Source organism: Mercenaria mercenaria, chromosome 3 (assembly GCF_021730395.1).
Source record: "Mercenaria mercenaria strain notata chromosome 3, MADL_Memer_1, whole genome shotgun sequence".
In the NCBI taxonomy this organism is placed as follows: domain Eukaryota; kingdom Metazoa; phylum Mollusca; class Bivalvia; order Venerida; family Veneridae; genus Mercenaria; species Mercenaria mercenaria.
The window spans coordinates 94444434-94567697 of record NC_069363.1 but is presented as its reverse complement, the minus strand read 5'-3'; the positions used below and the strand labels follow the sequence as shown (position 1 = coordinate 94567697).

Sequence of the window (123264 nt, the reverse complement as noted above, 5' to 3'; positions counted from 1 at the left end):
TATTTTAACGTAAACAAGTGGTCTACCGGCAAATTATGACAAATGAAAAAACAACTGCACCGATTATACATAGCTATGGCAATTACAACGTTCTACGCGCATCACCTATTAGGAAAAAAATATGACCAACTTGCAAGAAGATAGCAAATTACAACCATATATTTCACATTGCACTATACACAATAGGCGGCTTTTGACAGCAAAAAACTACGTTATGTTTGAACAGCCCTCGTACATGATGTTGTAAATTGTATTACGCGTCTTAACTGTTTGGATAGTTTTTGTGTTTGAGCAGAAAAGCGATACTTTTAATAATGCACATGAACTTCTAGAGTTAGATCCAAAAAGGGAGGTAATAAAAACAATAAATTCAATAAAACTTTCTACTTTGGCAAGTAGTTTAGAAAACAATTATGGGAAGTATGAATTAACAAGAAATTAATATATTTTATGTTCCTAACGGACAATCTGGCAGCAACATTTTAAATAATGGCATTATGAGCCTTTAAAGGATTTTTAATTGAATTTTTACAAATGTGTTTTCCCGTAATGAGACTGTGTGAATAATGCAACTCAAATCAACCTTCTATTGAAATGGTGCCTTATTGTTCGACATTCACTTTCTAATTTATAGTATCATTTTTAAAACATAAATGAATGCCCTTAATTGTAAAACAATGTTCTTAAAAGATATTATTACCAAATAAACACGAGCATTTTTGTGTTTTACATGCCATGCCTTTTTGTTTCCATTACGTGTGTTAGAGATTCACCTGGAGGGGATTACTTTTATTGACACTGTCCCATGTCTTTGGAACATGGTGGGGGTAAGAGTGAGGTTGGGTGCGCACCATAAACCGGTTTAAGCTCCCCAGTGGTGTTTTTGCCACTGACCGTTCCAAGGCGGTGCCCCACTGTGTTCCTTTGTTTGTTCGTTTTGTCCTTGTATGTTGACTTTGTGTGCGCGCGTGTGTGTATGCTTATTGTTCGTCTTGTCCTTATGTGTTGGCTTTGAGTGTGTGTGTGTTGTTCGTTTTGTCCTGATGTGTAAGCTTTTGTGTGTGTGTGTGTGTGTGTGTGTGTGTGTGTGTGTGTGTGTAGTGCACGCGTTTGCGTGCTGGGGGTTCGTTTTGAGGAGGCTGCGCTTTTGGTGCGTGGCATTCCCTGTTTGATATTTTTCTTTGTTTTTATGATAAACTGCTATCATCTTTTTTTATCACCATATATGTGTAACAAAATTCTTTGCAGGGTTAATCAAAATCAGATTCATTCACAAAATTTAGAAGACATGCTTAGAATAGAAAAAGTGGAAACTCCACAGGTCGTTCAACATGACAAAAACGAAAATGTTGCAGGCTCGGTTTGATTGAGCCTGTTCATGGACGGTAGTGGAATTGCATGCTACCGTCCACGCCTTCTAGCCCAGGTTGAGCAGAACTCAACATTTATGCATGCTAAAAGTACAAAAAAAGCAATTTAGAGACATCCGTGGATGTATTCATACGGCGGTGCACATGGAACCTTCAATGATACACGTGTTGTGGCGTGTAATTCTATGAAAAACGGCGTATGGTCCCCAAATAAAAAATATAATGGGTACTTTTTTCTGAGTAATATCGAAATATATCAGTCTTTTATATTCCAAAAAGTATGTTAAACTCTTATCATTGTTTAAAGAAAACGCCATTTATCCATTTACAAACTTGAAAAGAAAATGGCATTCTTTTGCAAGCTCATTCATTTTTGTTAATTTCTTGAGGTATAATAGTATTTCATATAAAATAATAATCTCTCCTGTCATATACTCTTGAAAAGAGGTCATAACCATTTAAAGTCCATATACTAAACATATCAATGGTCAGCTATGTATCTCTTGGTTACTGGCATGATGTACCAAATTATCTAGGAGTAATTTAATAGCCATAGTTGCCAATCAAGTCTTCCAGAGCATTTCGGATGATATAGACTGATAATATTACAATCACTTCTCTGAGCAAATATGTAACTTAGACTGGCATTTGTCACTGTAACATATATTTTTTTTTAAAAAAATCACACTTTTCTTTAAATTTGTGACAAATTCTTTATTATCAGTCTTGTGGCTAGTCTAGCATTCACCTGGCGCAAGGGGATTACATAAGGTGATATGCTGTAAGGATAAAGTGAGCGAAATGTTTCACTGTAACAAAAATGGCGGTATTTTAAAACCGAAAGCAAATGTTTCAAAGGAATGTTTGACCGGAAATGCGGTTTTGTTTTACATTTCACAAAATAAATGTTCTAATGCTGTGGCGCAATGCCTATTCTTTAGCAACATTATCTTTATAGCCGGATAACTATAAAGACAAAAAAGTTTTATGGAAGATTTTGGACTAGGATGCAATGTTTACCAGTAAATCTCTTGATTTTATTGCATAATTTTGCCCCTTTCCCTCTATAAATGTGACACTTCTCTGCTCATTATAAAAGCTCCTTCATGTAGCTATGCCCTGTTTTCAAAACTACACAGTTACCCTGCACCTCCGCTAGATGTCCACACTGGGATTTTGTGGAGTATCATCATTGAAGTTAAAGTTGAAGTAATGGCTCTACTTCTACTGCGCACAATTTCTGGCCATTTTCTATTAGAGTAGGCTCATTTTTGGTAGAGTGAAAACATATTAGGTATATTTAATCTATTTAATTTAACTGTAAACATGTGTTTGTCAAAGCATTTATGTTTATTTGAGGTGTCATAAATATAATGGCTAGATCTTCAATTTCATTTAGGTGGATCTTTAGCATTTAGTTTAACATACTTAAATGGCATTTTAGTTAAAAGTGCATCCATTTTTATTTATCCAGGTAATGGACTCACACAGTGCTCGTAGTGAACTATTCTACGAACTCTCAACACCAGTCATCTGTCAGTTGGTCCATTTCTTCATATATACTTAAAACGGAATTTCCTACATCACAAATAAACCTATGTAAATCAGAAATAATAAACTATAAAACAATTATTTCTTTCCAACCTATTTAATACAGATGGAGTCATTTATGAAAAGTCAACACACTTTGATAATGCAATTTATTAAAACCACCCTAAGAGCTTGAACCAGAGGCTGACATTATTGGCAATAAATTCATAAGCACGCATCACAATTAACTTAAACGTACCACAAAGGAACTCTTAATTCTGACGCTAGGTTATGCCAATATTTTATTATCTGTTTCACCGAAGATTTCCTTTAAAGTTTAGAGTCAAATATGCTTAGAGGACGAACAAGTTATATTGAATAGCAGGTGTTTAGTAAATGCGCTCGATCCATTTCGTGTGTGTTTGCTTTGTATGTGAATGTGTGTGTTGGAAGTGCACAAGTCTGTGTGCTGTGGGATTCGTTTTGGGGAGGCTGCCTTTTTGGAACGTGGCATTTCCTGTTTGATATTTATCTTTGTATTTAGGCACTATATGACGTAATGTGTTCCTAATAAATGTTTACACTCACTTATGTTTTTGACCTTTACCTAAAAGGTCGGTATATATTTGATCGCACTAGAGGGGAGTTAGAAAATGTTTTGACTGGATGTTTATAAAAAAAAAGTTAACCCGGTAAACATTGTGGCATTAATAAAGTCCAACAGTTTTTCACTACTTACTCTTTTCTGAGAATGAATAGAAGTTTTGGAACGGTTTACAAGTAAATCTTTTACTGTTTGTTATGCTCTAACTTTGACATTGTTCTTGATAAGCTTACTAATATATTTTAATATCATCAAATTTCTTGAATACTCAGTGAAAAATGCAGCCCCTATTGCACGCTCAATGTGTATTTTTTTTCGATTTGACCGGGTGACCTAGTTTTTGACTTCAGATGACCAATATTCGAACTAGATTTTATCAAGAAGATCATTCTGATCAAATTTCACGTATATCCAATGAAAAATGCAGCCCCTATTGCACACATACAGTTTTTCTTTGATTGGACTGGATGAACTAGTTTTTGACTACAGATGATCCATATTCGAACTTGACCTATATTTCATCAAAACAAACATTCTGATCAAATATTATGTAGATCCAGTGAAATATGCAGCCCCTATAACATACACAAGGTTTCTCTTTGATTAGACCGGGTGACCTAGTGTTTGACCCCAGATGGCCCATATTCACACTTGACCTAGATTTCCTCCAGACAAACATTCTGATTTAATTTCATGAATATCCAGTAAAAAATGCAGCGCCTATTGCATACATAAGGTTTTCCTTTGATTTGACTAGGTGACCTAGTTTTTGAACCCATATGGCCAAATTTCGAACTCATCTAAGAAATCATGGAAAGGGTCCTTTAAAACGAAACCCTTGAGATCAAGATGAATTTAACCGACTTACAAGAGTAACAGCATATATAACTTTGACAGACGTAATATTTCATGCAGATCCTTTTATTGTTCATTGGTTTTTAACATCTATTGACATACCTCATTTACACATTTTATTAGCATCTTGTAAACACATCTTAACTTCTTTTAAAATCCTAAACTTTATTTCGTCTTTCCATCGACCTAAGACTCTTGGATATTTTTCATTTATAAGTAATTATCAACCAGTTAGCTTACTCTACAGATATCTAAATATCACGTTCGGGTTTTCGTTGATGACACTGCGGCTTTCCTAACTATAAATTAACTTTTAGATTCTCAATCCTTGAGAAAGACCTTTAGAGGACGTGGACGGTATCGTGTATTTCCAGTATCGTCCATGAACAGGCTCAATCAAACCGAGCCTGCAACATTTTCGTTTTTGTCGTGTTGGGCGACCTGTGAAGTTTCTACTTTTCTCTATTTTATAAAAGAAAGTTTTAAAGAAGTAGTGCGGAATGGAATTTACTCCTTCAGCATGTCAAGTTCTACACATACGTCATAAACATAGATACTATATTCATGTCCAAACTTTATAATCCGTCCCTAATGTTAAGTATCTTGGACTAGATCTATGATCAGAAATATGCTATAACACTTTCATCTAAATAATAGCAACATATACTTATAAAAACTTTAGTTTTCATTGACAGAAACATAACAATCAACAATGAATAATAAAAGAACTTGGAAACTAGTCAGCATTTTTGTCGTGTTGAGCGACCTGTGAAGTTTCCACTTTTTCTATTTTATTGGACAATAGCAATGACTATTGACTGGCAAGTCATTCAATATGTGTATACTATAATAAAAGCACCAATACTACGTTTTTTCTTTCTTTTTTATCAATGGTGAAATGAAATATGAAGAAATGGTTCAATGATTTCCAATGCATATGACAGGAGCTTTCTAATCAAGTTAGGCTCTTTCCGCGGAAAGAGTCCTTTCAGGTATCCTAGTCATTCCGGAAATAGCTACTTTCGCTTTCATTTTACGAATGCGCCGAGCAAATGTTTGGTTTTTTGATTCAACAGTTTCGAAATAAACTTTAAAGCTTAGTACGTAGTTAAAATCATCCACAGGCATTCCTCTTTTCTAAAAGAACTACTATGTAGATATGATCTGTTGCACGTTAGAAATTTGATAATAAACAATTTTTTGACAAAATTTTTCCCGCGGATAATTTCTAGAACTTCAAGGAAGCCATGTTTAGACTCCAGTAGCCAGTTTCTATCAGATGATCATTTTCATTATGCCCTTTCTATTGAATTTTCCGAAAGTCGAGTAAAAAGTACCTGTTAGTGGTGGCAATTATGTTCAGATGGTATGGTTTACATGTGCTAATTTAGGGTGTACAGGATAGCTTTGTCTTTGTTTTTTTAAGACAGTTCATTTTTTCTATCTATCTTCCGTAGACGTCAAACCCCTTCCGGGAACGTAGACGTTTTGCGCGTCATAATCATAAAGAGAAAAAATATAGTGATAAAAATTTAGAGTGGAAGAAACTAAAAAAAAATAACTTTGGTGATATGAAAAGGTTAAAACCACAGGCACGGGTCCAGTGTATATTTTTTGTTATATACCTTATATATGTTAGTCAAATGAAAAAAAATCAATGACAAAAAATCCGGTCACAGTATCACATACATTGAAAAGGTGAACTATGCGAGCGTAACGTTATGGGAAGCTACTCGGCAAACTTGTAGAACATTTCAAAACGGAGTTCATACACTTGCAGCCGCTACCTGCATGATTGCACCTTCCAGACATTTAAAGCCTTCTATAAATACTAAACTGACCCCATAAATTGCTTTGAAATACACAGTACAAGTCTCTAGGAGCGAAATATTTCAAATATCCCCGGCAATTTCAGCTGCCAAACGAAGTGATAAAATCCAGGAACACGTCCGCTATCCAGAATAAAATCACCGGGGATAACTCCATATCCCTCTCCAACTCCCACTTTTCTAGAAGTTTTAGGTCATTTTGGAGAGTGACAGATTGGTCTGCAGATGACAATGTTAGATATATTGCCGTGTCATCTGCAAACAGACGGACTTTGGAACTGACGTTTTGTGGGAGGTCATTTATGTAAGCTAGGAAGAGCAGGGGACCAAGTACAGACCCCAGCGGGACACCTGATAATACTGGGATGGCATCAGAGGTAGTGCCATTTAGCACTACTGATTGGATCCTATCATCTAAGAAGCCTTTGACCCATCTTAGTGTGTTACCTCTGACTCCATATTCATGCATTTTTAGTAGGACTTTCTCATGGCTGACCTTGTCGAAAGCCTTACTAAAATCTAGAAGTATAAGATCTACTTGTTTCTTATTGTAGACTGAAGTGACCAGATCATTTAATAACATAACTAACTGAGTAAAGCATGACCTTTTTTCCCTAAATCCATGCTGTAGGTCATACAGAATACCATGGTGAAGTGCTTAACAATTGATGAGGAAACAATGTGTTCAAGAACTTTGCGTAGGACACAGTCATGTTAATGAAATTGGCCTATAATTTACTGGATTTGACCTATCACCTTTTTTAAAAATGGGGGCAACATATGCGTATTTCCACCGGGATGGAAGTGATCCTGGAATATGACCTCAAGGATGGGGTATAGTTGTACAGAGAGTTTTTTAAGTATTATAGGCTTGATTTTGTCAGGACCACTGGCCTAGTTTTCTTAACCTTTTTTAAAAGCTCTGTTCCTCCTTCTGATTAGTTTCTTAATGTCCTGATTGACCCATGGAAGGTGATCTCTTATAGTTGACTGTTTGGAAGGGATCCATTTTTCTGTAAGGTTGTTTAGGGTATTTGAGAAATTTTCCCATAACTCTTCTATGTTTAGTGCTTTTTAACTTAAGTATTTTTGGTTAAAGATTTCGATAAAGTCAAATATCTCTGTTACTATCAAAGCTATTGACTTTAAACTTAAAATACTTATTTACCATCAAAGTCTACACCAGGAGAAACAATCCCCATAATTCTGGTTTGAATTTTGACAGAATTATGCCCCTTTTTAACTTAGAATTTTTAAAAATGGTTTATTGGCATTAAAACACATTAAACCTTTGTATAACATTATGGTTGCAAAAAAAAATTACTGGAAGTATTTCCACAGTTTTCATCAGAATTTTGTACCTATCTCTCGGGTTTTTAGCTCACCTGAGCACGAAGTGCTCAAAGGTGAGCTTTTGTGATCACCCTGTGTCCGTCGTTCGTCGTCGTCCGTCCGTCAGTCGTCCGTCGTCAACAATTTGACTGTTAACACTCTAGAGGTCAAAATTTGGGCCCAATCTTAATGAAACTTGGTCAGAATGTTACTCTCAATAAAGTCTTGGATGAGTTTGATAGTGGGTCATCCGGGGTCAAAAACTAGGTCACTAGGTCAAATCAAAGGAAAAGCTTGTTAACACTCTAGAGGCCACATTTATGACTGTATCTTTATGAAACTTAGAATGTTAATCTTGATGATATTTAAGTCAAGTTCGAATCTGGGTCATGTCAGGTCAAAAACTAGGTTACCGGGTTAAATCAAAGGAAAAGCTAATTAACACTTTAGAGGCCACACTTATGACCATATCTTAATGAAACTTGGTCAGAATGTTAATCTTGATGATCTTTAGGTTATTAGGTCAGGTGAGCGATACAGGGCCTTCATGGCCCTCTTGTTTTTCCAAATACTTCACAGTCCAAACTTCAATGACAGTTACTTTTTTAATCACCCCAGGTGTGATCACATCTTAGGAAGTGAGGAAGTAATATTCCATGACTTTTGCTAATTGATAAACTTTCATGTAATACTTTTCAGGAATAAGTGAATAACAGAAAAATGGAGGCTTCATCCCAAAGAGTTGAAAGTGACAGCGAAAATGATGATGACATATCTGTTACATTTGATTTCACAAGAAGGTCATGGCGAGATGATGTTACATTCCTCATTGAAGATAATCAGCTTTATGCAACCAAGGCAATATTAGGAATTGCCTCCCCAGTGTTTGAAGCAATGTTTGGCTCAAGCTTTAAAGAACGAGATCAGGAAGAAATTCCTCTGCCAGGTAAATTGTTATTTGTCACCATTCATGAATTTAAGATGATGCATTTTTATACCCCCACAAAACGAAGTTTGGGGTTGGGGTGAGCTTGGCGGTCGGTTGGTTGGTCGGTCGGTCTGTTGGTTTTCATGGTTTCTGGATGATATCTCAAGAAAGGCTTGACCGATTTAAATAATTTTTGGTACACAGCTGTAACATCAGAAAATACAGGCCAAGTTCGAATTTGGGGTCAGTAGGTCAAAGGTCAAGGACACAGTGACTCTGAACAGTTAAAACGGTTTCCGGATGGTAACTTGAGAACGTTTGGGCCTAGGATCATAAATTTCGGAACACAGTAGTAACATCTTAAAATACAGGTCAAGTTCGACTTTGAGGTCTAGGTCAAAGGTCAAGGTCACAGTGACTCGGAACAGTTAAATGGTTTCCAGATGGTAACTTGAGAACGCTTGGGCCTAGGATTATAATTTTTGGTACACAGGTGTAACATTATAAAATACAGATTAAGTTCGACTTTGAGGTCTGTAGGTCAGAGGTCAAGGTCACAGTGACTTGGAACAGTTGAACGGTTTCCTGATGATTATTTGAGAACGCTTGGGTCTAGGATCATAAATTTTTGACAAGGCCATTTTGTGGGGGTATAATTTGTCACTCCTGTGACAACTCTAGTTTCATATGAATGTATGTTTGTGCCCCCCATGAGTGGTGGGGGCATATAGCTTTGGTCTTGTTCGTGCGTCTGTCCGTCTGTCTAGCTCAAAAAGTATTTGATATAAATTGATGAAACCTTGCATGAGTCTTTATCATGATATGAACTTGCGCACCTCCTATTTTTAGCTCAACTATACGAAGTATAAGGAGAGCTATCCTACTCGACCCGGCGTCGGCGTCTTTCCGCGTCCCCACCTTGGTTAAAGTTTTTTTACACTTTCGTTTTTATAACTTATCTCTGTAATTACTTGATGGATTTGATTCAAACTTGAAATAGTTATTCCTCATCATCACCCACATCATCTGGCCTAAAGGCTATAACTCTGGCACCAATATTTCATGATTTATCTCCCCTTTCCACTTAGTTTTTAAGGTTAAAATTTTGATGCACTTTCACTCTATCTCTGTTATTACTGAATGGATTTGATTCAAACTTAAAATAATTGTTTAACATCATCACCCACATCATATGACACAAGGTGCATAACTCTGGCACAAGTCTTTCATGAATTATTCCCGCTTTTTACTTAGAATTTCAGGTTAAAGTTTTGATGCACTTTCACTTTATCTCTGTTTTTACTGAATGGATTTGATTCAAACTAAAATAGTTGTTCAGCATCATCACCGATGCCATATGACACAAGATGCATAACTCTGGCACCAATTTTTCATGAATTATTCCCCCTTTTTACTTAGAATTTCAGGTTAAAGTTTTGATGCACTTTCGCTTTATCACTGTTCTTACTGAATGGATTTGATGCAGACTTAAAATAGTTGTTCAGCATCATCACCCACATCATTTGACACAAGGTGCATAACTCTGGCACCAATTTTTCATGAATTATTCCCCCTTTTTACTTAGAATTTCAGGTTAAAGTTTTGATGCACTTTCACTCTATCATTGTTATTACAGAATGGATTTGATTCAAACTTAAAATAGTTGTTCAACATCATCACCCACACGATTTAACACAAGGTGCATAACTCTGGCACCAATATGTCATGATTTATCTCCCCTTTCCACTTAGTTTTTAAGGTTAAAGTTTTGATGCACTTTCACTCTTATCTCTGTTATTACTGAATGGATTTGATTCAGACTTAAAATAGTTGTTCAACATCATCACCCACATCATTTGACACAAGGTGCATAACTCTGGCACCAATTTTTCATGAATTATTCCCCCTTTTTACTTAGAATTTCAGGTTAAAGTTTTGATGCACTTTCACTCTATCACTGTTATTACAGAATGGATTTGATTCAAACTTAAAATAGTTGTTCAGCATTATCACCCACACCATTTAACACAAGATGCATAACTCTGGCACCAATTTTTCATGAATTATGCCCCCTTTTACTTAGAATTAAAGGTTAATTTTGATGCATTTTCACTATCTCTCAGTTATTATGAAATGCATTTGATTCAAACTTGAAGCAGTTGTTCCACATTATCACCCACATCATATGACACAAGATGCATAACTCTTGCACCAATATTTTATTAATTATACCCCCTTTTTGCTTAGGCTATACTTATATAGTGTTTTGATACACTTTATCTGTACCTCTCTTATTACTTAATATTTTTGACACAGACTCAGGCAATTGTGCAATATCTTCATTCACCATTGGAGTTAATAAACACTCCAGTGACAGCTCCAGTTTCCTCAGAAGTGCCCAGTTTCACTATCCAGCATCGAAATAGTCGAGCACGCTGTCTCCTGTGACAGCTCTTGTTCGTTTGGCTCCACCCCCTTTTTTCAGAGTTATGGCCCCTGAACTAGTAAAAAATGCACATATTCACCTTGTGACATGCCTAGCTCAAACAGGATTTGAAATAGATTCATGAAACCTTGCATGAGTCTTAATCATGATATGAACTTGCGCACATCCTATTTTTCATTTAGGTCCGTCCCCTACTGTCAGAGTTATGGCCCCTGAAATAGTAAGAAATGCTCATTTTCACCTTGTGACTCGCCTACCTCAAAAGGTATTTCATATAAATTGATTAAACCTTGCATAAGTCTTTATCATGATATGAACTTGCGCACCTCCTATTTTTTGTCTGGCTCCATCGCCTATTTTAAAAGTTATGGCCCCTTAAATAGTAAAAAAATGCACATTTTCACCTAATTATGTGCCTAGCTGAAAAAGTGTTTCATGTAAATTCATGAAACCTTGCTTGAGTCTTTATCATGATGTGAGCCTGCACACTTGGCATTCTTCTTGAGAATCTTGGGGTTTATTACAGAGTTATAACCCTTGAAATAGCCAAAATAGTGGATTTTTTGTTTGTGATGCTCATAGCTCAAAAAGTATATGGCCTAGAATAATGAATCCTTTTCATAAAATGTTTGTTGAGGCTATACCCCATTAAGACTGCAAATTTGAATTATTGCCCTTTATTTGTGACAAATGTATCGGTTGGGGCACACCCTGTGTCCTACAAACACATTCTAGTTTACAGTAGTGTTGGTGATCTTAATTAACAATGTATTCTCATTTTTAACAGGGTCTAAATTTAGATAACATTATCATAATGTCTTAAACTGATATGCCTCCTGAATTTGGTTTCTGAGCTGTAACTAGAGAACGCTGGTCTCACAATGTTTCAGCTTCTTGGGATGCTTGCCTGTGGTAGATGAGCCCTATTGTTTAAGAAATATCTCATCGGTGATTTATCGCTGAATAAATCACTGCTTGGAGTTCAGATGCGAAGAAATTATATCACGAGGGCGTAGCCTGAGTGATATAATGCTACGCATGTGAACGACAAACAGTGATTTATTCAAGAGCAAATCACTAAATGAGATATATTATTTCGATTCTAACACGTTATCAAGGACTTTAAAGTACACCTTGTCGGCATGCATTAAATATTTGCCCGTTTTCAATCGGGTTCTTTTCCAGCGTGCCGTTACGCCGCTTGAAGCTATGACGTAATAGTTGTGACGTCAGAACAGTGAATTGTTGTTTAATAAATCACTGTCTCCAGCCTTCTTTGTTTAATAAGAAAATGAATCGGATCGTGTTAGAATTTGGGGTTTAGTAGGTAAAATGTCAAGATCAAATTGATCTTGATACAACGGCTTGATGGATCTTCATTAAACTTCTCTGTAAATATTTTCAAATAGGGGCACTAGAGCTGTAAATAAAAATATCTTTATCTATAAATGACTTTTTGCATTGACCTAACTGGAGATGCTTTGTTAAATTTTGTGAAGTCCTCCCCCAAATTTATTCTAATGGGAGCACTTGAAGTGATTTATTTAAATTGTTACTAAACACACTGAGTTGTTACCATTTATGATTCAGTGTGTTGTACATATATTCATGGCCAATTTGTATCAAGGTAAGTTGAACAATGGAGGGCTACCATGGTTTTCTTGTCCTTTATAAGGTTTCAGCTGAAAATCAAGATTAAGTGAAATATTTCAGGTCTTAACTCTAATACAAAAATGTAATTTTACCATGTATATGTAATTTACTGTCTACTATTACAAAAAACAAAATGCTCAAAACCTATTACTAGGTCAAATATAAGAGAAACTTGTCAGCTGTCTAGAGGCCACATTTTCTCCCTGATCTTCATGAGTCTTGGTCCGAGTGTATGCCATTGTGACATCTAAGTTGTGTTTGGAACTGGGTTGTTTATAACTTTATATCAAACACTATGTCACTGGAGTAACTCGTAGAAAAATGTTAGCTTCAAGTGGCCTCAGTTTAGACCATTTGTAACCTTTGACCTACCATGTTTTGATTTCATAATTTTTTTTTAGGAAAATTGCCTGTGTTTTTTTTTTGAGAGTCAGATGGTCAACAGACACAAGACAGGGTGGCCACCGACTCTGGAAAACAGGGAAAACAGGGAAAAAGGCTAAAAAAATTCCCTGCATGGAAAATTCAGGGAATTTGAAAATTTTGAAAAAATCAGGGAATTATCAGGGAATTTTTCAAAAATTGAAAGAAAAAATTTAAAAGACTGTATAATTATGTCTTGGCTACTGGTGGTTTCTCTTCTTCATAATAGTTACATTTATAATTATATAATACAGAATACTATACTTAGCAAATGCACTCGCTGTTTGATGATTCTAAAACTGTTATTCATCAACTATAAGAGATATGTTTTTGTTCCTAAAATGGAGAGAAGCTAAAATGGAATTGAGCAACCATTGCCCCAGAACTCAGATACTAATATATTGTACTTTGAAAGCAAGCGGAAGTTGTTACACAATAAAAACTAAAATGAATTGTCAGTACATTACTGACATTAACAAAATGTATACCAACATTTGAATCATGCATTAGAAGCACCTATGTGTCGGTAGTAGTTGCTTGTTAGACTTTTGCTAGTTATTAACAAACATTAACATTAGTCTTGAATAGCATAATTATGAAATGTATTTTTAAAACCATAAAATTAGCAACTTCATGAGAAAACTCTTTGGCTTTGAAACCAGTAATGGAATCAAGACTAGCCTGTACATTCTGTGTAGTCTGATCAGGATCCATGTTGTTTGTTTGTGCACATTAACTGTAACAGCCATAGGTCTAGAAAGTTAAAATGAACAGGATGGTTCCTGATCAGAGTACTGGCTTTTTTAATCCATACTGGCCACAAAGTCATTATGCTGGTGTCCCATGTCATGACTTGAGTTTTAAACTCAGTTTACCAGAAAGATGAAATTGTTGTTATGAATGCAAGGAGGTGTTGACAGTTGTATGCTAATTTAGTGGACTAATTCATTTTCGAAGAAACTTTTATGTCAAATCTTGAAGATCCATTTGTCTAGATTTAATATTTTTCTTTTTAAGTTAAAAGTTAAAACTGCAGGAAAAGTTATTTCCCACTGCCTCATATTAGAAACTAAAGTGCTGGATTGTTTATGTAATACGTAACATCCTGTTTTGATTAACATAGTTGTGCTTGCATTGAAATAGTGTTTTAAATTCAAAGTGAAAACTGCAGTTACTGGTAGTTTTGTGAGTATAGCTTGTTAGAAACCTGAATGGATGTAGAACATTGATAATGTTTAGAAAGTTATATATTTGTAATGCTTAAAGGCTTATTTTTAACCTTCTGCTTTAATATGCAGTATGATTATGAAGATTATGAAGATTGTAGTGTCTTAAAATGTGGCATTGCAAAGGAGAATGTTAAAAATCAGGCTCAGTTCATTTACATTAAAACATGATAACTGATTAAAGCTGTAATCACATTGTTAATTTGAATACCGGTAATCAATGTTATAGGCAGTAAAAGACACTGGAATTAGTATCACATTAGGTTACAAAGTAAATAATGTTATGTACATGTATGTGTGTACATGTATGTGAAATGTAAGTCATTGCTGCTGAAGTATTGAAGTTTTCTTTTTTGAGCTGTTTTGAGTTGTTACTTACCATGCTTACTACTTTTACTGAAGTTGCTCAGTGAGATCTTAAATTACCTATATAATTGATTATTCAAACAGGATTCTGAAAATAAAATAAATAATTAATATATTTTCAAAATATAACAAATAAATATAATTTCATATCTATGAAATAGATGTAAAATTATTGGTGGAGAAGGTATGGCTAGAAGGGGAGGATGGAGGCCATAATATTACTACATTTATATTCACAATTGTTGCTACGCCAAACAAAGTATCAGGGAAACTGACTATTCTGTCAGGGAAAATTCAGGGAATTATCAGGGAAATTTACTTCAGATTTTTGGTGGCCACCCTGCAAGAGGCATTGAGACTGAAAGCAGCTGAAATCAGTAACTGGAGAATGCTTGGCCATACACCAGTTTAACTTCATAGGATGATATAGTTTGAGGTCACTAGATGACCTCAGTTGTTTTAAGGGTCAGTGAGTCAAAGTCTGGACGGTCAGACTTTTGAGAAATTAGATAGGTCAGTAGATGAACTTACAAGTCTTTGGGTCAATAGGTCAAAGTACAAGGTGAAAATAAAAGTAGGAATATTTAAAAAAATTTCATTAGTTCTAACTGGAAAATGTTTAGACCTATGAATATCGAAATTCGTAGAGTGATTGTCATATTCTGACCATATTGTTTAATCCCTCGCCGTGGCGGAGGGATTATAGGAATGGTCTGCGTCCGTCCTTCCATCTGTCTGTCCGTCCGTCCTTCCGTCCTGAACAAAATCGTGTCCGGTCCATATCTCCTAAACCCCTTAAAGGATTTTCATGAAACTTTGGTCAAATGATCACCTCATCAAGACGATGTGCAGAACCCATGAGTCAGCCTTGTTGGTTCAAGGTCAAGGTCACAACTCGAAGTCAAAAGGTTTGAGCCTGTAATTTTGTGTCCGCTCTATATCTCCTAAACCCCTTAATGGGATTTTATAAAACTTGGGTCAAATGATCACCTCATCAAGACGATATGCAGAACCCATGAGTCAGCCATGCCGGCTCAAGGTCAAGGTCACAACTCAAGGTCAAAGGTTTGAGCCTTTCATTTTGTGTCCGCTCTATATCTCTTAAACCCCTTGAAGGAATTTTTTAAAACTTGGGTCAAATGATCACCTCATCAAGACGATGTGCAGAACCCATGAGTCAGTCATGCCGGCTAAAGGTCAAGGTCACAACTTAGGGTCAAAGGTTTGAGACTTCCATTTTGTGTCCACTCTATATCTCCTAAACCCCTTGAAGGATTTTCATCAAACTTGGGTCAAACGATCACCTCATCAAGGCGATGTGCAGAACTTATGAGTCAGCCATGTCGCCTCAAGGTCAAGGTCACAACTGAAGGTCAAAGGTTTGAGCCTTCCATTTCGTGTCCGCTCTATATCTCCTAAACCCCTTGAAGGAATTTTATGAAACTTGGGTCAAATGATTACCTCATCAGAACGATGTGCAGAAATTATGAGTCAACCATGCCAGCTCAAGGTCAAGGTCACAACTAAGGGTCGAAGGTTTGAGCCTTCCATTTGGTGTCCACTCTGTATCTCCTAAACCCCTTGAAGGATTTTCATCAAACTTGGGTCAAATGATCACCTCATCAAGAAGTCATGAGTCAGCCATGTCAACTCAAGGTCAAGGTCACAACTGAAGGTCAGAGGTTTCAGCTCTGTATCTCCTAAACCCCTTGAAGGATTTTCATGAAACTTGGGTCAAATGATCACCTAATCAAGACGTTGTGCAGAATTCATGAGTCAGCCATGTCAGTTCAAGGTCAAGGTCACAGCTAAAATCAAAGGTTTACCCTTTCACTATCCATAGCAGTGGCTGGGGATTTAGCTGTCTTTCAGACTGCCTTGTTTTGAAGGTCAGGAGATTAAAGGTCAAGGTAACAAATGTCAAAGCTAAAAAGATCTATTGCTGGAGCTTATGGTAAACGTACTTCATAGCATGATTGTCTATGTTCATTTGATGGCCCCTTTTGTGTTTTTGGTCATCAGATCACAGGTGAAGGCCACAGAATACTTCAAACTTAAAATTATACACTCTGTTTCTTTCAACAGGCCGTCATGAGGGCCCGGGCATATGTGTTTTTAGCTCACCTGTCACATAGTGACAAGGTGAGCTTTTGTGATCACCCTTCGTCCGTCGTATGTGCGTCCGTCAACAATTTCTTGTCTGCACGACAGTGGTTTCATTTATGATTTTATTTTAACCAAACTTGCACACAACTTGTATCACCATAAGATCTCGGTTCCATTCTTGAACTGGCCAGATCCCATTATGGGTTCCAGAGTTATGGCCCCTGAAATGGCCAGAATTAGCTATTTTGACCTTGTCTGCACAATAGCAGCTTCATTTATGATTTGATTTTTACCAAACTTGCACACAACTTGTATCACCATAAGATCTTGGTTCTTTTCTTGAACTGGCCAGATTCCATCATGGGTTCCGGAGTTATGGCCCCTGAAATGGCCAGAGTTAGCTATTTTGACCTTGTCTGCACAATAGCAGCTTCATTTATGATTTTATTTTAACCAAACTTGCACACAACTTGTATCACCATAAGATCTTGGTTCCTTTCTTGAACTGGCCAGATTCCGTTATGGGTTCCAGAGTTGTGGCCCCTGAAAGGGCCAGAATTAGCTATTTTGACCTTGTCTGCACAATAGCAGCTTCATTTATGATTTGAATTTAATCCAACTTGCACAAAACTTGTGTCACGATAAGATCTTGGTTCTTTTCTTGAACAGGCCAGATTCCATTATGGGTTCCAGAGTTATGGCCCCTGAAAGGGCCAAAATTAGCTATTTTGACCTTGTCTGCACAATAGTAGCTTTATTTATGACTTGATTTTAACCAAACTTGCACACAACTTGTATCACCACAAGATCTTTGTTCCTTGCCTGAACTGGCCAGATTCTGTCATGGGTTCCAGAGTTATAGCCCCTTAAAGGTCCAAAATTGGCTATTTTGGCTTTTGCAGCCATATAGAGACTTCAGTTACGGTTTGATTTGATACAAACTTCCAAAATATCTTCAACAACAATAAATCTTGGATTCCATATCAGTAAGTACTTATAGGACTTATTTGAAATTTCATTATTGTCATTAGTTTGACTGAGACAATCAGGGTAGATAATGGACTGATTTTATGTCAAATTATCTCCCTTTATTTCAAATTAAAATGGGTATATCTCCGTAACTAATGAAGATACTGATCTGAAATTTCATTTATGTCAACAGATGGACTTGGACAATCAGTGAAGATACATATTGACTGAATTTATGACAAATTACCTCCTTTATTATTTATCTAAATGAATACACCTTAGCAGCTTCTAATGAGATTGGTTTGAAACAATCATATCATTTTGAGCAATGGTACTCAGGTGAGCGACACAGGGCCATCATGGCCCCTCTTGTAACAAACAGTTTTTTTCCATTGAGTAGTGTTTTTATGCTCCCCACCCCTTTTTGAGAAGGAGGGATATTGTTTTGCAGTTGTCGGTCTGTCCGTTGGTCCATAGACCAATCAGTTTTTCTGAATGATAACTCTAGAACACTTTGGCCTAGGATCATGAAAGTTAATAGGGAGATTGGTCATGACCAGCAGATGACCCCTATTTATTTTCAGGTTAGAAGGTCAAACATTAAGGTTACAGTGACCCGGAACAGTTGAACCATTTCCGGACTATAACTTGAGAAAGTTTAATAGGGAGGTTGATCATCAGCATGAGATGATCCTATTGATTTTGAGGTCAATATGTCAAAAGGCATGGTCACATTGACCTAGAACAGTAGAACTTTTTGCCAAATAATTAGAGAATGCTTTGGTCTAAGATCACATTTGATACGGAGGTCACTTATGACTGGTAAATTACCCTTAATTATGTTTCCCACCACACAGTGGTGTGGGAGACATATTGATTTACTCCAGTCTGTCTCTCTGTCTGTCTTGTCACAAAGCTTATCCGTACTCTATGACCTTGACCTTTAACAGAATTATCGAACATTTCTCATTGTATCATCCAATCTTCACCAAACTTGAACAAAATGTGTTTGACCATAAGACCTCAGCCAAGTTCGATAACTAGCCAAATCCGCCCAGGCACTTTTGAATTATGGCCCTTGAATTACTGATTGAGTCCACTCGTCCAAACCATCCCATTGGGTCCACTCATCTAATCCATCTGGAGAAACTAGACATTTTTCATAGGGGCAGTTGTGGGAGACATGAGCTTTGCTCAAAAGCATCTCTAGTTATTAATTTGATGTCAGTATGTCAAATGTTCAGTGCACAGTGACCAAAAAAGCTAATTTCTGTTCTTTGTTTAGACATTGCTTTTTCTCCAGCTATGATACTTATGTGTGTTACAAATTTTCCATACATTGGATAAGAGAATGTTTCCATTATTTATTTTTCATTGCAGATAAAAAGTTTGAAGACTTCAATGAGTTTCTTCATTGCATTTATCCAAAATCGCAAAGGAAAGTAGACAAAGAGAATGTTTATAAAGTTCTTCCTCTTGCTGATGAATACAATGTGAAATCTTTGATCAAGGAGTGTAAAAAATTCTTAAGTTCACATATAATGAGTGCGAGAGCATCAACTGATGAGGTAATACATTGTCATGGTATCGCAACTAAACTTAAATTAAAAAATATTAGGGAAGTTTGTGCAAGACGACTGTCAAAAATTGGACTTAAAGAAATAGAATGTATGGAACACATCAGTGATGCAGAAACACTTCTACAAATTCATAAAGATATTCTAAGAAAACAAGGTGAAGCTTTTGAGGAAACCCGGACGGAACTGGTTAACTTGTACTTACATAAAGACCTAACTGTGAAAGATGATGTTGCACCAATAACCCCGGCAGAAGCCAGGGGTTCTATCATTAAATTTGAACCAGTGATAAATGCACGTATACTAACAGAACATGTTCGAGCACTAAGTCAATCAGTGACGCTATGGAATTTAACCTTCCAAAGCTCTTTGAAAATAAACTCTGTGAACGATGAAAAATTCATTTTTTTGTACCTTACTATTACATATCCAGAGGATGAGGAGAGAAATTTAGTATGCAAAGTTAAGGCAAAATTTCTGATTGAACATGTCGGTACAGATGAAGATGCACGGCATATTTGTAAATCATTGCATGAAAAGGAATTCTCAAATGGTCGCAATTCATGGGGATTTCAGAGAATGGCAAGATTAAAAGACCTTTATGAACTTGGATATGTTGCAAATGACACACTAAATATAACAGTCTACATATTGGCAAATAAGCCATTTTGTAAGAATTGATATCAAATTTCATTCGTTGTTGAGTTCATTTTGTAAATTTTCAAAGACTTCAGATTTATTAGAGAATACCACTGAGATATATAGGAGGCTAAGAAGCTTAAGTGTATTCAAGTTCTGTAAGAATTTGTGGGAGTGAATCGGGTATTTTATGAAAATAAAACACTATCCTTGCTTGAATTGAGGATCGTTTATAGTATTTTCTTGAATTTATACTAAATGTAAATGCTTGTTTTTAAGATGGAGAATGTTTTCTGGTATATCCGTTCAGAATTTAAAAGTAAGGAAGGCAAAGAGATATAGCTTTTGACGTTGTCCATCCGTCCAGGCACACAAGTTATATCATTGAGAATATGGCTTATGTTATAATCAAGTTATATACTGATGAAATTGCTTTATTTCACATTGTTACTTTTTATTTTTGGCTAAGTAGAATTTAAGTTATTGCCACTATATCAGAGTGCTGTTTATATCTGAAAAAGTGGTTTTCATGGTTTAGGTTATTTTTAGTATCGTGAAGTAAATGCTCTTATTATGTGTTTTGGCGACTGTGTGTCAATTGTTGTAGGTTGTGGTTCAACAGCTGGGCCATTATCTAATATTACCATAACCTTTGGCATGGTGGTAAAATCAAGTTGATATACAAGTTTGCCCAGTAACCCTCTTCATTCATGATTAGTCAGGATTGGTTTAAATAACTTTAACAGGCGATCACACATTGTGTGTAGACAGACCACTAATTATAAATAAGGGATATCCGTCCCCAGCTAAAACATAAACAATGACTTATATTCAAATAAATTTTCATGTTTCACTTACATCTTGATTTGATTCTTACTATTAGATTGTTTACCTCTCGCAGTGGAGAGGGGAACAGATTCTGAATTTTGTAGATTGTGACCCGTTGCCTGTGTTTATCTCCGCCTCTATTGTTTGGACTGCTGAGAAGTACATTGATGACAGTCAATGTGGGAAGATGCACATAAAGGAATATAAGATTTTTTACTGGCTTTAGGTGTGGATGGAAATGTCTGGCCCGAGGGAAACTGTTTAGGCGGTAATACTGTTACTTGAGAGACAGATATTTCCATCCACACCTTTAACTGGTGATAGATTCTTTTCTTTCACACCGTATTCTTAAATCAATAGAAGAAATAAAGGAAAATGAATGCCATTCTTTTGAGCACTATTTAGTATTTAACAATAGTAGCATATGAATTAACTGTTCATTTATGAATTGCAGCACGAGTCCTCTTAACCTCTGGATGTAAGACAAGTTTTTCTAGCATTGGCAAAAACACGGGCTAATCCTGTCTTGCATGCAAGAAATGAATTTTGAATTAGAAGAAGTCCTTAATTCTACCCCTTTAAAACTTGATTCTAGCTGCATGCTACTTCAACTCTATCTATTCGCTATAGGTATATTGGAATGTAACAGTAATGTAGCACATGGAGAAGACTAGGTGATTTGTGTTACTTTTTGCCGATATGCGATTGGCTTATCGCATTTATAAAATGCCGTTTTTGCAATATAACTGGCACTATGTATGTTATATAGAAAAATGTTTGTGACCGGAATTCCTCATTTATTATTTCATATAATTTTTTCAAACTTTCAGCAATGATCAATATGGATACCTAGTTGTACATAAGGGATATTTTTGCATTGCCCTTTAATTTCTAGGAGCGAATTCGATCCCCAGGCTGGGCATATGTGCTCCCTGACTATTTGATAAAAGACATTGTGTTTGAAATCATTCGTCCTCTACATCTGATTATTCATGAGGGGAAGTTGGCAGTTATTTGTGGAGAACAGGTTTGTACTGGTACAGAATCCAGGAACTTTGGTGAGGCTAACTGCCCGCCGTTACATGACTGAAATACTGTTGAAAAACGGCGTCAAACCCAGAACAAACAAATAATTTCCTGGATTATGGTTCGGTGTTGTCTTGCTCTATATGTTAACGAAGTCCAGGTGAAAGCCTGAATCACATTTATGATAGCTGTAGTAAAGTGTTTCAGTAGTTAAGGAATGTGACTAGGTGAGCTAAAAATACATGTTCTATATTTGCCTTACATATACATGTAAGGGAAATATAGTTATTTTGCTCAAAACAAAAGCTTTCAAAATTAAGAAATACAGATTTCATAGATCTACTTGCTACATTAAAGTGTGATGGAATAACAAAAAAAATAAGGACGTTATTTACCCATATTAAAGTTACTTTTTAGGCCGAGTGGCCACACGTACATCCAGTTTCTGGTCTGTAGAACAACCGGCCGCAGGACATCTTTCGACTTTTATATTACTTAAGAAATAATAAGTTCCCAAACGTGGTTTATCATAGATTAACCCGAGTTTTGAGTTCTCTAGTTGTGAAAATATATCACGGCCTTCGTGATATATTGTTTCGCCTAAGAATGAAAAACTCTGGTTATTCTACGATAAATCACACTTGGGAGCTTATTATTTCCATTCTAACACGACATGCTAGCATCAACAGTGTAAGAAAAAATGGTAACTACTTTTTACGACCGTGCTACGCACCTGCATTGGATGACTTCATTGCACGCGAGTGGTTCATTGCAGAATAACCAGAGATAGATTTTACTCAACGTGTATGTAGGTTATTTGCTGGTCGTGTTAGAATGATGTATGCACCAGGTGAATGTAATGCATAAAAGTATTTGACCAGTAAGTGCTATCGATAATTTCCGCTTACGTTTTGATAATGCAACTCGTACGACCATTTGGCTTTTCGTTCAGATGATCATGCCGACCTCATATAGAGAAAGAGTTGCTGATCAGCCATTTACAATCACTTCCTGATGCCGGAGTGATGACTTTCTTACGGATCTTGATCTCAGTGGCAATGAGGCAGTATCAAAGTATGTTTTAAGCCTAGGGAATAAACATAATTGAGCCGTGCCATGAGAAAACCAACATAGTGGCTTTGTGACCAGCATGGATCCAGACCAGCCTGCGCATCCACGCAGTCTGGTCAGGATCCATGCTGTTCGCTAATAGTTTCTCTAATTGCAGTAGGCTTTAAAAGCGAACAGCATGGATCCTGACCAGACTGCGCGGATGCGCAGGCTGGTCTGGATCCATGCTGGTCGCAAACACACTGTTGGTTTTCTCATGGCGTGGCTCATATAAATTTTAGTGAAAATGACATTGCCTGAAATTTTATGTCCTACCTTAATCAGTTCACTTGTACTAAGGTGAACTACTGTCACTGTGGTTACGTTTTGTAACACCCAACTGATGGGCATAGTATTTTTGATAGCGATTGCCATCCTTATCAAGTTCAAGGATTTTTCAACTATAACTGTTATGATTTGGGAGATGACAACGCAAAAAAGCTTTGGTTGATATGTGGCACGTAATACTTGTGCTATATAGTTATGACCCTTATCTAACACTTTACTGAAATCATACTATAAATGTGTTTTCGTTTATTTATCTGATGTCTTAAAAGTATATTATATTCCTTGCTTTCCGAAATATAATTTTATCTTTTATACTCGGAACAAAGTTAATTTGTTTGGCGGAGTAAGCATATCTGTTTACGTACATACGTGGAAAGAGCATTATAACAAATATTCTAAATGTTTCTGTTAAAACATTACTTCACATTATTAAAGTGCGATAAAGTCAATATTTTGTTGCGACCAGGAATGAGCGCTACTATAGTTTATCTACTATTAAAGATTATTTCTACCGAAGTATCTTTTTAAAGATTTTATCAAAATCATGTTATACCTAAATTAATACACTCTAAATCGGTTATACATGGCCAGGATATAATTCACTAAGCCCTTCGAAATTATTTCACGGACGTATAACTTTTTCTGTGAATTAATAATGGTTTTTAACTCAACTATTTGGAGAAAAGGGGGGCTATTCAACACACCCCGGCGTGGGCCCGTGACCCTTTTTTGGTTTTTAAATTTTTTGGGAAACCCTTTGGGTTTTTTTGTAAACTTTGTTACTATTGTATATCTTACTGTAACTTCTTTAAAAACCTTGTCCACCCTCAAAGCTATGCGGGGGCGGGGCCCATTATCCCCAAAGGTCAAGGTCACAAAGTTGTTATACTTGGAATTATTTTAAATGTTCAATGTTTTTGAAGCTTCTTTATAGAATATTTTTTTTATCTTTAAAAGTAATAAATTAAAATTTAAAATTTATTTTTTTATAATGTGTGTTAAAAACCCATAACTCAAATTTGTTTTTTTTGGACAGAATTATGCCCCTTTTATATTTAAAAATGTTTTGGCAATCTTCGTTTTTCTTGTTGTTACTTTAGTGAAATAAGATGGGACGGGGAACTTAAAATGTATTTTTAAATCACATCATCTGCATGAGTGATAAAAAATCCCAAAAAAATTGATTTGTATTTTGCCCAAAAATTTTGCCCCTTTTCATACTTAATGTTTTGAAAATTTTTCAAATTTGGACATAACTTTTATACTTTATAAGGTTATGATTGAAAATTTCAAAAATATATTTTACCATCTTTCATTTTTGCATGTGTGAAAAACAACCCCAATAATTTAGTTTGTGTTCTTGACGGTTTAAAGGCCTTTTGGGTTTTTGGTAATTTTCCCTTTTTTTAAAAAGTAGAGGTCTCTTTTAAAGACAAATTTTTCATTTTTCGGGTAAAATCCCCGAATAGGGGAGGGGCCCTGATTACGGACAGCTTTTTTCCCTAAACTTATTTCTTAAATACGGGGCAAAAAAAAAAAGCATTTGCGGAGAGGGGGCCTTTTTTGGGGGGGCCCCTTGTGGTTACGAAGTTAGATTTCCAATTTATTTCGTCAATAAGGCCGATTTGCCCCTTTGGGGTTTTCTGGGACGATTGTGTTGCCTTCCCCTTTACATGGGATGTTTTAAAGAGGGGGAATTTTTTGGGTCTTTTGCATTTTCTCGTGTTTCCCGCAGGTCCGGCAAATTTTGTTTCTTTTCCCCCTGTTTTTATTTCGATTTTAAATGAGTGGGGAAACCCAAAATCTGTAGCCTGTTTGGCCCCATAAAACCCTATACTTGTTGGTGCGCCGTAAAACCCCAAAAAAATTTAAATTTTCGTCTGCTTTTAGCTATGTATTCTGCAATAAAATTATTTTAAAGGGGATAGAAAGTAGTTAAAAAATTTTCCACCTTATTAGTCGTTTAAAAGTTTCCATAATTTTTTTTCATGTTTTTTAAATGAGCAAAAGTGTTTTTTATTTTTTTCGGGGAAATCCTTTGGGGGGGGCAAAGTTTTGCGGGAACCAATGTTTATTTACAAAAGTGGTTTAAACATCCCCAAAAATGTCTTTGGATTGATAGCCCCAACCCGACCCCGTTCCTCAAAAGGTTTATGGGTTTTTTCCTTGCTGTGATTTTGCGGTTTTTACGGAAATCCCGAAGTTTCACCTTTTTTTTAATTTGTGAAATAATTAATTCTTTGAAAACACTTTAAATTTTTGTAGCATAACAAAATTTTTTCTTAGTAGGGTTGCTATTTTTTTTGGAAAAAACCTTTAAACGTAAAAAAAAGACGCTGTGTTAATCAGCATAGTACTTTTGTGATGGAAAGGAAAATTAGTTTTGTGTAAAAAGGCACTGCATTTAGTTTATTTTTTAAGTTAAAAAACCGTGTGGAAAGCCCCCAACGAAGTAATAAACTGTTGCTTTTTGGGTTTAGTAAAACTTTTTTTAATTTAAAATTGTTGGTTGTCAGGGTTGACACTGAAATTGTTGCACCCATCTATGCTTTGGGATTTTAAAAATGCCATAAAAAATTTTAAAATTTTGTGTTTATAAACACCCCCTATTCATTGCAGTAGATTTCAAGAGCCCCCCCCCCCAAAAACGTACTAAACATTTTTTTTAAATTTTTGGGTTTTTTTTCCCCTTTTAAAAAAATTTCCCCCGGGCCCATTTTGGTATGGGTCCGATCCCCCGGACAAATACTTCCAGTAAAAAAGGCCCCCGGGTTCGATAATAAAAAATTTGTTTTTTAATTTTAAATGCATTGTTGGATTATCCCCTTTCCCATAACAAAGGTTTCTTCAAAAATTAATCGAGTTTCATGAATAAAAAAATACCTATTTTTTTCCCCCAATTTCCCTTTCCAAAAATTTTTTCCCCTTTTTCCCCTCCCAAAACGCCCTTTCCTTTTTCCGTCCTTGACCGGGTTTGAGGTCCCGGTAAGAATAAATATCTTTTTCCGCCAAAAAAAGCCACCGGGAAATCCCTCCGATTCGTCCTTCCCCCCTTCGGGAACTTCTGTGTTTTTACAAAACATCAACGACAATATAAAAGAAGCTAAAATTTAATTCCTGTATTTTTTATTAACTAAAATTTGGGATCCCAAATGTGTATGCTTTTAAAAAGGAGATGTTTTGATGATCGTAATTTATTTTAAAGAAATTAAAAACGGTTTTTTTTTAATTCTAGTTACAAATCAATTTTTAATGAAACGTTTTATAAAAGAACATTTAAAAAGTTATTTTAAAACGAAAAAATTACCCTTTCATTTTACCCCACCTGTAATTTTTCCCGGTGCATTAATTAAAAAGCAGAAAACTTTGCGCTGATCTAATTTGTCCCCTTTGGAATTGAAATTTAAATTTAACTTAATAAAGGACAAACTTTGTAATTAAAACAACATGCAATAAATTCGATTGGGTTTTATACCTGTGCGAAAATTTTGTTTTTTTAAACATAGGTCTGGGACGATTATAGGAAAATCGTCCCCCGATTCGTTTAACCAGGTAAAACCCGGGTTTTAAAAAATTTTTTAAAAACCGCTAATCGTTTCTAAAAAAATACTTAAAATTTCCTAATGAAATTTATATTTTTTTTTTTTATACTTTTCTTTGACCAGCATTTAAAACCGCGTATTTTACGCAAAAACTTTTTCAACAAAATTTCAATAGTATCGGGGTTTGCCTGACGTAATATTTTCCCCCCCCCAAAATATGACTTATTATCACACTGCTTGCAAAGGGATCAATTCCGAAAGGGTTCCTAAAAGTCGGCGCCGAAAAGTGTCGGGGGAAAAAAAACGGATTTTCAATATGGTCCCCGATTTAAAGGGTTTTCCAAACCCCTTTTAAACGGTTTCAATTTTTAAAAATTTTTCGCAGCCTATTTTAAAAACCGGGGGGGTCTGGCCTTTTAAAAGACCTGTTTTTGAATATACACTGTACAAAAAAGGGGCCCCAAGAAATACAGTTGAATTTTACAGGTTTTAAAAATATAAAGGGTTTCTAAAATTTAAAAGCTGTAAAAATTTTACTTTTGAAATTTCCCAGCTGTAAAAATGGTCATTCTAAAAGTTGTAACTTTTTTAGGGGGAAACCCACGAGTTTATTTATCTTTCGTTTGATTACCATATTGAGCCGTGCCAGAAAAAACCCCAAAAATTTGTGGGTTTGCGCCCAGTAGGGACCCAAGACCAGCCTGCGCATCCCCCGCATTTGGGGCCGGGGATCCTTTTGCTTTTTCGTTTTCCCAAACCTAATGGAATTGGAAAAAAACTAAAAACGAACAGATGGATCCTGACCAGACTGCGGGATGCCCCGGCTGGTCTGGTTTCCATGCTGGTCCCCAAACCCCACAATTTTGGGTTTTCTCATGGCCCGGCTCAAATTATCTTTACTACTTTTTACAAAAAATATTTCCCAAACGCATTGGTAACAAATAAATAAACCCACTTTAAAACTCTACTTTTTTGACGTTCATTTAAATTTTTTATTGGGAATATTTGAAGCATATTTTATTTAAAAATAAACACAATTTTTCTAAAGGAAAATTGTGAAATCATTCATGCAAAAAAACCCGGGGAAAAAGGGGGGTTTATATCATGATGTCCGGTTTTGCAATAAATTAGTTATCTCAAGAGGTAATAAAAAATCCCTTGTCTGTCACATTGAAAACTGTCGGTCCTAAAACCCTTTTTGTCTTTAAAAGAAAAGACTTTGAAGGGAGTGATGGGGGACTCTTTAATTTAAAGGTTTAAAAAACAGGTGGAGGGGGGGGGGGGGGGGGGGGGGAGTGATTTTACGTACAATAAGAAATGTAAAGGGTTTGCCACGTGCTTAAGGTTTCCTTTTTTCAAAACATCTTCTAAATTTAAAAACCCTCTTGGGCCATTTAGTACTCAAAAATTAAAGGTTTTCACTTTGGGAAATGTTTTACAAAAACACCCCCCAGCTTTTTGGGTTTCCCCCTGCAACCCCAATTGTTAATTTGAGGGTCATTTTGTGATTTTCATTTTTGCAGTTTTTCATTTTTAAAAATTTGGGTATTTTTGCGAAAAAAAACATTTTTTTCAAGAAAGGGGGCCATGACGAAATTTTTGCCCGCGTTAGCTAATATAATGAAATGATTTAGAAAATTAAATTAAAAAATCTAAGCCCAAACCCAAATTTTATCTGGAGCTATGAAAAAGTGCTTTTTAGCGCACAAGGGTATCGATATAAGAAAAATTGTAAGTTGTGTGCAGGTGTGATATTTTATAATGTTCTAAAGGGGAAAAATTTATTTTTTTTAAAAAACCAAAACATCCACTAGATTTTGTAAAAAAATTTCTCTACTTTTTCCAAACCCTATGAAGTTTCAACTTTCTAAGCCCTGTTGCTGTCTAGTTATTAAATAGAGAGGGTTTTTTCCATTTTCCCGGCCCCCCTAGGACCTTGACCTTTGATGGGAATGATTCCCCCCCCCCCCAAAAAAAAAATAGGGGCCCGTGTCGTCTCTTGAAGGGGTTATATATTCGGGGCATCCCCGGGGGGCCCTCGAAAAAAAGGGTTTCTCTTTTTCCCGGTTTCTATAAAAAAAAAACAAAGTCCTGTAAAACATTTTATTGTTTAGAAAAAAAAAATTTTAGTAATATATGAGTTTGATTGCCCAGAAGAGGGAAAAAAAAATTTCCAAAAGGGAACTACTGTGAAATGGTCTCTTTGAGACTTTCCCAAAAATATTTTTTAAATTTAAAAACCCTTCTTTACGGGGTTTTTGCGAAAAAAAGATTTTGGGTTGGAAAACAGTGTGTATGAAAAATGGTTCCTTTTGCAATGAGCGATGTTTTTTCTCTCTGAAAAATGAATGTTAGCCCCAAACAGCATATAATATGTTTTTGGGGAAAAATGTTAAAAAGTAAAATGACCTTTGATCAGCCCGTCATCCTTTTAAAAAATTTAAATTTTGCATTCTTTTAAAAAGATTAAAAAAAAAATTAAGAATATGTTTTAAAAGCGGACCTGGTGAGGACCCCAAAAAATACTTTTGTTGTTTAACTTTCAGGAAAGGTTAAAATTCCAAAATTTTTTGTTTTAATGAAACATCTTTTTTAAATTTGATAAAGTAGATAATTTAAAATTTTAAAATTAACAAAAAAAACTTGCTTTTTTACTTTTCGGTAAAAAATTAACTAGATTTATCACATTTTTGGGGCGTCGGGGAAATTGAAAAAAAAAAGCCTTTAAAATTTAAAATGATAATACACTATTTTTAAATTTAAAAGCTTTGACGCCCGACGTATTTTAGTGTGGGGCGAGGGCCGGGGGTAAAATTGTCTTGTTTATATAGTAAAAAAAAGGCGTTTTTGATGTTTTCGAAAAAAGGGCCCAAAAATGTGAAAAAAAGAATATTACATTTGGATTTTTCCATATTGAATTTTTTAAAACCTCGTTGAAAAAAATTGAAAAAAGGGCTCGGCAGGCTTCGCTTTTTTCATTTTATTCAACTCGTTTAATAAATTCAATATAAAAACCCACAAAATTTTAATATCCTCTATGAAATATATATTTGGCTATTCTTAACCCTTTTGTCGGGTTTTCTCTTTTCCCAACTGCAAAAGTTTGAAAAATTCAGGGACTCTTTTTGGTCCTTTTTTCCTTCAGTTTTTAAAATTTCTTTCGGGCAAAAAGGGTTTTATGTATTGTTTTTTTTATTACTTGAAGCGTTGGAAGTTTTAAAAACTTTTAGTGTGTAGAACTGCCAGACCCACTGACCCGAACAAAAAATGTTTGGTTGTATTTTCTTAAGGAGCACCAAATTTATGTACCTTCCCTTTTATATCCCCTTTGTTTAAAAACTCGGGAAATTTACTTTTGGAAAACGGGCTTTAAAAACCAAAAAAAACAAAAAAACTTGCCAAAAACTGGACATGGTGTTGTAATTTGTTTTAAAAATTTTAAAAAAGGCTTTATTCAAAAGACGTTGTCAGAATGTCGACTGGTACAAAAACCTTTACCAAGATGTGACGCGGACGTGAACGCCGGGGGTGAGTGGGGTTTTGGGCTCTACTAATTCTTCGAATAGTCGACCCAAAAATGTAGGTTAGCACATCGTAAATGTAAAACCTTTAAGTTTATATGTACGACAAAAAAATTTTAAAAAAAAATTCAAGTTATGAATATAAGACCACGTGCGTTTTTTTTTGTTTGACGATAAAAAACCCGCCATGCATTTTGAAATTAAGACAAGCATGGCTTTTACTGAAACCGCTGTACGAGAGAGCCCGTAGTGAAATTGCCCGGTATTTTAAAAAATAAAAAATTTAAAAATTAATTGTAATTTTTTTTGATAAAATGTACAAATAAATCGATTAATCGGGTGTGCTTTAATATAACCCCGGAAACAGATACATTTAATTATTTTTCCCAGTCTTGTACGAAGCGGTTTTTAAAGGGCCATCTATCATAAATGATGAAAAAATTTTGTCAGACTCTCAGATGCAATGCTTTTAGAAAAAAAAACCCAAAATATACATTTTTAACAAATTGGAAATAAGCGAACTTATTTTTCACAAATATGAAAAAATTTGGGAAAAAAATTAGTTGGCGTTTTTTTAATACTTTACAAAATGTTTTAACACATTTTTACAAGTACGAAGTTTATTTTTTGAAAAAATTTACTTTGACTTCTTTTGGCGTTTTGGGGTTCAAAGGGCCCTCACCCCTTTTTAAGTTCGCCATAAATATTGTAATGTACTATTTACTCAAAATAAAATTTAATTTTGTTTTTACAGTTTTTTGTAAAACAAGGGGAAAATTTAGGGGTAGCTAAAATATTTTTTCCCTGTTTGTTTCTTCAGGTTTTATTTATACGACGGTTTAAAAAAGAAAAAACCGGGCCCCCAAATTGGTTTTAAAAACTTTGAAATTAAACACTGTAAACAAAGGAAAACGAAAATCGCCCCCAATGCGCAAAAATTTTAAAACTAATGCTTATTACGTATTTTAAATATGAAAAAAAGTCTGAAGAATGAAAAACGCTGCTTAAAAAATAGGTCTGGGGGTTTAATACTCCCTTGTTAGAAAAAGGGAAAGATTGTGCTTTATTAATAAGCATGAGGTGGTGTTTTTTTTTGGTGTTTTAAAGTTTAAAATAATTTCTTAAAAAAACCCCGTTTTCAATTTAGGACAGTTTGCACACCACACCGGACGAAAGGGAACACCCGGGGGTTGGACAAAAGAAATACGAATAAAATATTTTTGGGGGAAAAACAGAAGTTTTTTTCACTTTTTCATTTTTTTTCCCTGGGGCCTAACATTTTTATGGTTTTGGGAAAATTAAAAAATTTTAAAAATCTTGCTAAATCGTAAACGATTTTTGGGGTTGTCTCTAAAATATCTTTAATTTAAAACACATTGGATTTTATTTTTTAGCTCGACTATCCGAAAAAATTTAGGAGAGCTACCCTACTCATCCGGCGTTGGTGTCGGGTAACCCCTTGGTTAATTTTTTCTTTAAATTTCTATCAAGTATTTTGGTTAAAATAATTCCCCTTTTTTGGACTTCGAAATTGATCAGTTTTGTACAAGTCCACTTTTTGGGGAAACAAATTTTTTGGGACAAATAGCTTTGAAATTTTACACCATACCTAGTTTTGGGCAAGAGTACAAAACCCCATCAAGGATTTTGTCTAAATTGGGGCCCCTTTTTTAACAAAATTGGGGTTGGGTTTTTTGGTCCCGGTATTTTATTTTTTTAAAAACTTTTTGACTTCGGTTTTAAAACCATTTATCACTTTTTTTATAAAAAGGGTTTCTCTATCTGTAGGCAAGGTACAAAACTCTGCAAGTTTTTTGGGGTTTTAATTTTTGCCTTTTTTGGACATGTAAAATTGATTCGTTTTCAAGGCATGTTGGCCCCCAAAAACATTTGAAAATTTAAATTGAAACTTTGGGCCCACTTTTTCCCCATCGTAAAAACCCCTCATCTGTTGTAAAGGGTTGTAACTATGTAAAAGATTTTTGGGGACGTTTTGGCTTGGAAATCACTTACGTTTTTTTTTTCCCCGTCCATTTTTTTGCCCAAAAAATTTTTTAACATTTGGTTTTTTTGAAACTTTCCCCACTTGTTTATTTAAAATTTTCTCTATGTAGGAGGCATGCTACATAATTTGGAAAAACATTTGGGTTTTCTTTTAAGGGGCCCTTTTTTTGATATAGAAATTTCCCAAAAATACCTTCATGGGCTCTTGTTTTTGGGGTGCTCTTGTTCATGAAATTTAAACAGAGTTTTGACAAGGTCCCGATTTTTGAAAACCCTTAGCGTTTTTTTAAACTTTTAATCGAAGATTTTTTTAAAGGGTTTTCAAAAAAAAAACCGAGTTTGTAAAAGCTGCAGTGTCTACAGGTCGTAAAAATGTGGGGGAACAATAAAGATGTCCTGCATTATATATAAACTTGCAGACGACGTTTAGAAATGGGGGTTTGGGTGTTTTTTTCGTAATCGGAAAAATTTTGCGAATGTGGTAAATTCTCTGTATATTTTCTTGGGAGGGGGAAAAGTTGCATATATTTTTTTACTTTTTGTTTATTCAAAAAAAACTGTTTATTTTTTAAATTTTGGGAGTTGTGTCCCGAAAATTTAAAAAAATTTGGGAATTTAAAAATTTTTTTTGGGTTGTTATTGTTTTTGCCTTTTTTTTCTGGATTTTTAAATTTTAAAAATGACTCCCTGCTTTTTGCCCGCTGATAAAGAAACTTTTCCCCAAGACTTAAGGAAAATATGTGTTTAAGAATTTTCTAACACGCCCTTTTATTGTAAGCAAGAAGAATTTAAAAATCAAAAAGGAAGTTTTTTTAATTTTGAAAACATCTGAAATATTTTGGGAAAAATGTTTTTTTTTTAACAGTTTTCATAATGTCCCCCCAAAAAAGGGGACGTAAAATTTTTCTGGATAAGAAATACAAGAAAATGTGACTAGTGTCCGATTAAAAGAAAAATTTTACTATTTTTCCCTGGCCCCTTTTTGCGGGAAATGGGTTTAAAATACACTTTTCGTTTTACCAGGTGCCACGGTTTAAAACGGGTTTTACAGTAGGGACGTGAAAAATGGCATTTTCCTTTGGTTTTGATGTCGAATGCCCTTTAGCATAAAATGGACCATAGGGTGTGGGTCCATAGATTTTAAAAATAAAATCGGGGGTCCAGTGCTAAAATTAATTTTAACCGAAAGCTATGGGGAAAATTGTAAAGAACCATGCAAATTTGTTAGTTTTAAATTATTTACATGTACTTCGTTAATGTGAGAGGTGAAACCATTATACAAAAAGCGTAAGAAACGTGTAAATTTGGGAACCCCCGGGGTTTTTATACAGGGAGAGGGGGAAACCATTCAGCACAAGGTTTTTTCATTGAGGCAAGCCCCAAAAGCCCGCCCCCCAAGTGTTGTTTTTAAAGTACTTTTTATTGCAATATGAAAAAATCACCAAATTTCATTACTTTAGTTGACTGGCTCCCAATTTATAAACATTAGAAAATAAAAAAATTAATGTTATAAAAACTTTTTAAAAAAATGAAAAAAAAAACTTTGATAGAAAAGTTTTACCAGGGAAATAAAAAAACCCCTCTCCCTGCAATGACTTAACTTTGGGCGGTAGGGGGCCCCTTTACTCCAAAATTAAAGTAATTTTTTCACTAACTAAGGTATCTCCTTTTAAAAATTTTTATATGCGGGAAAGCGTGTGTATGAAGTTTACAGAAAGGTTTTTTGGGAAATGGGGAAAATTTTAAAAATTATTTAAAAAATTTGGGGTTTCACAAAAAAACCCAATTATTTTTATTTTTCATGTAATGAAAATGAGGTTTTCTATTTACTGATGAAGTTTTTGGACCTTGTCACCTACATTAAGATTTCGGGAATCCCGATTTAATAGAAATTTTTACTTTTTTTCCCTTTGAAAAAAAACAATCAAAAATTTTGTCCAAGGAAAAAAAATAATAAAAAAATAAAAACTTATATTCCCCCCCTTTCAAAAAAGCAGAACTTTTTATTATTTGGGGGAAATCATAGAATTCTTTTTTTTTTCGGACGAACGATAAATTTCCCAAATCCTCGTTGAACTGTAAGGTTACTAGGAGTATGTCGGTCTATTTTCAAATTAAAAATTCCCGGAAATTTAGGAAAAAAATAAAAACCCCCATCCCAAAGGGTAAAAAAATTTTTCAATGAAAATGTTTTTTTTTTTTTTTTTTTTTTTTTTTTTTTTTTTTTTTTTGTCGGGAAAGGGAAACAAATACAAAAAAACTTTTAAATTAAAAAAAGGGAAAAACCAAAAAAAAAAAAAAGGGCAAGTAAAAAGTTAAAAAAACCCCGAGCAACTGACTAGTTTATAAGATAAATGAACATAAAAATTAAAAACAAGGAATTCTTTTTTAAAGTCCTGATGTTTTGTTTAATTTTTAGGGGCCCCAAGGTTTTTTAATTTTTCGATTTTAACACATTTAAAGAAGTTTTAAATTTGGGCACTGCCCCAAATTTCCCCGCCGAGTGCTCTTTACCCTTATTGAAACCCCTTAGTTGCCCAGTGTATATCTGTAAAAAATGAGTAGATCTTATGAAACATAAGAAAAAAAGAAAAAAAAGGAAAAAAAAAAAAAAAAAAACCCAAAAAAAAAAAAAAAAACCCAATTAGAAATAGGAATTTGAAAAGTTTGTGCGTTTCCCTTTTCTGAAAAACATCACTGTCCCATCAAAAAAGGAAAAAAAAGAAAAAAAGGTTTAAAAAATAATTTTAACAGCGGAATTCCTTCTTTCATTTCAAATATTTTTCGCTTATTGATTCCTTTTTTTACTTTGTAAAAACTTTTTTTTCCCAAGGGAAATTTTTATGGGGGAAATTGTAATTTTCCATATTTTTTTTTTTATATTCTTTTCGTGAAAAACTTTTAAGGAAAAAGGGTCTGTAAATATGTTTGGGAAGTTTTTTCTTGGGAAAACCCTTTTTTAAAAGCCCCTGTAAATGAACAACTGTAGAAAAAATGCCAGGGGCCTTTTTTATTTACTTCTAATTTCAAAAAAAGAGTGCTTTTTTTAAATTTAAGTCTTTTCGAACCCTTTTTTCCTTGGGAAAAAGGGTCAACGATGGTGTTTTATGAAGAATCTTTTATTCATGTGGGGGTTTGGGAACCCTACCCCCTCGGGGTTTAAGGGCAGAACGCTACCCCCCGCAAACCTTTTTCCCAGGGAAAAAAGACCCACGGGGTTTTGAGACATTGGTTGTAGAAATTTTTATCTTTTTGGTTTCTATTTAAGTCATCCCGTAAATTTTCCCGGGTTTCAAAAATTACCACTTTAGATTTTGCAGTAGAAAACTGTGGCAAGTCTATATCTGAAATGAAAGTTTTCTTTGGGGGACTATGGGTTGTGAAACTTTAAACCCTTTTATTTGCTTTGGGGGCCCTTTAAAATTATAGGCTATAGCATTTATTTTTATCCATGGGTTTTTTAACAATTTAGAGATTTTAAGACCCCCCAAATCCCTAGGGGTTACCTTTTCCTCCCACATGAACTTTGTGCAAAAAATTTCTTGTAATACTGGGGCAACAAATATTTAAAAGATGCCAGGGGGGCCAAGCTCAGTCGGGTTTTTCCCAAAACTTCATTGAAAAACTTACTCGGGTAAAATTTTTTCCCGTATAGTTTTTTTAAAAAATGGGAATAATAACTATCTTACACGTATTTTAGAAAAAAAAGTGTGATCTAAAAATCCCCCTTAAATAATTAAGTCCCGCGCATACTACTACATTAATTAAATTAATTTATTTAGTAATACATTGTTTAGCCTTATATCTGTTACTGTCAAACTGTAATTAGCCCACTTGTTTTTCCATTTCCCCATTTTAAAAATGTTAATTTAATTATGGAAAAAAATCTAATTTGAAGTACTTGATTTCAAACAAAAGATCCGAAAAAGCCCATTTTTAAATTTTCTTCTGTCCCATTTTGTTTTCCGAATTGTATTTTTTTTTTACGAAATTTTCTATTTTTGTTTTTTTTAAACCCAAATGGGGACGTTTGTTCAAATTTTAAAAAGTTAAAAAAAAATTGTGGCTGTCGGGGGGCTCGAATCCGAAAACCAGTCGCTTACAGGAAAAAGGCTCTCCCGGCAGAGCTAACGTTTTTACCGACAGAGCTAAGGGGCGGGCATTTTAAGTCATAAAAAATGTACACTATCAAAACCCCAGTCAAAATTAAGATTTTTTTTCTTAAAAAATGTTGTAAGAAAAGCCTTTTGTCGGGGCTAACGGGAATGGTGTCAAAACGAGGCTAAGTAAAGGAAAATAGGAGATGTACTTTAGTCAGACGCATTTTTGGAAAATACAAAAGGTTACATTAGTTAGGGGTGTGTCTTTAAGGAAAATTTGCAATACCCACTACTGACCTTGACTTTTTTTAAAGGGTTTACGTACAATATATATAAAAACTCTAAAAGTTAAATTTTGAAGCTCAAACAAGAGATGGAAATTTTAGTACAAACGCCCCGAGGTTTGCCCAAAGGGAATGCCAGTTTGATGCGCAAAAAATCCCAGAATTTTAAAGGGTATGATTTAATTTTTCGAAAAGAGAAAAAATTTCCCCGGAGGAAAATTTTGACCTTAGAGCTAGGGCCTGGGTCTTGAAAAAGGACATTAAATAATATGGGGGAAATTGTGACAAATAATGTTTGTAATGGCGGGGGTTATTGTTTGGAAAAGGGAAACATAAATGTTAGCTTTTTAATTAAGTTTGACTTTGACTTTGAAACAAGAGATTTTGGACTTGGTCTGCATTTAAGTTTATGCCATGTAATTTAAAATGGGTTTTCCTTTGACGGAATGGTATGGAACGACAAGGGAAAACACCTTGGGAAAAACCCTTTTTAAACCCCTAAATGTGCATCGATCGTGGAGCTAGTGGTTGGGTTTTTATGCACGGGCACGTTTTCTCTTATCGGGGAATAAATTTTGCTAATTTTAATTTTTGAAAATTTCTTGATTAAGGGCAAAATAGAACCGGGGTATGAAACCCGACCCCTTTTTAAACCTTCCAAATTGGGCTTTTTAAGTTGTAAAACTTGGTCTTTTAAAATAGGGGGTTTGGGTCTTTCGCGTAATCATTTTGTGGGGGGCCCAATCTACGTGAGTTTGTTTTGTTTTGGGCTTTGTGTGTGTGTGTGGGTTTTTTTTTTGTTTTCATTTTTTTTTTTTCCCCTATTTTTGTTTTTATTTTTTTGGGTTTGTATTTGTATGAAAGCCTTTTTATGGGAAAAACAGTTTTGTTTATTTTGCATGGGGGTTAAATGCATGCATTTATTCAAATTCTTTTTTATATAAAGGTAAACTTTTTGACCTGCCATTTCGGTTAGATAGTGTTGTCAATAGTTTTTGAAAAGGAAAACTAAAAAGTTTACGAAAAAAAAAATAATGTCGATGGTGGTTTTGGGGCCCACACGGGAAAAAAATTTGTTTAAAAAGGGCCTTTTATGGGTTTACCCCGGAAAATAATTTTTCCCAAAAAGGGACAAAATTTTGAAAATTTTTAGATTTTTTTAAAAGTTAATAAAAAGAGTTTTCGGGAAACGGGGTCTTTAAACCTTTTTACTTGACTTCTAAGTGTAAAATTGATCTTGGGGGTAGGGGGGCTGGGTCGGGGGCGTTAAAAAACCCTTTTCCCCCTTATGGGAAAATTTTGCCAAATTGTTTTCAAAACCCCTCATAGTAACAGAGTTATATATCCCGGGCACGTAAAACTTAAAAAAGACATTAAATTTGGGCAAGGGATTTGGGGCTTGCCCTGGACACATTGTTGATTATAGTTACCATTTTTGCCAAAAAATTTCAAATCCCTCCCTGGATAGCAGAAAAATGGACCGGGCCAAAAATAACCCCGTTAACACCTTGTCTTGGGGGCTAGGGGTTCCCCTTTGATAAAATTTATACTAAGTACTTTTAAAACCCCCTTGAAAGAATGGCAAAAGTTACGATCGGGGCAAAAAGAGATGTTTGCTTTTAAGGGGTGACCCTTTACCTTGTGAAAGGGGGGCTGAGTGTTACACATGAAAGTCGTCTCATTACGGTTTTTTATATTTTTTGCCCAAATATTTTCATAGGGTGAAAAAGGAAAAACAGAGGACAAGAAATTTAAAAAAGTTACGGTCGGCATTAAAAAACCAAAAAACATACTGTGTGGAAATAAAAAGTTATTTGCTTGAAAAAAATTAAATGATGTAAGGATGGTTTTTCATTTAAAGGGAAAACCTAAAATTTCCTTTTTTTTTTTGTTTTTTTATTTTTTTAGATATTGTTTTTATTAATCACTTAAAAAAAGTTTAAAATATGAGGCCCTAACAAAATCTTGGGAAAAAAAAAATTCCTCAGAAGAACCCAGGACCCAAAAAAAATAAATAAAATTGCAGACTCGATTTTATGATGTTGGGGTTTTAAATTTTTCCCCAGTCAGCAGGTAAAATGTATTTTGATTTAATTTTTCAACCATGCTTTGACGGAATGGGAAATTTTCAACCCCTGCTTTGACGGAGTGTATGGAAACGAGGGATAGACCGGCTATATTCTCACTAAACCCGGCAAATTTTATGAAATCTAAAATGGTAGGTATTCAGGCATGGGGAGTTGCAACTCCCCAAAGGGAAATTAATGAAGGGCCCAAATCGTAAAACTGCTTAGTCAGTAAAATGGCTGGAAAAAAACTAGTTTAATTTTACTAAGTAGACCAACCCGAGGACCAATTATCGCACCCTTCAGTAAGTGGGCTGGTAGATTTTTTGTTTTTTTCTAACCAGTGGAAACAACTGAGGGGCCAAAAATATACCCAGCTCCGAAGATTGGTAAATGATTGATTTATATTTACCCAAAAGAACGAAATGAGCAACTTCAGATTTCTGTTTTGGTAAAAGATAGTTTATTTTACGATTAGACCCAACGGAGGGGTCAGTTATTTCAACCCCCCAAAATCAGTTTACAGGCAAGGTTAGTTTTAAATATAGACGGTCATAAAACTAGGCCCCAAAAAGGATAAGGAGAAAATTTTGGGTTTTTTACTTATTTAGTATACTATCTGCGGACCCAAACACAAAAAACTTAGATCAGTAGATAATTTGGGAAATGCTAGTAAAAAACTAACCCAAAAAACTTACTGGGAAAAACAAAATTTAGCACATAAAATCATTTTAAATGATTGGTAAAAGCTAGTTTTATTACAAGTAAAACTTGAAGGGGGCCCAAACTGGCGCCAAAATTCCCTTTTCCCCTCACCTTTAAAGTTCCCAAAACCAATATTTTTAGATAAGGAAACACATATATTACTTATTATATACGGTAACATTTTGAAACTTTAATTTTGCACCTTTTTTGGGTACTTTGTGTAGAACCTTTGGGGTAGAAAAGTATCACAAACCCCCGACACCCTTTGAGGAAATTTTTAAAGAAAAAATATTTTTTGCCCCAGAACTAAAAGTTTGCCCAGTTTTTTAATTTATTTAACCCTGTAATATTTCTACGGTAGTTAGTATTCCCAAAAGTCTGCGCCCCCAGTATCACCCCATCTTTTTTTTCTTTTCAGAAAGAATTATGGCCCCCCAAACCTAGTGACGTACTTGGGTTTTCCCAATGAACTTGTGAAATCATTCTTTTATAAAAACATGAAAATACCCCCAAAAAAATAAAAAGGAAAGATGGGCAATTCAGGCTCTCCCCGAATGAATGCATTTTCCCAAATTAAGGCAAAAATCTATTCAGTCTTCTCTTTTCAGTTTCATTTTAAAAAAAATTTGAATAAAAAATTCATATACCGGTTTATCTAAATCAAAATTATTAAAAAAAAATTTTAATACTTGGGAACTATCATTAATTAACAAAAAAATTATTGGGACATTAAAAACATTTTTCTTGGCCCTTTCCTTTTGTCACTGTCAATTTGTAAACCCATAAAATAAATTGTCAAATTTTTTCATTTTCTATGCAAAAACCCTCACCATGTATAATCAAAATTTACTTTTGAAAAAGAGCATCCCGTGTAATCCTCTTCGCTATATATATATAATATTCGTTTAAATTTCGTGGGTAAAATAAAAGACCTTTAAAAACCTGACGACAGTGGAAATAGTTTTGATTGGGATGTTTTTTCCGGTCCCATGCCATGGTAATCCAAAATTTGGGTAAAAGGGGAAAAACCCCTTTGTGGAGCATCCCCGTTTGGGCTTTGTAAAAAGAAAAATTTGAAGATTTAAAAATAATATAAAAAAGGGCGATAAAATAGATTTTCAAGAAATGCCAGTTTGTGAATTTCGGAAAAAAATGTATTTCCCGTTTATGCAATAAAAGGTTTAGATGGCCCCCAGTCAACTTCCCAAAAATTCAAAAACAGGAAACAGCACCAATGAAAAGCGCTTCCTTAGAAGGAATTTACAGTCATTAAACTTGGTGACGTTTCCCTGGTATAGGAATTGGTTTTTCATAAAATTTTTGGAAAAGGTTTAAATTAGTAAGTTCTCCCTATGAAAAAAGTTTTGGTAAAACATTTTTAAAAAAAAATTTTTTTTTCAAGAATTATTTCACCCAAAGCCTCCCAGCAGGGTTTTTTAGCGGGGTTGCATTGTGTTAAGTGTTATGTAGGGAATTTTTTTTTTATATATATGGCAAGGTTTTTTTTGGATTAATTATTTTTGGGGGTTAATTAACGTTGTCTTTGGTTGCTTTCCAAAATTGTGTTTAAACCCTTTTAAAGTTTGATAAAAAAATAAATTTTCTTGCCTATATGAAACATATGCGCCAAAACGTTCATTAAGAGGTTTTCGCTCTTTCCATCTGTTTTAAAAAATGAAGGGCCGGTTTTTGACAATTTTCTGAAAGGAAATTTGGGCCCAAACAGAGCGCATCCTAGCAATTGAACTAGTGACCCTTTTACATGTAGTCTGAAGGGAAAAGGTAAAATCCGAAATAAGCCCCAGGACTTGATTTCCCAAACCCAAATAAAAGGGGCTTGGGGAAAAAAAAACATCTTACCAACAGTTTGTACGGGCGCCGCCCAAAAAAACCATGATACCCAAAAATCGTGTAAATATTTATGGCTGTAATTTACGCCCCCCAAACCCCTTTTAAAAAGAAAGCTTCATTAAACCCTTTAAAATTGTATGTACGGCAAATCATGTTTATAAACTCACCGGGATGGCCCAAAAATTTCTGTGATTTGAAAAGGTTGTTGAAGTAGGGGAAATTATTTGTTACATTGCCATATCGTCTTAACTTTATTTTTTCCCTTTTCCTGTTGATGGTTTAAAATAGATCTGCCTTTTTTGACCAGTGCAGACTAAAAATCCCTTCGGCTAATTTGGTCTGCACTTTTCGTTTCCGTCCGTAATTTTTGAAAACCCTTTTAATAATAAATGTATTGTCCAAAAATGAAGGATTTTAAACCCGTCCATTTTTTGAAGTTTTACAGGTAAATGTGAAAATTTTAAACGCAAAATTTATTCTTTTTGCTTTAAATGCTTTTTATTAAAACAAGAATTTTCCGAACCCCTTTTAAAATATAACTTGTGCACCCTTAAAAGTTTTTGAAACATGGAATATATTCACATTAATTTATATCTTTTTTTTTAAACATCTATCTTAAAAATGTGAAAATTTTGAAAATTTTTAAAAGGGAAAAAAAGTTTCCTGTTTTTTGAAGCCAAAAAAGTATTTTCCCCTTTGAGGTATACCCCAAGATTTAAAAAAGAAAAAAAGGTTGGGAAAAAAATGTTCCCCCAGAGAGCCCGGAACCATATTTTATACCTATGATACTAGACCAGGCCCATTAGAATACAAAGAATGTATAAAATTTTTAAAAATTTAAATTAGTGTTAATACCCAAATTAATTCGACCCAAAACCGCAAAAATTTTTTTTTTCTTAACCCCTGAGGGGCTAATTTAAAGAATTTAAATTTTAGGTCAATTGTGAAAAGAGTTTTAGCAAATCAAACTCTGAAAATTCATTTCTGTGCATGGGCCCCGAGGGGGGTGAGACAAGAAAGCCGTTTTTGTACAAAGGAAAAAAACTGTTCAAAACCTTTTATATGGTTTCTGGCCGCTTGGCTACTCTAAGTTTGTTTTTTGTACAGGGGCCCGGGAAATTTAAAATCCCAAAAAACACCCCTATATATGCCCCAAAAGAAAATTGATATTTTCAAAAAATGACTATTTAAAAAGATCAAAAAGGAAATAGGGTAAATTTAGCGTTTTCCCCAACATGACAATCTAAAAAATTTCTAGATTTGTACCAATTACAAATTAGCTCAGTGGTAAAAATATGTCCCTGGTCAAAAAGATTTTTGCCGTGTGGGTTCGAAACTCGGCATTTAGAATTAATTTTTATTTCACTTTTTATAAAATTTTAAATTTTTCATGAGCTCTGTGACAAAAAAAGACAGAGAGGTATCTAAAGCCCCATATGGCAGAATTTGAAAAGTTTATTATTTAAAAAAAAGATATTTATTAAAAGCATGATTAAATCATGCAAAAAAAATGAAAATACTGTTTTTGTTATATTAAAAACAAATAAAAATTCAAACCATCAAAGAAAGAAAAAAAAAATTTAAAGAAAACAAAAAAAGAAAAAGAATAGAAAAAAAAAAACAAATCGCAAAACCCCCATGAAGATTTTGAACCCACAAAAAGTTTGCTTACATCCCAAATTTTTGTCTGCTGTTTCCCCGCTGGCTTGTTGCCATAACATAGTGGTATTTAAAATGGAAAAAAAATACTAATTTTAATTGTAAGTAATTTGGTAACCCTTTTCGAATTATTATTTTTTCAGTTAAATGAAAAAAGACCCCGTCCCCGCGTTTTGGCGGGAATCACGTTTTTCCCCCCCCCTTGGGGGTTTTGTATATGCGTGGATTTTTTTTTGATTTTGGGTTTTGATGTTTACAAAAATTTTTTTTTAATTGCGGTGTATGCCCCATTGTTTTTATTTAAAGGTAACTTTTTTTTCAAGTTCAAATTTCCCCGTTTAAAGGGGTGTTTCATAAAACATAGTCACCATTGAAAAAATATAAATATGATCAAACGATTTTAAAAAAGTAACAATATTTTCTGCAGTACTGCATACATCTGAAAAGAAACCTTTTTAACATCTACCTTTTCACAAGAATTGTCCTTATTTGCGGGTCACATGTTTTAAAACTCATTATTCATATAGACAAAAAATTTCCAATTTTCGTAATTTAGAGGACTTAAAAAATCCGGTTTTATTATATTTTTTCTTCCACCCTAAAAAATTGCTTTTAAATTTATCTCGGGTTTAAAATTTTTGGTTGATTCAAGGGGTGGGTTTTCGAAGTATGAATGTTATATATTTGGGGAAGGTTAAATAATCCCAAAATTTAATTTAAAAAAAGGAAAAAGCGTTGCATTTGCAACCGTTTTTTCTTACCAAATTTAAAAATGGAAAGGGGAAATTTTATTCCCTATGAGAGTCTTTTACTTGAACAAGTCAATTTACGGTGTTTTCCGGTTTCCCTTTTTTATTTTTGATTTCTCCATCAGGTGTCCCAAATTTCCCCTTTGGCGGTGGTTTTACTTTGCAACTTTATTGATCACTTCAAGGGCCTTTCAGTCTTATTTTTTTGGGTCCCAAAGTACCAGGGGAAAATTTCGGGAATTTTGTGACCAAAAAACCCAAAACAATGTCATTTTAATTAAACATTTTTAAAAATTTTTATTTTTAAAAAATAAAATTATGTTCTGATTTAAGCCAGGTTTTTGAAATTTATTTTGAAATGTTATTTAAACTGGAGGATTAGAAAAAATTTTTATGGTAAAACCGACGGAGTTTTTTAATAAAAAATTACTTTTGAAAAATTTTGGCCCCGAAAAATCACCAAAAGGGTTTAAACAAAAACTATGTTGGGGGGGAAATTGCCTTTTTCCAAATTTAAGGGGACAAGCCCTTGGCCGCCCCGTAAAGGGTCCGAACGCCCCGGGTTTTAAAAAAGGGTTAAAACCCCTTACCCAAAAAAGAAAAATTTTTACCCCTGGCCTCAAAAAAAAAGAAAAGGTCATGATTTTCCAAAGTGTAAAATTTAGATCCCTTTTAATTTCAGGTTTCTTTTGAAATTTTTTCTGACTTGATTCAAAAGCCCCCTTTTTTGTTTTTTTAAAAAAAAAAAATTGACCCGTTAGTAACTTAAACCCTGAAAAAAAATGGGGGTTTTCCCCTGTGCCTGTCAAGAGCTATATATATGCCAGTCCGTATCAGCCAGGGCCAGTGCCCAAAAACGATCCTTTTTATCGGGGCCCCGAGGGAAAACCAACCCATCCCCCACGCGCATTTTGTAAGGAAAATTCGGATAACAAAAACCTTTTTGTCGACAAGAAAAAACCGGATCAATGCCGACGAAAAAACCTCGCAACGCAAAAATTTACCCAGCTTACCCAGGAAAAAACCAAAACCCGGGTTGAAAAAAGTAATGAGAATTATGGAGGTGAAAAATGGAGGGTTTTCGCCCAATCAGATTGATAAAAGTCCAGCAAGTATGTTTCAGCGAGTAACCCAGGAATTGTAAAGGGCATGTTAAAATTTGGGAAAGTGTCACGTCCCCACACTAAGGCCCAAAATGAAAAAATTTCTGATATGGGAAAAAAATTTACAGTTTCTGTGAAAAAGAATTTGTATATGGGATTTTTATTGTATTTCAAAAGCAATAGCTTTTTTTTTTTAAAATTTTATTTTTGGGAATAATTAAATGTGTCAATGTTAAAAAAATTGGGGGACAGTTTAAAAATAGTGAAAATACCCCGCTGACCAAACGTTTGAAGTGTTCCCCTTTGAAAACGAAAAAATTTGAACATTTTGAGCATTTGTAAAAAAAACAGGCTTGACGGCCATATATTTTTTTTCTATTTTGCAGAATCATGCACAAGGTGCTATTGTCGAGAACAAATTTTGTGTCACATCGCCCAAAGGGGGTTTCGAACAAATAATGACGGTCGACAAAAAATGAAGCCCGGGGATAGATTTAAACCCCGGGTGTACAACAACCCCTTTTGGAATTTGATATTTGCCCACCCTCCAATTTTCCTCGATTATTTTGTCCGGTCTGCTGGGCCCCTTTTCCCTTTCCAATCCCTGTTAAAAATTTTGCGGGGCGTTCAGTGTGTGCCTGTATTTTCCCGGGCTTTAAGTATAATAAATTTTTTGCAGGAAATTTTGCCCCAATATTTAAATAAAGGTGCAGTTTGTTTAAAAAAAAGAGACACTTTTTTTTAAATAAAGGGTGACAAGTAATTCCCCCTAAAGGTGACACTTTTTTTTAAATTTTAAAAAATGCGCCCTTTCTTCAAACAAAGGTGAAAATTTTTTCAAATAAAGGAGACCCCTTTCTTCCCCAAAAAAAGGTGGGCATGTAATTTAAAAAAAATTTTATACTTTGTTTTAAACCCAAGGGAAAAGCTTACTTCAAAAAAAGGTTCAGTAATTTAAAAAAAGATGACCTTTTTCAAATGGAAAGAGGGGGTTATTTTAAAAAAAGATGGCCCCGTCCTTCAAATAAAAAAGACCCTTTTCTTTAATTACTTCAAACAAATGTGACACATAATTCAGTTTAAAGTTGGCGCTTAATTAGTTTTAAAAAAGGTGGGGCATTGTTCAAATAAAAGGGGGCATTTAAGTTCAGTTTAAAGTCCAAAAATTTAAATTTAAAAACTAGAGAGGGGGAGAGGGAAAAGGAAAAAAAAAAAAAAAAAAAAAAAAAAAAAAAATATATATTATATATTTTAAAATTTTTAGGAGAAAAGAGGGGAGAGAGGGGGGAGGGAGAGAAGAGAGGGGAAAAACTTACCGAAACTTCACTGAATTGGGAAAACCCCCATACAGTTTGTAAGGCAGAGTACAAAATATTTAGGCAATGTTTTTAAAAACTTACAGATAAAATGACAGTCTATTTTTATAAATTATTTACCGAGCCCCAAAAAAAAAAACACTTATTTGTTTAAAAATTTTTGCTTAGATTAACCTGAAGGCCCTTTGAAATTTTTTCTAATTTGATAGCAATGCTTAAACATCATGATCGTTTATGTTTTGCTCCCTGTTTGCTTTTCCGAAATAGCGCTTTAAATTTAATCAAATAATTTTTTCTTAACGCAGGTTTTTATACAAAATGTCCCTTTACGTCTTGATTAATTCACCCCATACTGAGTTGGGCCATCCCCTTTTTTCAAAATGGGTTCCCTATCATTTTCCCAAAAATTTAATCTTTCCCCCAAAATTACCCTTTCCGGTTCTGGGGGTTTTATTTATGAAACAATGGAAACACGTTAGCGTCGGATTTATCACTCCTACCAACAGTCGATGAACTACTATATAATCAAAGCCTTAGAGAATACGTTTACTGAATTATACAGTGTCACAAATTGACATACGGGCCTTATTTTTTCTTGTGTGGGAAATGCAGGTATTTCTCATCTTTTTGTAAATTTTTTTGGTTTTTGAGGTAAATGTCAGATTTTTCCCCATAAAATACCTTCATGTTTTCTGTATTTCATAAATTAATTTCCCTGGGAAAAGTCATTAAATTGGTTTTGTAATAAGAAAATTGATATTTCATAAAAAATTCAGTAATTTATGTTTTTATCCCCAAAAAAAAAAAAAAATATAATGGGCCCTCAAAATTTTCAAATTTCAAAACCGCGCCAAAAATGTTTTGATTTCCCCGGCAAAATCGGGGAATCCCCTGGAATTTCAAATAGTCAAAAAGTTTACGTATTGGCCGGAATCCCTTTAAAAAATTTGATTTGGGGGGGACATTACCCTTTTTAAAAAAAACTGGCTTGATTTTCCGGCGCACCACTTCCGAATTATAGACGAATCTATGGGGGATTAAAATTTTTTTTTGTTGAAAAATTTTGCTCGTCGAGGGAAAAAATTTATTTGTTAGATTTTTTTATGATTTTTGCATTACGATTTTATTTTTGGGAAAAATTTTTTTGCATTTTGCAGAAAATTTTTTAACAAATTTACTTTTCGGCATTGATTTTTGCTAGTTTTTGGTTTTGTTTAGGTAATTTATTAAAATTTTCAACTTTTGTAAATTAAATTTTGAAAGGGGGGAATCTAAAATTTTCGTTTATATAAGAGGAAAAATTTTTAAAAATGTATTTTTAAAGGGAGTTTCAAAAAACATATGCAACATTTTGGTTTAAATTTTGGAAAAAGCCTTTATTGGATTGTATTGTTATGTATAAATCTATAAAGGGGAAGTTTGCCCTGTATGTATAATTATTGTAATTGAAAATTTTTTTTGCCCGTCTATTGGGATTTTTCATACAATGTCCGTTTTAGGTATGGCATTAGATATTTTGTGGATGCCAACTATCTATAACGTTTGATTTACATTTTAAATTTTTTTAATTTGTGTAGTAAATAATGGCCCGCCGTTTATCATTTCCATTTCTATTAAAGTTTCTCATTACTTTTTATATCATTTCATACTTTAGCTTTAGTTTTTAAGTAAGTAATTTTTGTTTTTAATGGGGAAATAATTAGGGAGGGATTTTAAAAAAGTGCGGGATTTAATTAGTTGGCCCCAAAATTTTGTTTTGTATAAGTTTGCCCCGTATTTTTTATGGGGGCCACGGAGGTTTTGGTTTTACCCCAAAAGGAGCAGTTTTTTGCCTGACTTATTTGTTTTGCTATGGTACTTCCATAGGGTTTTAAAATTTTTGCTTCTTCCGCCAGACGATATTTTGGGGGATGTTTATATCCCCGGGAAATACAATGCCCCAGGTTCACTTGTCTTCACCCCGCCTGGATGTGATATTTCCCCGCGCAGAGTTACGTCCCTGGTTGGGGCCGTAAACCAAAGGCGCTGATTTTTTTTATCCTCTGAAATAAATCAGGGATGAATAACCCAACCCCCATAGGGAGCCCAAAACGGAAAACCAAAGTATTCACGGTTTTAAAAAGGGGCTTTATTTCAAGTTTGTTTTTATATTGTTTGTGCTACTTTAAAATTCGCCCAAATTTAAAATTTAAAGAACTGTGCACGTTACTTTAGAATGGAAAATGTGATCTTTTGTATCGGAGATACTGAACTTTTATTTTTTTTTCTTTTAATCGTTTTTTTTTCATTATCTATTATTGTAAATTTAAACTTTATGTAAAAAAAATTTGGAAAAATTGTAAAGGGTGTTGATTTGTTTTTGATGGTTGCTGTTGCCGGTTTCGGCCTTTCTGTCACTTTCAAACTGAATTTTAGGAAAAAACTAAAAGACGGATATGAAAGTCCCGTTAGGTACCGTTAGAAATGTTGTAAATAAAACGGGTTTGCCGAGTTGTGTGGGGAAAAAGAGACAGGTTTAAATAGGCTTTACGATGCCTCGTTTATAAAAAATTTGGTTTTTTACTGCGTAGACATTTTTTTGGGTTTTTTTATAAAAATTTGGGAATAAAAAATCATGTTTTAAAATTACTTTCAAAGAAAAAAAGAGTAAAATAAAAAAGGGAAAAAAGATAACTATAAAGTTTATTTTCCATAAATCTTGGGGAAAAATTCGAGGGCTAGGTGCCTAAAAATTTGAAAAAGTTTTGAAATGAGAAAGGTGAATAAAGAAAAAAAAGTGCATATCAAATATATTTAAATTTTTGAGATTTTGAAATGTCTTTTTAAATTACACTGTTAAAAATATTTTATTTTTTTTGTAATGTATATTAAAAGAGTATTTCATGGTTTAAGGCGGGGGGTTGAAAAATCTAGGCGAGGTTATTTTGCTTAGGCTATAAAGGGGGTTGTCAAGTTACCGCAAGCAATTATACAAAAGCCCGATATTTTATCTGCACCCTTTAAAAAGTTAATAAAAGTTTTTTTTTTTTCATTTGTTATTCTTCCCAAAAAACTGATTAAATAAAATAAAAATGAATGTGTTTTTTTTTGAGGGAAATATTTTTTTGTAGTAAAGTTTTTGTAAATTTCGGATTCATGCATGGGAAATTCCCGCACGGGGGTAAATTCACATCGGATGTGAGACCAGATTTTCCCTAGGAAAATTTGTTTGGCATGCAAGAAAAATATATTTGTCTGAAAGGGACACATGGGAGTTTGCTTTTTGTTAAGTAAAGATTAATAAAGGATATTGGGCCCTTTCCGAACAAAATCATCCCCTAAAATAGATGAATACAATGGCCCCGATTTGTCCCCTAGTATGATGCTTTTGCCAAAATTTGGGAAAAATCCCTCTAGGGTTTTTTACCCCAGAAAGTGGTTACGGGCAGAAGGGTACAAAATATTTTCAAAGTAGCTTTCCCGCCCGGGTTTTAAAGAGATGGGTTTTTCCGGGGAATTTAAACTACGTTAAAAAAAAAAAAAAAAAAAAAAAAAAAAAAAAAAAAAAAAAAATCCTTTTTTTTAAAAAAAAAATTTGGCGGTTTGCACTTTGGGTTTTTATTTTTGCTCCCGGGACAGCTCTGAAATTTGATAAAAGGACCCGACAAATATTTTGTAGAGAAAAAATCCAGCGAATACTAAAGGCAGGGTTTATTTAGGTAAAAATTTTTATACCAGGAAAAAAACCCGGGAAAAAATTTAAAATGGGGCTATGACGTATACTGCAAATTTCCCCTAAAAATGTACAATATAGTTTTTTATTTAGACCCTTTAAAAAGGCCCTTTAAAAGATAAACCCAACCCGCCAAAACCCTTATTGGGATGAAATTTACTGTTTATTTAAAAATTTTTTTCCTTTATAAAGTTCCCCCAGCCCCAAAAAAGTTTACTTCCCCTATAAACAATAAATGTTTTTAAAAAACAAAACCCAAAGATAAAAAAAAAAGCCTTACGCAAAATATTTCAAATTCTGTTTTCCAAAATTACTGAAAATTTTTTACTTTCAAGGGAAAAGAAATATTTAAAAACCCAAATTAATTGTGGGATGTACAAATATTACAAACTATCGTCTTGTTTAAAAAATTTTGTTCTTCCGTTTAAAAAAATAAGAAGAGGGTTTTTTAAAATTTTAAAGTTTTTTGACCAACAATTGGGAAAAGAGGAATTACGATTGTGTCTCTTCATTATTTCATTTTGCCCAGCATTTATCAATTCATTCAATGAATTTTTTAAATGCAATTTTTGGAAAGACACAAACATCACATTAAAATTTTTTTTTTTGCTTAAAAAACTGAATGTTTTCTTTCCCTTTCCCGAATAAACAAAGTCAATTCCATCAAAATCTCTTATACTTACCCAAAGCGCTCGGCCCTTTTTTCCCTTTTCTTGCCTTTAATTTAAAAGTGATGACGTTTTTAAAAAACCCGGCCCCCCGGCCCCATTTTATATTGGGGAAATATTTTTAATTTCCAATGGACAAATTTGGTTTTTTTTTGTTTTAATACAAACCCCTCGCACCCCACAAAGAAGGTCGTATGTGACTTTCCAGCTTTGATGTGGAGGGGAAAAACCCCAGGTTTCCCATTGTGCCCTAACTTTCACGGGCGGGCACCTGGGTAGAAAAAAACCGACCTTTTCCCCAAGCCCGTGGATGGATTCCTTACATGAAGAAATTAACGCCCGTACCACAGCGGTAAAAGGGGAAGTGATCTGAAGTCGCTACTTAAAAATATTAGACAATCATAAAAAAATGAGTGCCAGAATATCATAAAAATTTCGCCCGTCATTCCAAAATTGGCCTTTTTTCCAGGGGCCCTAATCCCCGAGTTTCCCGGGGCGATTGAGAGTTATCGAAATTTGCCGAGATTTATGCCCCAAAACAAATTTTTGCAAGTTTGATGGGGGATCGGGATGAAAAATGCTCGACTCCGAGAGCGGGCAAAACTAAATTTTTCCTTTTTTAGTAATTTTAAGGGCCCCTTTAAACCGGAGTGCCTCGGGTGGGTGGGGTTTTTTATTGGACTTGGCTGATATTTTATTTCCCCCAAAAATTGTCAGAAGTTTGGTGAAGATGGATGAAAAATGTTGGGTCAGGGGGAGGACAAGGCTAAATTTGCCAAATAGTTTTTTTGAGTTTTTCAATGGCGAAAAACTAGATGCCTGGGACAATTTGGGGGGGTTATAAATTAGCCCAGATTTTTTTACCAAAAAAAAACTTTCAGCAAGTTAAGTGAAGATCGGATGAATGAATTAGAGAGCGGACATGCTTTGGACGCCGACCGCCCGCCCGCCGCCAGCCGCCCGTCAAGGGTGTTCACATTTACGCCCCGTTCTTTCAGAGACAGGCGTATAAAAATTGCATCTAAAGTTTCTTAATGAAAAATATTTTACATTGTACACTAAAATACAGGATGACCCCTATAAACGTTTACAAACAAAATGTGAGTGTTTTTCTTTTAAGAAACTTATAAACACCCACTCTCGTGTTTTATTAACTTTGAATTATATATATAAAGAAGCGTTTCGTACTATATCAACTCGATAAGAATTTACATAGTACTAAATGCACATGGTAAATTAAAACTCAGCAGGCAACAATTTGTTAAAAGTACTGCAAAACCTCTTACAAAATACAAAACTAATAAAAAATCAACATATCAAACAGTATATTTATAACATATATATGACAGACAAATTTAACACATTCCTACACCATACTCAACGCTTTGGCCAAAGGTAATGTTAATATATATTCTAAAAGGTGATAAAGCGTCCATAATTCTTTCTTTACTTCCACATGCCACAACAATTAACGTTCTGTATAAATTGCATTGCATGTCGTATCAAGAAAAACGATAATGCATTAAATTATAAAACTACTACTAAACAGCAACAACAGCACTTTGATTTTTGCCGCAGTAATAAATACTATCGATACAAATATATCACCAAATTTGAAATAAATGTACACTGATCTTAATACACAATACTGATTCAAAGCATCAGGTCTGGATTTCTTTACGAAAATTCAGACTCAGATAAAAAATCTGCCAAAGTTGCTCAGTCATCACAGACATAACAATTATTTAATAAGCAAAGTTCTTTTGGCCAGAATTTCATCTCCCTCTTTCGTTCTTTAAGTTCTTTATTATAGTCAAAATGGTTGGTACAAAGCGTCCATGAAAACGAGTTAAGGTACGACTATCAGCTACATTTAAAGATCAACACTATCCAATCTTAAATTTGGTAAAAAGAACGTTTCCAGAAAGTTTTTAGTTTAACCATCACCTGTCTAAAACAATCAAGATATTTGTGTGTGTTTCAATAACGATTTCTTTGTAATTTGGTTGATTCCATTTTTTTTCTCAATTTTAAATGTATTAACCTTCAAAATGTAATAATAACAGGGATCTTCATATCCTTTGGCACAGTTTGTGATAGATAACATAGACTTATGATTCAAGGCCAAACCAAAAGATTTCATGAAACAAAAACATTCCTTTACAGTACGAATAACGGAACATTTGTAGCGCGTTAGTATCCTTCTTGTCTGTTTTTTTGGTTGGATACATGTTTGGTAAATGCCACTTCAATAATATATCAGTTTTTAAGGGACGCAGATAACCTAACTAATGTGCCTAGAATAGTGCTCAAAATGACAAAGTTTCAACAAAACCGATAATTCCCATACAATAATCATAGCATGCAAACGAATGACTGCAGAAATTCAGGAAGATCATCAATCTGATCACCTCGACTTTTATGCTACGCAATAGACTAACCGGAGAATACGGAAATACCCGATGTTGCACGATTGGAAGATCATTCCAAATGCTAGAAAAATATTTTTACTGCCATTCAAGTATCCATATTACTTGACTAATAAGAGCAAGGCCTCAAATATAAATTTACAATCACCAGCAGTTAAATTTGACAGAAGGTTCATCTTCAAATCTGTCTGTTAGTATATAAACACATTTTTCTTTACAAGGTACACATTTAAAAGTACTCTTATATCATCCCAAAACACACTATTCTCTAAAAATCACAAAAACATGTCTCATCACCATTCATATTGTGTGCACATTTTTGTAAAAACTATATTGAATTAAAGCACAACGTATAAATGAATAGATATTAAAAACTATTGTTTCTTGAGAGTATGGTACATACAACATATTACTTAAAGTCAAACACGGATAAAGCAGCCAGCCAAAAAAAAAAACAAAACAAAAAACAAACAACAACGTCAAAATATGGCTGCTAAAGACATATTTAATACCTGCTTAAGAGAGTTCAAACTGGATCAAAAAGTAACAAGAGCGCCGCCAAGCGGGGCAATATACGCCCGAAGGCTTACATCATAGGATGGGAGCAAAATTTTAAGAACTTGACTGTTGTAGCCCCAAAGGACTGGAACAACAAAAGGAAAACTTCAAAAAACAAATCTAAGTCCAGAGAAAAAAATTCAAAGTCTACAAAAAAATCCTTATCAGGTACAGGTATGTAAAAATACACCTTTAAATTGGAGGTACAATCTATGTTGTACCACAGAAAAGTGGTCTCGGTTTTTCCCTACGGCCAATAATAAAAAAGTTTCAAAATAAGCTATTTATAGTAACATAAAAAGGAAGTAATTCAAAAAAAAAATTATTGTAAGTACAAAAAAGAGATCTGCCAAATAAAAACAAGAGCACTGCAATGCAGAGCAATATACACAAAGCAAAGTCATATATTACCTTTGACCCTTAAGTGTGACCTTGACCTTGAAGTGAGTCATCCGGTACATGCGCTCTGCACATTGTTACAATGTGGTAAACATTTCTGCCAAGTTTCTTTGAAATCCTTCCAGCAGTTCAAGAGTTACAGAGCGGACACGAAACAAACTGATATGAATTTTGACCCCTAAGTGTGACCTTGACCTTGAAGCAAGTCATCCGGAACATGCGCTCTGCACGTCGTCTTGGTGTGGTGAACATTTGTGTCAAGTTTCTTTGAAATCCTTCAAGGGGTTCAAGAGTTACAGAGCGGACACGAAACAAACTGATATGACCTTTGACTCCTAAGTGTGACCTTGACCTTGAAGCGAGACATCCAAAACATGCACTCTGCACATCGTCTCGGTGTGATGAACATTTGTGTAAAGTTTCCTTGAAATCCTTCAAGGGGTTCAAGAGTTACAGAGCGGACACGAAATTGCTAACGGACAGACGGACGGACGGACGGACAGACGGACACCAGCGTCATAACATAATACGTCCCTTCGGGCGTATAAAAATAGGTAGTTAGCTGAGTATCTGCTTACATAAATGCCTGTTAAATGCAGGCTGCCGTTAACGCAAGTTCAACTCTTAACTCGGTTGGTTAACATTCATTAAATACAGTGTTCAAATGTAAGAGAATCACATGTATAATTATAATATTACGATGAAAATCCCCATTGTAGAAAAAGGTAAATGAAACTTGCGTCATTATTAAGTTTTATTCGCAGGACACTAGGTATCTAAACGCACATACATAATTTTAAAATATGCCACGCTGGAAAAACAAAAGAAAAACTGCAAACCCCTGTCTATTTAAGGGGACGCATATTGCTACATTCACAGTTCATACAGCAATGCGGAAGGGGTGCATATTCAAGAAATCGATGGTGGGAAAATAAAAAACATATTCCTAAACTGATATAATACTGATGGACACCTGTAATATTCAGTATTTTGTGGATAAGGATGTGGTACTATGAATGTAATAGGAAAACAGAGGTGTTTGTGAAAGTACATTCAACACAAAATATTAAGCTTTTGTATAAGGAAAAAAACAGGTTTTTTACAATAACAGTGTTCCAAATAATGTTGAAGGGATGAGATTTTCTTTCTAACACACCAGGTTTGCTTAAACATGTAAAAATTTAACGCCACGTCAGTTCATCTCGGGATGGACGCCATATTTCTCATTGATAAAAAATGTAAACAAAAAAATCAGAGTGGGATTAGCATTGCAAGGGCATAACATGACATTCTACACAATGAATACCTTAGAACAGATATCTAAGATGCTACACAGGTCAGGCGGGTTAAATGCATAATGCCGATCACTTGAAATTCATCTTGAAAAGGTGGTTAATTTTAGTTTGTTTACATGGTTTTTAATTTTTCCACGACTTCTCGGCGATTCACTGCAAATGTATTACTGCGCCGGACGAAAGGTAACTCTAATAAACAACGGGAGACAACTTAGGTGTCAGCACGTGTACGCTTTTTAAAAAAAACATGTCGATGATTATAATTTCTTATCAAATAATGAATCCTATTCAGATATTCTTCTTTAATATTAGAAAATTATTAATTTCTGTGGACATTTGTCAAAAAATATTACCTACAGTGGACTACTTTGCGCATCAAACTGGTTTCCGCTTCAGTTGTGAGGCACTTCCGTTATACTTTTGACAACAATAACAAAACACAAAATGAATCGATAAAGTCACCTATAAACCGACTGCTACTTAAATTAGTGTAAGTAAAGTTGTTGTTACAACATTATACATGTTCGTTATGTTATGAGATAAAGTTTATCTTGAACTGCATAATCCATTAACTACGTTTACATGATATTGCATTTACAACTTATTTGACCCCATTTTTTTACGTGAATGACAGCATTCTCGTGCAACTCGTGCAAACAGAGTTATGAAAAGTATGGTGGAGAATTCAAGGACAAATTATAAATGACATTAAAATGAGGATAACTGTATATTCGTCCAGTTTTGATCATTGACATTCCTGCTGTGTATTAGTAACTTCTGTGAACAAGATTAGAATGTTGCTTTTGCACATATACACATTGATTGGACCTCTCAACAAAATTTCATACCTTATTTTAGGGATTTTTAAGACAGTACATTTTCAAAAGTTTGTTGAATGTGTTTTGATATTTAAGTGCATTGCAATTCATGAATACCAAATTAAAAATTAATAATGGCAACATTTCTAGGCCTTTATTGTAAGCCACTAGACTTCTGTAATGATAAATGTTTAATGTATTAAGGGAATATACTCTTTTAGTTTTGTAATGTGGCATTCCTTGACCACCGTATCTTTTCTTATGCACTACTTTGTAAACAAACTAAATAATGTGTTTTAGCTCACATATGCCAAATGAAAAGCAAGACAGTGAACTTATTTCACATTCTTTCTTTAAATTAGAATCTGTAGGACATTGATAAATGTTTGGACAAAGTGAAGCACTATTATTTTCGCACCAAAAAGTCTTAATTGTTGACTTTGAATGTACACAAGAAGTCTTATGTAATTCAACAATAACTTTCTTGTTTCAGTTTTTCTCATTTTTATTTTAGTGAGCAATCCTTTGTGTACTTATAACAGTTGAAACAGTATTCATTTCATTTACCAAAACCTTGTACTTTTTTGCAGGTAAATTTTATAATACCCCACCCACTTTTTTCTAATTTCAAAGTATGCGTCCCCTTAAATCAAACAAATCATTTTTAAACACAGCAATTGACATGTGTCATGTCATTACAAATGAAAGCATAATGCATGCAGAATATTGCATGTGAATAAATGTATATAAACAAAAATGTCTGATGTTACAATATTATTTACATATATATTGTCTATACATAAAAATAGAAAGAATCAAACAAGGCACAAGATGTTGATGAAAATAAGTACTTTTTCTTTATATATAGTCAAAAGCTATTTTACGTTAAACCGGATTTATCAATCAATTCTTAAATGAACAACTGTCAAAAGTACCATAAACATACATGTTATTCACTTATTAGATGAAACAGTTTGAAGGGAAAATCATATTTAAGGAACATGGGTAATCACTTTAATACATAATTATTAATTTGAGTTTTGTTCCGATGGGTTTCAAGTCACAATGTCGTAATTTTAGGTCTTAAATCTTCTATCAGCTTTTGATGGTGAATGTAGACCACACATGTCCCTCTGTGCAAGCATAGTCAGGCACACGCATCGAACCACCGACCTTCTGCAATCCAAAAAGATAGATATTCCGCCTAAGGTTTCGAACTGACAGCAGTATGGGACAAGGGATCTCAAGTCAGCGGCCAGGAAGGCCCCTTTGTTTAGTTGGAAGATGACAGTAGTCAGTCAGAATTTACCACAGGAGCGTGTTCGACATATAAGTGTCAAATATAGCAGTTCCTGTCATTTACTGTCATAATTGTTTAATCCAAGACGCGCTTTGGTAAACTTTTGAAAACAGATATCCATGTGTAAAATTTGTCAAAGTACTATTGTAAATTGACCATAGACTTCTATGACCAGTTTTTGTTTGCTAACAATGGCGACAAAATGTGAGAAGTGTCTTATTGATACAAATGTTATTAGCAGACAAAGGTTTAATTTCAGTGATTAAATAAATATTTTGAAAAAAGCAAGGAGCAACTTAAATACTACAAATGCATTTGTTTCTGTTTCACTACATTTCAGGTTATAGCTTCCTCCTGGTCAAATATCAAAATAAATCGTGGATATCAAAGTGTTGCTGTATTTGTGAATAACGCATGTATATATCTGTCTAATTGCAAGGTACAAGGTCATTGTTAATGTGGGTATGTGTGAAATAGAAGTTTTGTGTTACAGTATAACATTGTGTATGACTGTAAGGATGATGTAATATTTTCTTTGCGATGATCTACGGCGTACTGTGTTATTGGATTTGAAGTCACATCTTTAAATTGCGCCTTTCTAGCATTTGATGGTAGAGGAATACCTAAGGTCCCCGCCAAGGGGTATTATTTCAGCCATAGTAGGCACCTTGGTAGACCACCGACCTATCATTTACCAAATGGCTGGCTTCCTCACAAGTGCGTTGGTGAGGAGCAAGTGATTCGGAGTCAGCGAGTTTAAACACTTGGCCATGGAGGTTTTATGAACATACTGAGATCATCATTTTTGCATTGACTTTGCAACCTCGCATGAGACGTATCCAGTATGTACGTTTTGCAACTTTCTGTTTGTTTCCGGACTCTCATTTTCTAAGCTGCTTAAACCCGAGTCTGATCCCTGCTTATTACCTTGATCATTCCCTTTATTCTCTCAATATTTCTCATCCCAATAGAAGGTTGATCTTTGTTATCAGAGCCAGGTTGTCCTTTATAATAATTTCCCTGAGATATAAATTGATGATCTACATAGCCATTTGGTAATTGCATTTCACTTGTCGTTACATTATTTTATCTTTGTGGTTCATTTGTTTTATTGGTATCACTTTCTGGTATATTTTCTTCAGACTGATCATTGTTGAATGCTACCATCCATGATTCAGAAGATAGTGACCGGTCCGTACAGTCACCAGTAACACCATTAGAAGACTTATGATTGTAAACAGAAGGAAGTGTCATATTGGTTTGACCAGAACATGGAGTAAGAATCTTAATATTTGGATCTTTTTAAAAATAATTACATTCACTAGAAGGAAGAATAGATGATGCCTGTGAACTTATTGGTTAAGAATTCAGTGAGGACTGTGTTATTTTTGAAATATTCGGGCTTGTTACAGAAGTTACATAACCTAGGGAAACATCAGAGTTTTGTTTGCTTGTTTGACTTTCTGATACAGAAACATGTGGATGGTCTGGCTTTTGGTGTGGATTAACGTATGACATCTGGACTAGGGTTCCATGTATCCTCTATTACACTGGTGTTCCAGTGTTAGACAATGTGACATTGCTGAGTTTGCCTGCTGCTGAGGAGCACATTTTACCGACATGTTTGGCATGTCAGTAGTCGTAACATAACCTGAGGCCTGACCATTTTCATTTACTGGCCGTGATAACGATTTCGAAGAGTTGGATGGAATGTGAAGGTGTACTGTTATTTGTTACTTTTATGTAGTCGCTTCGACTTGTACCAGACTGAGGCTTTACAGTAGATGATGCATCAGCATGTGTAGGTGATGAAACAGTCTCTTCCTCAATACTGGAATTATCACTCTCATCCATACTTCTGGGGCATGGAATACTGGATAATGGCTGGAAAGGCTGGAAAGAAACATCTGTCAAGACTTTATCCGACTTACTTTCATCATCTTTATTTCTTTTATTTTTAGTCCCCTGTCCAGGTAATTTGCTTTGATAATTATCTGCTTTTATATCTGTGCTGATGGTAGGTGTTTGCGCCGTAAAATAGTCAGGTGAAAACAAAGCATTTACATTATCATGTGACGACTGTGCTTTAACATAGTCAGGTGAAGACCCAAAACATGTATCTGCAACATGACCTGTTGTATTATCATTTTCCCGATCAGAAAAGGATCTATTATCAAATGAACATTCAGGAAATGCTAAAAGCGTTGGTATAATAATACTACTTGTTTTAAAACTCGAATTAATGACTTCATCACCTGGCATACAATCAGGTATTTCATTATCATTGTTGGCATTTATTTCTTCAACATCTTGGCCATTATCATTATTCATCTTTTCTTCCGATCTACCTAATGTCGCTTTTGAATAAGAATCGCTTATACCAGAAGCCCCAAATTTATTCTTTACCCTCGTTTTCACAGACGTTTCATTAATGAATGCATCATTGTCCACTTTTTTCACAAACGTTTCACTACTGGTCCTATTGTTTTTATTCTTCTCAAACTTGAGCTACTACTTGCTCTGTTGGAACAAAGCCTAAGTTATCAACTGAAGTATGCAAAGAAACCAGTTCAAGTTCAGGAGAGCCAAGATCTGTGTCATGACTCTGACCTTTTTCAAATTCTGCGATACAGGAGCCATTTGGCAGAGTTCGTGGGTTGTTCATCATAGATACATCAACAAATTTAGGTGGCTTAACAAGCTTGCCAACCGGTGGTGTCATCGGGGCAAAGCCACTGTCGTTACTATTCTGACGTTCAACCTGAAATTCGAAACCACATGTCTTCATTAAAACGAGAGAGTCATGATGAGCATAGATAGCTCATCAAAGTTCTATTTACTTTAGTCTAATTACACAAGAAAAGATATTGCTATTGTAGGCAGTCTGAAATAAAATCTGGAAAGTAGATCCCTCGGAAGCACCGAGATCAAGGCAAATAGCGAAAATTGCAGACTCGGTTTGATTGAGTCTGTTCATGGGCAGTAATGGAAAAAGCAACACTGCCCACGCCCCCTAGCACCGGCTTAAGCAGTATTCAATCTTCAAATCTAAATGAGTTGAAATCAATGATCCGGAAGCTGTATCACCCGCCGCTGTTATGGATAGTGAAAGGATTGATGGTATTGAGTGGAAGTATTGATGTTGTTAATTATGTTTTATAGTCCATGTATGTAGACATAAATGCGTTTAAAAATTCTTCAAGGGGTTTAGGAGATACAGAGAGGACACAAAATGGAAGGTTCAAACTTTTGACCTTGAGTTGTCACCTTGAGCTTAAGATGACAAGGCTGACTTATGAGTTCTGCATATTGTCTTGATGAGGTGATCGTTTGACCCACTTATAGTGAAAATCCTTCAATGGGTTTAGGAGATACAGAGCGGACACAAAATGGAAGGCTCAAACATTTGACCGTGAGTTGTGACCTTGACCTTGAACAGACATGGCTGAATCATGAGATCTGCCTATTGTCTTGATGAAGTGATCATTTGAAGTTTCAAGAAAATCTTTCAAGGGGTTTAGGAGATACAGAGTGGACACAAAATGGAAGGCTCAAACATTTGACCGAAAGTTGTGACCTTGATCTTGAGCAGACATGGCTGAATCACAAGCATATCCTCTTGATCAGGTAATCATTTGACCCAAGGTTCAAGCAAATCCTTCAAGGGGTTTAAGAGATACAGACAGGACACAAAATGGAGGGCTCAAACATTTGAAATTAAGTTGTGACCTTGACCTTGAGCCGACATGGCTGAATCATGAGTTCTACACATCGTCTTGAAGAGGTGATCATTTGACCCAAGTTTCAAGTATCATGATTATACTTCTAGTGATTTAGGAGATAAAAAGTGGACACAAAATGGAAGGCTCAAACCTTTGGCTTTAAGTTGTGACCTTGACCTTGAGTCGACATCGCTGACTCATAAGTTCTGCACATTGCACATCGGAGATACAGAGCGGACACAAAATGTTACGAACAGACGGAAGGACAGACGGACGAAGACCATTCCTATAACCCCCCCACCGCCGCAACCACTAGTGGCGGAGGATTAAAAAGGAAGAGATGCATACTTTTGTATAAATCAAAGACACATATTTATAGACCACCTATTCCAATTCGATTGAAGACGATGGTGAAGAAGAAACATTGTTTTGTAAGAGTTGAAACACAAAAAGTAAAGAAAAAGGTTAGAAAATCCTCTTGTAACATGCTTATGAAATGCATTACACATGATCATAAAATATTTTTTAATTAATATGCTGTTTATGTAATAAGCAAATAACCTATTATTTAAATAAATATTATAAATATTATTCAAAAATAATTTATTTTGTCTATTAATACTATTAAGCTTGTATAAATGTGATTACATATCTGACAACTTGTTTACCCATTAATAAGGATATATGTGACAATTCAATTTTTACCCCTTGAAATACAGCCGTTTAACTACTGTCAAGGAGATCTGAATTTAGTTTGATATTTCTTAAAAATACTTAAATTATGAGCAAATGTAATACCGTATACTAAATGAAATTAATTTGTTATTTTATATCATTATATATATGTTATATATTCCTGAACAAATTGAATACCATACACCATGAAAACCCAAAGGGGTCAGGCTATGCTTTTCTGGTCCTTCGGGATCATTGATTTCAACTCATTTAGGATTGAAGATTGAATACTGCTTAAGCCGGTGCTAGGGGGCGTGGGCAGTGTTGCATTTTCCATTACTGCTCATTAACAGACTCAATCAAACCGAGTCTGCAATTTTCACTGTTTGCCTTGTTTTCGGTGCTTCCGAGGGATCTACTTTTCAGATTTTATTTACCCTTACCGATAACTGGAATGAAGATTAGGTGTCTGGTTACTGGGCAGGTATACACTTCCTTATTTTGTTAGGTTTTAAGTCTTACTGATACAGTTCAAGAATTATTACGACATTACAGATATAAATGATGGAAAAGGATCCTTCATACCCCTTTTTCTTTAAGTTTAAGTCTACAATCCAAGTATTGCATTAAACTGCAGTGGTGGGGAACTAGTAATTAAATTGAGTCAGCATTCTCAACTATTCTCTGATAAAATGTCTCTAGCATAGAGGGTAAGTCTGCTGAATGGTTTTAATAAAGCTGTACAAATCTAGCTTGTACTGTTCTGTATTTTTAAAGACACTGATTCTGATATGCGAGGTATGTGGCCTATGGGAACGATACGATCTGCGCACTGGCGGTAAGGGCCAATATACAAGACTGGACCATTGACAGACTAGCTTTTGTTTATCATAATAAGCTACTGTATAGCTACTGTGCAGTACATAGATTGCATGTGATATTTCTGACCTTTATAGCAAACCAGTTTCACCTTTATAACGAGTTTAGAAAGCCTGATTAAATAAGGGCTAAAGAAACAAAGTGATATAATACAACAGTATTTTTATTTTCTAATAAATCAAGTTTTATCACAATAAAATTTATTAAAAATGCAACTGAATGCTTCTCTAATTTCTAATAAAATCCAGCAATGATCAAATTTTCTGGTTTTGTTTTGTTACATAGATAAAATAATCATAATAATTGAAAACAAATACTTGTCATTTCTCGTATTCAGTTTTAGATACAATCATTTATTATTATAATTATTTTTTTTATTAAAGGTAAGAGTTTCCTGAAAGGGCGGGAATTGCTTTGGTGTAAAAGTTATAAAATTAAATTTAATTGGTCAATGACTGAGAAATTACAATTACTATATCAACATTTAAAAAAACCTTTTGTTTATATTCTGAGAAAAAGCTGCATTTCAATCAATAAAATGCAAAACACAGGATCTTGTTTATTGGGAATTAAGATATCTGGTATTAAGGGGGAGGGGTGGAGGGGGGGGGGTCACTTATATAGGAGATTTTCTTTGTTTTTAAACCAATCATTGATATTAGTCCAATGTGCACAAGGTATCCGTGTGTATATGTTCAAGTTTATTGAATTATCTACACTAAAACATGATTGCTTATTTAACTGTTGACAAGAAATTATGATAATTCTCAGATAAGTACAAGAAGGACATGCATGTTTAGCTCATTACTTACACTATTTACAGATTGCATTAATGATCCCTACATTCCTCCGTCTTCCACCTGTAATAAAAAAATTCTAAAAACTTTACAAATCAAAATATGCTTTATACGCTATGCTAAATTTTAAAGGAACCTTTGATATATTGCTGCATGACAATTAATTGGTATAAAATATCAAAATGCACTTCCAACGTTACAAACATTTTTTGGTGTATTCAGCAATACGTTATTGTACCACGGCCACATTCGCAGTAATTTTGCTAAAACTCTGTAGAATGTGTTCGGGAAGTCAACTGAAATACCATTTTGTTACATTTATCTCATGTCATACAAATTCAACAGATTCAGGTTGATATAAAACAGCAGTTTTTCAAGTTTCTGCCTTTATCAACAATTTTGTTGGGAACATTAGAAATGATAAATGGGAAGGGTAAATTTCCAGGAAGCACAGAGAACAAACGCAGCCATAGAGCTATGCATCGCAAAAAGGCCCACAACAAAAAGAAGCTATAATGGAAAAATATTGTAGACGGGGTGCTTCAAAATTCCAACAAACACATTTAATCACATGCAAAATACAGAACAAGGGTGGGGCGGTTGGAGTAAACACTATTTTAGGGAAATCTATTTATCATGTAGAATTTTAGAAATTAACAATTCTTTAACAGTGTTCCTAATATTCTGTGAACGTCTGAACCAATTCCGAGTTTAAATTTCTTTACTTTTAGTACACAGCTAGCTCTAAAAACGAATCTATATTCCTCCCCACACACAGGATTTTGAGGGGCGTAAGTAAAACAATTAAATACTTACTGCATCATCCGGTGTAAGGGCTATGTCGTCTGGGATAGTTATATTTGCTAAACTATTTTTAGCCTCGTCTGCTTTCTTTTTACACTTTCTACAATAACGAAAATATTTACCTTATTACATACAAAAATATTCTTTGTTAACCTGCTAAATCCCTGCTAAATTTCTAAAATGGACTGGTCCATCATTCAATCTGGGCAGCACCACTTATCATTCAAAGGGGTGTTAACTGAAAATTTACTTGCTGAATAGCGAACATTGCAGACCATGACGGATGTGCAGGCGTGGTGGACTGGTAGTAAAAGGCAAATCACTTGCCGCCAGCAACCTAAGGGTTTATCATAACCGAGTCTTTATAGGTTTTTGAGGAGCATCTACAAGTATGTGCACTTCCTAGAAAAGCATGTAGTGTTTTCTTGCAAAGAAGTGCCTTAATTTGAGGTCTATCCCTGTATCTCCAGGTAAGGAAGCATTGCACAAATTTACCTAAAGTGATATTCGATCCCTATATCACCAGGTAAGAAGCATTGTAAAAAAGTGCCAAAAGTTCATTTTACTGTATCTTCAGGTAAAGAAGCATTGTACACAATGCCACCCAAAGCGAAATTCTATCCATGTATCTTCAGGTAAAAAGTTATTGTACAAAGAGCCTAAAGCGAAGTTCAATCTTTCTATCAACTAGAAACGAAACATCGCAATTTGTTCTCAAAGCGAAGTTAGATCCCTGTATCTCCTCGTAATGAAGCATTGAACACAGCGCCCAAATTGAAATACTATCCCTATATCTTCAGGTAAGGAGCGAAGTGCAGTCCCTATATCTCAAGGTAAGGAAACACTGTACATAGTGCCAAAGCAGTACAGTGCCCAAAATGCGGTCTGATCCCTCTTTCTCTAAGGGAGTATTGAAAATAATGCTAAACGTGAGGCCGGATCCCTTTATCTCAAGGCTGAGTCACAGACTTGGATAAGGAGTGATCATTGTTTAAATAAGTATGTTTGATTGGTCAACTAGTGCTATGACTATACGTGATATAGGTAAATACCTAAATAGGCAGACCTGATGCATGAAAAATGTTGTGATAAAGACCTTTGGTCTCCAAGTGTGACCATGCTCTTGGACCTAGTGACCTGGGTTGCTTACCCTGCAAGTCGTCTGATTCAGATTAACAATTGATACTAGTTTAATGAAAATCCTTCTAGTAGATAGACTTCTGTTGTATGTTTTCATATTCTTTGTTTTGTTTATATTGATGTCTTTCTTATATAATAATAACTATCGATCAGCTTTATTTCATGTTCTGTGCATTCGCAATCGTATTTCCATAGAAGTGAAATTTTATTATGATAACTGCATTGTTTCAGACGGTGAAAATTTAATTTGACTGTATCTTCAATTCATCAAAATCCTGAAAAATAAACATTCTATGTATGACTTTCTAGAAATCATACTTCATTTGCTTGTAGTTCATTTTGCATTATTCCTGCCTGTGAAGACTATTGATAATACACAGGCAGTTGTATACTGAAACCAGATATAAATGTACAACTGTTGGTGCATGTACTGCCTACACAGACAGGTGTTATATACAACTGTTGGTGCAAGTACTGCCTACACAGACAGGTGTATACTGAAACCAGATATAAATGTACAACTGTTGGTGCAAGTACTGCCTACACAGACAGGTGTATACTGAAACCAGATATAAATGTACAACTGTTGGTGCAAGTACTGCCTACACAGACAGGTGTATACTGAAACCAGATATAAATGTACAACTGTTGGTGCATGTACTGCCTACACAGACAAGAGTATACTGAAACCAGATATAAATGTACAACTGTTGGTGCATGTACTGCCAACACAGACAAGTGTATACTGAAACCAGATATAAATGTACAACTGTTGGTGCAAGTACTGCCAACACAGGCAGTTGTATACTGAAACCTCGGGTAACTGTTGGCACAAGTACTGCCTACACAGACAATTGTACATTAAAACCAAGTATAAATGTATGACTGTTGGTGAACGTACTGCCTGCACAGTCAGTGGTATATTGAAACGAGGTATAAATATATAACTGTTGGTGCAAGTACTGCCTACAAAAGCCGCTGTACATTGAGACCAGGTATAAATGTATAACTGTTGGTGCATGTACTGTCTACATGTCGGGCAGTAGTATACGGAAACCAGGTAGTACTGCCAGTGCAAGCTCTTCCTACACAACACTTGAATACTGCAACTAGTTATTAAGTGTGTTGCAATGAAGGTGTCAGGTGAACAGCAACTAAAGCTAAATTCTAAACCTATGGTACTCAGTTCTGCTATAAAGTCCATGTATGACCCTATCTTTCTGTAAAGGTAAGTTATACAACAGTAGAGTACCTTATCACACAGAAACATCCAACTCCGGCCAGTATTACGACTATCAGAACACTGATGGCAATACCCACAACTTCGCCTGTCTTTAAACCTGAAATGGGAAGAAAGATGTCAAAACTTTACGAGACCCCCAAAATGCTTAATAGAATAATAGATTTAGAAAGTCTCAAAAAGGAGTATAAGTAAGAAATAAATTAAACATGAAACTCCAGACAACATGTACATGGTGATTACCAAGTTTCATTGTAATTGGGGAGAAAATGTAGAAGTTGATCTACTTAAGTACACAATGTAAATGAACAAAGTAAAAAAGGGTCATAACTCTAAAAAATCCCTGATATAAAAAGTACACAATGTAAATGTACAAAGTCAAAAAAGGACAATAACTCTAAAAAATCCCTGATACAAAAAAAATGTAGTAGCTTTGTAGAAATATCGTCCCATATCAGGAACAACAAATCTAATGCAAAATAATTTGACTTCCTCTTAAAACAAAATTCCATTCCATTTTGTGCAAACACATCATGTCATCAGAACTACGGTTATCAAGTTGTCATTTGGGACTGAAAACATTTGGACATTCTGCTTTTATGTATACTTTAATAACAGCCAAAATTCTTCGTTCCCTTGCCTAAATTAGCAGCATTGTATAACTATTTAATATGGATTTTCAAAGGCATATGGAAATCACAGCCTCACATTTCACTAACAAAAAAGAACAATATATATCGGCTAAACATACTGTTATTTACTGGTATGCCTTTCTGAGGTTGACTCTTTGGTCCATAATGACCGTCTTTTGTAATGCCTCTCACTGTTACAATGTAAACTTGCTTGTCCTCCAAGTCTTTCAACACGACCCTTGCTTCTCCAGATGCTGTGACATTTAGGGCTGAAGTCAAAACAACCACTATTGTTACATTTACTGGCTCAAATCTGAAGTTTTCATCCAATCACTTTTAGTTCATAAGGAAGAACCTGGCTCTAGTGATGCAAGAACCAACAGTGTAATGTTTTTTGTTTTTCTTGGGTTTATAGTCAAATGAACACAACTTTAGTCATATGGTTACTTTACAACTTTTGATGGCAGAGGAAGAAAGCGAGTGCATTCAGGCATAAATACGCATCTGGGGAGAAGCAACAACATCCTCACATGAAAATTTCTGCCAAGCAAGTTTTTGTACCCACATTAGTAAGGGACAAGTAAATGGAAGTCAGCGATCTTCATTCCTTGGCCAGAGTCCCGCCATTGTAATGGTCAATTAACTTTTAGTCAGTTACTTAAACTTAACAGGAAGGTTTTTCTTGATCCCTTAAACGAAATTTATAAGACAAGGAAACATAAAATATAAGTTTGTAGTCTTACATTGCTGGTTTTCTTCATGCAATTGGTTATATTGCACATTGTACATGGCTATATATGGCTCATCTGATTTACATGTCAGTTTATCCCATGTGACTACCAGCGTGTTATCCTCAGGGCCTGTGGATACAACCACATTCTGAGGCTCCCTCTTTGGATCTGAAAACAAAAAAAAAAACGACTAGTGAACAAGAAATGATATGTTATTGTTGGAGTCAATAAACAAGAAAAGCAACTGATTTATTACTGTTGGGGCTCATGGACATAAAAAAGGCACTGAAAATCTTATCTTTGTTGGGGTCACTGAACACAAAAGACAAAAGATATATAATTCTTGTAGTCTGTCAAAGGCAGTAAATGTATTATTGTTAGGATCTTGTAACAAGAAATGCTATGAACATATCGATATGGGGGTCTGTGAATATAATAGACAATGAATGTATTGTTGGGCTAAGTGAACAAAAACAGGCAATGGATACATTATTGATAAGGTCAGTGAACAAAAAAGGCAATGGATATATTATTATTGGGGTCACTGAAGACGACTGGTAATGGATATATTGTTGTTGGGGCTAGTGAACAAAAAAGCAATGGATGTGTTATTGCTAGGTTTAGTTAACAAAACAGACACTGACTGGATATATTATTGTTGAGGCCAGTGTCAGTGAACAAGAAAGGCAACGGATATATTATTGTTAAGGTCGGTAAACAAAACAGACAATTGATATATTATTGATTAGGTCAGTGAAAAAGAAAGGCAACGGATATATTATTGTTTGGGCCAGTGAGGAAATTAGGCAATGGATATATTATTGTTGGGGTCAGTGAACAAGACTGACAATGAATAAGTATTATTGGAGTCAGTAAACAAAAAAAACAATGGATATATTATTGCTAGGGTCAGTAAACAAAACAGGCAATGCATATGTTATTGATTAGATCAGTGAACATGAAAGGCAATGTACATATTATTGTTGAGGCCAGTAAACAAAAAAGGCAATGAATATATTATTGTTGGGGCCATTGAGCAAACAGGCAATGGATATATTATTGTTAGGGTTAGTAAACAAAACAGCCAATGGATATATTATTGATAAGGTCAGCAAACATCAAAGGCAATGGATATATTATTGTTGGGGTCAGTGAAAAAGACTGGCGATGGAAAATAAATCTTACAAGCATTTTTAAGGTAAACACAATCTTGCCACTCTACACCACTGCTGCCTTGCTCTGTTAACACACTTACACCATACAGAAAATCTTGTGGTGAGTTTTCTGGATTTATCTGAAGAACAGCTTTTGTCGTGGCCGAAGAGAATCTTTGCCAATCAACGTAGTTTCTATTCTGTAAGAACACCAATATTAATATTCTTAACAAAATGAGAGACTGTTAATTCCTACAACACTTTGAATATTTAAATAGAAGGATATATAAATATTCAATATCTGGCAACAGTATATTGTGAGAAATGCAGAACAAAACTAGGTACAAAAACTTCATAGCGGGACTGAAATCCACTATGCCTTTTGGACATGGTATTGAACACACAAACAGAAAGCATGTAAATTCTGGAAATGCTGCAAACTCTCGCTTGATAATAAACCTATATCCTACTCTTTTGAAATCTATTCCAAAGAATCAGGATAAGACTTACATTTTCAAGATTTCATTGATCTATAACTCTGCCAGAAGTTACTTCCTAAAAACATACAGAATAGAGTAAATATTTTCATGAAATTCATCAAAGCCCCCTCTTGTTAAAGGCAGTAGTCAGATAGATTGCTTAACATAATGTTTAAGGGGGAATAACTCCGCCAAAAGCTATTCAGCTGATAAATACCTGTGATACATAACAGGAATCTTTTAAAAATACCCCCTATATATAAAATAAACAGCAGGAATGAAACGCCAAAAACCCAGGGACACCTGAAAATATGAACGGAACAAAGGCTGCTCGCAATCTAGCGAGCGTGCTCAAGAAAGAACATCAGAGTACATCTACACTTGACAGTCTTCAAATATTGTACACTTACGAGAGTAATCAAACAATATCGGAGGTTTCAGAGATTTTCATACATCTCTGAAGCCATTCGCTCACGTCACAACAATAACTTCAATTACGGCGCCGGGATTGATTAGATTTTTGTTTTTATTTTTAGTAACAGCTACCCTGCCCTTGACCGAAGTGACTAGAATGCACACCATACACATTTTAGGTTCCAATAAAGCTATACAAGTACTTAGCCCGGTCACAATATCCCATAGCAAAAATGGAAAGGGATTCTCTATATAGTATGCATTATATAAATAAGAGTTAAGACTTTGTGTTCCTGAAAGCAATTTCACTGAATTTTGCAAGGCAAGATTTCTCGAGTACAATTAACATTATTACGCCGATACATTGAAATTCTTCCAATCATGTCTGAGATACAACTTAAGACGACCAGAAAATTGAATGAAACACTAAATATACATACATGTACAATGGGTGATAAATTTTGTCTTACTCATGTAATTTGATCCAAACTTGCAGGATTGTAATTTACAACAGCAGTTTATATTTCTACCATATTTTATTTAATGTCATGTCATAGATAGAAACGGACAGATAATGCAAAAACTATATCCCTCCGCCAAAAACGTAACGACTCCAGGGAAAATCACTGAACCATAACCGTCAAAAGTGGCCAAATCATCATGAAAGTTGATAACTCAAGGCCGCCATAGACACTCACTCTGACTTATGAATCAGCTTTCAATAACCAACTGAATTAAGATTACATGTTTTAACGGATTATGTGTAATTATATAGGCGTATCGCTTCATATAATAATCAACTCTTATTGTGGTGTAGCTGATGTGTTGAATGCAATCACCCACTATCGATGTGGTATCCCGTGGTGCAGAGGAATGCCGGGACAAACCTTTCGACACACAGACTGACAGACATCGCTAAATCATTATGTCTCACCCATTTCATGTGGCAGCCATATTAAATACTCACCTCACATTTTCCATTTTTGTTTCTACACCAGGCAACCATGTAACCAGTGGCCTTTTCTGCTTCTGTCCAACTCACAGACACATTTGAGATATTGGCAACCTCAACTATGAAGTGTGGCTGGACTATTCCTAAAAAACAGCAGAAATGACACACATGACACACGTTTAGAATTGAGCCGCACCATGAGAAAACCAACATAGTGCATTTGCGACCAGCATGAATCCAGACCAGACTGCAGAATGCACTATGCTGGTTTTCTCATGGTGCGGCTCAATTAGGATAGGTGTCCTTGCTACTGCCGTGGACTTTTAAGAGCAGAGTCTGACATGTCTCGTAAGTGCAACACTTTTCATCATGCTTTACATTTCAATTCCTTTAAAAGCTACAGCTGACAGAAAAAGCATTTCTGACCGAGACAAACATAACGTTTCATTATAGTATGTTCCACTATTTGGCGGTGTGAAAAAGTTAAAAATTGTTATGTGAATTATTTGTTCAATAGTTCCGATCTTTTGTTTTCAATCTGTTAAAATATAAGTCCTGAAATTTCCACAAACTATTTTCTTCATTTAGTTAGTGCAACAGATGCCTATAGAATGTCTTAAATAGTTGAAATCAGTTATAGATATATGTCACATACCAACTAGTATACAGAAGTCTTGAACAATCAACATCATCATAGGCTACGACAGATACCTACATAAAATGTCTTGAATACTCAAAATCAATAATGGATACAAAAGATGTAAAAGATGCTTACATAGAACGTCATGAGTAGTTGAAATAAAATATGGATACAACCAGTGCCTACAGATGCTGATTTGTGGAAATAAACTATATTTACTACAGATGCCTACATAGAACGTAATGAGTAATTGAAATTAAATATGGATACAACAAAGGCCTACATAGAATGTCATGAGTAGCTGAAATCAAATATGGATAAAACAAATGCCTGTAAAACAGATGCCTGTATAGAACATGTTGATTTGTGGGAATGAACAATGTATACGTGTGGCAATTGATCTGCTGATGCGTCAAGTGCTGTGTGTTGTGTGCTTGTCACCTTCCGCTTTCAGCCTCCACCGCTGGCTAGCCTTCTGGTGAAAAAGGAGCCGAGTGCGTAAGTCTTCCCTGCCAGTACATAGCCTCTCTGCAGACAAGCCCTTTTGCAGCCTCCGAGTTGGCGCCACACGGTAACTGAGCACCTTGCGGCCTCAGGCAGAACTGCAGGGGACTTGGAGGAGGTCTGCCCCCAGACATGTGGCATGCAAGGCCCACCGGTGTGTGGACACGCCCTGATGCCTATGAACAGACCCCCAGCTATGGGACAAATAGCTCCTGTGTTCCCAGGATAAGGTTTTAACTCGGAACTAAGGGTGAGGTAACTCCGAAAGAAACCTAGAGAGTTGAAGACAGAGGTGCTGGGCCATTGGCACTCTCTTAACAAACCACAGCACCATGCAAATATCGCTATGTCTACACAGCCATCCGGTATTCAACAACGTGGTGCTGAATCTCTGAGGGCCCTCCAGGGGTATTCAGTGCCGGGCTCTGAGCCTCGACAGAGTCCACCCACATCTACTGGGGGTCCCTCCTTCAATCCACAACATGCAAAGAGAAGAAGGAGGAACATACCAAGGAGAAGAAAACCAATCCGCATCAACCTTTCAGGCTGATGCATTGGAATGCGGAGGGTGTCTTCAACAAGAAAGATGAACTTGAGCATATCATCCATGAGAAAGACATCAATGTCTGTTGCATTCAGGAAACTCACCTACAGCCATAGACATTCTGTGACAGAATTGGCAGACGAAAAGGAGGCATCATGACATTGGTCAGGAACAACATCAGCGCTGTCCAGACCAACACGCATATGGATGACTCCGAGTTCCAAGTTCTGAGCCTCAGAAAGAACGATTTCAGTTTGAAATTTGTGAACATATACTCTCCAAGTGACAAAGCTCTGTCCCTTGACAAAGTTACACCTGATGAAACCAGGTTCATCATTGTAGGAGACTTTAACAGTCACTCACAAAGCTGGGGATATGACCACCTGGATAAACGTGGAGAGGAAATGGAGACCTGGCAAGATGATAACAAGCTAAACCTCATCAACAAGCCAGATGATCCCCCAACTTTTTACTCCAGAAGCTGGCGAACAACATCAACCCCTGATCTTACTTTATGTACTGATGACATACATGGACATGTCAAGCGGGAAGTCAATGAACAACTAGGAGGTAGCGACCATCGCCCAGTTCAACTTACTATGGACCGTATAGCCTCTACTTCACCTAACATCCCCAGGTGGAACTACAAGAAGGCCAGGTGGACCTTTTACCAAAGTCTGAGTGATGAGCTCTGTAAAGACATCAGAGTGGAAGGTAGAGACATCAACCGGGTTGTCAAAGACTTCAACGCCAGTATACTTAAGGCTGCTTACAGCGCCATTCAAAGGGAAGCAAGAAAGGACTATAAGCCATACTGGAGTGATGAGTTGGAGAATCTACAGGCAAAGTTATCAGAAGCCAGGGAGGAAGCAGAAAACAATCCCTCACAAGAAAATAACCTCTCTCTACAGCAAGCCAAGGCCAAATTCCTCAGGCACAAACGGGAAGCACAGAGGAAGAGCTGGAGAAACAAAACAGCCTCGCTCAACCTAGAGCGAGATGGCCAAAAGCTGTGGAGATCGACGAGACAGCTGATCGATGAAGAAACAGAAGAGGCTCAGTAACTTTGGAAGAGAATGGTGAACTGTGAGGTAAACAGCGCAAACATTTGGCCTCTAAACAAAGATGTTCAATCCCCATCACAGAAGAAAGGAACCGAAGAGAAAAAAGGGAAAGGCAAGTGACACCAGAATGCATGAAGCAGGGTCTTAAACTGCATGAGCTACAGACAGCGCTTAGGCAGTTGAAGACAAAGAAGTCTCCTTGACCAGATGCAGTCACAAATCACAAATAAAATGTTGACCCATCTAGGCACTGAAGCGATTTGCAAACTCCTGGAAATTTACAACTACAGCTTGACACAAGGACTGCTTCCACAGATATGGAAAGAGGCAGTCATGATCCCCATCCACAAGAAAGGGAAGGATCCAAAGAAGGCTGCAAGCTACCGCCCAATCAGCCTAACCAGCTGTGTTGGAAAGACCATGGAGAGGATTGTGAATGCACGCCTGAAGTGGTACATGGAGACTAACAACCTATTTGCAACGCAACAAGCTGGCTTCAGACAATTCCACTCCACTGAGGACCAGACCACTTATCTATCGCAAGAGATAGAGGACGCCTTCCAAGAGCAGAAAGTCGTGCTTACAGCATGGATGATCTGCAGAGGGCGTTTGGACAAGTCTGGACTGATGGATTCCTCGTCAAGCTGATGAGGACTGGAGTAGAAGGTCACATGCTGAGGTGGATTAAGTCATACTCCACAACAGAGAGCAAGAGTCAGTTTAGACATGCCAGCAGTAGGAAGTTCCTGTTGCGTCATGGTGTCCCACAAGGCGGAGTCTTATCCCCTACACTCTTCTTGCTTTTCATCAATGATCTGGTGTCTGAACTACCGAAAGGAGTTAAGGCTGCTCTCTACGCTGACGATCTGGTGTTATGGTGTAAGGAAAACATGCCACTACAGCCACATACAGGATGCAAGAAGCCATCAACAAGCTTTCAGCTTGGCTGAAGATTGGTGTGTATCGATCATACAGAGAAATTGTCCACCACACTATTCTCCCTGTCTCAAAGCAGAGGGCGGTAAAATCAAGATGGGAAATACTTCGCTGATTGAAGCAGATGAGGCAAAATACCTTGGAGTGACCTTTGACAAACGGCTAACCTGGAAGCCCAACATTAGTCAAGCAGAAGGGAAGGCCCGTAGGAAGCTTGCCATGATGCGCAAACTTGCTGAAACAACATGGGAGCAAATGAGCAAATACTCAAGACAGTATATCAGGGAAGAGTGAGACCCCATTTAGAGTATAGCTCTACTGCCTGGTTCACTACTGCCAAAACTAACCAACAGGCTTTAGACAAGGTTCAGAACCAAGCATTGCGGATCATGACAGGTGCTACAAAGTCTACACCAATCGCCTTCATGGAGAAGCTAACAGGCACACAGACAAGACAGAAGACATGCAAAGGTTCTGCTTCAAGCAGAGAAGTGCAGGTCTTTTCAAGACCATCCCATGAAAGCAAAGCTAGATGGCTACACAAAGAATCGGCTCAAACGTAGCACTTCGTACATAAGGCAAAGAAACTCAACCGAGAGTTCAAAACTGAGCTGAGCATACCAACGACTCCCCTAGGTAGTGAAGACATCATAAACCCACTAGCGAATGATCTGTCCTCAGTGACTGTGAGACTTGCTGTTCCTCGTCTTGACCGCGGGAAGCAAGAGGATGAAGGCATTCGGAAGAGCCTCACACTTGCTATGATCAATGAAGACTATCCTCCGGAATTATGGACTCATGTCTATACAGACGGATCAGCCACATGCGCCGTCAAAAATGGAGGAGCAGGAGTTTTCATTCAATACCCATCTGGCAATAGAGAAACACTACATGCAGCCACAGGAAAACACTGCAGCAATTACAAGGCAGAGACTGAAGCACTCATGAAGGCCGTCTCAATGGTTGAAGACTCGGCAGAAGAAAGCTCATCAGTCGTCTTTCTCACAGATGCACTGTCTGTCATGGAAGCTCTGATCAACAATAAAGCTCCGCAGCTAGCTAGGAGAATGCAGAGCCTGAGTATAACCTGCAAAGTAGCACTTCAGTGGATTCCATCCCATTGTGGACTTGCAGGCAATGAAGAGGCAGACAAACTGGCTAAGCTAGGAGCTCAGTCAGAACAACCAACAGAACCTGTGAGTTACGAGGAGAAGGTAACCATCATCAAGGCACTAACGAGACCAAGGATGGAGGAAGATGCTTTTCATCTCCTTGATCGGTCTGAACAAGTGATGATGGTCAGGCTCCGCTCAGGGCACAACAAGCTCAATGCTCACATGTACAAGAAATACAGACTGACATCATCGCCAACTTGTCCATGTGGTGAAGAAGATCAGACTGCGGAGCATATACTTCAGAGATGTAAAAGGCATGACCAGGAGCGAGTTGCGACTTGGCCGATAGATACCTCAATCCACCAGAAACTGTATGGAGGCATTGAGGATCTTCGGCAAACCACAAGTTTCATCGAGGCTACTGGTCTGACAGTGTAGATGCGAACGACAAGAAGAAGAAGAACAATGTATACTACAGATGCCTACATAGAACGTATTGAGTAGTTTAATCAAATAAGGATACAACAAATGCCTACACAGAATTTCATGAATAGTTTAAATTAAATAAGGTTACAACAAATGCCTGTAAAACAGATGCCTGTATAGAACATGTTGATTTGTGGGAATAAACTATGTATACTACAGATGCTAAATAGAACGTTTCGAGTAGTTTAAATCAAATATGGATATAACAAATGCCTACATAGAATGTCATGAATAGTTGAAATAAAATATGGATATAACAGATATAACCCATGTCAAAGTGGCATTCTGAATTCAGTGTCGAAACTTTAAGATTTGACAAATAGCAAGCTGGCATTCTGATGACCAGTCTGACCGTAAGTAGCATTATTTTCATGTATTCCTCCTATGTTATTTAAAAACCTAATTCCTGTATCACGTTCCTCTCATACACTGAATTACAACAGAAATAAAATATTACCTTTAGAGGCAGCCGAAATAAGCAACGTGGAGTTATCTTCTGATGTACCATTACTATTTCTGGCCTTGATGGAGAACACGTAGCTTATATTACACAGCAAACCCGACCTACAACCGTATGTTGAATTTTCAGTCCAGTTCGCATCAATTGGTGTCCTAGTCTTATCAACTGCTGTGAATACACCATGAATTCCTTTCATTTCACCATTTTTATCTGCATCTCGGATTGGCTGAAAAAAAATGTTCTGCATTTTTTTTTGCGACTAGCTGTTATTACAATGATAATGCAGATATGCACTGATCATTATAACCCCATTTGCTTCATTCTATTTTTATTTAAATGGTCATCATCTAGTCCATAACAGTATAATGACCTGTGCCTTTGTGTTTTTCCATATCATTTGTAAGAGACAATAGGAACTGTAGGTTTTCACCACATCAATTTGTTGGTGTGTCATTCTGTCCCATCTTTACTGGTACACAAGTATATATAACTTGTCAGTTGTCTCAAATGTTTCCTATAATGCGATGATGTGTCCACCACAACACCACGACCCAAAGCTCAAAGGTCAAGGGCACACTTGAAGGTAAATGGTTAAAAGATCATATGTTATCTAGGATTTTGATTTTACTTGGCATGTGCTGCAAATAACAAGACGATATATTACCTGCAAGACTCAGACTCCTTACTCAAAGGTCAAGGTATGCTCAAAGTGCAAAGATTTTACTTTAATATCCATAGCTACTGTGGCATAGAGGGTACATAGGAAATATTTTATTTATCACGTGCGCACGTGATAACTATTACGTTCGCAAGTGGTAGCTAACACGTGCGCACGTGATAAATAATATATTTCCTATGTTAACGCGATAGCTATCACGTGCGAACGTGATAAATAAAATATTTCCTATGCGAACGTGATAGCACGTGATAAATAAAATATTTCTTATGTCCCGTACATAGCTGTTCTAATCGCTTGGAATAAGTATTTCTCTAGAACACTATGATGGTTTGCATGTAAGACCTAGGCCCCTAACTGTAATGCTGAAGCCAGAGGTAAAACTGTTAGTCATTTTCAATATGTTTGATACAAAAACATATAATATTATCATACAACTAGTTTAGTATGTAAAATGTTAGAAACAAAACTCTAAGACTACGGACTACGGGGATGGGGTGGGGCTGGGGTGGGGGAGGGGCTAGAGGGGGTTGACAGCAGTATGTGACATGGAGCCTGCAACATTTTCACTTTGTCATTCTTGGCAATCTGTGGAGTATCTACTTTTTAAATCTATATTTTACAAAACATTTACAGTGATACATATCTAACTAGAGCATCGGTGGCTAAAAGATCTAGGATCACTAAATCAATACATTAAGTCCCAGCCAAGTTCCATCTATTTTCAATAAATAACATAAAAATAATCTGTCATTATAAGCCTCCGTGGAATTACCACCAAAACAGGTATTCCGGGAGCCGGATATTTTAAGCTGCATCTACAACCTGTGGTAGATCATTTTTCTTGCATACCGTATTTTATAAAATATTTCATAATTTAAGCAAAAGAAAATACTTTCGTTGCAACACTTTGTCTTATCACAGCATATTTAGATAAAATGCGGAAAATTAACGTCTGTAAATAAAAATGACAGCATGGCGTTTCAAAGACGCACAACAACAAAGTTTCAGTTTAGTTTTAACATAATGTTTTTTGTTTTTCCGTAATACAACTTTTTTTGAATCAAGAAATATACAATGGCAAATGGAGAATGGAAATCAAGTATCAAGGTGTTGATTTTTATCGAATTTTACATAAGCAATATATAACCAATTCATGGATCTAGTTGTCATTTACTTCATGAGAGTCATCTGGCATGGTGGACTAGAGACAGGTTTGGTGGCATAGGTAGAATCACAAGAAATGCCAATCCCGTGTGCAAGAATTGCCTTGGACGGGACTTAAAACTTGAGCACCATTTTAAATCAACTAGAATGCGTCTGTAGGACACAGGGTGTACTGGACATCCGTGGCAGAGTGGTTAAGGTCGCTGACTTCAAATCACTTGCCCCTCATCAATGTGGGTTCGAGTCTCACTCGGGGCGTTGAATTCTTCATGTGAGGAAGCCATCCAGCTGGCTTACTGAAGGTCGGTGGTTCCACCAAGGTGCCCGCTCGTGATGAAATATTACACAGAAGGGCACCTGGGGTTTTCCTAACGTTAAACCCAACAAAATAAATTAATAAACAGGGCGTGCCCCCATTGGTACATTTATCACAAATAAATGGCAATGGTTCAAATGTTTGCAGTCTTATGGGGTATAACCTCAGCAAACATTTTATATAAATGATTCATTATTCTAGGCCATTTTGAGGTATGAGCATCACAAACCAAATCCACTATTTTGGCTATTTCAAGGGTCGAAAAATGTGCATTTTGGACTATTTCAGGGGCAATAACTCTGAAAACAGGGGGCACAGCCAGACGAAAAATAGGAGGAGTGCAAGTTCATATCTTGTTTAAAACTCATGCAATGTTTCATCAATTTATATCAAAGACTTTTTGAGCAAAGCGCGTCACAAGGTGAAAATGTGCATTTTGGGCTATTTCAGGGGTCATACCCCTAGAAATAGGGGGCGGAGCCAGACAAGAAATAGAAGGTGCGCATGTTCATATCATGATAAAGACTCTTGCAAGGTTTCATCAATTTATATCAAATACGTTTTGAGCTAGGTGCACCACAAACTTTTTTTCGGACGCACAGGCGGACGAATGGACAAAACCAAATCTATATGTCCCCACCATTCATAGTTGGAGCACAAAAATTGTAAAAGGCAATGTTATCTATTAACAAAATGGCTGAAGATAAAAATCTTTCATAAAAAATTGTTTGTATTAATCAAATAATTTCTTGTTACCATTGATTTGTAAAATCACAACATTAATTATGAGAAAATGTTCATAATAAGACTTTGGGAAATGTCACTGTGTTGTTATCACAAATCACCGAGTCTTTTAATGATAAGGTTGAAACAAAGAACATGTAAACCTATATTTGCAAAGTTTGTAAGCCCGCATGAATGAAATAAAGAAAAACAGTTAAGAAGTATTAAGCTACCATACATATTCTGGTGCACTGTCAGATGAAATAAAATATGCATAACTTTAATTGTGATAAAAATACAAAAGGGATGGTATTTACTGGCCCAGTTAAATAGTTATTGAACATCAAGTCTTCTAGTGCCAACATTTAATATAAAGACAGAAAACATCCTTCAAATAAGACACATTTATGAATCAAAGAAAGAAATAGATTCTGAAGTAGAATATGGATACTCAAAATGACCAGAGACAATTTTAAATCAAATGTTCCCAAAACAGAAACAAGTAAAAACCCTAAACGCCATAAAAACAATTTACCTTCCAAAACACGCAAACTTTTCTTTTGTCATTAATTCCTTCACAGTCCCTGCGAGTCCAGCTGTAACCCCCATCTACTACATCTGGACTTGCACTTGGTACTGAAAACCAGAATTTATATAGTAAAAAAAATAAAACTGGTTCATTATGGAACACATTTTTAAGCAAATAATTACACTATCAGAAAATGCTGATATTACGTCAGTTTGAAATCTACTAAGAATATCAGATATTATTTCTTAATACAAAACTCCGTGTAAACAAAGGTTTCAAATTTTTTACCCAAGTTTTGAATAAATTTTAAATTCGGAATATAGGTCTTTATGAAGGTGGTTAATTTTTATATAATATTCAGATAAAATTCACTCACTATCAGAGTATGTAGTAGCCTCAGTTTCTCTTGGGTCGCTGTAAAAACCTGCTTGCTCTCCAGTAGGCTGTATGCTAACAGTGAACTTGTAAACTGTATGCGGATGCAGACTACACAACATCATACTATGTGTTTCATTTTCAGTATATACTGTTGTGATGAATTTATACACCTAGACAAAAAATAATCAATAAAACAGTCTTAACATACGTTTTGTTTTAGGCTTCACTACTGCTCTGCATTAAAATAATGTCTTGTTGATTGTATTATTTAGAATCAATGAAAAACAATGTTAAAGAATTGATGAATCAGTCTTTTTGCTGAAAAAAGTGGCACTGACCTTGAAACTACTTTCACCTTGACCAGCTGCTCAAATGGGCATCAAACCAGCTACAAACAGTTTTGCAGCAATATTTAAATCTTACCTAATTACCTTCTTGAAACATATAAGTTATAGTAAATGTGACCTTGACCCCAGTTACCTCTAACACAATCTATTCATCTTTTTTTCCTCATTTTTATCACAAAAGTTTATTCCTAAGCTAGTTTATAGTAAAAATAAATATTTTTAATTTTAGGTAATAGTAACCTTTACCTTCATCCCATACAAACCCTGGCTAGGCCTTGAAATATGCTTGATATTTGGTGACATATGTTAAAACTGAACGGAAGTTATTGACCTAAAACCCCAAGTCTGATGCTGCCTGTCTGTTGCCACCCAGCAGCTCATACTAGAACATACCCCAATCTAGTAACCATGATTTCACGAATGAAAACCTAGCTTATAAATGTAAAGTTTTCCTTATTATGCTAAACTATCATCATTAAATATTCCTTGCAAATTTCATTAATCTTTATGAATGGGTGTACATATTTTAAAATTCTGCCCTCTGTGACAAAATACTCCATGCAGACATCCAGTCAAAATTCTCATAAATTGTTTATCCAACTGTCTGGTTTTTGTAAGAACTAAATCTAGGCTATTAAGCATTTTCAGAAATTAATAATGTCACAATATCTTTGTGAAACACAAAAGCCCTATGCCCTTTCTTCTCCCCCAACACCTGTTGCCTTTCTGAGGAAGTCATGTCAAAAATTTGTTTATTGAAAAAAATGCCCTATACCCTCTTTTTTCATGTCAAAATATTTGTTTCTTCAGCATAACTGTCCCATACCCCCTCTTTTCCCGAAGCCGCCTGATGGTCTGTCTGACGAAAATCATGTCAAAACATTTGTTTGTTTAGCATAACTGCCCATACTCTCTCTTCTCCCCGGCCCTGACAGTCTGTTTGATGAAAATCATGTCATAACATTTGTTTATTCAGCATAATTGCCCCCATACCATCTCTTCTCCCCAACCCTGATGGTCTGTCTGATGAATATCATATCAACACATTTATTTGATCATCTATAATGACCCATACCCACTCTTCACTCCCCATACGGTGACCTTTCCAAGGGAAAAGATTTGTTTGTTCATTGCTAATGCACAATATACACTCTTCACCCAAACACGGGTGGTTTGTCTGAACAATTCATGTCAAAAGATTTGTTTCTTCAAAATAAATGGCCAATACCCACCCCTCTCCGCCTAACTGGCGGCTTGTCTTAGCGGAAAAGTTTGTTTGTTCAATACAAATGCCCCATACCCTCTTTTCTCCCCAAATACTGGTGGCCTGTCTTCGGGAAAAGATCTGCTTTTTCAACATAAATGCCCTATACCTTATCTTCTCCCCCCTACCCTGGCAGGCAGTCTGAGGAACTCAAGTACATCATTTTTGGTATGAAGAATGTTATAAATTTGACCTTTGACCCATGGACACTCAAACAACAGAGATAATCTTCTTACCAGTCAATCACTGTACATTGAATATCCTTATTCTGATTGCAAGAAAGTGTTCTCTAGCAATTGATAAGAAAACAACAGACTCACTGACCAACCAACAACCTACAGACAAACTGACATGACCGAAATAACATTTCCTTTTTACAACAGAGATGCCGGGATGCTACAGACCAAGGTATTACACATGTTCTTAGTCAGCTACGTTCATAAAAATGAGGAAATGGCCCCCAAAAATGAGTTTAAGGTTAATATTAAAAACCCAAGATTACCTGAGGGCCATCCCATTTATTGGAAACTGTCAGCCTGTGTTCTTTAGGGTACAGCATCTCTGTTTTCCATTGCACTTGAATACAAGTGCTGTTTAAAACTGAAGATTTTAATCCAATAACTGGGTTGGGCTTCACTGAAACAAGATACAATAAATGATTAAATCTAGCATTTTATATATGCAGCATGTCAGTTAATTAACAGAAAGAAGTTATTAGTTTGTTTTCTGGTATAACAGAATATCTTTACTTCAATAAAAGTTTAAGTTATAAATTTGGTCGTGAAAACAAATTACGTTTACCGTCTTAAAAGTTCAATTTTACACGACTGGCTGGTGGCAAACCTGACAAATCAAACAAAACAGATTTGCATTTTGTCCCAGGCTTGAACTTGACATCACTTAAATTAATCTGCTCATCATACAATAACTATCCCCTGAATTTACAAACCTATTTTTCTTGTGTCTATGGTGAACTTTGAAGAAACTTTCACTCTACATGACTCTTTAAGCGTAAGCTTTATTCCAATTGGTTTCAGTGTAAAATCTTGTGAGCTGTTCCAGTTACAGTAGCCTGCTTTCGCGTTCAGATCACTGCAATTGTTCCATGAACTTGAGTTAATTGGAATTCTCCTGGAAACAAAACAAGAGGGCCATCATGGCCTTTACATTATATCACTAACCTGGCTCAAAAGTGTACTTAATTTAATGGTAGAGGACTACTTTACACAGCTACATGCCAAATATATTTAACTTCCAATTAAAATCAATTTAAACATGTGACCCCGATAGGTTCGGCCAATGTTGATCCCATTGGCATGATTTGAACTAACTTCGTAGATGACTACAATGCAATGCTTCATGCTAAATATCTTACCTAAGGGTATATTGGTTTTAGAAAATATTTTTTTACATTTTTTTCCTGTAAGTCTATGTAAAACAAGTGACCCCTGGGGCATAGTCAATTTGGACCGCAGAGGCAAATATGAACAATATGAACTTGGTAGAAGTGCACTGTTACCTGCAAAATATACAAGCTCTGGGTATTACGGATTTATATAACAAGATTTTAATTATTTTCCTATATACGTCTGCGTAAAAGAAGTTAACCCTTGGCTGGGACCAATTTTGATCCAAGCTACCTGATTTGAATAAACTTGATAGAGGATCACAAAATATAGCTACAAGCCAAACAGCTAAGCCCAGGTCATTATGGTTTAAGACAAGAAATTTTTTAAAGTTTTTCTTATATGAGTCCATGTAAAACAAGTGAACCACAGGGCAGGCAAATTTTGACATCAGGAACATGATTTGAATTAACTTGATACACCATTATACAATGCAACATGCCAAATATCTAAGCAGGACCAATTTTGACCGCTGAATTGAACAAATCTGGCAAAGGATCAATACCAAGTGCTACACACTAAATATATACTCAATGCCTTCAGGTTTTAGACAAGAAGAAAAGTTGTTCCTATGTAAGTCTATTTAAACAAGCGAACCCCTAAGCGGGGTCAATTTTGACCCCATTGGCATGATATGAGTAAGCTTGGCTTCTTCCAGATATCATCACCAAATATCTAAGCTCTGGGTCTTTGGTATTGAGGAAGATTTTTAAAGTTTTTCTTTGACTGTCATGGAGATCAGATTTTGCACCGAATGGAATCTTCAAACACATTTAGTAGAGGACCAGCCACAGCCAAGTTTCATCAACGTCCACCAAATGATTTCAGAGTAGAAAATGTTTAAGTGAAAATGTTGATGCAACACAATGGATACAGGACACAGGAGGATAAAGGACAGACCATCCACCTATACCACAAGCTCATCCTGAACAAAGTTTGGGCGAGCTCAAAAGATAAACAATGTTTGCAAAATTTGTGTAAAGAACAATTCAAATTGGCTAAGATGCAACTTGTTTACATTTTTTATGTTTGCTAAGTTCTGATTCAGTCAACGGAACGTGTTTATTCCAGAAATGGAATGAACTCCGCCCCCCCACCCCCACGCCACACACACCTTTGTCTGACAAGTCTTTGACTGCATGAAGTATTAGTGAATTATGAGTAGTGTACAGCCTTTCTAAAACATTGTGAAAAGAAAACCATCTAAAGTCATGCATTCTCTAACCTTGATTTAAGACTGATCGAACAGTTCTCGGATTCTTGCTAGTGTACTACTTCTTACTGGTCAGCCCTTTAAGTAATAGTATAAGTTTGTGAAAGTAGTTTTGTATTGTTGCATAGCAACAATTTCTTTTATCTTCCTGACTGGTACAAAGAGTCAGTTGATATGATATGTAATTTATATTAACCATGTAAGGAGCAACTTTGTTCAGTATGGCTGCCACTCCAATTTTAATTCCGGTCATGAATGGGGTCCCATCTAACCATAGGCAGACAACTTTCTCAATTGGAGTACCCTTTACAAGAGCAGCTAAAACCGGTAGTGTTTCTGTGATGGTGGAAACTATTGCAATATTAGGACACCCCACTGTCTTGAGTAGGGCTAGCGTCAATGAACATTTCTTGGTAGCAACATTCCCTTCTGCTAGCCGGTAGGCAGTGTAAACAGCTGAAATAACAACTTGCTCTTCATTTGAAATAATGTTTATGACAGATTCTTCAAAGGAATTCCTTTGCATGAAAGTGACTACTGACAGCCAAGTTATTTAGTTTCAGAATTTCTGCTCAGAGTTGACATGCAAAAATTTGAAAAGCCGGTTGTAAATGCATTAACTTTGCTCTACGCATACGAAGTGCGTATCGTTTCCCCCTTTTCACTTCGTTTTAGCTAAGAGCCCCAGTTTTTAGCAGGCGTTCTTAACATATGCAAAGTTTTTGCCTTTTTATGCTCAGGCGACTCGGAAACTAGCTGGCATCATGTCCTTAACTGAGTCATCTGATTTCTCAATTTATTCAGAAACCGAAGATTCTGATGTCTTTGACTGGAAAAAATCGTAATTCTCTTTCTTTCCACCATGTTAACGAAATAATTATTTGCGCTAGAATTTTCATTTGTAATATGACTACATGTGCCTTTAGCGTTGACAGAAACTGTCAATTCGAAACATGACCTAAAAAATCACAATGAAATGTTAAGAATTGTTATTTTATTCCCTGGCACTAAAAAGTAACTAATATTTAATTATGAGACATTTGTTTTTCGAAACAGATATAGCTAGTTACTTAATATCTTTTTACCTGAAATTTTCTTTATTTCGTAAAATGTTAATCGTGTAACAGCGATATTAAGTAAACATGTTAACTCATAATGTAATCATACGACCAAAGGGAAAGCACTCTCATTAACAAAACATATTGCTCTTATGCATTAGAATTTATATTATTTTTTGCTGTGTATGTTAATTTTAGTTTATTACTGCGTGTCTACAGAAAGGATATGCGTACCTGGTTGTGAATACGACTCAGAAATGTGTGGGATCTGGAAAACAAACTAGCATGATTCTCACAATGGCGCATCCTAGAATAAACACTGAGTCACACAACTGAGTTCATATGGCGACTTTTCCAGCTTTCGATGAAAGGTGAAACTCTAGGTATTATTACACCTTGGTCAGACTATAAATCACCATCTTCGACCTTACTGAGTTTCCAAAGATATTAAATTAGCAAAGATTAAATTCATACCATTGAAATTCTACATCTGGTAACTGGCCGCCTTTATATTTGTCCCCATAATTCCAAGAACATCTCATTGAATCGATGTAGTTTTTCACAATGCAATCCATATGTTCTACTTTTTCAGGCATAACTAAAATTGCAAACAATAAAGTGAATATTTCATCTTTTTATTTATATATATATAGTTACTTTCAAAATAGCCCTCCCACTACACTCAGTAGGGAGAGCGCAGAATAACAGGTCGCTGGCCTTTGGCGAGGCGTATGGTCTCTGTGATGATTTGATAGAAGTCACTGTGACTGAAATCTTTCATCCTCCACTTCAGATTCATGTGGGGAAGTTAACATTTACTTGCGGAGAACAGGCTTGTACTGGTACAGAATCTAGGAACGTTTGGTGTGTGAAACTGCCCGCTGTTACACAACTCAAATACTGTTGAAAAACAGCTCAAACGCAAAACAAACAAACAAACAAATTTTCAATATAAATCAAGCTTTCCATTTTGCTTGATAATTATCGTCATGAAATCAGTTAACTTTTTGTGGTTTTGCCAAAATTAGCTATTTTGCAAGGACATATATTCATATATTTCCAACAGTAAATATTGTGTTATGTTGCGTTTAACGTCGCATCGACACAATTATAGGTCACATCCCGACTGTATAGCTTTTGATGGTAGAGGAAGACCCAAGGTGCTCCTCCACGTGCAATTCTACATCATGGGCGGGCACCTGGGTAGAACCATCGGTCTCCCATAAGCAGGCTGGATATCTTCCTTACATGAAGAATTAGATACCCTGAGCGAAGCTTGATGTCTTCCTTACATGAAGAATTAAATACCCCGAGCGAAGCTCAAACCTAGAACAGTGTTGAGTAAGTGATTCAAAGTCCGCGTTAACCACAGGGCTACGGAGGCCCAAAAGATTAAATATGTGTGTTGGGATTATCTTTCAGACCATACAAAATCCAAGAAAACAGACCAACCATAATTAAAAAATGATGTAAAAGTAAAAACTATATTCATATATGTATGATGGTTATCACAAAACTAAACTCAGCTCTTGATGTAAACACTGTATTTAACAAAATTATAATCACTGTTTTTCCATACTTAAAATCAAGTTGAGAAGTTTTGTCAATAAAATGCATTTTTAAGAAAGGCAGATTCCTAACAAAACTCATTTCCTTAGAATTAGATAAGGCGATAATAAATTAATTCCTAGATTATCATCCAAATTTTGTTTAAAAAGGCGGCGATGGGGGTGGGGGGGGGGGGTTATTTTTTTTTTTAAATTGTACGCAGGGGTTGCATTTGACACGAACTTGGAATTTTGACGCCTAGGATTTCAGCTGAAGGGTCCTTTTCATTAACATGAGATTTATTTCAATAAAACTCAACTCACAAAAGCAAGCCTTGTATATTCAAAATGACAGCTATCTTTACATAAATCGAACCCCTGAGTACTAGTCAAAACAAACGGAAAAAAACAGAATAAAGTAAAAACAAACTTGAAGACATTCTTTTTTACTCTCATATTACATTTATCAACAATTCAACATTTTATTTAGGAGCTGGATCGTTTTTGATGAACCGACTGCTTTCTCGAAAATAAAACTAGTAAAATATTGTTACATTTGTTTTTTTTTTTAAATTAAATATTTTGAATAAATAGAAAGCAACTGTTTCAATATTTTGGAATGGTATCGTTCAGAACAGAACAGAACATTTTCTTTATTTTGAAGACACAGATTACAAAATACAAGTATTCTGCAATAACATGTGAGCAAATAAGTATTATAGAAAAACAATATATATTATGGGTATGAACAATCGGTTGTGGAACATCTAAATAGACCTTTACAACGGACACGGACAATGTAGACGTACTATGTACTATTGTCAAAATCTGGGGGATTTCTCAAAACATACAAATCAAAACACATAACTGCAGGGATTCCTTTTATTTTATGATTACTTTTTAAGACATCAAATTCAAATGTGTTCATCTTATTATCAAGACTCAGCATTTTTTTATATTTTTTGGAAGCGTTATTCTCTGCAAGGAATAAATCTTGTCTACAAAGAGAACACAGACGAACACATATATTTACATCTTACGAAAAAATACCATGTTCAGTATAAACAGATTTTAAACAGTTGATTTTTTTCATCCTAGCGACCGAAAATACATTCTTAAGGTAAGTCCTGATATACGTTAGCAATAACCAAGTTTGGTGTCAATGTTTCTCAATCAGAACTAAATTCGTTTGCCGGTAGCTGTTTCTTTGTTTAGGTACAATAATATTGAAATAGAAAAAGTGGAAACTCCACAGGTCGCTCAACACAACAAAAACGAAAATGTTGCAGGCTCGGTTTGATTGAGCCTGTTCATGGACGGTAGTGGAAATGCATGCTACCGTCCACGCCCTCTAGCCCCGGGTTGAGCAGAACTCAATATTGACCCCAATTGAAGGAGCCTGAAATGCAATCAAACCTCCTATTTTGTAATAATGTTGGTTAAATATTCATGTCAAGCTTCTCAATACCTGCTTAACTACGGTCTTAGGCTCCAACTCTTTAACGCTTACAAAAGCGGCACTGGCTTCCTCTCGTATCTCAAAAATGTATATAGACAAATCAAAACAATTATTAAACTACCTAATTTATTTTGTAGTGAATTATGCTTCCCAAACTTTTTCAACTTTCATTTTTGAACCGGCTCTATTTCGCTACCCTCAAAACTTGTCATGTCAAAAGTGCTAACTTAAGACAGTAAATTTATGCAAATCGCTCTACATATATATAAGCTACAGTCATTTATGACTATAACTTTATATTGCCCGTTAAATTGAAACACGTTTACAAATTGTTACAAAAAGTAGCCTTTCTTTACAACTTAGTTACAACATCATTAGCTCTTTCTTCCACTTATCTCATTTGCTACCAAAAGCAGATGGAGCCAGTGTTTACAGCTCATTTTGTTTCTAACTATCCATTTTCCTCCAACCCAATGACACTTACAACTTGACCACCAACATAAGACAAAATAAATAGAATTTTATTCTCCCAAACATCCAGACCTTTAACCCCTCTCCCCTCCCTCAAGCCCCCCCCCCCAACCCCCTCCCTCCCCCACACACATACAAGATACAATTCTACATCGACCATCAGTTCATTGTCTTACTTTTCATTGACTGTTTTCTTTAAGCTTACACAACATGCAACTTTACTGGGTTAAACCTTAATCTCTACATATTTTTAAATGCGCTTTAATTTATAACCAGACATATTCTCACAAGTTCCTAAAACATATTTGAGAAAAACCCCCAAATTTGAACGAAGTACAAAGTACGTTTACATTTACATTCCAATGTCCGTGTCCGTGATAAAGGTCTAATAGTACGTGATAAAAGCATTTTCACTTTATCGATTAACATGTCATATGGGTATTGTTGTAGAAAATTAATCCTTTAACAATAGAGAAGAGAGTTATACCAATGTTTTCTTAAATTCAATACAGAGTGACTACAGAAGTACTTTCGCACGAGAATTTCTTTGTATTAGACGATCTACTTATATGAAATAACATTCGCGCGATTTGATTGGCTAAAAATACTATTTCAGAATGATTTAATTCATGAAAATGTGATACACATTTACTATGGATAATGGATTTAAAAAGAACGTGAGTTAACGCACTTTGTTAAAGCCTTCTAAAATGTTCAATCAGATCTTTAACAAAGTAAGCAAGATTTGTCAAAGTAGATCCTCTTGTACTTGATAATAAATCTTTAAACTTGATAATATTCGGCCTTTGATAGAATCTTTTTGGTATAAGCTTTGATCTTTATCAAAGAAGAAGGGACATTCTAAGAAGTAGTGCATTTCATCACCAAGACTGTTAAAGTGACATAGTCGACACTTGCGCTCTTCATTTGGGACAAATGACTGGGCCCAGCGACCGGTTTCAATAGGGAACCTATGGTTGCCGGTACGAAAATGCATCAGGGACAGTTTTAATAAACTAGGTGACGAAGTAAGATATTTCTCCTGGTCAACAGAGTCTTTATAACAACTGTACATTTTACCTTTATTAGAAGTTTCTAATTTTATGGACATTACATCCCCGTATATTTTCCTGAGTATGCCAGAGATATGAATTACCCGTTTTGTCTAAAACAGTTTTTATGAAATTAGTCCACTTAAAAACATGGTAAGACTGTATCATATATCTATAACATATATTTGATATCTTTGTTTCATTAGACAAGGTTAACTTATTCCAGAATTTAACCATTCGGGACTTAATAATGATATCTATGGGGTAACAACCTAGCTCGGCATATAACATATACCGGGGAATACTTCTTCTCGTTTTTGTAATTTTACGTAAAAAATTTACGTGTATTTGCTCAATTAAGTCTATGTTCTCATAGCCCCAAATTTCACTTCGGTATGTAAGAATAGGTAGGACAGTATGATCAAAAAGCTTTATTTGGAGATCAATGGGGAGGTCAAGGTTGTTTATTCTCATGTACAACAGGTGCATAGCCTTATTCGCCTGTGTGACAATATGTTTTTTGCAAGTCAAAAAACTCCCAGAAGCAGAAAAAACTACCCCTAAATATTTGTATTCCTTAACTACCTCTATAGTTCGACCATTTATGCTAAAAGAATATCTGCTAGGTTTATTTGTACCGAAAACTATTATCTTTGTCTTTGAGAAATTTATATTAAGTTTCCAAGTTTGGCAGTACAGGTAAAATTATCAAGACATGATTGGAAAGAAACTTCTTCCTCGCCTAAAATGACTGTATCGTCTGCATAAAGCAAAATAAGAATTTTAAGAAAACGGACGGCGTCGTTTTCGTGTATATCAATTAAATTACCATTGTTAGGTCTTAAGAGAAAAGATTCCAAATCGTTTAAATAAATGGAAAAAAGTACAGGAGACAAATTTTCCCGTTGACGTACCCCTTTGAAGCTTGGAAAAAAAGCTGATGTTTGTCCATTCACTGTTACACAAGATTTGATATCAGAGTACATACTTTGAATGACATTAAAAGTTTTACCAGTGACGCCGATTTCGAACAATTTTCTCCAGAGACCCACACGCCATAAGGAGTCGAAAGCTGAAGAAAAATCAATGAACGAGCAGAGCAGCTTTCTCTTTTTAGAACGCATTTTTTCTACGAGAAAATGGAGAGTAAATATATGATCAGTCGTAGAGTATTTTGCACGGAAGCCCGCCTGATTTTCATGTAATAGATTATTATCAGATAAAAACTCAGATATTCTATTATTTAATATTGCTGTAAAGACTTTTCCAAGACAACTCAGTATAGTTATAGGTCTGTAATTTGCAGGGTCAAGAGGAGAGCCCTTATTTTTGTATATTGGTTTAACTGAACCTATTAACCAAGTGTCGGGCAGCATACCAGAGTTCAGAATAATATTAAACAATGAGCAATACAACGGGACCATTATATTACGTGTAGTTTTTAGGTATTCATTACTAATAAAATCAAATTGGGAAACAGCTTTACCATTATTAGTTTTAAGAATAACTTTATTTATTTCTGCCTCAGTAATTGAGGAACGAATTATCTAAAATAGAATTATTATTAATGTTAATATCATAATGTTCAGAATGACATGAGCTTCTCAATTCAAACCAATAACAAAAGGTGTGATAGTCTTTTTGTTACGATCAAATAGCCAGTAATTATCCACAATTAGCTTGTCACCTCGTGTCAATTTTGTTGTTCACAGTTTGATCTCAGTTAAAATAATCCCCGATATTTTAAGTATCCTAATGTTTGTGATTTTTAATACTTTTTTCATCAAAATACTTTTTAGATTTATATGAAATTAATTTTGTTTGAAAGAAAAATAAACTCCTCGATCGTTTACAGAACGTAACGGCAATCTTAGATTTTAGCGTAGACAGTAAGCGCGGAGAGTAGTTTCCCTTTACCAAAATGGCGAAAATCGGAAACTAAATTTGTTTTGCAGTTGGAAAATCGTCTATACCTGTGTATAATGCGCACCCATGATTCGGGGCCGGTCCCGGGGGTCAAAAAACATTATACATGGGTGTCTAAGGTATTTTGCGGCAGCATTAAAACAAGTATACGGGACCCTATCGCGGTTCGTACATTTTTGGTTCTTTTTTTTTTTAAGAGAAATAAAAAAAGGTCGGGCGGCATTAAAAAGAGGGGGCGGGCGGGGATGATAATCTAGGAATTAATCAATTATGACCTAAACAAAAAATGTACAAGGATATTGATAATTTGTGGAAAAATCAACAAATAAAATAATACTAAACATTTCGTTAATCATATTTTATTGGATAATTCAGTTTCTCAAAGCTTGACATCATTGCTCGACTGTCAGACACTGTTACCGGAAAAGCCGTGTGCATTTTTATTTTGAGATTTACTTTTTGTTGCGTAGGATATCTAGACTATAAAGCCACACACTGAATCTTCTATTTTCATAGGATAGAGGGATTAATATTTTTAATAATATTTATCCTTTAGCCTGCTGGTGGCAAGTGAATTTGCCTTTTGCAACCAGTGCAGACCAATCATGGTGCACTGTTCGCTATTCAGTCAGTCAAATTTCAGTGAACCGTTCCCTTCAAATAATAAATGGCATTGCCAAAATTTAATGACAGACAAGTCCATTTTAGAAATTTAGCAGGGTAAAGGTTAACATAGGAGTGTGGTGCATTACCACGCCATGTACCCGGATAATCCTAACTCTGTTCAGCGACCTTAACTCAGTGCCAACATGGCTGACAGAAAGACGATGTATGTAGTTAATTTCCTTGTCGTTTTTCATGTTTTTATGTGAGTATGCAATGTTAGCGTAAAACTTTTGATAGTCATAATATCCTGTATTGATAAAATGTCTTGTGTACTAAATATTCCAATCGAAGTGTCACATTATGTGGCCGGAATTCATTAAAATGTACTCAAAAAAGTCTTCAAAATGAACATGTTTTATGTTTCTAACTGTTTTAAAGTACCAGAAATTGCAGTAAGACCTTACTTATTAAATGTATTAGTTCCATAAATATCTCTTTGACAATGTTTAACAGTATCAAAGTTTGAAATTGATTTTTATAGCTTAAAAAATGTATTGATTATGAGGTGGGTTTAAATTTGAGGATAATTCCTAACTGGTATAGGAAACAGTGCTGGATAAATATGAACTTAGAATGGATAAACACCTAACCAAACGAAAACGGCTGTTCGTCTGTGCTTTTTTATGGACTGCTGATGATCGAAGTTCTTTGATCTACCCACCCCTGCAGGGATGTGGTATTCCTATGTCCAACTTATCCGACTCTTGTTTTTTTGCCGGCGGACAAGTGCATTTTTCATTCTGTGTATCCGTGGACAAGCATACTTTTTCATGTATAAAATAAGAAAACATAAAATATCATTTAGAGTGTGTGTTGCTTCAAGTGTATGGAGGTGATAAAGATAATGGGTTCTTTGACTTGGTCTCGCGCACACTGTAACTCGGTAACTATGATAAAATATCAGAGAAGATTTAGATACAAGAAGATTTATTTAACGTCGGAAAAGTATAAACATATAACCCTAGCTTAAAGCTATTTTCCGACAAACACATGTAAATAAGCTCAACATAAGTAAAACAGCTGTGATAAAATGCAAATATGTTAAAGCACATTAAAGCAAATAAAGCATCTGGCTCTAAGTAGATAAGTAACAAATCACAAATCATACATGTTACAGCTCATTAAAACAAAATAGCACATATGTATTAGCAAATAACAGGAAAAAGGTAATTTACCACATACAGATTTAGCACATTTAAAGCAACATAAAAAATTACCTGACACTACACAAAAATAAGAAGAGTACGTCACATTGTACAACATGCATTAAAAAAAAACATAAAAGAAGAATTCATATACATGCTAAAGGGAACATAAGAACTACTTAAAGTAGCCGAAGAACAATATTTGCATCATCAGCATATAGCATTCTGTAACTAAAACTAAAAAAGGAAAACAAGGGTTACACACAGAGAACTAAAAGGACATTTAAAGACAACAGAAACGTAAACAACTTAAAAAAAGCATTATGACAAGTTTGTAAGTAGAATTCTAACTGCTGAGACAATAAGTCACTGTCAAAGGAAATATTTGACCCAGTAGTCAGCCAAATTAAAATCAAAAGCACACAGAGATCGCGAGTATGACTAAAACAAGTCGGAACGTTTTAAGAGTCTTTCTCTGAATTCATCTGGCTTTGCAGAATTGCGTGGGCAGTGTTTCGGACATGACCTCAAAAGATCCCGAACACTGCTTACGCGATTTCAGACTTTTATAAACGATAAAAGGCAAATATTTCAACAGCTTATTTTTTACCACAGTTACTGTGATATGCTTTTCTTTTCATTGTCCTAAATAAAGAACTCGATCTCTAGTCTATTTGCGCTTTCATGAAGGTTTAATATTACAAATCAGAGCAAATGAAATTTGACAATGGACAAGTAGATTTTTAAGTGTCCGTGGACAAGTGAAAAATGTAAGGTTACCCACACCCCTGTCCCGTCAATCCATGCATCACCCCTACCACACAACACATACACACTTTTCTTCCCTATTTACCGTCTGAAAAATATCATATTTAATAATTAATCATAAATCTAATCCCATTCAAACAATATCAAAAATATTCCATTAGCACCTCTATAAAAATCTCTTACACTATACGATATACAAGATTTGAAACAAACACAATTCTTCTGAAACAGTGTGTGTGTGGTGGGGGGGGGGGGGGGGGGGGAAGGGTTGGGTACTACAGAACTTCGAACATCGGTGGTATTAAATAATTTCTTATGTAAATATAATAATTTTGACTTTTATACTGAGTTATTTTTTAGGGTTTATCCAGACTATTCCAAACATTGCTATTTGCATAATATTAAAATTATGAAAATATATTTGACTGTAGTGGGCATACATATAACATCTTGTAAAATTAATGACAAAGTTTGAAGACAATACCGCTTATAATGTTTACAATAATCAGACCATGTACATGTCAACTCATTCATTTCTATAGAATATTAGTCAGTTAGGTGTTTATCCGTCACACATTTTCGTGTAAGTTAGGTTTTTATCCATTCCTCATGTAAACTGCGTTCGGTTTTTATCAAATCAAAGTTAGGTTTTTATCCCTTTTCTCGCTGTCAGTACATTTGAACATGTATTGTGTCAGCATGCAGTGGGTTAACAACATAGTGTAAACGGGCCTATAAAGCAGTATATCTTTGCTTTCAAACAACAAAATAGTCGAGGCATCAAAAACATAGAAGTATTTTTAAAGATTTTTTGTAAAAGTTTTCATTGAAAAAGTTGCCTTGTTCGTCGTTTTTCCACCTGAAATCACAAGGGTTGATATATTTAACATGATACATTTTGAAATAAATATACACTTGATCAATGTATATAGATTTAACAACAGAATTATTTCTTTATACATCGTAATTACACAGAAAACAAAGTTGTATCGGCTTTACATCCGCCATGTTGGCACTGAGTTAGGGTCGCTGAACAGAGTTAAGATTATCCGGGTACATGGCGTGATTACATTCAAGCACAGTGAAACATATAAAACATTGAAGGGTACACAAAGGTGTACGATACCTTAATCTGTTTCTTTAAATTTGTTGATACTCCTTTTCAACAATGGTTTCAACAACACATTTCCAACAAAAAAGAAAATTATTTATCAGATTCTTATCAGAATCTAACAAACAAGTTGGCAAATGCTTTAATATGATATGCATATAAGTTTGAAACAGAAGAATATCTGGGTCTAATTCAATGAAATGTGTGTAATACTAAATTTGAGCCGCGACCAGCATGGATCCAGACCAGCCTATTAAACCGCGCAGTCTGGTCAGGATCCATGCTGTTCGCTAACGGTTTCTCTAATTGCAATAGGCTTTGAAAGCGAGCAGCATAGATCCTGACCAGACTGCGCGGATGCGCAGGCTGGTCTGCATCCATGCTGTTCGCAAAGCCATGTTGGTTTTCTCATGGGGCGGCTCTTTCAACAATATTTTTCAAGAGATAACATTAAAAGAAGATTTATTTAGAGTGATCCTACCTTATCTGAAAATAAATAACACAACACTGAACTAAATGTATACCGACTTCATAGCAACATGTAAGCTTTATTAGCTACAAAGTTTTCTGACATTCAATACGAACTTGAATAAAACAGTAAATTTCCAATACAAAACAGAAAGTGTAAATAAATAATTCATTAATTTGACCAAAAAAAAGTCAGAAAGTAATAAAAGAAATGTAAAAAAGAGCTTATCGGGGAAACTGCACGCTCAACTATTCATCCTCCAAAGTGAATGCTAGTCCAACAGTTTAAGAGTTTAAGCGAGTCATATCTATTAATAACAGAGATAGAGTGAAAGTGCATAAAAGATAACAAAATAACTGGAATTTAGAAGTACAAAAGACATATTATTCACGGAATATTTCTGTTCGAGTAATGCACTTATATATATTACAGTGTCATATGATGTGAGTTATTATGTGGAAGAACTATTTCAAGTTTAAATCAAATCATTTAGTAATAACTTAAAGAAAGAGTGAAAGGAAAGAGTGAAAATACATTACATCCTTCCTATAAAATTCTGGGTAAAAAGGGGGCATAATTCATTAAATATCTATTATGCATCTTGAATAATACATGCCGACAGTTTTAACTTTCAATTAAACCGATTCAGAAATATATTATAGTGAAAATGCATCAAAACTGTAACTTGAAATTCTAATTAAACAAGGGTATAATTCATGAAATATTGGTACTAGAGTTATGGACATTGTGTCATTCGATTTGGATGATGATGTGGAACATTGCCCTTAATTTGAATCAAATCCAGTTAGTATTAACAGAGATATACTGAAAGTTTTTCCAAATTAACCTGAAATTCTAAGTAAATATGAGCATAATTCATACTAGTGCATGTGTTACGACCATTATGTTATATGTTGCAGGGGATGATGTGAACTATGGCAAGTCTGAAACAAATCCATTAAGAATGAAAGTCTATTTAAAGTAGAAAGTAGTCATAATTTATAAAATATTGGTGTGAAAGTTGTTACACTTATGCCATACGATATGTGTGATTCTTAGGAATAACTCTTTTAAGTTTGAAGCAAATCCATCGAGAAATTTTGACAGAAATAAACAAAAAGTGCATCTACTACCTTAACTAAGGTTTGTACGAGTACGCGGATGCTGACGCCGACACTGATACTGATGCTGGGTGAGTAGGACAGCTCTCTATACACTTCGTAAAGCGGATTTAAAAGTAGAAAATTATTTGGTTGAAATACTTAAACAAAACCAATACTTCTAATTTAGTAGGAAAACAAAAAATATATCACTTTGACAGAAGAACTATATACTCATAGACCGGCTATATCACAAGACAAAATGTCCGAACATCAAACTAATTCAAACATGAAGTTTTATTGCTGATTTATAATTTTTAGTCAAGTACAATACAGGAAAAGTGTCCTCAAAAGAAATCCAAGCCAAACTCTGAAAATTAGGTGATAGGGCAGCTTCCTTTTAAGTACCTACAATAAAATCAAAATAAAGCAGTCCAAGAAAAATAAATAGTTGTCATAACCGTTTATGAATTTCGAGCAAATATTGATGCCATCAAGTACCCCACCCATCTGCAGTAACATTGTGAATACATTTCAGCCGCGCTGTGAGAAAACCAACATAGTGGCTTTGCGACCAGCATGGATCCGGACCAGCCGAGCAGTCTGGTCAGGATCCATGCTGTTCGCTTTAAAAGTCAATTGTAATTAGAGAAACCGTTAGCAAACAGCATGGATCCTGACCAGACTGCGCGGATGTGCAGGCTGGTCTGAATCCATGCTGGTCGCAAAGCCACAATGTTGGCTTTCTCATGGCACGGTTCATTTTTGTTTCACGAATTCCATTAGGCCTATGAATGCTTTTTCTTGTTTCTGACTTTGAGATACAAATGTTTGGTGATTAAACCTTTTCACTCAAAAGCCGACGTGTTTGTTTTAGAAATAAGACGATGCCTCAGAATTCCAAATGCAGTCTCTCAAAAATGTGCTTTGATACTCTTGAGGAGCTTTTTCTATGTTTCATTTCCTGACATACTGCTTATTCCAAACCAAAATGTTTATGTTGGAATTAGTTCAACCCCAAAAGTTAAAATGACCAACCTATCTTGAGATGCTTACGGTAAACAGATGCTGTAGATGTTTTACCCAGCTGCTTGGATGTATCATCAACATTACCAAAAGTTTCCCAGTAGTAACATCTAACAAAGAAGTAAGTTGTGGCGTTGATGTTGTAAATCTTAAATTCTGATGAGGTCTCATTTATCAAAGTTATTCTTCCCTCGTCCACAGGTAGAAACTCCATATTCGTACTTTCATTTTTCACAGCGAAGCCAATGGAGTTGCTAGAATTTGGAGTACTTAGAAGCGTACATGTAAATGTGATATTCTGTGAGGTGCAAACATCGGGATCTAACGGGATAAGAGTGCCATTGTGTAATTTTGGTGAATCTGTACATGGAAGAAAACACATGTTATAACATTAAAAGCATAATATAGACATTAAGCACATGGGATACCTCACTTACGGAAAACATTCAGCATGGGTACTACTGTTTCACTTGAAGTTCAGGAATTACCCAGGGTGCAACAAACTTAAAAAAATAAATGTTGATCTGCTTCACTGACTTCATATATTGTAAGTTCAGTGGTATTTTTCCCATTTTTTTGTAGGATCTTTTGCACTTTTGAACTTGTCCTCTCCCCCGAAAAAATCTTATCTGGTCCTTAGTGTCTGATTTTCTGTGCAAAGAACTGTTAAACCTGAAAGTGATGTCTTATGAAACTGCTGGATCCACTGGATAAAGACTTACGTCTGGTTCCTGGCTCTCCTTTGCAAATACTGTAAAATATTTGTTTTAGTGGTCTGTTGTCAATTTGTAAAGCATACGCTCAACAAAACTGTTTGCAATTTATCTGTACACTACTGCCATAAAATACTTGCCCATTCCTATATTGTCGAAGTAATGGAGTTATCTGACAAGATTTGAATCCTATCAAATTACCGTTGTGTAAACGTCCAGATTACTATGAAATGAAGCTGATCAAAGTACTTTGTGGCTAGATGTAGCAAGTGGTTCAACCTACCCAATATCTAGGGGATATAGCTGATTTTATCATGCAAGTAGTATGAAAACTGCCAAAACAACACTTTGCTTTTTTATCAATTCAATAATTGGCCACACTCATGTTGACAGACTAGATGTTACATCAGTTCCATTCCAGGTTCAGTTTTATTATAGAGTTCTGTTTTAATGTTGCACGACTTTCTCTAAACAGATTCTGCAACATCAATTAATAATAATTTCTTAAACTCTGCCTGTCTCCAATTTTATCGCGCAGAAACAGTAATACTTAATCAGGTATCATTGCGTAACGTTTGTCATGACATAACAAATGTTACATGGAATGTGTTTGGAAAGGTTTAAAATACATCTTAAACAACATACTTATAGTGCATTCATTTTTCATTAAGTAGAAGCAAAATTGTTTGTGTCAATTACAGCGTAAATATAGATATTAAAGTCTCTCTGACTTGGGGTCTGGAACTGGAAGTGAAATTAACTTGCCGGACAAGTTAGTAGTTGTGTGAGTCATTTCTGTAAAACATGTAGAAATAAAAGCATGTTCTGATTTATTTAAGAGGATGATTTACAGAAAGTAAATAAACATTGTCTAAGTTGAATTCAACATGGGTGCCCACTGATGCGTTCAGATGTTTCAGGAGTGGATGAATTTTCAAATCTGTAAAACATAAATTTATCTATTTTAGCTTCAGAAATCAATTTTTATGAAATAAGATGAGGAAATATGTTGTTCTAGACAGGTTATATGAGTTTCATAATACACCAAATAACAGACTACCGTCTTTTAGGTAGTTCTGCACGTTTGGATCGACAATGTTTCTACAATGTAGAAATAGATTAAACTTTGATTTTTCAAAACTTCAGAATATACTTAGAAAATTCAGCAAATAAAAAAGATAGGGTCTTGTGCTTAATTTTTTGCTAGATGTATCTGAAAAATTTGAACCTCACGCAATTTTTCATACGCGGGATGTTCCAAAAATAATGTCATTTGTGTTTTATTTCGCGGAAATCGTGTCATGTATACACAAAACCACCTCGTGTCGATAGAATGATCACTGAATCGTAACATAGGTAAATATCGCGCTCACACGTTCACTGACCTTGGTACAGTGTACATTGCTTTATAGCGTATTCATTACACTTTACACAAAATGACTTGGAAAAGAGCTGAAAATGTGCTTGAAATTAGGGCCTACATAAAAGGTAGGTCGCTACTCGGCATGAAGTTTGTAGATATTCACCGTGAGGTGTGCGACATTTATGGGGAGGGTCAAATGTCTCATAGGACTATTTGTAGGTGGGTAGCTAAATTTAGGACCGGACAGCAGCAACTCAAAGATGCTGCTCGCACAGATCGTCCTACAACAACTACGTCGAAAGGTAACATCGAAAAAAATCCTCAGTTTGCTAAAAAAGGATGCCCGATTCAACTTAAGGCAACTGGCCCAAATGACAAACTTGTCGTTAGCACGAGTTCATGGAATTTGAAGAAAACACCCTAAAACTTAGAAAAATAAATGCAAGATGGATACCCCATTTGTTAACGATGAACAAAAGAGGACCCGTGTAACAATGGCAAAAAAAACAACACTCTGAACATGTACCTAAAATACAGCAAAAAGGTCTTTGAAATATGTTACTGGTAATGAAACCTGGGTTTATTATTTTGAACCAAAGCGGAAGTATTCCAACCGAATTTGGGTCACCAAAAATGTTAGCGCCCAAGTATTGCCAAACGAATACGAACGGTGAAGAAGGTTTTGTATGTATTTTTTTTTCACTCATAAGGGTCCAATCATTCAAATTCCGGTACCAAAAGGCAGTACGGTCATAGGAAAATTCTATAAAAAATGTTGTTCTAAGAAACTTGAAGAACTACTACAAAAGTCGCCGCCCCAAAACAGGACTTAAGTACCTCCGACTTTTGCATGATAATGCAGCCGCTCACAAGGCACGCATTGTGACCGAGTTTTTGGAGTCAGAGAAGGTTACCGTCCTTCCACACCCTCCGTTTTCGCCAGACCTGCCTCCCTGCGACTATTTCCTGTTTCCCAAACTTAAATATCATCTGTCTGGAAAGAGATACAAATCGAGAAATGCCCTTGGATCTGCTGTTTATCAGTACCGGATGCCAGTGCCATTGTCATTTTACTCACAAGTTGCTATAAATTCTTAAACTGAAACAGATTTTATTTCCGTGCGCCGAATCCAGGCTTTATTCTACGTTTTCCGGAAAAATGACATTACACCATCACTTACGGTTTATCAAACGGCTGAACTACCTTGATATCAGTGTTATCTAACTCGCAGATATGGCGGAAGGGGTCAGTAAACCTCCTTTGATTTGACCTGGTGACCTAGTTCTTGACCCCACACGACCATTTCGAACTTGGACTAGAGATCTTCAAGATTAACTTTATGTGCAAGTTTGTATCAAATTAAAGCAAAAGAAACCTCTGAATGGCTTAAAAGGACAAACTTTAGAAACTATTCCTCTTTCAGGGGCAATAACTCTAGAAGCCATGAAAGGAATCGAGATAGTTTTGTGTAAATGTGGCTATTATAAAGAGTTTCAAACTTACAATCTGTCCTCTAGAGTGTTGATTTGATCAGGTGACCTAGTTTTTGTAGGTGATCGAAATAAACCTGATGTAAAGGCTATCAAGACAAACATTCTGACCAAGTTTCATAAAGATAGAGCCATAAATATGGTCTCTAGAGTATTAACAAGCATTCCCTTTGATCTGATCGGGAGGCCAAGTTTTTTACCCCATGTAACTCAGATCCTAACTTGACCCAGAGATCATCAAGAAAAACATTTGAACCAATTCTCATTAAATTCAAACTTGAAATATGGTTTCTAGTATGTTAACAAGATTTTCCTTTGATCTTGCCTAGTGACCTAGTTTTTAACCTCACATGACCAAGTCTTAAATGTGGCCTAAAGGTCATCAAGATAAATATTCTGACCAGGTTTCATGACGATAGGGTTATAAATGTGGTCTCTATAGTGTTAAAAAGCTTTCCTTTAATTTGACCGGGAACCTAGTTTTTGACCCTACATGACCCAGATTCGAACTTGACCTAGATGTCATCAAGACAAAAATTCTGACCAATTTTCTCATGAGTTTCAAACTTAAACTGTGAACTCCAGAGTGTTTCCTTTGATCTGGCTACTGACCTAGGTCTTGACCCACATGACCTAGTTGAAACTAGGGATAATCAAGGCAAACATTCTGACCAAGTTTCATTAAGATTGGATCACAACTGTGGCTTCTAGTGTTTACAGGGCAAATGTTGACGGACGTAGGCCGGACAATGACAGGTACAATAGCTCACCTGAGCACGAAGTTATCCTCAAATAAGATGTCGCATCTCAATTGATTATTACATTCCAAAACAAATTATACTCAAAGTCAACTTACTGTTGAAGATGAAACCAAACACAGCCGAACATGATACAGCACATGCTAGCCAGATGTTTACTATATATATGGCTCTCATATTCCTATAAGTAACTGTTATTATTCATCAATATTATCCCTTCTTAGTTCTCTGAAGATGCTGAAATATATAGATCAGAAACACAACCTTATATGTATGTACATCAGGGAAATAAATTCTGTGATGACTGATCAGTATCTCATTCAGACTGAAGTGTACTGTACAACCCCTACAGAGTGAAATCACTTTGATTACAAAAGTACTTTAATTACACAGTGGTTTATGTTAACTCATCATGCTGGACACGATTTATTCTGCCTTTGCGATCAGTGCTAATCATGATCTGCTTGTACATCCACTGTTTGCCATTCACTCAGTATCTTTTTGGTAGCCCTTTTTAGCAGCAAATGGTACTGTCCAAATTGAAAGATGGGCAAGTTCTTTGTAGAAATTTAGCAGGGTAAGGGTTATTGTTATTCTTCTTGAAGATAAATATACTACTAAGAATTATAGGTCATGAGAAAGAAAGTATCTACCAAAGTATCAAGCAGGTGATTTTAGACAAATAGATGTCAGTTTGCAAGTACAGCTTTCTTGTCAGGAAGTTGACTCACTAATCACAATTTGCGTTGGAATTATCTTGTTTATTCTGACAGGAAAACAAAGACCAGTCCTCTTTATAAAATACACACATATGACCGCACTATAGACCAAGAATATCTTTCGTAAGTTTTTTATTGTCATCAAGTAAAACTCTGTCTTTAATAAAACAGATTGGTGTGCACTAGTAATTGATATAAACGGAAAGGAAAATGATCAATAACCATCGTAAGAAATACAAGGGATACACAGAAAATCATCCGTTTCGTCAAACTTATGTTTACAGTCAAGCTAAATGTGCTTAATGTGTTTTGACTCTACCTAAAAAGGGTTTACTGTGAAAGAAAGCGACCAGAATTTGTGGGTCGTAGGTAAACTGGCATATCTACATGAAAGAGCGTTTAAAACATATACAGATATGTCATATTGACAAGGGAATGGGTATAATTATGTCAATAATCAATACGTTTATTTGTAAACTTTTTGTCTTTACAGTTATTCAACTGTAAATGAAATGTTGCTAAGGAATAGGCTTTGCACCACAGCACTAGGCCGTTAATTCTATGAAATGTAAAACAAAATCCACTTACTAACCAAATATTTCTTTAGCGCATGTAATTATGGTTTAAAATTCCGCCATTTTTGCTACAAAGAGATATTTTGCTTAAATAACCCTTACAGCACACCACTGTACATCCTCAGCCTTGCACAAAGAGTGCCCACACTGATATAACTTTGAAAATATTTTATGATAACAAAATAACATATTTACCGGCTAGAACAAGCCAAGTTATACCAGGTGTTGTCAAAACATGATATGAACAAATATATGATATCTCATAAACAGCAGGTACGGTCAGACAGTCAACATAAATTATTATCTAATGTATGCTTAAATCAACACAGTTAGGTCAATAGTGGGAATGCAATAAAATCATTGTTATATAATATTACCTCCCTATTTTCGATAATGTAGATTCTTTAACACGACTGCAATGTTATACCAGGTTGAATAAAATTGCTTAGAATTTCTTATCAAGTTTTAATACTTTTTATCCCTTACTCTCATACAATGGTCAGCTTCTGTATTAGACAATATGTCACCTATTTCCGCAACTTAGGAGGATAATATTTTGTTTTTCTTGTTTTTGTTGTGATTTACGACTCACTGTGTTCACAATCATAAACACAATAATTATATGGCGACTTTCCAGCTTTTGATGATAGAGGAAAATCCCAAACCAAAAAGATGGATGCAAGTGTAGTATCTGGACATTCACTGACAGGCGCTACTAATCAGCAACCTAGTCCATCCAAATATATAATTCCAGCTAGACGTCAGCCAAGATTAAATCCAGATTCGGAGCCATTTAGTCCAAGAAAAACTGTTAGACAAAAAAAGTCACAGTGGATGACTGATGATTGGATGACTTGAGTTAACGAAGGTTATCTTTAACAAACAGTGGTTACAGAGGTTTTACTTGTTTTTATCTGTAATTATTTGAAATACAGATATTTGATCTTCAGTAGAGCAAAATAGCAAAAAAAAATGTTTGTTAGGAACTGTAGATTCTTTTATTGTACAATTAATAAACTCCTGAAGTTACAATGTGTATTATAGTTTTATTTTTAAATCTTCAGAGTTTATTTTGGCTGCTAATAGGTTGTTATGAAGTATGCATCATAAGAACACTTAACTAAAATTGTGATTGTAGTGTTCTTAAAATAATTTTATGAAGGATATACATTGTATATCAGTAATGAAGGACTTAGTACTGAAAACTGTGTTTTACAACATTCAGTGCACTGTGGTGCCCTGAAGGGCTTGTATTGTGGCGGTACTGCGGATGTACCCGGGGAAGGCACTTAATGGGGCTTTCAAAGCTTAGTAATGCATATATTTTGAAAACATCCAGCTATGCGTTTTCTTAATTATTATATAGGCATTGATCCATAGTATGGTTATAGAAGCTAATTTGGTACACTAGACTTAGCAGTTTGGTACCGATTTAGGCATTAGTATATAGTAATAAGTGCTAGTTTTATTAGCTACAGATACATGTACTGTACTCCATCTAAAACCTTTGTACAAATGTCGGGACGACATTTTCCTAAGAGGGGAAGGATGTCACAGGGTCATTATGTCTGAATTATGTCTAGTTATGTCTAAGGTTCATTATGTCTTATTCATGTCATTATGTATATTTATATTTTATGGTCCTTATGTTTATGGTCCTTATGTCTGATTCGTGCCATTATGTCTATTTATGTCTGATTCATGTCATTATGTATATTTATGTCTAATTATTGTGTATATGTTTTGTAATGTCCTTATACTTTGTAATTGTACTTCTGTATTATGTTGTATATGGTTTTATATATAATAGAGATCCTATAAAAATTCCTATTCCAATATTCATATATTTAGAAGTCCCACTTTGAAAGTCATAACAAAATTATAGTCATTTATTCATTCATCAATCATCCATTCATTCAGTAAGTCATTCTAACTGTTGATTTATATCACGCAACATTCATACATTCATTCACCTGCTTGTATTTTGGTGACGGGCCTCTTGGGTTTTATTCCCGCCATGCTTCACCTGCGCATGCGCACTTCAGACAGAATAACAGCAGTGAAAGACGCAAGTCTCGTGTTGTCGTTTTCTGTGCAACTTTTTGCACATTTTGTAAGTTTCTGAGCCTTTTTATGCATTGCAGCCCATCCCAGACAAGAACTTACGATCCCTTCGCCCAGGTTTTGAGACTACACTTCGGGGGACGCGACACAAAATCAATATGTGTCCTCCCCTCCACGACATGCGGGAGATGTGATTTTACCAAAATGGAAAACAGTTCTGAGACAATTTAAACATTTCTTTTAATGTTGTCAGTCACATTAAAAATCATACTTAAGGAGTTGTATATTTCGGAAATTTATTCATATGCTAAAATATCTCTATCTTGGTTCTGCAAAAAGGAAAGGAAAATCAAATTTTAAAAACTCCAACAATCAAAACTTTAACTTGATCAAGTGCTAAGTGAACACAAATAAACGCAATGTTCAGGTGTATTGTTTGTTTTTTTTTGACCAAAAAAAAAAAGGGCACGTGAAAATAGATTTTGGCTTGATATTATATGTATTTCACGAGGCAGGCTTGATTGTGAATTTTCTTGTCAGTGCTAAAGAATGTAAGTAAATATACCTGTCCAGACGGTTATGAAATCCATACCCCATAAAAACATAATCCATTAATGTATTGATATTTTTCGACACAAATGTCATTGAAAAGTTACCATTGTACAAAATAATGATGTCAGCAGTTTCACATTACGCTGTTCAAATATTCACGGTGTTATGAAATCTCGTATGGAGTGCATTATCGATAACAACACAGGTTCAAGTTCATACAACTTATCAGATAAACAAACTGGTTAACACATCAAATGAATTTGAACAATAGTATATTCTCCGTGACGATTGATAAAAGACATTTTATCTGAAATGTGTTCTCATCCAAGTGTGATTCATCTGAGGAAGTTGGCAGTTACTTGCAAAGAACAGTTTATCATTGGGACAGAATTTTGGAACACTGGTTAGGTTAACTGCCTGCCGTTACATAACTGAAATACTGTTGAATAACGGGTCTAACCCCCCCCCCCCAAAAAAAAAAAAAAAAAAAAAAAAAAAAAAAAAAAAAACAAAGCATAACTGTTACTGTAACAGATGAAAAATTGTATTTTACATAAAACCAATTAGCTGAATAATAATCTTTCCTCTAAGTTACTGTTTGCTAAAAAATAAGGTTGGAGTATCTTCAAAACGTTGCTCAGTAGATTTTTTTAAAATACAAAAGTTCTCAGTATTCAGTGTTCTGCTAATTGTTTATACATTTTTTTTTTGTATTTTTAAGTTGTCGTCTCATAATATTGTCATTAAATTTGGACTACGGGCAGCAAATTAAAACTCAGATGTACATCAAGCCTGTTAAGTTAATTCCGTAGGTAGAGCGCAAGACCATGAATGGAAAGGACACTTTACAGAAGACAGTGCGTCATTATTTCGTCCTCCACCTAGGAGTTATATAGCTCAGTTATATGCGTAGAACGACTATGAACAGTTGTAGAATCCTAAAACGACCTCAAATTTTATATCTGAAATAATGTTGAAAACAGTTTAAAGCCAATCAGTCTAACAATCATGCCTTCAGGGGACATGCCTTCAGGGATGTACATTGTAGTATCAAAGTATTTAAGACTCACATGAAAGCCTATAAGATAGCAAATTTGACGACACTATAAAAATATCTGAATTGATATTTTTTCGGCGAACGCCGTCTAAATTCGTTTTCGTTACCTATGCCACGTGACTTCAGTTTGCAAATCAAACTACTTGATAACGCATTAAAGATAATTTATCAAAATGGAAGATATATGCAACACTCTGCCTGATTGGACGAGAGTGTCAATTTCTTTCACTCTGTTGATTGTGCTACGCTGAGTGAAATGTAGACAAAGCGTTTATCCTAAACGACGCTGTTTACAGTTTTAAAGCTAATTTTGGCTCAGTATATTTAGCAAGAATATTGATATATCTCAAAATGATAAGTAAGTTTAATAAATATGATAAAAACCTGTTCAAATACCAACATATATCAAATTAAAGAAAGAGCTGAATACGGTCTGCGTATCACATGAATAAGGGTGTGATAAGAGTCTTTTATGTAGAGAAGTGCTTTTTAAAAGATTTTTCTTGTTACAATTGTCGTCTGTATATGAAAAGGTTTCTTGCTTTTGTGACTTATTCAGATTGTATATTAAAATGAGTACTTGTTTGCTTTGATATATTTGTTATAAATTATTTAACTGATTTATTATATATGAATATTTTTCTTTAGTATGGTATGCAAATATTGAACTCAGTTGAAATCTGTTTTATTATATATATGCTATATAATGGCTGAATCTCATTACACTGAAATGAAGGTACGTTGCATACAATTTATCTATGTGATATGACTACGGTCAAACTTTGCTTATGAAACAGAAATATTGAAATAATTACAATTGTATGATTTGCTTGACCTTCACTTTTTTGTAAGTGTGACGTCATTGTCCAAAGATTCATGAATAGCGAATATGCATTTGTTAAAGCGGGATCAGTTGGCCTATTTAAGGAATAAATAAAAATAATAAATAAAAAAAGTCCTTTAATTGATTTTTTCTCATGTATTCTAATCAAACTTGATTTGTAGCATCTTTATTAGGCCCGCGGCCAACTTTTTAGCTGGGACATTTGACCCCTTTTAGGGGCTGCTAGAGCTAAAACTAGAAATGCCTTTATACAGCGTCTCATGAACAGCTTGGTGGATTTTTGTCATACTTCGTCTGGAGCATCATTGTAAGGTCCTCTTCCAAATTTATTTATATAGGAACTTTGGCCCTATTAGGGACCACTGTAGCTAAAAGTAGATATGCCTTTCTTCGCATTAACCACTAAAATGTAATGGAGTTTTATCAAACTCGATGTGTAACAATATCGTAAGGTCTCCTGCTATTTTGTTACAAATGGGGATAGGGACCAATTTAGCTAAAAATATAAACACGTTTAATGACCTCTTCTAATGAACCGCTTCATGAATCTTCATCAAACTACTGCTGTAATTATTCGTCTAAGGATAAACGAAACAAAATTGCAACCCTACGAAACCTTTGCGAAAAATTAAAAGAGAACCATTTAAATTGTTAAAGTGCGGTGTTTAGTTTTGCAATTTGAAAAATGTTAGATGAAAGATGAATATTAGATGAAAACTTCATAAACTTCTTTCTTTATTACAATTCGCCGACCATCATTTTTAAAGATATTTCTTGTTACAGTATGAGATAAATTAAAACGTTTTTCTGTTTACATAAAATTTGTACCGCGTTTCCATCGCAATAGAGAGCACGTAATAACTTAGCTTTTATTTATTATTTAAATTTACAAGCAGTAAAAACTAGTACAGATATGTACTTTCTGCAGTTTTCTCAAGAATACCAAACGTAACTAAATATTTGTTTGATTGCTTTGTTGTTGTTGTTTTACATAGTTTTAGCCGTTTTTCTACATTATTTCAATAACAAAACGGTAGTCAGTTAATCTAACTATTTTTGTGGATACCCCTAACCTCTGTGGGTTCGGAGCCTTGCAAAGAGCTAATAATGGCCGTCTAACTGACTTATGGAAGGCCGGTGGTGCCCGCTCTTGATGAGCTTATGCCTAGAGAGGTAACTGGGGTCATTCGGACTCCACCATCAAAAGCTGATGAGTCGCCATACGACCTATAAATGTGTCGGTATAAAGTTAAACCCAACAATAAAGTAACTAGCACATTCATATGACTCAAATGTGGAGAACGATTACACACTGTCACCCTTCAAAACGTTAAGGAGCTTAGGATCGATGCCGCACTGTCCGGACGCAAAGCACTGTGTTTTACTTTATTGAACTAAGCAGGTGTGTTTACATGACAAAACGAACATTTAAAACAATTGTTGCATATGCTGGAACTACAAAAAAAATATTTAAGTTCCAACAATAAATTTATTCGTCAGAGTGCCTCTGTTCGTATTCATACCTTTTTCAAAAGTGTAATAATATCAAACAGGAAAATCATCCTCGTACTTTTCTACGTAATTGTTTGGAAGAAACAATTTTGATTTTGTATAACCGTGTTTTGTGTATGTTGCTTGCAAAGCACGAGCGCAGGTTTATATTCACAAACTAACCTAGTAGTCAGGTTAGTATTTGGTTACCAACCTGCGCTCGTGCGTTTTTGAGGTTGATACGCTCAATACTAACCCAATCAAAACAAAGGAGTCATGCGGTAATCTGTTGTATTCTTGGCAAAAAAGAATTCAGTAATATTTGATAAAGTAGTTTATGTTCATAGATGCGTTTTCTAGTTTACATTTTAATTAAAAAAATACAATTGTGGAGGTATCGAGGCAACATTGCTCTTGGTGTATTTACAAAAATGGGAAACAAATGATTGCCTCTTATATAGAACCATACGGTCAGCCAGTGACCATGTGACCACATCAGGCTACCAAACGAACTCAAGGATTTTCAGAAATAGGCCACTCCATGGGGAATGTGCTTCAACGCTAGGAAGAGTTACATCATAAGCACCCGGAACAAGTATTCTTATTTATTCCAATTCAACAACACCTCCCTGCAACAAGTGCCCTGCAGCCTGTACCTCGGTGTCTCCATTGTAGATCTGCATTGCTGTAACCAACAAGTCGATAACGATTTTCAGTTAATTTTGGTGAAAGTAGTCCATACCCGAACAAATTCTCTCACTGATATCATTACAAAAATCATGTCGAAGTCTCTTTATCGGCATCCTTTCACAACTTTTGTGCTTTGGGAATTACCAGTGGCACATTTTCCGTTGCTTTGATGTTTGACAGAATATAACACCCGGAATTATGGCGCCTTTTCTTTTCGCGTAAACGTTTTACATCTGGACAGGGGAAGACCTCCGTCCGTTGTCAATACTCCAGAAAGAACGCTTTCAGTTTATCCACTACAGGGCATAGCTTTATCTTTTTCCACTCTTCAACCTATACTTCCATGTGGTTATTCGTCAAAATTTACTAACGAGGGTACTAAACTGGATACTCATTTAATAGCTAGTTAGTAACGGTTTAGTTCTGATAGAAAAAGTGTTCATTTTTACTGGCAGGTTTTGCTATATATCAGCAGGATTATCACACTTTTTTCTTGTTAAACGGAGGTAATTTAAAAAGTGTACATTTCAGAATGCCTCCTTTAAATGTGTCAGCTAGTAATGATAACGTAACAACTAAATGTTAAGTTTTCAACAAAAAGTGATTTTCTGGTTATTTCAACAAAAACTGCAATATTATAAATCAGGCGCATGATTTTATGAACGGTAACTCTTACACGTTTTTATTGTTATGAATTTAGCCTGCGAGCGATCATTTTTCATTCTCTATCAATAACAAGATTGTCAGTTAGATTTTATGAATTGTCACAAAAAGGACATAGAATGTGATGTAAAACATATAAATAATTCTAAAACATTAATAGTAAACATAATGAATGTGAAGAAAAGTATTTCATGATCAGATTTTATGACAGATGTCTTCTCCGTGACGATTTGATAAAAGACATTGTGTCCGATATCATTCGTCCTCCACATCTGATTTATGTGGGGAAGTTGGCAGATATATGCGGAGAACAGGTTTGTACGCGTACAGAAACCAGGAATGCTGGTTAGGTTATTTCCGACCTTACATAACTAAAATACTGTTGAAAAACGGCGTTAAACCCAAAACAAAACAAACAAATTATGACAGATGCCTGTCTGTTTTCAAAAAAGATGACATAGATAAAAACTGTTTCAGACCACTCTTTCAAAGATTAATCGTCAAAGTATGTGTTGTGCTGTGAAGCGAAGTCCACACAAGCAATTAAAATATAATAAATAGTAAGTCGTGCTTGACATGATACAACTTCAGGTCAGAAGATAAGAATTAGTCAAACAGGTTATGACCTATTTGACAGCGAGAATGGACAATTTCCTCACCTCGAGCAGATCTGTTCCACTGGTGCCATTCAACTAAATTAGAGTTTATATCACGAAGTTTATAGAACGAAGCGTTGTTCAATAACGATTGCCATTAAGATAAAATATATACATATGAGCCGCGCCATGAGAAAACCAACATAGTGGCTTTGCATGGATCCAGACCAGCCTGCGCATCTGCGCATGCTGTTCGCTTTCAAAGCCTATTGCAATTAGAGAAACCGTTAGCGAACAGCATGGATCCTGACCAGACTGCGCGGATTTTTGTTTTGTAAATTCTGTCCTTATAAGCAGGATTCAAAGCAAATCAATGTTATATTCGCTACAGTATTACAGTTGGTTTATCATACCACAGGTAAGGCACATGAGGTCAGAGACTGGCATTTTTGTTGATTTAATTTTTTTTCACGCTTCGTGCAGACAGAGTATTTTGTGATCAATTACAAACCAAATATTTCACACATGTGATGTTTTATTCGTGCCGAATACTAGTAGCATTTGCTTTTTTTCGAAAACACTTTCAATTGTGTCATACTGAGCAAAAACATGTTTACCTACGTCACTTTCGTCTTTTATCAAGCGCAACACCGGCACCGGATGTCGCGCAACCCATTTTATGCGTATTTTCAACCGGAATTGGATAACGCGTTTAATAATATCACTGTATTTACACTTGGGTTAAATCAGTATAGGCTGAACACCACTAAATCCGGCTGTTCTTTATTTCATATAGATCCACTTAGTGTAATACTTTATAACGGTTTTTCGACATTTTCTAGCATATCAGATTTTTAGAGACGTATATTCTCATAAAGAACTATATCGCTACTTTAGAAAAGCAAAAAGAAAAGTGGGTGTTAACTTTTATATAAGAAAACTACAGTGCGTTAAATACAACCCGCCGAATTTACTCCTTTTCGCTTCTTTCAATTTCTCTTTTCGAGACATTAAATTCTTACGCCGCCATTTTTACCTAGCATGCGATAGGAACATGCGTTTTCGATAGAATGCAAAGTGATACATACTGAAACGCGGTAATCGACCGTAAAATAGAAAGTGAGTGAGAAAAGATGATAAATTGTCTTCAGTTTTTTATATAAAGTTTAGTGCTAAGTCAATAGCATTTGCGTAAGCTAAAACATTGTTTCGCTATTTGGCAAACGTAATTTTGAAGGAGAAGGTGGCTGACAGCAGCAAACCTACCTTTAAAATCGTCTTTGATCCGTCAGCGAAAATAGAGAGCTGACCTGTTCTCATTATATTTGGATTTAAATATTTCAGTATCAGTTCTGATAGAATCTAATCTTATATGAAACATTCATCACAATTACGGAATAGATACTGACAGATTATTAGTTCTGTTTAGTGTACTAATCAGTTGTATTTTAAACAATTTAACCACTCAATAGTGGTTTATATATTTATACCACTCAGTAGTGTAAAATATACTACTCACCTCTCAATAGTAGTAAATACACAATTTTGTGGTAGCTTATATACCGTACAAGGAACGAAATACCAGCCAGTAGTAGTTTGTACACAATTCAGCAGTAGTTTATATACCACACGTTAGTAGTTTAATATATGTACAAATGTAGTTTGTTATTACATGTACAACACTTAATAGTTGTTTATAGGCTGAACACTACTAAATCCTTCTGTCCTTTATTTCATATAAAGTCCACTTAATTAAAAACGTTATTTCGACACTTTCTAGAATATCAAGAGATATCAGAGATTTATATTTCGATAAAGAAATATCTGGCTATTATACAAAAAGGAACAGAAAAAGAGGTGTTATCATTTTGCATAAAAACGTTACACATAATTAAATACAACAATCTAAATTTACCTCTTGTCGCCTCTTTCAGTATCTCTTTTTGAGATACTATATTCTTACACCGCAATTTTGATCTAGCATGCATATTCGTTGAGAATGCTATATACAAAGACATAAGAAAACACGATGTTATTGATGAAGGGCACGAGGATAGGAAAGAAAGATTAGGACTTCGTGTTTTTATATTTGAACTACTTGTGACTAGACCTGCGTAGGCTTACCTTTGGTGGTAACCAGCCTATATCTATATAAAGTCAGTTGTAATCTATATGCAACTCAGTAACTCTGGCGTATGATTATTATAATCGAGTTATAGTGTATATACCTTTCAGTAGTCAGTAACTTTATATATAGTTTGATATTGACGTTTGAGAATTAAATTCATAAACTCGTCTGCCGATTAGGGAAACCAGCATGAATTACTTTGCCTTATCTAGGTAAAAACAACTATCGTACTGAATAACATTACTAAATAACGGACCATTCCATTATTAAAAGTACAAAAACACCGCTGACCTAAAACCGAACTATACCTAGTAGTTATATATCGTAGAATTAGCTTATATACAACCCAGTTCTAGTTAATACAGACTTAATGAAACTTCTAACACACTCTTTATACCTCTGTTAATATCTTTCATATTATTAAACGTATTTATTTTTCAAATTTCTGACATGAAAAGCAAACAAAATTAAGTAATTCCATGATATCAGCTTATTTATTCTAAGCGTCACAAAAATAAACGTATATTTTTGCAATGTACAAACAAGTGAGTTTCGTTTTAATGCAAGAAAGGATTGACAAAAACAAAATAACTCCTCTATCCTGTCATAGCTTGGGAATAAATTTTAGATTTGGTTTGATATTCGACCATATTTTATTGAAGAGTCAATATCTACACCTCTGTATCCTTATAAATGTTATTTACTCGTTTTACGCTACTTTTATGTGTATTTTTGTGACATTTTCGAAGTGGGTAAACGTCGTAGTAATCTATATACAACTCAGAAAGCACAAACATGCAAGCATTAAATTTATAATTGGAAATGAAAAAATGAGCATTTTTGAAGATTTTCCTTTTTATTGCCGAATAGTTTTATATGGTCTTTGCTGAAACACTAAATTTAGTATCAAAGAATTATTTCTCTTTTGTTCTATGTCAAACATTAAAGAGAAGATTGAATTTGTTCTTCGTTTAGGAAAGGTTGATCCGTTTCTATAGATGATGGGTGTTACGTCAGTCAGGATATCGTTTGCGAAAAATGCTCTCTGAAATTGTAAAGATATTAAACGATCACTTAACGTTTTGTTGAAGTATCAGCAAAGTGAATGTATTTTTTTTTTTTTGAATTTTACCAAATTAAAAATAGTAGTACAGTGAATGGTTCAACTGCTGCATCTAATTGTATGAGAATATGACATCGGCAATTTTAGCGGACTAAGATGGAAATCAAGACTCTATGATCATGCGAAAGATAAAATACATTTGTATGTAATTTCTATATTTGATTGTATTGAAAGAAAGTTTTAGAAAATGTTGTAATATTCTTATAATTTCTCTTATCTGTTGCCAGTATTAAAGAAATGTAGTAATCTTATGCACATTCTACTTGCGGGCTCCAACAGCATGACAATTGTTGTACAGTGATATGTTAAATTTGTCAGAATCGTCGAAAATGAAACAAAACATTTCGTAAATAACAAATTGTTTACGTCAATATTTCTTTGCGGAAATCTAATAAGCTAATGAATTATGATATACTTACAATATATGAACCGTCTGTGCATGTGGAAATGAGAACCGTGGAATCTTGGGCCATAAAAACTTCTTCTATAGAAACCGCCGTACGGAGAGAAACCACCACGTCTATAGAAGCTCCGATATGGACCATAAATGCCTCCACTGAAATAACCTCGTCTTGACATACCATAAAATCCCCCATTATCACCGTAACCATCGTATCTGTCATATGGGTCATACCCGCCTCTAAAATAGCCTCTATACCGTCCGTAAAATCCGTCTCTGTCTCCATAACTGTCATAACCATCAAAGCCTCTCCTATAGTAGCCTCCCCTTCCATAATATCCATCATTACCATCATAATCTCCCCCATAATAGCCTCGTCTTCCATAAAAGCCTATTGCTCCATAACCTCTATCCCCGTAACTATCATAGCTGTCATACCCGTATCCGTCCTGAGCTTTGATACAACATAACACGGATAATAGGACACCAGTGACAAGAGAAATCTTCATACTTGCTACAGTTTGTACCTGAAAAAATTCCGTGAAACATAAATGAAAATAAGCCGAAACAGCATATTCAAGAACTTAAAAAGATGCCTTACCTGTGATTTTCTTTAAAAATTCATAAGAAGCTTTAAAATTTCATAAACATATTACATTCTATGTTTTGTAAGCAAATGCCGCAACATTGTTAACTTTACGCTAATTCGAAAAAGTTGATTTTACCTTTCTTTTAAATATTAAAGAAAAACATTCAAAGACTCACCGAATACACGTAAAGTAATAACCCCAAATGTCATTTTTAACAAGGCTCGGACCTTTTAAACAAAAAAAAGTTAGTGACAATTAATCGTCTACTCTATCACAATACATTAACTTCAGTAGCATTTCTTATTTCATTTGATATATGGTATTGCCTAACGCATAAAGCATAGGTTTTATTGCCAAAAGTATAGAAAGAACTTTCATAACCCAGCCGAGACGCCTCTCCTTACAAATTCTAAAATACAAACCTTTCAGTTTGTAGTGTCATTAGTCATTTATCCTGGGACGCATTAAAGATGCATTGTCACACTATTTTTTATGTGTTTGTTTTTCAAAGCAATGGCGTGCTGATTAAGAAGGATGTCAGCGAATCAGTGATGTGATTTGTGGCGACACTTTTTATCATTCATAACTCCCCAATGTCTTCAAATTATGTTAACCAAGTGTTACATATCACTGTTTGATCGACTAAAATCCCATTCATACCATCAAGTGCATTTAGAAAATGTACGGTTGTCTTCGGTATCGCATTCAAACTTTGCCAAATACTTTATAATATTTCACGGTTAAAAAATTTGGAAGTTGAGCTTTTGGTCTAGCTTCGACATCAACCGATAAACTGACTTCAGTCATGATTAATCAACGACCGTGCCACCTATGCACTGATTAATAGTCACGTGGATATTTTCGAGTTATTCCAAACATTTGGAATTTCGAAAATGGGGATGTTCATCATACCACAGTATACTACAACACTTTTTTTTTACCTCATATAGCCTGTAAAAAGTTCAAACTATATTACAGACTCGCGCAAATTTCCAAAATGAAGAGATAAAGAATTAATTGTATATAAAGAGATCCAGCAATATTGCGAGCAGACGTGCATACGTATATCTGAACATGTATTTCTGCCGACCTGACATAGGAGCAGTTTTCAATGAATGTGGCGGAAGGATGTGGAACGACCTGCCAAAAGTACCCATAATTTCATTAATTGTTTTGACAAAAAAAAAAACAACAACAAACAAAACAAATCAAGTGTTGTTTGTAAAGAACTTAAGCCCCATGAGGTATCTGAGTGTGTTAGTTTCAATTTCATCTCTGCCTATGACCTTGACCTAAGACCTAATGACCACAAAACAATAGGTGTTATCTACAGAGCTGCAGCAGACTTAAACGGCTGTATACAATAAACAAATTTTAGTCTCAAGGTCACTGTGACATTGATCTTAAATCTGCTTATCCAAAAATCACAAGGTTTATCTACCGACCACAGGCGATCCTCTTAAGAAATTAATTCGTTGGTCATAAGGCCAAAAGATTCTGCAGTTATTGATAGGTTTCAGCTTAAATGCCACTGCGACATTGACTATTGGCCTACTGATATCCCCCCCCCCCCCCGAAAAAAGACGCAGGCAACAATCCTATGAAAAAAATTAAGGGTAGAATAGATTTCCCGGAAGCACAGAAACATCCCCAACTCGGCCACATAGCCATGCATCGTAAAATAGGTCTGCGACAAGGAAAGACATAACAGACTGGTTGTTTCAAACAAAAGAAAACATGTACATACTAATTATATACACACTAAAAAATGGGATAGAGAAAGGGGTAGGGGTATTGAGGGAAGTGTCCCGACTGTCTACACTTTTTGATTGCTAATCCTTGTTACAACAACGGGGATCTTTTACTGTAACGTTTTACCACTGTAAGCCGAAGAGTTCTCTTCCATTTTCTTCTCGAGTTTTTGAATTTAGCTGTGATTTATAACATCCTCATAAAATATAAGCCAATCACTGCTTACTACTAACTAATTAAAGTTAAAATAGAAGATATCTTATACGGTGCTACCTGTATGATTAAGTGTATGCATTTTTAAAGTGGTCTCGCCCAATGATCTATCAACAGCGGTATTGTACACGTTTACCCAATCCATCAGGTTGTATACAAAGACCTGGCTAAACTTGTTTTAAACACGTCATGTCATTTGCATACATTCAAATCCAAAGGAAGTCCGGAGTTCTGACAATACATTTTTCATGTATACTGTACCGAACACAATATAGTGATTGATTTTTAACTCCACTTTTCGGAGAATAGGGGTCCTATTCTACTTGCCCCGGCGTCGGCGTGTCGCTTTCTTGGTTAAAGTTTTTTCGACAACCTTTGTTTCTCTGTCATATCTTTGTTATTATTGCTTAAATCTTACTGTAGCATCACAATAATAAACATTGTCCAGCATACTAACAAAGTATGTGCAGGGGCTGGGCTCAATATATATAAGGTCAAGGTCAACAAGTTGTTATACTTAGGTTATTTTTAAGGTTAAAGTTTTCCGGCAACCTTTGTTTTTCTGTCATATCTTTGTCACTATTGCTTATATATTCCTGTAACTTCGCATAAACATTGTCCATTATACAAACAAAGTATATGCAGGGGCTGGGCCAATTATACCCAAGGTCAAGGTCACAAAGGTGTTATACTTAGGTTATTTTTAAGGTTAAAGATTTTTGGCAAACTTTGTTTTTTTCTGTTATATCTTTGTTATTATTGCTTATATCTTCCTGTAAGTTCACATAAACATAGTCCAGTATACAAAGTATGTGCAGAGGCTGGGCCTATTATACCCAAGGTCAAGGTCACCAAGTTGTTATACTTGGAATTACTTTCATGTTAAATCTTTTCGAAAGCTTCGTTTATAGACATATCTTTGGTACTTTAAAAGATAATGAATTGAAATAAAAAATATTTCTTTATAATCATGATTTAATTAATAAAAAAAAATAGACTTAGAATGAATAGAAATATAATCTGAGTTAAGCAAAGTATTTATACTTTATGTGCATGTAGTTTCTTGGACTGTTCTTTTTTTCTGACATAATTTAATTCCATCAAAATACAGAATGTCAGTATCCCGTCCATTGTTGATCTTTAATCCTCTCTGAGTAGTAGGGTATTTCTATATCTTGGTGTATCTTCCTTTTAAAGTAAGGGACTCTTATTGAGACATAAATTCATTTTACTGTCAAATTCCCAAAACGTGGAGCGCGCTGTCTTACGGTCAGCTCTTGTCTTTTAAACTTAACCATCAGAATTTACTTATTCTGTCTCCATCATAATATATCAAACACTCCTTTAGAAGAAATTCATTACCGTGTATAATTTATTATGATCGTGACGGTAGTTTCTGTTAATTACTGTTCATTTAGCAATACGCACATGCTTATATCGTTCAACATCCCGTAAGCAGTAGGCATTACAAGGAAATGCTGAATTGTTTATTAAACTGAGATCTAAGCCCAATTTCGTATTTGAAAAAAATGTCCATTACTACACCAAATAACATGTACGTATGTATGTATGTATGTATAAACACTATATATGACCAACCAAATAAATTATGTGTACTACCATTAAAATGACGTTAATACCAAATTTAATGACTGTTAATGTGGAAAATTCATTAACACTAAAAGCCTGGCGTTTTTTAACAAATAACGCAATATTTGAGTGTGAAAGCAGCACCACATACTTATTTACCTTTTACATTCAGCTACGTTAAATTAAATTTGATGAGAGATTTTTTTATATTAAAAGTTATTATTTGACAATGAAATATTTTAATGTTTATAGCATCATGTCTTTAAGATGATACAGCACAATAGCGAATTTCAGTGTAATATTATCCTTTTGTTCAATTGTTAACATTAAAGTACGTTGACACACTCATCTTGCACGACCGTAAGAAGTTCCCTATCTATCAAACCACGCATGTTTACATCATTATTAATTTCACAACGGTCATCATTTTATGACGTCACTTTGTTTACCTTAGGGCATGACGGCCTCACATAGTAAAATTGAACAAACAAAGAACAAACAAACTAAAAACACAAAGCAAAGGAAAGAGTATTTTTGTATCAATTGTATTGTAGGTAATAAACAATAATCATGTGCGTGAGACCGCCGTAAGTGACGTATAACGTTACTATTATCATTAGTAAATAAAAACTTGACGGTGGTTGATTAATTAGGACGGTTATAGATCTAGTAATCACTACTAAATGTGTCAGAATTCTGAACGAAATTTAGTTAAATCTTTATTTATTATATCTTTACCACAAATAAAACTGTATTATGACTTTGCAAAAAAAAAAAAATTGATGTGAAATTTGAATGTTTATTTTTTCCTGTTTGTGTGGTTGACGTTTCCTATAAATAATAACAACCCGGGTCCTTAACCCTCAAACACTCTAGCCATTTCACCATAGAACAGAATAATTACAGAAGAGGAATATCAGGTGAGATCTAAAAGTAACTGATTTAAAATGTCAAAACAGGATCATTATGTATTGTGAATTTTTACAGTTATAAAATTCTGAAAAGGTGCAAACAATGTTAAATGTGATAATATTTTCATTCCGTCGCAATTAATAATAAAACATTGTCTTGATAAACTACTGGAATCGGGAGCTTTAGGTTCGTTTTATTAAATTTTGTTCATCAACTTTTGGTGATATCGTTCATTTAAGATATTATGTAATCTTTAATCAATCTAATCAATGTAGTTTTTAATAATTCATGACATTTCTTATGAAATTTCTTCAGTTTTGATTCTCTTGTTGCAGTTCAATAATGAAGACCTTGACCTTGCTCCTTGCTCTTGTGGGCGTTGCTCTGGTTGCTGCTGTCCCAGGAGGATATTATAGCTCATACAGTAGTGGTATAGGTCATGGTTCAATATACGACAGACCAGGATATACACGGTACGGACACAGTATGATCGGATATGGTTCCCCATATTATAGTTCAGGTTATGGACGCGGTTATGGCTCTCGCTACGGTAGATATGGATCATCGCTTTATGGCAGCTCATTGTATAGTGGATATGGCCGTGGGTCACTTTATAGAGGATACGGCTCTGGTTCTCTCTACGGAGGATACGGCTCATCCCTTTATGGAGGATACGGCTCTGGTTCTTTGTATGGATCATCTCTTTACGATGGATACGACTCTGAGTCTCTCTATGGAGGATATGGCTCTAGATCTATCTATGGAGGATACGGCTCTAGATCTCTCTATGGAGGATACGGCTCTAGTTTGCTATATGGAGGCCACGGACACGGATCGCTGTACGGTGGATTAAGATATAGACGTAGATATGGTTATCCATATTCCACTTATGGCTATAGGCACCAATACGGGCATTACCCGTCATATTATTCTGGTAAGCATGACACTTACATGAACATATTTTTTCCACTACTAAATACAGCATATATCTCTCAAGTTGAAGCAATATAAATATAATAAAGTATAACAAAGACCTGTTTCATGAAGTTAACTCACATCAGTCTTAATTTTAACTAAAGCGGATTCACGATATTTCTTATAGCTGACCAGGTTAATTATGTCATGACGTTTGTTACGGTAGGGAGTTATATTTGAAAATGGTCTCGTTTTTAAGTAATTAAATTAATCATCCGTGTCTTATTTTGTGAATTGAAGATGTGCCCTATTTCATGAAAACCAAAATAATAATAGTAAACTTGCGCTTCACTTCCTTAAAAAATGGCCATTGAAATTAAGTATTCATTAAAGACATACAATTTTTTGTAGACCTTATATATCGGGTATTTTAAATTTAAGGGAAACGCGTCACAAACATTATATATATATGGCAGTTCTAAAGTTATTCAACAACATAACAACAAATATTCAACGTGACTTCCCCACACGCGTTTATAAAGCCGCTACTCAAATATCAAAATGTCCATACACCGTTCCCTCGCCAAGACGAATATCAAAAGAGCAAAATAATTAGTGACTGTTCGATATAGACATGCTCTCCGTCATAGATTAAGTTTCAAAAGCATGTTCAAATGAACGGACCGTTGTAAAAAAATCGTTTCATTTAATTCAATTAAGTTTTTCTCTTCCCTTAAATCAAATTCTGCTTATTGTTTTACTCGTCTAGGGCAAAGCCGTTATTTTAACTACTTTTCATGGAATCCCTGCAACATTTTCGTTCATGTCGTGTTGGACGACCTGTAGTTTTCCGCTTTTTCTATTTCATTATGTTAAATATGACACACTGTTTGTGAAAAAACAGTCGCAATTTCAGTTTTCAGCTATTTTTTCAAAAAACTATATAAGTTTATTAATTCTTATTATTTCAGGACACAGATATGGCTACTGAGTGATGACCAGAACCAATTCCTCAACCACGGGATATTACTTAAAATCCAAATATCATAATACGCATTTCTCTTTTATTCTTCATTGGTCATCTTGCATCTAGTCTCATCGCTCATCTTTTTTGTAAAAAAAAATGTTATTGTGCGATATGGTTTTGGCTAATAAATTGTTCAAATAAGGGATCATTTTTCTTTATGTACATGTAATTGATAATGAGATACTGCTAAAAGCGGTAGGTTTCTGTACTTTTCCTTTCTTTCGAGGATTAGAAAATTCATTGGTAGTCAAGTGAGTTTAGGTATTATGTAAACAAGTATCTATTATGTATCTGCCGCGCTAGCCGCGCTGCAGTTTTTTCCATGTTAAATAAAACGATGTTTGCTACACTTCTATATCGTCAAAAATATCAATTTCAGTACAAGTAGTTCGATGTTTTATAGGTTTTATTCTTGTAGAAAATCTGATATTTTGTATTTATTATATACCTATATACATTCTGTCAAAAGTACAGCTTGCATTTCATAAGAAAATACGAACAGGCTGAAAAAGAATCCCGTATTGTACCTTCCAAAATCCCGTATTGTACCTTCCGTATTGTATGTTGTCGGACTTCTTTCATTAACGCAGTTATATAAAAAGCGCACACAAAACATCACTCATTTCATTTTAGCATCAACAAACATTAAAGATTTCGTTTGATTTCAAA

General features: G+C 35.1%; 4 protein-coding genes across 9 annotated transcripts; 2 read left to right on the top strand and 2 right to left on the bottom strand.

Moving 5' to 3' along the window:
* Positions 1 to 5365: 5365 nt before the first annotated feature.
* On the top strand, positions 5366 to 20706 carry LOC123523989 (uncharacterized). 3 transcript variants are annotated; one of them, XM_045301833.2, is made up of 3 exons: positions 5366 to 5459; positions 8220 to 8466; positions 19018 to 20706. In XM_045301833.2, the coding sequence occupies exons 2-3, from the start codon at positions 8241 to 8243 to the stop codon at positions 19893 to 19895; spliced, it is 1104 nt and encodes a 367-aa protein (XP_045157768.2). In that variant the 5' UTR covers positions 5366 to 5459; positions 8220 to 8240; the 3' UTR covers positions 19896 to 20706. The 3 variants fall into 3 exon arrangements, with proteins under 3 accessions (XP_045157768.2, XP_045157767.2, XP_053395326.1); XM_045301832.2 differs by lacking the exon at positions 5366 to 5459 and adding an exon at positions 5486 to 5725; XM_053539351.1 differs by lacking the exon at positions 5366 to 5459 and adding an exon at positions 6336 to 6565.
* A 36105-nt stretch (positions 20707 to 56811) lies between these two features.
* Positions 56812 to 106865, bottom strand: LOC123523990 (uncharacterized). Of its 4 annotated transcripts, none has more exons than XM_045301836.2 (17): positions 106618 to 106859; positions 102793 to 102931; positions 98400 to 98729; positions 86104 to 86227; positions 82902 to 83083; positions 82455 to 82588; positions 80340 to 80511; positions 79970 to 80070; positions 76550 to 76778; positions 70819 to 70946; positions 68990 to 69158; positions 67817 to 67972; positions 67193 to 67342; positions 66454 to 66541; positions 64074 to 64161; positions 63273 to 63320; positions 56812 to 59945 (listed from the first exon to the last, which is right to left on the bottom strand). In XM_045301836.2, the coding sequence occupies exons 2-16, from the start codon at positions 102869 to 102871 to the stop codon at positions 63300 to 63302; spliced, it is 2151 nt and encodes a 716-aa protein (XP_045157771.2). In that variant the 5' UTR covers positions 102872 to 102931; positions 106618 to 106859; the 3' UTR covers positions 56812 to 59945; positions 63273 to 63299. The 4 variants fall into 4 exon arrangements, with proteins under 4 accessions (XP_045157771.2, XP_053395324.1, XP_053395323.1 ...); XM_053539349.1 differs by lacking the exon at positions 106618 to 106859 and adding an exon at positions 104002 to 104131; XM_053539348.1 differs by lacking the exon at positions 106618 to 106859 and adding an exon at positions 104006 to 104129.
* Positions 106866 to 110601: 3736 nt separating this feature from the next.
* LOC128555974 (heterogeneous nuclear ribonucleoprotein A3-like) lies at positions 110602 to 116105 on the bottom strand. The gene is made up of 2 exons (XM_053539843.1): positions 115616 to 116105; positions 110602 to 110681 (listed from the first exon to the last, which is right to left on the bottom strand). Exons 1-2 carry the CDS (start codon positions 116103 to 116105, stop codon positions 110602 to 110604), a joined length of 570 nt encoding a protein of 189 aa, XP_053395818.1.
* Positions 116106 to 120207: 4102 nt separating this feature from the next.
* Positions 120208 to 122738, top strand: LOC123523993 (keratin-associated protein 6-2-like). The gene is made up of 3 exons (XM_045301843.2): positions 120208 to 120661; positions 120989 to 121587; positions 122540 to 122738. Exons 2-3 carry the CDS (start codon positions 120996 to 120998, stop codon positions 122557 to 122559), a joined length of 612 nt encoding a protein of 203 aa, XP_045157778.2. The 5' UTR covers positions 120208 to 120661; positions 120989 to 120995; the 3' UTR covers positions 122560 to 122738.
* The last annotated feature ends 526 nt before the right edge of the window (positions 122739 to 123264 follow it).

Coding starts and splice junctions, on each gene's coding strand:
- LOC123523993 (XM_045301843.2), top strand. CDS start 120,996: ATGAAGACCTTGACCTTGCTCCTTGCTCTTGTGGGCGTTGCTCTGGTT. Junction 121,588..122,539: donor TTACCCGTCATATTATTCTG/GTAAGCATGACA, acceptor TTATTATTTCAG/GACACAGATATGGCTACTGA.
- LOC128555974 (XM_053539843.1), bottom strand. CDS start 116,105: ATGAAGATTTCTCTTGTCACTGGTGTCCTATTATCCGTGTTATGTTGT. Junction 110,682..115,615: donor GCACAGACGGTTCATATATT/GTAAGTATATCA, acceptor TGTTGGTTACAG/CAATGCAGATCTACAATGGA.
- LOC123523990 (XM_045301836.2), bottom strand. CDS start 102,871: ATGAGAGCCATATATATAGTAAACATCTGGCTAGCATGTGCTGTATCA. Junction 83,084..86,103: donor CCAGATGTAGAATTTCAATG/GTATGAATTTAA, acceptor TTTTGTTTCCAG/GAGAATTCCAATTAACTCAA. Junction 69,159..70,818: donor ACAAAAATGGAAAATGTGAG/GTGAGTATTTAA, acceptor GTGTTCTTACAG/AATAGAAACTACGTTGATTG.
- LOC123523989 (XM_045301833.2), top strand. CDS start 8,241: ATGGAGGCTTCATCCCAAAGAGTTGAAAGTGACAGCGAAAATGATGAT. Junction 8,467..19,017: donor GGAAGAAATTCCTCTGCCAG/GTAAATTGTTAT, acceptor TTTTCATTGCAG/ATAAAAAGTTTGAAGACTTC.